At 43.7% G+C, this 144,179-nt stretch overlaps 1 protein-coding gene across 4 annotated transcripts; it reads left to right on the top strand.

The window, feature by feature from the left end:
* The first annotated feature begins 41,259 nt into the window (after positions 1-41,259).
* On the top strand, positions 41,260-143,672 carry casr (calcium-sensing receptor). Of its 4 annotated transcripts, XR_015758852.1 has the most exons (8): positions 67,612-67,838; positions 100,001-100,444; positions 111,660-111,966; positions 115,024-115,920; positions 129,693-129,923; positions 132,693-132,816; positions 135,538-141,189; positions 143,491-143,672. XR_015758852.1 is itself a non-coding variant. In XM_043700978.2 (7 exons), the coding sequence occupies exons 2-7, from the start codon at positions 100,248-100,250 to the stop codon at positions 136,947-136,949; spliced, it is 3,168 nt and encodes a 1,055-aa protein (XP_043556913.2). In that variant the 5' UTR covers positions 41,260-41,348; positions 100,001-100,247; the 3' UTR covers positions 136,950-141,508. The 4 variants fall into 4 exon arrangements, 3 of the variants coding, with proteins under 3 accessions (XP_043556913.2, XP_043556911.2, XP_087848887.1); XM_043700978.2 differs by lacking the exons at positions 67,612-67,838; positions 143,491-143,672 and adding an exon at positions 41,260-41,348 and having other exon boundaries at positions 135,538-141,508; XM_043700976.2 differs by lacking the exon at positions 143,491-143,672 and having other exon boundaries at positions 135,538-141,508.
* Positions 143,673-144,179: the final 507 nt, after the last annotated feature.

Raw genomic sequence — 144,179 nt, 5'->3', positions numbered from 1 at the left:
CTAGGTCCTGATGAGAGAGACCTGGAGAACTGTAAACAATTTTGGTTCCCTTATTTCAGGGAGGCAATTGGAGGCAATTCAGAGAACATTCTCTAGGATGATGGCTGGTATGGAGGAATTGTCATATGAGCAGAAAATAAATAGGTCGGGCCTCATTGGAATTCAGGAAAATTAGATGTGATCTCATTGAAACATCTAGGATTCCTACAGGGCTTGGCAGCATAAATGCTGAAAAGATGTTTCCCTCATAGGAGAGTCCATCACCAGAGAGAATAGTCTCAGCATAAAGGGGCACCAATTTAATTTTGAGATGAGAAGGCATTTTTTTACCTTACAGCGTTGCGTATCTTTGGAAGTCTTTGCTACAGCCAACTGTGTATTTAATGCTAAGATAGATGGATTCTTGGTCATTAGCAGAATCAAGGGTTATGGGGAGAGGGCAGGAAACGGATATGAGGAAATATGGGATCAGCCATATGAATGTCGAAGCAAGCTGAAGGGGCTGAATAGTCTATTCCTGTTCCAATTCCAATCCCTTATGGTCTCTTTGCTTTAGATGTGCTGAACATTTTGCTGCAGCCAGCGAAGCAGACCAACCAAACAAAATCTGAAACCGATGACCAGTTTTTCTTGAAAACTTCAAAGCATCTAGCATGAAGGAACACTGGTTTGATTTGATTTGATTTGATTTGATCTATGATTGTCACATGTACCTAAGTACAGTAAAAAGTTTTGTTTTGAATGCAGTACATGCAGATCATACTGTACGAATTGCTTTGAGCAAAGAATACAATGCTACAGCTACAGCTGCAGACAAGGTGCACAAAGGTCGAAATCAATGTTAAATTTAAAAATTTGAGAGGTCCATTCAGAAGTCTAATGACAGAGGGTAAGAAGCTGTTCTTGAATCTATTTGTACATCTGTACTTATACATATGTACATATATCTTCTGCCTGATGGAAGAGAGTGCATTTGGGGTGGGAGGGGTCTCTGATTATGTTGGTTGCTTTCCCGAGACAGTGAGAAGTATAGATGGAGTCAATGGATGGGAGGCTGGTTTGCACGACAGACCGGACTATGCTCACGGCTCTCTAGTTCCTCGTGGACTTGGAAAGAGCAGTTGCCATACTGCACTGTGATGCATCAAATAGGATGTTTATACTCATAAAAATTGGTAAAAGTCTTTCTGGATATGCCGAATTTCCTTAGCTTCCTGAGGAAGTAGAGACGGTATTGTGCTTTCTTGACCATTACGTCGATATAAGTGGACCGCAACAGATTGTTGGTGATCATCACTCCCAGGAATCTGATGCTCTCGACCATCTCCACCTCAGCATCATTGATGCAGACAGGGCCATGCCTTCCACTCGACTCCCTGAAGTCAATGACCAGCTCCTTCATTTTGCTGAATTTGATGGAGAGTTTGCTGTCTTTATACAATGCCACTAAGCACTTAATCTCTTTCCTTATTCTGTCTCATTGTTGTTTGAGATCCACCCTACATCAGTGTGGTGTCATCAGTGAATTTGTAATTGATGTTTGGGTGGAATTTGATCACACAATCGTGAGTATATAAGGAATATAGGAGTGGGCTGAGTTCGAAGGCTTGTAGGGCACCAGTGTTGAGGAGTATGGTAGAGGAGGTGCTCATAGAACCCCTACAAAGTCGAAACAGGCCATTTGGCCCAACAGGTTCACACTGACCCTCCAAAGAGTATCCCATCCAGACCCATTCCTCTACCATATTATTTACATTTCCTTTGACTAATGCACCTAACCCACACATCCCTGAACACCAGGGGCAATTTAGCACAGCCAATGCACATCTTTGGACTGCAAGAGGAACTCTGAGCACCCAGAGGAATCCCACACAGACACTGGGAGAACATGCAAACTCCACATAGACAGTCGCCCAAGGCTGGAATCGAACCCGGGTCCCTGGCGCTGTGAGGCAGCAGTGCTAATTGCTGAGCCACTGTGCTGCCCCGTATTGTCACCTATTCTTACTGATTGTGGCCTTTGGGTCAAGAAGTTGAGGATCCAATTACAAGATGGGCAGCTGAGACCCAGGTCTTGGAGTTTAGAGCTGAGTTTGTTTGGAATCATGGTATTGAAGGCAGAGCTGCAGTCAATGAGTAGGTATCCTGGACTAGCAAATGCAGGAATCTCGTCCCAATGGCAAATTAGACCCTATACCAAATGACCACGAAGATGGAATAAGACACAACATTGGCAGCAAGGCAATGTTAAGAAGGTGCATAAAGGCAAATACATTCATGAGGTTCTGTGTCAACACTTCAGACAACAACCAAGCTTTCCATAATGTTAATCTCACACTCTATGTTGATGCTATAAGGTGATCAGAAAATTTTACAACCATTAATATAAATCTTGGAAAGCCAGGATGAAACATACTAAAAGCTAAAGTTGACAGGCGCTAGATCCAATATATTACCACTATGCATCTGAGAGACATGTATCTCAGCAATTGGTGATCCATGGTACAGCCTATCAGATGCCACCTCAGATACAGTGGCAGGACTATCAGTATATACAGAGCTCAATGTAATCACAATTCATTAGATTTAAACTGTGCACTATGTGGTGGATCAGATCATGTGTATGCAATGGAATCAGTCATCAATTTCTAAAGAAATGACTTTGAAGTGAAATACAAGCCAGGTATCAGGATGCTAACAGCTGACATACTGCATGGATTAGCTAAATTATTTGAAGACTGAGACATCCCTCTTGATCTACATTCATTCTCTTGACTATGAAATTGAAGACATTTTCAGGTAGTTCTGGTATACTTTGACAAGGGCCAGTATCTGCAGTACATACACTTGCCGAAGATGAATAACTGAATAATAAGAGCTGCAAAGGTTCACTATTAAAGAATGGTCTGATAGTATTAAAGAAGTGCCTGAGAAGAATTGTTCATTTTAGCAATTCAGGGATAAATTTGATATATCACCACAAATCATTTTCAGCGCAAACAAATCCTAATATGAATATTATGCCAAGGTATCATGTCTATGTCCATGTTCCACCAGGGACATGTAAATATTGATGCACTGGTGATCTGGCAAATGTACCAATCCCAGCAGTGGAGGAAGCTTCTATATCTACATTTACCTAATCCTGGAACAAAAGTAACAACAGACTTATGCACAGTGCATGGGAGGATTATATTCCTGTGACTCCTTTAAATTTTCAATTATTAGATGGAAAGTGCATGACCATTGCTAACAAAATAAGCATCAGTTTCCATGTATTCAGTATTCCGGATCCAGTAGTGTTTGACAATGGACTGGAGTACACTGTTTTAAGACAAGTGCTAAATGGGGAGATCACATCAAGGCAAAAGTGAGTACTGTAGATGCTGGAAATTAGAGTCGAGAGTGTGGTGCTGGAAAAGCACAACAGGATTCCTGATGAAGGGCTTTTGCCCAAAACGTTGATTTTCCTGCTCCTTGGATGCTGCCTGACCTTCTGTGTTTTTCCAGCAACACACTCTCAACCTCGATCACATCAATACCACACTATCCATGCTCAAACAGTCTCCCAGATGGTACAGTGCATTCTACAAAGCAAAGATCACTACTTGCCGAACAAGATTTTCACATTGTGTTTTCATGTAACACCAATGGAGAAGGGGTTACCCAGCAGAATATATGCTCTGAAGGAGTGATTTTGCTCAGCAACCAATTGTCTAACCATTCTGAGAAACTGGGTATTCTACTTGAAAGACACAAAAAAAAAATGAACTGTGTATATCGATAGAAAGTGCACTGGGCATTGAGTGGGAGTCAAGAATACAAATACAACTACTTGGATGGTAGCAAAGGTTTCTAGGAAATGCAACCTGTCCAGATCAAATGAAATCATTACTGATCACGGTGCTACATTGCAAGGAAGAGAAGCCAGCTCAGACCAACGTAAAGCACAGCATCCAAACACAAAGAAAGTGAGGAAGTACAGTCTAATGAGCAGTGATCTTGGGTAACAGCAAACAACAGCAAGACAAACAAATTGCCAAACAAGTGCAATAAAGAACAAAACCTGCCTCTCTCGACGGACATATGATCAGCAGGTCAGGACGTGTTGTCAAATCTCTCAAATGTAACATTGAAATTTGAAATTGTAGTCTTGTCAATCTTGTTATACCCTGCCCTGTGTGTATAATTATCAAATTGCCAACATTGGCACCATGGAGATCTGTTTGAGATAAGTTTTTTTTAGTCTTTTGAAAGATGGAAAGCTGTATCTGTCATTTAGTTGACATGCCTTTAAGAGATATGCTCATGATATTGTCACTGCAACATAGCATGTGGCCTGAGGGTATAAAGATCTCATACCCCATATAACCCTGAAATCACCTGAAGCATGAGAAGCTATTGGAAGATGCTGCTCAGTCATAGTTTAATGTTTGTGCATAATGATTAGTTAAAATAGCAATTGCTGATTCCTCAATACCACAATATTCATATCCTGTTTCTTAGGTAATGAGGGACTATGTAAGCATTGATGCATCAGATAAAACACCCTGCTCAAGGTAAACCCGTATTAGGTGTTACTATGACCCCAGGTTGGAATACCTCAAAATGATGGCACTGTTTATTGGCAGAAATCAAAAGTTGAAAATGGCTGAGGGCAATGGGTGCCATCAGACAGAGAGGAAACATGTCAGGGGTATTGGTGGAGTTACCATGAGTACCCATGATCTCCTCTGGGGGTCATGGGGCCACTACCTCTAAGGCCTTCCAGGGTTACTGCAGGGAATCAATTTCCATGAAGCTGACAGCAGTTAGGTGTAGCTGGAGACTGTGCTGCAGTTGATCAAATGTTGTGAAAATGGGTCTTTAATCCTCAAAATTAACTGTCTACCTCTATAGAATGGACAGTGATAAGTCTGCCATTGGGAAACTCTCCCAGGCAGGGACAATGAAAATGAACCATCCTCATTATCTTATCTGATCCGCCACTATCTGACCAACTGGGACCTGCTGCCAGTAAACTTAGCCCCAAGTATTTGCTCCATTGAGATTTTCTTTAAGTTAACACAGCTACCGATGAGGGAAAAAGTGAGGACTGCAGATGCTGGAGATCAGAGCTGAAAATGTGTTGCTGGAAAACACATTCCTGAAGAAGGGCTCATGCCCAAAACGTCAATTCTCCTGCTCCTTGGATGCTGCCTGACCTGCTGATGAGGGAAGTCAACTATTCTAAGGGCTGGCAGTGGAAACTGAATGCTTAGACTGACAGCCCCATGTTCTATAATAAACCAGGGAGCCCAGGCACCACAATGAGATTGGCTATGAGCTCGTCCGTGAGGTCATTGCTCCAAACGTATGTCTTCAAGATTTTGCAAACTGATGCTTCTCCAATCAGAGGCCACTTCACAACAGTGACTGCTGACAGGCTCAGCAGGGAAAGATTCAGCATCAAACATAAGAAAGAAAAAGCCTTTCACTGGAAGAGCAATGTAAAACTCAACAAGATTGGTATTCCTGATGAAGGGCTTTTGCCCAAAATGCCGATTTTCCTGCTCCTCAGATGTTGCCTGACCTGATGTGCTTGTCCAGCACCACTCTAATCAAGACTCTGATTTCCAGCATCTGCAGTCCTCAGGTTTGCCTTAGCTCAGCCTGAACTTGAGTTCACAATGCAAGTCAGGGCTGGGTGCTGAAAATGAGAGTCAGTGCTGGGCAGTGAGGGTCAGTGCTGTGCGGTGTGTGTCAGTGCTGTGCGTTGTGGGTCGGTGCAGTGCGGTGAGGGTCAGTGCAGTACGGTGTGGGTCAGTGCTGTGCTGTGTGGGTCATTATTAGGTGGTGTGGGTCAGTGTTAGGTGGTGTGGGTCAGTGCTGTGCGGTGTGGGTCAGTGTTGGGTGGTGAGGGACAGTGCCGGGCGGTGCAGGTCAGTGTCGGGTGGTGCAGGTCAGTGCCAGACGGTGAGGAACAGTGCCGGGCAGTGAGGGTCAGTGCTGGAAGGTGAGGGTCACTGCTGGATGGTGAGAGACAGTGCTGAGCAGTGAGGGACAATGCTGAGCGGTGTTGGTTAGTGTTAGGTGATGTGGGTCAGTGCCAGGCAGTGTGGGTCAGTGCTGTGTGGTGCGGGTCAGTGTTAGGTGGAGCGGGTCAGTGCTGTGCTGTGTGGCTCAGTGCTGTGCAGTGTGGGTCAGTGCCAGGCGGTGAGGATCAGTGCTGGGCAGTGTGGGTCAGTGCTGTGCGGTGAGGGTCAGTGCTGGGCAGTGTGGGGCAGTGCTGTGCGGTGAGGGTCAGTGCTGGATGGTGAGGGACTGTGCTTGACAGTGAGGGTCAGTGCTGGACGGTGAGGGTCAGTGCCCGGTGGTGAAGGTCGGTGCTGGGCGGTGTGTGTCAGTGCCGGACGGTGTGGGTCAGTGCCGGGCGGTGTGGGTCAGTGTTAGATGGTGTGGGTCAGTGTTAGGTGGTGTGGGTCAGTGTGGTGTGATGTGGGTCAGTGCGGTGCGGTGTGCATCAGTGCTGGATGATGAGGGACAGTGCTGGGTGGTGTGGGTCAGTGCTGGGCAGTGTGGGTCAGTGCTGGATGGTGTGGGTCAGTGCCAGGTAGTGAGGGTCAGTGTTAGGTGGTGTGGGTCAGTGTTAGGTGGTGTGGGTTAGTGTTGTGCGAAGTGGGTCAGTGCTGTGCTGTGTGGGACAGTGCTGTGTGTTGAGGGTCAGTACCAGGTGGTGTGGGTCAGTGCCGGGCGGTGTGGGTCAGTGCCAGGCGGTGAGGAACAGTGCTGGACGGTGAGAGACAGTGCTGGACGGTGTGGCTCAGTGCGGTGCGGTGAGGGATAGTGCTGGGCGATGAGGGTCAGTGCTGGGCGGTGAGGGGCAGTGCTGAGCGGTGTGGGTCAGTGTTAGGTGGTGTGGGTCAGTGCTGGGCGGTGAGGGTCAGTGCTGGGCGGTGAGGGTCAGTGTTAGGTGGTGTGGGTCAGTGCTGTGCTGTGTGGGACAGTGCCGGGCGGTGAGGGACAGTGCTGGGCGATGTGGTCAGTGCAAGGTGGTGAGCGTCAGTGCTGGGCGGTGTGGGTCAGTGTTAGGTGGTGTGGGTCAGTGTTAGGTGGTGTGGGTCAGTGATATGTAGTGTTTGGTCAGTGCTGTGCTGTGTGGGACAATGCTGGGCAGTGTGGGTCAGTGTTAGGTGCTGTGGGTCGGTGCTGTGCGGTGTAGGTCAGTGCTATGTGGTGTGGGTCAGTGCTGTGTGGTGTGGGTCAGTGCTGGGTGATGAGGGTCAGTAGTGGGTTGTGTGGGTCAGTGCCGGGTGGTGTGGGTCAGTGCTGTGCGGTGTGGGTCAGTGCTGGGCAGTGAGGGTCAGTGCTAGGCCGTGAGGGTCAGTGCTGGGCGGTGAGGGTCAGTGCTGGACGGGCAGGGTCAGTGCCGGGCGGTGTGGGTCAGCATTAGGTGGTGTGGGTCAGTGCTGGACGGTGTGGGTCAGTGCTGTGCGGTGTGGGTCAGTGCTGGGCAATGAGGGATAGTGCTGGGCGGTGTGGGTCAGTGTTAGGTGGTGTGGGTCAGTGTTATATGGTGTGGGTCAGTGCTGTGCGGTGAGGGTCAGTGCTGGGCAGTGAGGGTCAGTGCTGGGTGGTGTGGATCAGTGTTAGGTGGTGTGGGTCAGTGCTGTGCGGTGTGGGTCAGTGCTGGATGGTGAGGGTCAGTGCTGTGCGGTCAGGGTCAGTGCCGGGCAGTGAGGGTCAGTGCTGGATGGTGAGGGACAGTGCCGGGCGCTGTTGGTCAGTGTTAGGCGGTGTGGGTCAGTGCTGGGCAGTGTGGGCCAGTGCTGTGCGGTGCAGTTCAGTGTTAGGTGGTGAGGGTCAGTGCTGTGTGTGTGGGTCAGTGCTGGACAGTGAGGGTCAGTGCTGGGCGGTGAGGGTCAGTGCTGGACGGTGAGGGTCAGTGCTGGACAGTGAGGGTCAGTTCCGGGAGGGGAGGGTCAGTGCCGGGCGGTGTGGGTCAGTGCCGGGCGGTGTGTGTCAGTGCCGGGTGCTGTGGTCAGTGCTGTGCGGTCAGGTTCATTGCCGGGCAGTGTGGGTCAGTGCTGGATGGTGAGGGACAGTGCTGAGCGGGTGGGTCAATGCTGTGCGGTGCGGGTCAGTGTTAGGTGGTGTGGGTCAGTGCTGGGCAGTGTGGGTCAGTGCTGGATAGTGAGGGTCAGTGCCGGGTGGGGAGGATCAGTGCCGGGCGGTGTGGGTCTGTGCCGGGGCGGTGTGGGTCTGTGCCGGGGCGGTGTGGGTCAATGCTGTGCGGTGTGGGTCTGTGCTGGGGGGTGTGGGTCAGTGCTGGACTGTGTGGGTCGGTGCCGGGCGGTGTGGGTCAGTGCTGTGCTCTGTGGTTCAGTGCGGTGCGGTGTGGGTCAGTGATGGATGGTGAGGGACAGTGCTGGGCAATGTGGGTTAGTGCTGGGCAGTGTGGGTCATTGCTGGGCAGTGTGGGTCAGTGCCGGGTGGTGAGGGTCAGTGTTAGATGGTGTGGGTCAGTGTTAGGTGGTGTGGGTCAGTGCGGTGCGATGTGGGTCAGTGCTGTGCTGTGTGAGACAGTGCCGGGCGGTGTGGGTCAGTGCCGGGCGGTGTGGGTCAGTGTTAGGTAGTGTGGGTCAGTGTGGTGCGGTGAGGTACAGTGCTGGGCTGTTAGGGTCAGTGCTGGGCGGTGTGGGTCAGTGCTGGACTGTGTGGGACAGTGCCAGGCGGTGAGGGACAGTGCCGGGCGATGAAGGACATTGCCGGGCGGTGTGGGTCAGTGCTGTGTGTGTGGGTCAGTGCTGGGTGGTGTGGGTCAGTGCTGTGTGTGTGGGTCAGTGCTGGACAGTGTGGGTCAGTGCCAGGCGGTGTAGGTCAGTGCTGGGCAGTGTGGTTCAGAGCTGTGCGGTGACGGTCAGTGCTGGATAGTGAGGGTCAGTGCTGGGCAGTGAGGGTCAGTGCTGGACGATGAGGGTCAGTGCTGGACAGTGAGAGTCTGTGCCGGGTGGGGAGGATCAGTGCCGGGCGGTGTGGGTCTGTGCCGGGGCGGTGTGGGTCAGTGCTGTGCGGTGTGGGTCTGTGCTGGGCGGTGTGGGTCAGTGCTGGACTGTGTGGGTCTGTGCCGGGGCGGTGTGGGTCAGTGCTGGACTGTGTGGGTCTGTGCTGGGGGGTGTGGGTCAGTGCGGTGCAATGTGGGTCAGTGCTGTGCTCTGTGGTTCAGTGCGGTGCGGTGTGGGTCAGTGCTGGGGGGTGTGGGTCAGTGCTGGGGGGTGTGGGTCAGTGCCGGGCGGTGTGGGTCAGTGCGGTGCAATGTGGGTCAGTGCTGTGCTCTGTGGTTCAGTGCGGTGCGGTGTGGGTCAGTGATGGATGGTGAGGGACAGTGCTGGGCAGTGTGGGTTAGTGCTGGGCAGTGTGGGTCATTGCTGGGCAGTGTGGGTCAGTGCTGGATGGTGTGGGTCAGTGTTAGATGGTGTGGGTCAGTGTTAGGTGGTGTGGGTCAGTGCGGTGCGATGTGGGTCAGTGCTGTGCTGTGTGAGACAGTGCCGGGTGGTGTGGGTCAGTGCCGGGTGGTGTGGGTCAGTGTTAGGTAGTGTGGGTCAGTGTGGTGCGGTGAGGTACAGTGCTGGGCTGTTAGGGTCAGTGCTGGGCGGTGTGGGTCAGTGCTGGACTGTGTGGGACAGTGCCAGGCGGTGAGGGACAGTGCCGGGCGATGAAGGACAGTGCCGGGCGGTGTGGGTCAGTGCTGTGTGTGTGGGTCAGTGCTGGGTGGTGTGGGTCAGTGCTGGGTGGTGAGGGTTAGTGGTGGGTGGTGAGGGTCAGTGCTGTGTGGTGTGGGTCAGTGCTGGAAAGTGTGGGTCAGTGCTGTGCGGTGTTGGTCAGTGCTGGGCGGTGAGGGTCAGTGCTGGGCGGTGAGGGTCAGTGCTGGGCAGTGAGGGACAGTGCCGGGCGGTGAGGGTCAGTGTTAGGTGGTGTTGGTCAGTGCTGTGTGGTGTGGGTCAGTGCTGGATGGTGAGGGACAGTGCTGGGCAGTGAGGGTCGTTGCCAGGCGGTGTGGGTCAGTGCCAGGCAGTGTGGGTCAGTGTTTGGCGGTGTGGGTCAGTGTTAGGTGGTGTGGGTCAGTGCGGTGCAGTGTGGGTCAGTGCCGGGCGGTGTGGGTCAGTGCTGTGTGGTGTGGGTCAGTGCTGTGTGGTGTGGGTCAGTGCTGTGTGATGTGGGTCAGTGGTGGGTGGTGAGGGTCAGTGGTGGGTTGTGTGGGTCAGTGCCGAGTTGTGTGGGTCAGTGCCGGGTTGTGTGGGTCAGTGCCGGGCAGTGTGAGTCAGTGCTGTGCGGTGAAAGTCAGTGCTGGTCAGTGAGGGACAGTGCAGTGCTGTGAGAGTCCGTGTTGGGCAGTGTGGGTCAGTGCTGGTCGGTGAGGGTCTGTGCTGGACGGTGTGGGTCATTGCCGGTTGTGAGGGACTGTGCCGAGCGGTGTGGGTCAGTGCCGGGTAGTGAGGGTCAGTGTTAGGTGGTGTGGGTCACTATTAGGTGGTGTGGGTTAGTGCGGTGCGATGTGTGTCAGTGCTGTGCTGTGTGGGACAGTGCTGTTTGTTGAGGGTCAGTACCAGGTGGTGTGGGTCAGTGCCGGGCGGTGTGGGTCAGTGCCAGGCGGTGTGGGTCAGTGCCAGGCGGTGTGGGTCAGTGCCGGGTGGTGTGGGTCAGTACCAGATGGTGTGGGTCAGTGCCGGGCGGTGTGGGTCAGTGCCAGGCGGTGAGGAACAGTGCTGGACGGTGTGGATCAGTGCGGTGCGGTGAGGGACAGTGCCGGGCGGTATAGGTCAGTGCTGTGCGGTGAGGGTCAGTGCTAGGTGGTGTGGGTCAGTGCTGTGTGATGTGGGTCAGTGCCGGGTTGTGTGGGTCAGTGCCGGGTTGTGTGGGTCAGTGCCGGGCAGTGTGAGTCAGTGCTGTGCGGTGAAAGTCAGTGCTGGGCAGTGAGGGTCAGTGCAGTGCTGTGAGAGTCCGTGTTGGGCAGTGAGGTACAGTGCCGGGCGGTGTGGGTCAGTTCCGCGTGGTGTGGGACAGTGCTGTGCAATGTGGATCAGGGCTGGGAGATGTTGGACGGTGAGGGTCAGAGCTGGGCGGTGTGCGTCAATGCTGGATGGTGAGGGTCAGAGCTGGGCGGTGTGGGTCAGAGCTGGGCGGTGTGGGTCAGTGCTGGGCGGTGTGGGTCAGTGCTGGGCAGTGAGGGTCAGTGCTGGGTGGTGAGGGTCAGTGCTGGGTGGCGTGGGTCAGTGGTGGGATGTGTGGGTCAGTGGTGGGCTGTGTGGGTCAGTGCTGGACAGTGTTGGGTCAGTGCTGGGTGATGTGGGTCAGTGCTGGGTGGTGAGGGTCAGTGCTGGGTGATGACGGTCAGTGCTGGGCAGTGTGGGACAGTGCTTGGTGGTGAGGGTCAGTGCTGGGTGGTGTGGGTCAGTGGTGGGCTGCGTTGGTCAGTGCTGGACGGTGTGGGTCAGTGCTGTGCGGTGTGGGTCAGTGCCGGGCAGTGTGCATCAGTGCTGGATGGTGAGGGTCAGTGCTGGGCGGTGTGGGTCAGTGCTGGGTGGTGAGGGTCAGTGCTGGGTGGTGAGGGTCAGTGCTGGGTGGTGTGGGTCAGTGGTGGACTGTGTGGGTCAGTGGTGGGCTGTGTGGGTCAGTGCTGGGTGGTGAGGGTCAGTGCTGGGTGGTGTGGGTCAGTGGTGGGCTGTGTGGGTCAGTGCTGGACGGTGTTGGGTCAGTGCTGGGTGATGTGGGTCAGTGCTGGGTGGTGAGGGTCAGTGCTGGGTGGTGGGCTGTGTGGGTCAGTGCTGGGCAGTGAGGGTCAGTGCTGGACAGTGTTGGGTCAGTGCTGGGTGGTGAGGGTCAGTGCTGGAGCTCTCTCTCTCTCTCTTTGTCCATCTCTCTCTCTGTGTCCCTCTCTGTCTCTGTCCCTCTCTCTCTGTCACTTTCTCTCTCCCTGTCTCTCTGTTGGGTCAGTGCTGGGCGGTGAGGGTCAGTGCTGGACAGTGTTTGGTCAGTGCTGGGTGGTGAGATTCAGTGCTGGACAGTGTTGGGTTAGTGCTGGACGGTGTTGGGTCAGTGCTAGACAGTGTTGGGTCAGTGCTGGGTGGTGAGGGTCAGTGCTGGGTGGAGGGCTGTGAGGGTCAGTGCTGGGCTGTGTGGGTCAGTGCTGGACAGTGTTGGGTCAGTGCTGGGCGGTGAGGATCAGTGCTGGTCAGTGTTGGTCAGTCCTGGACAGTGTTGTGTCAGTGATGTGTGGTGAGGGTCAGTGCTGGGTTGTGTGGGTCAGTGCTGTGCGGTGTGGGTCAGTGCTGGGCGTTGAGGGTCTGTGCTGGGCAGTGAGGGACAGTGCCGGGCAGTGAGGGTCAGTGCTGGATAGTATTGGGTAAGTCGATTCTCCTGTTCCTTTGATGCTGCCTGACTTGCTGCGCTTTTCCAGCAACACATTTTTAAGCTCTGATCTCCAGCATCTGCAGTCCTCACTTTCTACCAGTGTTGGGTCAGTGCTGGACAGTGTTTGGTCAGTGCTGGCTTGTGTGGGTCAGTGCTGGGCGGTGAGGGTCAGTGCTGTGTTGTGTGGGTCAGTGCAGGACAGTGTTGGATCAGTGCTGGGTGGTGAGGGTCAGTGCTGGGCAGTGTGGATCAGTGCTGGACAGTGTTTGGTCAGTGCTGACTTGTGTGGGTCAGTGCTGGGCGGTGAGGGTCAGTGCTGGGTGGTGTGGGTCAGTGCAGGAGTGTTGGATCAGTGCTGGGCGGTGAGGGTCAGTGCTGGGCAGTGTGGATCAGTGCTGGGCGGTGAGGGTCAGTGCTGGGTGGTGAGGGTCAGTGCTGGGTGGTATGGGTCAGTGCTGGACAGTGTTGGGTCAGTTAAGGGCAGTAAGGGTCAGTGCTGGGCAGTGTTGAGTCAGTGCTGGATGGTGAGGGTCAGTGCTGTGTGGTGAGGGTCAGTGCTGGGCAGTGAGGGTCAGTGCTGTGCGGTATGGTTCAATGCCGGGCAGTGAGGATCAGTGCGGGGCAGTGAGGTACAGTGCCGGGTGGTGTGTTTCAGTTCCGCGTGGTGTGGGACAGTGCTGCGCAATGTGGATCAGGGCTGGGAGGTGTTGGACGGTGAGGGTCAGTGCTGGACGGTGAGGGTCAGAGCTGGGCGGTGTGGGTCAATGCCGGGCGGTGTGCGTCAGTGCTGGATGGTGAGGGTCAGTGCTGGGCGGTGTGGGTCAGTGCTGGGTGGTGAGGGTCAGTGCTGGGTGGCGTGGGTCAGTGGTGGGATGTGTGGGTCAGTGGTGGGCTGTGTGGGTCAGTGCTGGACGGTGTTGGGTCAGTGCTGGGTGATGTGGGTCAGTGCTGGGTAGTGAGGGTCAGTGCTGGGTGGTGACGGTCAGTGCTGGGCAGTGTGGGACAGTGCTGGACGGTGTGGGTCAGTGCTGTGCGGTGTGGGTCAGTGCCAGGCAGTATGCATCAGTGCTGGATGGTGAGGGTCAGTGCTGGGCGGTGTGGGTCAGTGCTGGGTGGTGAGGGTCAGTGCTGGGTGGTGAGGGTCAATGCTGGGTGGTGTGGTTCAGTGGTGGGCTGTGTGGGTCAGTGGTGGGCTGTGTGGGTCAGTGCTGGACGGTGTTGGGTCAGTGCTGGGTGATGTGGGTCAGTGCTGGTGGTGAGGGTCAGTGCTGGGTGGTGGGCTGTGTGGGTCAGTGCTGGGTTGTGTGGGTCAGTGCTGGACAGTGTTGGGTCAGTGCTGGTCAGTGCTGGGCAGTGAGGGTCAGTGCTGGACAGTGTTGGGTCAGTGCTGGGTGGTGAGGGTCAGTGCTGGACAGTGTTTGGTTAGTGCCGGTCAGTGCTGGGCGGTGAGGGTGAGTGCTGGACAGTGTTGGGTCAGTACTGGGTGGTGAGGGTCAGTGCTGGACCTCTCTCTCTCTCTTTGTCCATCTCTCTCTCTGTGTCCCTCTTTGTCTCTGTCCCTCTCTCTGTGTCCCTTTCTCTCCCCCTGTCTCTCTGTTGGGTCAGTGCTGGGCGGTGAGGGTCAGTGCTGGACAGTGTTTGGTCAGTGCCGGTCAGTGCTGGGTGGTGAGATTCAGTGCTGGACGGTATTGGGTTAGTGCTGGACAGTGTTGGGTCAGTGCTAGACAGTGTTGGGTCAGTGCTAGACAGTGTTGGGTCAGTGCTGGGTGGTGAGGGTCAGTGCTGGGTGGAGGGCTGTGAGGGTCAGTGCTGGCTGTGTGGGTCAGTGCTGGACAGTGTTGGGTCAGTGCTGGGCGGTGAGGGTCAGTGCTGGTCAGTGTTGGTCAGTCCTGGACAGTGTTATGTCAGTGTTGTGTGGTGAGGGTCAGTGCTGGGTTGTGTGGGTCAGTGCTGGACAGTATTGGGTCAGTTGATTCTCCTGTTCCTTTGATGCTGCCTGACCTGCTGTGCTTTTCCAGCAACACATTTTTAAGCTCTGATCTCCAGCATCTGCAGTCCTCACTTTCTCCCAGTGTTGGGTCAGTGCTGGACAGTGTTTGGTCAGTGCTGGCTTGTGTGGGTCAGTGCTGGGCAGTGTGGTTCAGTGCTGGGTGGTGAGAGTCAGTGCTGGGTGGTGAGGGTCAGTGCTGGCCGGTGAGGGTCAGTGATGGGTAGTGAGGGTCAGTGCTGGACAGTGTTGGGTCACTGCTGGGCGGTGAGGGTCAGTGCTGGGCGGGGAGTGTTAGTGCTGGGCAGTGTAGGGTCAGTGCTGGGCGGTGAGGGTCAGTGCTGGAGAGTAAGGGTCAGTGCTGGACAGTAAGGGTCAGTGCTGGGAGGTGAGGATCAGTGCTGGGCGGTGAAGGTCAGTGCTGGACCGTGTTGGGTCAGTGCTGGGTGGTGAGGGTCAGTGCCGGGCGGTGAGGATCAGTGGTGGGTTGTGTGGGTCACTGCCGAGTTGTGTGGGTCAGTGCCGGGTTGTGTGGGTCAGTGCCAGGCAGTGTGAGTCAGTGCTTTGTGGTGAAAGTCAGTGCTGTGCGTGAGGGTCAGTGCTGGGCAGTGTGGATCAGTGCTAGTCGGTGAGGGACGGTGCTGGTCGGTGAGGGTCTGTGCTGTATGGTGTGGGTCATTGCCAGTTGTGAGGGACTGTGCCGGACAGTGTGGGTCAGTGGTGGGCTGTGTGGGTCAGTGCTGGACAGTGTTGTGTCAGTGCTGTGTGGTGAGGGTCAGTGCTGGGTTGTGTGGGTCAGTGCTGGACAGTATTGGGTCAGTTGATTCTCCTGTTCCTTTGATGCTGCCTGACCTGCTGCGCTTTTCCAGCAACACATTTTTAAGCTCTGATCTCCAGCATCTGCAGTCCTCACTTTCTCCCAGTGTTGGGTCAGTGCTGGACAGTGTTTGGTCAGTGCTGGCTTGTGTGGGTCAGTGCTGGGCGGTGAGGGTCAGTGCTGTGTTGTGTGGGTCAGTGCAGGACAGTGTTGGATCAGTGCTGGGCGGTGAGGGACAGTGCTGGGCAGTGTGGATCAGTGCTGGGCGGTGAGGGTCAGTGCTGGGTGGTGAGGGTCAGTGCTGGGTGGTATGGGTCAGTGCTGGACAATGTTGGGTCAGTGCTGGACGGTGAGGGTCAGTCCTGGAAGGTGAGGGTCAGAGCTGGGCAGTGAGGTACAGTGCTGTGCATTGTGGGTCAGTTCCATGTGGTGTGGGTCAGTGCTGGGCAATGTGGATCAGGGCTGGGAGGTGTTGGACGGTGAGGGTCAGAGCTGGGCGGTGTGGGTCAGTGCCGGGCGGTGTGCGTCAGTGCTGGATGGTGAGGGTCAGTGCTGGGTGGCGTGGGTCAGTGCTGGATGGTGAGGGTCAGTGCTGGGTGGCGTGGGTCAGTGCTGGATGGTGAGGGTCAGTGCTGGGTTGTGTGGGTCAGTGCTGAACAGTATTGGGTCATTTGATTCTCCTGTTCGTTTGATGCTGCCTGACCTGCTGCGCTTTTCCAGCAACACATTTTTAAGCTCTGATCTCCAGCATCTGCAGTCCTCACTTTCTCCCAGTGTTTGGGTCAGTGCTGGACAGTATTTGGTCAGTGCTGGCTTGTGTGGGTCAGTGCTGGGTGGTGAGGGTCAGTGCTGGGCGGTGTGGGTCAGTGCTGGGTGGTGAGGGTCAGTGCTGGCTGGTGATGGTCAGTGCTGGGTGGTGTGGGTCAGTGGTGGGATGTGTGGGTCAGTGCTGGACGGTGTTGTGTCAGTGCTGTGGTGAGGGTCAGTGCTGGGTTGTGTGGGTCAGTGCTGGGTGATGTGGGTCAGTACTGGGTGGTGAGGGACAGTGTGGGCGGTGAGGGTCAGTGATGTGCGGTGTGGGTCAGTGCCGGGCGGTGTGCATCAGTGCTGGATGGTGTGGGTCAGTGCTGGGCGGTGTGGGTCAGTGCTGGGCGGTAAGGGTCAGTGCTGGGTGGTGAGGGTCAGTGCTGGGTGGTGTGGGTCAGTGGTGGGATGTGTGGGTCAGTAGTGGGTTGTGTGGGTCAGTGCTGGACGGTGTTGTGTCAGTACTGTGTGGTGATGGTCAGTGCTGGGTTGTGTGGGTCAGTGCTGAACAGTATTGGGTTAGTCGATTCTCCTTCTCCTTTGATGCTGCCTGACTTGCTGCGCTTTTCCAGCAACACATTTTTAAGCTCTGATCTCCAGCATCTGCAGTCCTCACTTTCTCTCAGTGTTGGGTCAGTGCTGAACAGTGTTTGGTCAGTGCTGGCTTGTGTGGGTCAGTGCTGGGCGGTGAGGGTCAATGCTGGGCGGTGTGGGTCAGTGCTGGGTGGTGAGGGTCAGTGCTGGGTGGTGTGGGTCAGTGCTGGGTGGTGTTGGGTCAGTGCTGTATGGTGAGGGTCAGTGCTGGGCGGTGTGGGTCAGTGCTGGTTGGTGAGGGTCAGTGCTGGGTGGTGAGGGTCAGTGCTGGGTGGTGTGGGTCAGTGGTGGGATGTGTGGGTCAGTGCTGGACGGTGTTGTGTCAGTGCTGTGTGGTGAGGGTCAGTGCTGGGTTGTGTGGGTGAGTGCTGAACAGTATTGGGTCAGTTGATTCTCCTGTTCCTTTGATGCTGCCTGACCTGCTGCGCTTTTCCAGCAACACATTTTTAAGCTCTGATCTCCAGCATCTGCAGTCCTCACTTTCTACCAGTGTTGGGTCAGTGCTGGACAGTGTTTGGTCAGTGCTGGCTTGTGTGGGTCAGTGCTGGGCAGTGAGGGTCAGTGCTGGACGGTGAGGGTCAGTGCTGGGCAGTGAGGGTCAGTGCTGGACCGTGTTGGGTCAGTGCTGGGTGATGAGGGTCAGTGCTGGGCAGTGTTGGGTCAATGCTGTGTGGTGAGGGTCAGTGCTGGGTGGTGAGGGTCAGTGCTGGGCATTGTTGGGTCAGTGCTGGGCGGTGAGGGTCAGTGCTGGACAGTGTTGGGTCAGTGCTGGGTGGTGAGTGTCAGTGCTGGGCAGTGTTGGGTCTGTGCTGGACGGTGAGGGTCATTGCTGAGAGGTGAGGGTCAGTGCTGGGCGGTGAGGGTCACTGCTGGACAGTGTTGGGTGAGTGCTGGGTGGTGAGGGTGAGTGCTGGGCAGTGTTGGGTCAGTGCTGGGCGGTGAGGGTCAGTGCTGGACAGTGTTGGGTCAGTGCTGGGTGGTGAGGGTCAGTGCTGGGCAGTGTTGTGTGAGTGCTGCGTGGTGAGGATCAATGCTGGGCAGTGTTGGGTCAGTGCTGGGTGGTGAGGGTCAGTGCTCGGTGGTGAGGGTCAGTGCTGGGCAGTGTTGGGTCAGTGGTGGGTGGTGAGGATCAGTGCTGGACAGTGTTGGGTCAGTGCTGGGCAGTGAGGGTCAGTGCTGGGCAGTGTCGGTGCCAGGCGGTTTGGGTCAGTGCCAGACTGTGTGGGTCAGTGTTAGACGGTGTGGGTCAGTGTTAGATGGTGTGTGTCAGTGCGGTGCGGTGTGGGTCTGTACTGGGCGGTTTGGGTCAGTGCTGGACAGTGAGGGTCAGTGCTGGGTGGTGTGGGTCAGTGCTAGGTGGTGTGGGTCAGTGCTGGGTGGTCTGGGTCAGTGCCAGGCGGTTTGGGTCAGTGCTGTGTGGTGTGGGTCAGTGCTGGGTGGTGTGGGTCAGTGCTGGGTGGTCTGGGTCAGTGCCAGGCGGTTTGGGTCAGTGCTGTGTGGTGTGGGTCAGTGCTGTGTGATGTGGGTTAGTGGTAGGTGGTGAGGGTCAGTGGTGGGTTGTGTGGGTCAGTGTCGAGTTGTGTAGGTCAGTGCCGGGTTGTGTGGGTCAGTGCCGGACAGTGTGAGTCAGTGCTGTGGTGAAAGTCAGTGTTGGGCGGTGAGGGTCAGTGCAGTGCTGTGAGAGTCTGTGTTGGGCAGTGTGGGTCAGTGCTGGTCGGTGAGGGACAGTGCTGGTCGGTGAGGGACAGTGCTGGTCGGTGAGGGTCTGTGCTGGACGGTGTGGATCATTGCCGGTTGTGAGGGACTGTGCCGGGCGGTGTCGGTCAGTGCTGGGTTGTGTGGGTCAGTGCTAGACAGTGTTTGGTCAGTGCTGTGTGGTGAGGGTCAGTGCTGGGTTGTGTGGGTCAGTGCAGGACAGTGTTGGATCAGTGCTGGGCGGTGAGGGTCAGTGCTGGACAGTGTGGATCAGTGCTGGGCGGTAAGGGTCAGTGCTGTGTGGTGAGGGTCAGTGCTGGACAGTGTTGGGTCAGTGCTGGGTGGTGAGGGTCAGTGCTGGGCAGTGTTGGGTCAGTGCTGGACGGTGAGGGTCAGTGCTGTGCGGTGAGGGTCAGTGCTGGGCAGAGAGGGTCAGTGCTGTGCGGTGTGGGTCAATGCCGGGCAGTGAGGATCAGTGCAGGCCAGTGAGGTACAGTGCCGGGCGGTGTGGGTCAGTTCCGCGCGGTGTGGGTCAGTGCTGGGCAATGTGGATCAGGGCTGGGAGGTGTTGGACGGTGAGGGTCAGTGCTGGATGGTGAGGGTCAGAGCTGGGCGGTGTGGGTCAGTGCTGGGCGGTGTGGATCAGTGCTGGGCAGTAAGGGTCAGTGCTGTGTGGTGAGGGTCAGTGCTGGGTGGTATGGGTCAGTGCTGGACAGTGTTGGGTCAGTGCTGGGTGGTGAGGGTCAGTGCTGGGTGGTGAGGGTCAGTGCTGGGTGGTGTGGGTCAGTGCCGGGTGGGTGCACCAGTGCTGGATGGTGTGGGTCAGTGCTGGGTGGTGAGGGTCAGTGCTGGGTGGTGAGGGTCAGTGGTGGGATGTGTGGGTCAGTGGTGGGCTGTTTGGGTCAGTGCTGGGCGGTAAGGGTCAGTGCTGTGTGGTGAGGGTCAGTGCTGGGTGCTGAGGGTCAGTGCTGGACAGTGTTGGGTCAGTGCTGGGCGGTGAGGGTCAGTGCTGGACAGTGTTGTGTCAGTGCTGTGTGGTGAGGGTCAGTGCTGGGTTGTGTGGGTCAGTGCTGAACAGTATTGGGTCAGTTGATTCTCCTGTTCCTTTGATGCTGCCTGACCTGCTGCGCTTTTCCAGCAACATATTTTTAAGCTCTGATCTCCAGCATCTGCAGTCCTCACTTTCTCCCAGTGTTGGGTCAGTGCTGGACAGTGTTTGGTCAGTGCTGTGTGGTGAGGGTCAGTGCTGGGTGGTGAGGGTCAGTGCTGGGCAGTGTTGGGTCTGTGCTGGACGGTGAGGGTCAGTGCTGGGAGGTGAGGGTCAGTGCTGTGCGGTGAGGGTCAGTGCTGGGCGGTGAGGGTCAGTGCTGGACAGTGTTGGGTGTGTGCTGGGAGGTGAGGGTCAGTGCTGGGCAGTGTTGGGTCAGTGCTGGGCGGTGAGGGTCAGTGCTGGACAGTGATGGGTCAGTGCTGGGTGGTGAGGGTCAGTGCTGGGCAGTGTTCGGTCAGTGCTGGGTGGTGAGGGTCAGTGCTCAGTGGTGAGGGTCAGTGCTGGGCAGTGTTGGGTCAGTGGTGGGCTGTGATGGACAGTGCCAGGCAGTGTGGGTCAGTGTTAGGTGGTGTGGGTCAGTGCAGTGCGGTGTGAGTCAGTGCTAGGCGGTGTGGTTCAGTGCTGGGCAGTGTGGGTCAGTGCTGGGCGGTGAGGGTCAGTGCTGGGTGGGGAGTGTCAGTGCTGGGCAGTGTTGGGTCTGTGCTGGACGGTGAGGGTCAGTGCTGGGAGGTGAGCATCAGTGCTGGGTGATGAGGGTCAGTGCTGGGCAGTGTTGGGTGAGTGTTGGGTGATGAGGGTCAGTGCTGCACAGTGTTGGGTCAGTGCTGGGTGGTGAGGGTCAGTGCTGGGTGGTGAGGGTCAGTGCTGTGCGTTGTGGGTTCAATGCCAGGCAGTGAGGATCAGTGCCGGGCCGTGAGGTACAGTGCCGGGCGGTGTGGGTCAGTGCTGGGTGATGAGGGTCAGTGCTGGACAGTGTTGGGTGAGTGTTAGGTGGTGTGGGTCAGTGCAGTGCGGTGTGTGTCAGTGCTGGGTGGTGAGGGACAGTGCTGGGCGGTGAGGGTGAGTGCTGGGCATTGTTGGGTCACTGCTGGGCGGTGAGGGTCAGTGCTGGACAGTGTTGGGTCAGTTTTGGGTGGTGAGAGTCAGTGCTAGCCAGTGTTGGGTCAGTGCTGTATGGTGAGGCTCAGTGCTGGGAGGTGAAGGTCAGTGCTGGGCGGTGAGGGTCAGTGCTGGGTGGTGAGGGTCAGTGCTGGGCGGTGAGGGTCAGTGCTGGACAGTGTTGGGTGTGTGCTGGGTGGTGAGGGTCAGTGCTGGGTTGTGTGGGTCAGTGCTGAACAGTATTGGGTCAGTTGATTCTCCTGTTCTTTTGATGCTGCCTGACTTGCTGCGCTTTTCCAGCAACAAATTTTTAAGCTCTGATCTCCAGCATCTGCAGTCCTCACTTTCTCCCAGTGTTGGGTCAGTGCTGGACAGTGTTTGGTCAGTGCTGTGTGGTGAGGGTCAGTGCTGGGTGGTGAGGGTCAGTGCTGTGTGGTGAGGGTCAGTGCTGGGTGGTGAGGGTCAGTGCTGGGCAGTGTTGGGTCAGTGCTGGGCGGTGAGGGTCAGTGCTGGACAGTGTTGGGTCAGTGCTGGGTGGTGAGTGTCAGTGCTGGGCAGTGTTGGGTCTGTGCTGGACGGTGAGGGTCAGTGCTGGGAGGTGAGGGTCAGTGCTTGGCGGTGAGGGTCAGTGCTGGGCGGTGAGGGTCAGTGCTGGACAGTGTTGGGTGTGTGCTGGGTGGTGAGGGTCAGTGCTGGGCAGTGTTGGGTGTGTGCTGGGTGGTGAGGGTCAGTGCTGGGCAGTGTTCAGTCAGTGCTGGGTGGTGAGGGTCAGTGCTCGGTGGTGAGGGTCAGTGCTGGGCAGTGTTGGGTCAGTGGTGGGCTGTGAGGGACAGTGCCAGGCAGTGTGGGTCAGTGTTAGGTGGTGTGGGTCAGTGCAGTGCGGTGTGAGTCAGTGCTAGGTGGTGAGGGACAGTGCTGGGCAGTGAGGGACAGTGCTGGGTGGTGAGGGTCAGTACTGTGCGTTGTGGTTCAATGCCGGGCAGTGAGGATCAGTGCCGGGCAGTGAAGATCAGTTTCAGGCGGTGTGGGTCAGTTCCCGGCGGTGTGGTTCAGTGCTGGGCAGTGTGGGTCAGTGCTGGGCGGTGTGGCTCAGTGTTGGGTGGGGAGTGTCAGTGCTGGGCAGTGTTGGGTCTGTGCTGGGCGGTGAGGGTCAGTGCTGGGAGGTGAGCATCAGTGCTGGGTGGTGAGGGTCAGTGCTCGGTGGTGAGGGTCAGTGATGGGCAGTGTTGGGACAGTGCTGGGTGCTGAGGGTCAGTGCTCGGTGGTGAGGGTCAGTGATGGGCAGTGTTGAGTCAGTGGTGGTTGGTGAGGGTCATTGCTGGACAGTGTTGGGTCAGTGCTGCGCGGTGAGGGTCAGTGCTGGGCAATGAGAGACAGTGCCAGGTGGTGTGGGTCAGTGTTAGGTGGTGTGGGTCAGTGCAGTGTGGTGTGAGTAAGTGCTGGGCGGTAAGGGACAGTGCTGGGCAATGTTGGGTCAGTGGTGGGCGGTGAGGGACAGTGCCAGGCAGTGTGGGTCAGTGTTAGGTTGTGTGGGTCAGTGCAGTGCGGTGTGAGTCAGTGCTGGGTGGTGAGGGTCAGTACTGTGCGTTGTGGGTCAATGCCGGGCAGTGAGGATCAGTGCCGGGCAGTGAGGATCAGTTTCGGGCGGTGTGGGTCAGTTCCCGGTGGTGTGGTTCAGTGCTGGGCAGTGTGGGTCAGTGTTAGGTTGTGTGGGTCAGTGCAGTGCGGTGTGAGTCAGTGCTGGGTGGTGAGGGTCAGTACTGTGCGTTGTGGGTCAATGCCGGGCAGTGAGGATCAGTGCCGGGCAGTGAGGATCAGTTTCGGGCGGTGTGGGTCAGTTCCCGGTGGTGTGGTTCAGTGCTGGGCAGTGTGGGTCAGTGCTGGGCGGTGAGGCTCAGTGCTGGGTGGGGAGTGTCAGTGCTGGGCAGTGTTGGGTCTGTGCTGGACGGTGAGGGTCAGTGCTGGGAGGTGAGCATCAGTGCTGGGCGGTGAGGGTCAGTGCTGGACAGTGTTGGGTGAGTGTTGGGTGGTGAGGGTCAGTGCTGGGCAGTGTTGGGACAGTGCTGGGTGCTGAGGGTCAGTGCTCGGTGGCGAGGGTCAGTGATGGGCAGTGTTGAGTCAGTGGTGGATGGTGAGGGTCATTGCTGGGCAATGAGAGACAGTGCCAGGCGGTGTGGGTCAGTGTTAGGTGGTGTGGGTCAGTGCAGTGTGGTGTGAGTAAGTGCTGGGCGGTAAGGGACAGTGCTGGGCAGTGAGGGACAGTGCTGGGTGGTGAGGGTCAGTGCTGTGCGTTGTGGGTCAATGCCAGGCAGTGAGGATCAGTGCCGGGCCGTGAGGTACAGTGCCGGGCAGTGTGGGTCAGTGCTGGGCGGTGAGGGTCAGTGCTGCACAGTGTTGGGTCAGTTCCGGGCGGTGTGGGTCAGTTCCGGGCAGTGAGGATCAGTGCTGGGCAGTGTGGGTCAGTGCTGGGCGGTGAGGGTCAGTGCTGCACAGTGTTGGGTCAGTTTTGGGTGGTGAGGGTGAGTGCTAGGCATTGTTGGGTCAGAGCTGCGCGGTGAGGGTCAGTGCTGGTCCGTGTTGGGTCAGTGCTGGGTGTTGAGGGTCAGTGCTGGGTGGTGAAGGTCAGTGCTTGGCAGTGTTGGGTCAGTGCTGGGTGGTGAGGGTCAGTGGTCGGTGGTGAGGGTCAGTGCTGGGCAGTGTTGGGTCAGTGGTGGGTGGTGAGGGTCAGTGCTGGACAGTGTTGGGTCAGCGCTGGGCGGTGCGGGTCAGTGCTGGGCAATGAGGGACAATGCCAGGCGGTGTGGGTCAGTGTTAGGTGGTGTGGGTCAGTGCTGTGCGGTGTGGGTCAATGCCGGGCAGTGAGGATCAGTGCCGGGCAGTGAGGTTCAGTGCCGGGCAGTGTGGTTCAGTGCCGTGCGGTGTGGGTCAGTTCGGGGCGGTGAGGTTCAGTGCTGGGCGGTGAGGGTCAGTGTTGGGTGGTGAGGGTCAGTGCTGGACTGTATTGGGTCAGTGCTGGGTGATGAGGGTCAGTGCAGGACAGTGTTGGGTCAGTGCTGGATGGTGAGGGTCAGTGCTGGACGGTAAGGGTCAGTGCTGGACAGTGTTGGGTCAGTTTTGGGTGGTGAGGGTCAGTGCTGGGCGGTGAGGGTTACTCCTGGGCAGTGTTGGGTCAGTGCTGGACGGTGAGGGTCAGTGCTGGGAGGTGAAGGTCAGTTCTGGGCGGTGAGGGTCAGTGCTGGACTGTGTTGGGTCAGTGCTGGGTAATGAGGGTCAGTGCTGGGCTGTGTTGGTTCAGTGCTGGGTGGTGAGGGTCAGTGCTGTGTGCTGAGGGTCAGTGCTGGGCAGTGTTGGGTCAGTGCTGGGCGGTGAGGGTCAGTGCTGGACAGTGTTGGGTCAGTGCTGGGTGGTGAGTGTCAGTGCTGGGCATGTTGGGTCTGTGCTGGACGGTGAGGGTCAGTGCTGGGTGGTGAGGGTCAGTGCTGGACAGTGTTGGGTGAGTGCTGGGTGGTGAGGGTCAGTGCTGGGCAGTGTTGGGTCAGTGCTAGGTGGTGAGGGTCAGTGCTCGGTGGTGAGGGTCAGTGCTGGGCGGTGAGGGTCAGTGCTGGGCAATGAGGGACAGTGCCAGGCAGTGTGGGTCAGTGTTAGGTGGTGTGGGTCAGTGCAGTGCGGTGTGAGTCAGTGCTGGGTGGTGAGGGACAGTGTTGGGTAGTGAGGGTCAGTGCCGGGCAGTGAGGTACAGTGCCGGGGGGTGTGGGTCACTTCCGGGCCATGAGGTTCAGTGCTGGGCAGTGTGGGTCAGTGCTGGCCGGTGAGGGTCAGTGCTGGACCGTGTTGTGTCAGTGCTGGGTTGTGAGGTTCAGTGTTGGGCGGTGAGGGTGAGTGCTGGGCATTGTTGGGTCACTGCTGGGCGGTGAGGGTCAGTCTGGACAGTGTTGGGTCAGTTTTGGATGGTGAGGGTCAGTGCTGGGCAGTGTTGGGTCAGTGCTGGGCGGTGAGGGTCAGTGTTGGGTCAGTTTTGGGTGGTGAGAGTCAGTGCTGGCCAGTGTTGGGTCAGTGCTGTATGGCGAGGCTCAGTGCTGGGAGGTGAAGGTCAGTGCTGGACAGTGTTGGGTCAGTGCTGGGTGGTGAGGGTCAGTGCTGGACAGTGTTGGGTCAGTGCTGGGTGATGACAGTCAATGCTCGGTTGTGTGGGTCAGTGCTGGGCGGTGAGGGTCACTGCTGGGCAGTGTTGGGTCAGTGCTGGACGGTGTTGGGTCAGTGCTGGGCGGTGAGGGTCAGTTCTGGGCGGTGCGGGTCAGTGCTGGACCGTGTTGGGTCAGTGCTGGGTGATGAGGGTCAGTGCTGGGCTGTGTTGGTTCAGTGCTGGGTGGTGAGGGTCAGTGCTGGGCGGTGAGGGTCAGTGCTGGACAGTGTTGGGTCAGTGCTGGGTGGTGAGGGTTACTCCTAGGCAGTGTTGGGTCAGTGCTGGACGGTGAGGGTCAGTGCTGGGAGGTGAAGGTCAGTTCTGGGCGGTGAGGGTCAGTGCTGGACCGTGTTGGGTCAGTGCTGGGTGATGAGGGTCAGTGCTGGGCTGTGTTGGTTCAGTGCTGGGTGGTGAGGGTCAGTGCTGTGTGCTGAGGGTCACTGCTGGGCAGTGTTGGGTCAGTGCTGGGCGTTGAGGGTCAGTGCTGGACAGTGTTGGGTCAGTGCTGGGTGGTGAGTGTCAGTGCTGGGCATGTTGGGTCTGTGCTGGACGGTGAGGGTCAGTGCTGGGTGATGAGGGTCAGTGCTGGACAGTGTTGGGTGGGTGCTGGGTGATGAGGGTCAGTGCTTGGCAGTGTTGGGTCAGTGTTAGGTGGTGAGGATCAGTGCTCGGTGGTGAGGGTCAGTGCTGGGCAGTGTTGGGTCAGTGCTGGGCGGTGAGGGTCAGTGCTGGGCAATGAGGGACAGTGCCAGGCAGTGTGGGTCAGTGTTAGGTGGTGTGGGTCAGTGCAGTGCGGTGTGAGTCAGTGCTAGGTGGTGAGGGACAGTGCTGGGCAGTGAGGGACAGTGCAGGGTGGTGAGGGTTAGTGCTGTACTTTGTGGGTCAATGCCGGGCAGTGAGGATCAGTGCCGGGCAGTGAGGGTCAGTGCCGGGCAGTGAGGTACAGTGCCGGGGGGTGTGGGTCAGTTCCGGGCGGTGAGGTTCAGTGCTGGGCAGTGTGGGTCAGTGCTGGCTGGTGAGGGTCAGTGCTGGACCGTGTTGTGTCAGTGCTGGGTGATGAGGGTCAGTGCTGGGCAGTGTTGGGTCAGTGCTGGGTGGTGAGGGTCAGTGTTGGGCGGTGAGGGTGAGTGCTGGGCATTGTTGGGTCAGTGCTGGGCGGTGAGGGTCAGTGCTGGACAGTGTTGGGTCAGTTTTGGGCGGTGAGGGTCAGTGCTGGGCAGTGTTGGGTCAGTGCTGGGCGGTGAGGGTCAGTGTTGGGTCAGTTTTGGGTGGTGAGAGTCAGTGCTGGCCAGTGTTGGGTCAGTGCTGTACGGTGAGGATCAGTGCCGGGCAGTGAGGGTCAGTGCCGGGCAGTGAGGTACAGTGCCGGGGGGTGTGGGTCAGTGCTGGACAGTGTTGGGTCAGTGCTGGGCGGTGAGGGTCAGTGCTGGACAGTGTTGGGTCAGTGCTGGATGGTGAGTGTCAGTGCTGGGTGGTGAGGGTCAGTGCTGGACAGTGTTGGGTCAGTGCTGGGTGATGACAGTCAATGCACGGTTGTGTGGGTCAGTGCTGGGCGGTGAGGGTCACTGCTGGGCAGTGTTGGGTCAGTGTTGGACGGTGTTGGGTCAGTACTGGATAGTGTTGGGTCAGTGCTGGGCGGTGAGGGTCAGTGCTGGGCTGTGTGGGTCAGTGCTGGACAGTGTTGGGTCAGTGCTGGGTGGTGACGGTCAGTGCTGGACAGTTTTGGGTCAGTGCTGGACAGTGTGGGTCAGTGCTGGACAGTGAGGGTCAGTGCTGGACAGTGTTGGACAGTGTTGGGTCAGTGCTGAGTGGTGAGGGTCAGTGCTGGACAGTGTTTGGTCAGTGCTGGACGGTGAGGGTCAGTGCTGGGCAGTAAGGGTCAGTGCTGGACAGTGTTGGGTCAGTGCTGGGTGGTGAGGATCAGTGCTGGATAGTGTTGGGTCAGTGCTGGGTGATGAGGGTCAGTGCTGGGCAGTGTTGGGTCAGTGCTGGGCTGTGAGGGTCAGTGCTGGACAGTGTTGGGTCATTGCTGGGTGGTGAGGTCATTGCTGGGCAGTGTTGGGTCAGTGCTGGGCGGGGAGGGTTAGTGCTGGACAGTGTTGGGTCAGTGTTAGGTGGTGAGGGTCAGTGCTGGGTAGTGTTGGGTCAGTGCTGGGTTGTGTGGGTCAGTGCTCGGTTCTGTGGGTCAGTGCTGGACAGTGTTGGGTCAGTGCTGGGTGGTGAGGGTCAGTGCTGGGCGGTGATGGTCAGTGCTGGACAATGTTGGGTCAGTGCGGGTCAGTGTTGGGCAGTGTAGGTCAGTGCTGCACAGTGAGGGTCAGTGCTGGACAGTGTTGGGTCAGTGCTGGACAGTGTTGTGTCAGTGCTGTGCGGTGAGGGTCAGTGCTGGACAGTATTGGGTCAGTTGATTCTCCTGTTCCTTTGATGCTGCCTGACCAGCTGCGCTTTTCCAGCAACACATTTTTAAGCTCTGATCTCCAGCATCTGTAGTCCTTACGTTTTCCCAGTGTTGGGTCAGTGCTGGACAGTGTTTGGTCAGTGCTGGCTTTTGTGGGTCAGTGCTGGGTGGTGAGGGCCAGTGCTGGACAGTGTTGGGTCAGTGTTGGGCGGTGAAGGTCAGTGCTGGGTGGTGAGGGTCAGTGCTGGGTGGTGAGGGTCAGTGTTGGACAGTGTTGGGTCAGTGCTGGGTCGCGAGGGTCAGTGCTGGCTTGTGTGGGTCAGTGCAGGGCGGTGAGGGTCAGTGTTGGGTGGTGAGGCTCAGTGCTGGGTGCTGAGGGTCAGTGCTGGACAGTGTTGGGTCAGTGCTAGGCGGTGAGGGTCAGTGCTGGACAGTGTTGGGTCAGTGCTGGATGGTGAGTGTCAGTGCTGGGTGGTGAGGGTCAGTGCTGGACAGTGTTGGGTCAGTGCTGGTGATGACAGTCAATGCTCGGTTGTGTGGGTCAGTGCTGGGCGGTGAGGGTCACTGCTAGGCAGTGTTGGGTCAGTGCTGGACGGTGTTGGGTCAGTGCTGGACAGTGTTGGGTCAGTGCTGGATGGTGAGGGTCAGTGCTGGGCGGTGAGGGTCAGTGCTGGGTGGTGAGGGTCAGTGCTGGATAGTGTTGGGTCAGTGCTGGGTGGTGAGGGTCAGTGCTGGGCGGTGAGGGTCAGTGCTGGACAGTTTTGGGTCAGTGCTGGACAGTGTGGGTCAGTGCTGGGCGGGGAGGGTCAGTGCTGGACAGTGTTGGGTCAGTGCTGAGTGGTGAGGGTCAGTGCTGGGCAGTGTTGGGTCAGTGCTGGGTGGTGAGGGTCAGTGCTGGGCAGTGTTGGGTCAGTGCTGGGTGGTGAGGGTCAGTGCTGGGCAGTGTTGGGTCAGTGCTGGGCGGTGAGGGTGAGTGCCGGGCAGCGTTGGGTCAGTGCTGGGTGGTGAGGGTCAGTGCTCGGTTGTGTGGGTCAGTGCTGGGCAGTGTGGGTCAGTGTTGGGTCAGTGCTGGGTTGTGTGGCTCAGTGCTGGACAGTGTTGGGTCAGTGCTGGGCAGTGTTTGGTCAGTGCTGGGCAGTGAGGGTGAGTGCTGGGTAGTGTTTGGTCAGTGCCGGTCAGTGCTGGGCGGTGTAGGTCAGTGCTGGACGGTCCACATTCCTGATCAAGAGCTCATGCTCGAAACATTGACTCTCCTGCTCCTTGGCTGTGCTTTTTCAGCATCACACTGTTTGAGCACAACTGATTTGGAGATGCCGGTGTTGGACTGGGGTTTACAAAGTTAAAAATCACACAACACTAGGCTATAGTCCAACAGGTTTAATTGGAAGCACTAGCTTTTGGAACGCGCTGATGAAGGAGCAGTGTTTCGAGAACTAGTGCTTCCAATGAAACCTGTTGGACTATAACCTGGGTTGTGTGATTTTTACCTTTATGCACAAATGATTAGCCAATCAATCAGAATGCTCCAATTGGCTAACCTGTGCTTCCAAGTACACGCTCCCTTCATAACTGTAGTTACTGTTTCTCACCAACATTAACCAGCAAATATTCCAGGGCTTGGACAGTGACTGGAGTGAAGGCTGGGTGCATGGCTGAGTGTAGTGACTGTACAGGTGGGTAGGTGAGTGAGTGAGTGACAACAGGATGGATGGCTGGATGGATGAGTGCGTGTAGAGACTGTAGGGAATATTTCATATGTTTTGTGAATGGAGAGATAAGCAGATATATGGAACTGGAAGGAGAGGGGGTTGACACATCTACCCTTCCAGTTCACCTCCAGTATTCCCAGCCCTCCAGCTATGAGGTTATGCCCTGTGAGATATGAGCAAATCAAAGCAGGTAAAAGCTAACTCCATAGTTCAGCCCTAGTCTCCACTCAGTTTCTTGGTGATCAGGACTTTGAAACATGATCATTTTTTCTCTCTCTCTCCCTCTCTCTCCCTAGCTCTGCTTCTTAACCATAAAAGGAGAGGTTTTATTATTTAAGCCATGGTAATTTTGAATGGTCAATTGTTTACTCGTTTAAGTGATCAATTAATTACTTATTATTTTTATTATCTGCAAGTTACTATTTTGGATTGTTGCTGCCACTCTAAGTTACTGGGAAACCTTATATTTCTGATATTGTTTCCACTGATGCCCAGAATAAGAGAAATTGAAAAGTGCCTCCAATGCAAAATGGCTGGAAAAACCTGTTTGACAACTAAGAGACAAATAAAGTTGTTTACTCGAGTGAGCTTTAAATCCTTTACAATGCCTTTCTGTTATTATGCTTGGTAAATGAAGTTTTGACTTTTGTGCTGATGAAAGGAAAATATCGGTTTATTTGCCTTGCTCTTAGAAATTTCAATGAATAATCTACTAAATTTTTAATCATACACTCCCAGAGCATCAGTGTTCTGCACACATATTGCCAGACACAGCTGTCACCTCGCATTTTAATCATCAACACGTTTATTTTTACTTTAGTTTTGTGAATAACAGCTGGGATACCATTATTATTATGCAGTATTCTGGGGCACATTTTTATTTTCTAGATTTATACAGAAAGGTGAATTATAAAGTCTGAATTATAATGATTCTTCACAAGAAAGAATGAAATATGGAAAACCTGGGAGGCCATTTTGTAAAACCACAGGATGAGGATGAATTATACAGAAACAGTTCCCCTTGGGACAAATGTAATGTGCTGTGTATGTGTTAATGTTAGTACTTGGGAATAATGACTCAAACCAGTTATGTGCTGTTTGTGCTGCTTTCTTTTTGTTAACAGCGTGTCAAAGGTTTACCAGAGCCCTGAGGCCACTAATTGGCAAAAGACGACTTAAAGCAATAATACACAAGTGAATGCAGAAGAAAAGCAACAGATTGAACTCTGTTGGGTGATTAAAATAGTGTTAGCGATAATAAAACAATGTTGAAATCAGCTTTTTAAAGGACTCGCAGATTCTGTGATCCAGTTTGTAAATGGCAGAACTATTTCTCCACTCCAAGTTCTTCATCTCTGGTTTATGGCACAGTTCTGTCCCACCAGAAACCGCTGAGTAAATGCATTCAACTTAAAGCACAAAGTTAAAAAATAGCGCAACTATACGAGAAAAACATGGAATGCTTTTAATGCTGGAATTCTGAAATAAAAGTCTGAAATAATGCAGATCTTCCAGAATGTGAAAAAGCATTTCCAAGAGGATTTTCAGCAGAACTACCACAGTCAGTCCTTCTATCAGTGAGACATGATGTGAAAGCAACCTCAGAACCTTGGTGAGGTCAGGTGAGTTTATTTGCAGCACTCCTTTTATTCTGGAAAGACAAGTCTCCATTAGTGCCGCACCTGAATTTGTCCATCACCCTCAGTAAAGGGTGATCTTTACTGATGCATTGTCTGCAGGGCTGGTGTCTGTTTTGGAGCTTCAGAAACCACATGTTGCAGCGGTTTGCCATTCACATCTATTGCCATAATGTCTGCAGCTAGAGACTCTCATCTGTCTTGAGTTAAAGTTTTGGGAGCTTCGGTGGTCTCTTGTTATGAGTTACTTCCCTGTTAAGCACATCCTTGGGGATGAGGCCATCTTCCATGCTGCACCATGCCAGAAAAGTCTTCTTCCTTTAGATGGACCACACCAAGTTTTATAAATGAATAAAGGAAGAGTTGAGGGAAAAACGCTGAAATATGCAAACTGCCTCTTAACTGCCATTTTGTGTCTGTCGTTAGCATATTTGACCTATGGGTCTTTAGACCTGTTCTCCTTCTCAGTTTAAGTCATCTCATTAAAAATGACAGCCTGATCATTGTCAGTTTAACTAAAGTATTAATATATTTTTCTTTCAGATTCTGACTGACCCAAAAATTCTCAGTGTTTATTGCATGATTTTCAAGTTTTGGTCTTAAATAGGAATGTTATAAATATGGATGAAAGTACAGAAAGAGTAAAAAAAAAGTTCAGTGAAATAAAACAAAGAACTACAGACGCTGGAGATCTGAAACAAACAAAAACTGAAATTGCTGGAGCAACTTAGTAGGTCTGGCAGCCCATCTGTGAAGAGAAAATAGTTAATGTTTTGAGTGAAGAGTCACTGGACTCAATGTTAACTCTGTTTCTCTCTCCATAGTTGCTGTGAGACTTACTGAGTTTCTCCAGCAATTTCTATTTTCGTTTGTTAAAAAACTTCAGCGCTGAAGCAAAAGCAGCATAAATCTTTTCCAAAGTATATTTCTGTCCAGTAACACACTACCCTTTCATAAGTTAGAGTCATAGTTTTACTGAACAAAATTAGACAATTTCACCCATAAAATTCATGCTAATATTATTCATCATATGCAAAACACTGTAATCCCACTCTCCTGCTCATTCTCATGACATTTAATACCCTCATAGGAGAAAGTGAGGCTGGAGATCAGAGTCGAGAATGTGGTGCTGGAAAAGCACAGGAGGTCAGGCAGCATCCAAGGAGCAGGAGAATTAGTGTTTTGGGCATAAGCTCTTCATCAGGAATGAGACTTGTGGGCCGGGAGGCTGAGAGATAAATGGGAGGGGGGTGGGGTGGGGTTGGGGGGGAAGGTAACTGAGAAAGTGATAGGTAGATGAAGGTGAGGGAGAAGGTGATAGGTTGGAAGGAGTGGTGGAGCAGATAGAGGGGAAAGGTGATGGACAGGTCAGAAGGGCATTGCTGAGTTGGAGGCTTGGGACTGGGATAATGTGGAGGGATTCTGGATTAGAGTGGTGCTGGAAAAGCACAGCAGTTCAGGCAGCATCCGAGGAGCAGGAAAAACGACATTTCGGGCAAAAGCTCCTGATGAAGGGCTTTTGCCTGAAACGTCGATTTTCCTGCTCCTCGGATGTTGCCTGAACTGCTGTGCTTTTCCAGCACCACTCTAATCCAGAATCTGGTTTCCAGCATCTGCAGTCATTGTTTTTACCATAATGTGGGGAGAGGAGAGATGAGGAAACTGTTGAAATCCGCATTTATCCCGTGTAGTTGCAGGGTCCCAAGGCAAATATGACATGTTCTTCCTCCATGCGTTGGGTGGTGAGGCTTTGGCGCTGGAGGAGGCCCAGGACCTCCATGTCCTTGACGAAGTGGGAGGGAGAGTTAATGTGTTCAGCCACGGGACGGTGGCATTGGTGAGTGCGGGTGTCCCAGAGATATTCTCTGAAACGATCCACAAGATGGCGACCTGTCTCCCTGATGTAGAGGAGACCACACCGGGTGCAACGCATGCAGTAGATGACATTGATAGAGGTACAGGTAAATTTCTGTCGAATGTCGAAGGATCCTTTGGAGCCTTGGACAGAGGTGAAGGAAGTGGTGTGGGCGCAGGTTTTGCATTTCTTGCAGTGGCAGAGAAAGATGCCAGGAGTGGGTGTGGGCTGGTGGGGGTGCGTGGACCTAACGAGGGTGTCGCGGAGGGAATGGTCTTTTCAGAATACTGATGGGGTGGGGAGGGAAATATATCTCTGGTCGTGGGGTCTGTTCGGAGGGGCGGAGGATGATGCGAGGTTGGTGGGGTGGAAGGTGAGGACCAGGGGGGTTCTATCCTTGTTGCGTTTGGTGAGGTGGTTTTCAAGGATGGTGGTGAGGGAAGTGGAGGAGATGAGCTGGAGGGCATTGTCAACCACATGGGAAGGGAAATTGCGATCGAGGAAGAAAAAGGCCATCTGGGATTTTCCAAGGTGGAATTGGTCATTTTGGGAACAGGTGCGGCGGAGGCAGAGGAATTGGGAATAAGGGATGACGTTTTTGCAGGAGGTAGGATGGGGGGGAGGCGTAGTCTTGATAGCCGTGGGAGTCGGTGGGTTTGCAGTATATGTCTGTGGTTAGTCAATCGCCAGAGACGGTGATGGAGAGGTCCAGGAAGGGGTGTGAGGTGTCAAAGATGGTCCAGGTAAATTAGAGGTCGGGTTGGAAGGTGTTGGTAAAGTTGATGAACTGTTCAATCTCCTCATGGGAGCAGGAGGTAGTGCCAATACAGTCATCGATGTAGCAGAGGAAGAGGTGGGGGGTGATGCCGGTGTAACTGTGGAAGATGGCTGGACCTCTCCATCACCGTCTCTGGTGACTGACTAACCACAGACATATACTACAAGCCCACCAACTCCCACAGCTACCTAGACTACACCTTCTCCCACCCTACCTCCTGTAAAAACACCATCCCTTATTTCCAATTCCTCCGCCTCCGCCACATTTGTTCCCAGTTGACCGATTTCACCTCAGAAAATCCCAGATGGCCTCCTTCTTCCAAGATCACAATTTCTCTTCCCACGTGGTTGACGATGCCCTCCAGTGCATCTCCTCCACTTCCCATACCACCGTCCTTTAACCCCACCCCTCTTAACGCAACAAGGACAGCAACCCCCCCCCCCAGTCCTCACCTTCCATCCCACCAACCTCTGCATATTGCATCATTCTCTGCCACTTCCACCGCCTCCAAAAGGACCCCACCACCAGAAAGATATTTCCCTCCCCACCCCTATCAGCATTCCGGATAGACCATTCCTCCACGACTCCCTCATCGGGTCTATGCCCCCCCACTCCACTCCACTCCTGGCACCTGTCCTTGCCACCACAAGAAGTGCAAAATGTGTGCCCACACCACTCCCTCACCTCCATCCAAGGATCCTTCCACATCCGACAGAAATTTACCTGTACCTCTACCAATGTTAACTACTGTATCCATTGCACCCGATGTGGTCTCCTCTACATCAGGGAGCCAGGTCGCCGCCTTGCAGATCATTTCAGAGAACATCTCTGGGACACCCACATCCACCAACGCCATCGCCCTGTGGCTGAACACTTCAGCTTCCCCTCCCACTCCATCAAGGATATGGAGGTTCTGGGCCTCCTCCACTGCCAAACCCGCACCACCCGACGCCTGGAGAAAGAAAGCCTTTTATTCTGCCTTGGGGTCCTGCAACCACATGGGATAATTATGGATGTCAACAGATTCCTCAATTCCCTTCCCATTTATCCCAGTCCCAAGCCTCCAACTTAGCACCGCCTTCCTGACCTGTCCATCACCTTTCCCATCTATCCGCTCCAACCACCCCCAACTTATCACCTTCTCCCTCACCCTCATCTACTTATCACTTTCTCAACTACACTCCACCCAACCTCACCCCACTCCCATTTATCTCTCAGCCTTCCAGCCCACAAGCCTCATTCCTGATGAAGGGCTTATGCCCAAAACATCGATTTTCCTGCTTCTTGGATGCTGCCTGACCAGCTATGCTTTTCCAGCACCACACTCTCGACTGTAATACCCTAGTGGCAAAGAACAACGCAAGTGTCATCTAACAATCCTCAAAATACATAGCTTAATTTATACCATACTTCCCAAGATTACAGCTCGACAAATTATAGTATTTGACCTTCAACATTAAAGGCAAGGAATGAGATTGTAATTCCCTTTATTCCAAATCTTAGTAAGGTCTACAGGCCTGGTCAAAGTGCTGCTGTAGGCTCCCATTCTCAGATCAAGGCAATTATTTTAAAATCTGGGTCATTTTTCTTAATTTACCTTTAGCAAGGCTCTTACTAACTACCCATCTCATATGTAGGTAGATTTGCTGGCTCTGAATTTGCTTGGTCCAACATGGTGACTTGGGAAACAGGGTCAGGGGACTGGTACTCCTTCCAGTTTGATTATATTCGGTCTCATCCACATTCCGTTAATGAGGCCCAAAAGTCTTACCCCACTCCCTATTGCCCAAGAGTCCTTCACGCCTTCCCTCTCATTGACATGGACTTCCATCTGTTTCTGATGGTCACATAATTTTTTTTCTGACAATGCAAATGGAAGAACTTTCACAAAAGATTGCACATTCCAATCTAAATTTATGAATTCATTCATGCATAAGATACAATGAATCAAATTATCTTTGATACATCCCCTGTGTGTGTCAATGTCCCTCCTCATGCTCCAACAAGGTCATTTCCCAGTGTTTGCAGCACAGGTGCTGATCAAGGAGACTGTAGCTGGCCTCGGAGGGTAATCTCAATCTGCCCTGAGCCTTTGTCCTTCATCATCCTGGCCTGGATAACTGGCTAGATGCATACAACAGTAATGTGTCACAGAAATAATTGATTTATTCCTTTTCCTATCAATGATCAGTTTATTTATGTTTTTCTCGTACCCTCAGAGTGAGTACCCCAATTTAAAAATTCCAGCAGCAAACCTTTGAGAGCTTAAACATGAAGGCTATTTATCACACACTTTTTCCGAATTTAATACAGTATTTCTCTCACATATGTACTCTCACACATAGAGATTAGATGTGTATGAAGACAATTGGAAGGGACTGTAGGCCTGCCCAGGATACTGTTGCAGACCTCCCAACCTCAATTCCAAGCAATTGACCTAAAATTCCTAGTCAATTTCCTTCATCATTGTTTATTTCAGCATTGCCAGTTACCATGACTTCATTGATAACTAGTGCAGTCTTATTCATTGGAAATAAGACATCTGGGCATGATTGTCCTCCTTCAGCTCATTGCTGCCTCCTCCTATTGGTGTTATTTTCCCCTTTAAGAACAAGCAACGCATGTCAGTGAACATCTGTAATAAGTTTCCTGATGTTAAGTTTATGAAGGTGAAGTAAAGAACATGAATTTTAGGGTTGAAGTATTAATTAATAGAAATTGTTGATAAGAGGGTAATGGGGATGTAGTGCATTGAGCACTGAATAATCAAGCGCAAATTGGTAAGTTTTCTTGTGAATGTATCTATTATGTACAATTCATACCAAAGCATTGGATTTAACATTTAGGAAGGCAATAGCCAAGTGGTATTATTGCCAGACTATTAATTCGGAAACTAAGTTAATGTTCTGAGATCCTGGGTTCAAACCCCACCATGGGAGATGATGGAATTTGAATTCAATAAAAAAAATATGGAATTAGGAATCTACCAATGACCATGAAATCATTGATTGTCAGAACCTATCTGGCTCACAGATTCTCTTCAGGGAAGGTAATCTGCCATCTTCACTTGGTCTGGCCTAGAGTAACAGCAATGTGGTTGACTCTCAATTGCCCTCTGAAATGGCCTAGCAAGCCACTCAGTTGTATCAATTGTGACAAATTCTCAACAAAGAAATGAAACTGGATGGACCACCTGATATTGACCTACGCACCAGAAAAAAACAACAGCAGAAACAAACCCGTCAACCCTGCAATCTTCCTTACTAATATCTGAGGCTAGTACCAAATTGGGACAGCTGTCTCACAGACTAGTTAAGCATTAGCATGACATAGTCATACTCGTGAGTCCCAGACACCACTATCACAATCCCTGGCTATGTACTGGACAGATGCAGCGGAGGTGACAACACAGTGTTATACAGTCGAGAGTTCTCAACATTGACTGTGATTTCCCTGAAGTCTCGTGCCTTCAGGTTAAACATTAACAAGGAAACCTTCTGCTGGTTACAATGTACTGTCCTTACTTTGTTGATGAATTAGTACTCCTCCATGTTGAACAACACTTAGAGGAAGCACTGAGGATGGTAAGGGTGCAAAATGTGAGGTGGTGCACTTTGGGAAGAAAAACAGGAAGGCAGAGTACTGGGTCAATGGAAAGATTCTTGGTAGTGTGGATGTGCAGAGTGATCTTGGAGTCCATGTGCATAGATCCCTGAAAGTTGCCACCCAGGTGGATAGTGTTGTTAAGAAGGCATACGGTGTGTTAGGTTTCATTCGTAGAGGGATTGAATTCCGGAACCGCAATATCACGCTGCAACTATACAAAACACTAGTGCGGCCCACTTGGAATATTGTGTACAGTTCTGGTCGCCATATTTCAGGAAGGATGTGGCAGCATTGGAAAAGGTGCAGAGGAGATTTACCAGGATGTTGCCTGGTCTGGAGGGAGTGTCTAATGAGGAAAGGCTGAGTGACTTGGGTTTGTTCTCATTGGGAAGATGAAGGCTAAGAGGGGATTTTATAGAGACATACAAGATGATCAGAGGACTAGATAGGGTAGACAGTGAAAGTCTTTTTCCGAGGATGATGACGTCAGCTTGTACAAGGGGGCATAACTACAAATTGAGGGGTGATAGATTTAAGACAGATGTCAGAGGCTTGTTCTTTACATAGAGAGTGGTAAGGGTGTGGAATGCCCTACCTGCTAATATAGTCAACTCAGCCACATTAGGGAGATTTAAACAATCCTTGGATAAGCACATGGATGATGATGGGATATTGTAGGGTTGAGCTGAGAATAGTTCACAGGTCGGCACAACATCAAGGACCGAAGGGCCTGTTCTGCGCTGTATTGTTCCATGTTCTATGTAATAAATATACTCTAGATGAGGGATTTCAATGTCCAGCACCAAGAGTAACTGGGCAGCAGCAGTACTATTGATCGAGTTGGTTTGGGTCCTAAAAGACATAGCTGTTGACTGGATCTGTGGCAGTTGGTAAGAGAACCAACAAGAGGGAAAATCAAACCTGACCTCATCCTTACCAACCTGCCAGCTGCAGTTGCATCTGTCCATGACAGAATCGGTAAGCGTGACCACTGCACAGTCGTTGAGGAGACTATGTCCTACCTCCACATTGAGTATATCCTCCATTGTGTTGTATGGCACTATCGCTGGGCTAACTAGGGCAGACTTAGAACAAGATCTAGCAAATCAAGACATTCAACACCCATGAGGTGCTGTGGGCCATCAACTGCAGCAGAATTATACTCCAGCACAATTTGCAATTTCATGGCCCAGCATATCCCCCACTCAACCATTACCATCATGTGGAGGGATCAATCCTAATTCAATGGACAGTGCAAGAGGGTGAGCCAGGAGAAGGTTCAGGCATACCTAAAAATGAGGTGTCATCCTGGTGAAGCTACCAAACAGGACTACTTGCATGCCAAACAACAAAAGCAGCAGTGTTAGAGCTAAGTGATCCCACAACTGCATGGAGAGGACAGTGACCTGAGTTCATCTCAGGGATGGTAAAGAGCTCCACAGTTGAACAGGGAAAGACTAAAGGATGATGTCAAATGGGGCCTAAAGGGATCCAAAGTCAAGGCTGTAGTTCACCAAAAATGAAACAAATTCACTAAATGGTTAAAGCTAATTATAAAGAAGGTGATTTAAAAAAAAGAGAAACAAAGAAGACAAGGTCTTAACTTTGAACTCATATAGAATTATTAAAATGCCTGAATCATTTGAGAGAGCAAAAAAAATGTCCAAAGTAATGTCACCTGGGCCAGCCTTTTTGTGTTATAGCCCCTGAACTGAATGTCAACACTTTGTGGTCTGGTTCACATCCATTTTCACTGTTGGAATATTGTGTGCAATTCTGGTCTCCTTCCTGTCAGAAGGATGTTGTGAAACTTGAACAGGTTCAGAAAAGATTTACAAGGATGTTGCCAGAGTTGGAGGATTTGAACTATAGGGAGAGGTTGAATAGGTTGGGGCTATTTTCCCTGGAGCATCGGAGGCTGAGGGGTGATGTTATAGAGGTTTATAAAATAATGAGGGCCGTGGATAGGGTAAATAGACAAAGTCTTTTCCATGGGGTGGGGAGTCTAGAACTAGAGAGCATAGGTTTAGGGTGAGAGGGAAAAGACATAAAAGAGAACCTAAGGGGCAACTTTTTCATGCAGAAGGTGGTATGAGTATGGAATGAGCTGCCAGAGGAAGTGGTGGAGGCTGGTACAGTTGCAACATTTAAGAGGCATTTGGAAGGGTATATGAATAGGAAGGGTTTGGAGGGATATGGGCCAGGTGCTGGCAGGTGGGATTAGTTTGGGTAGGGAGACCTGGTCGACATGGATGGGTTGGACCGAAGGGTCTATTTCCATGCTGTACATTTCTCTGACTCTATGACTTGTTAAATGTTGTCTTGTGTAATTTATGTGCTTTCATTCCCTGGACCTCAAGATCTGGGGATACTTTGGGTTCAGTTTATGTTTTGGGATTGTATGATGATGTGAAAATGTGGTGTGTGTGGTTTTATCAGTTTGAAACATGTATGGTTATGACGAGGACCCCTTAAAGAGCTATCAGTGGTCATGTAAAAGAAAGACCTGCTATGGAATGTTGATTTAGAATTTCTTAAAAGCCTGGTTTTAAAAAAAGCCTTTTTGAAATCATTTGAATAAAGCCAATTGAAGAAGGAAATTCAAGTCAAATGGCATACCTTATTTCCTCTTTCCTTAAAATACTGTACAAACTGTGTTTTCTATAGCTTGCAGAAAGAGTCCTGGGTAAAAGTTTCATTTCAAAATCTTTATGATTGAATAATCATGTTTGGAATTTCATTTTCTGGCCAATGAATCTTTAATTTTAAATAGTGTTCTAGGCCCTACAAGCGTTCAGCTGATTCATCAATGACCTTCCCTCCATCATAAGGTTAGAAGTGGGTATGTTCACTAATGGTTGCACAATGTTCAACACCTTTCACAGCACCTCAGATACAGAAGCAGGCCATGTTCAAATGCAACAAGATCTGGACAATATCCAGTCTTGGGCTGACAAGTGGCTAATAACATTCATGCCACACTATGCCATGTTATGACCATCACCAATAAGAGAAAATCCAACCACCACTCCTTGAAAAACAACAGTGTTGCCATCACTATCACCATCCTGGGGCTTACCATTGATTAGAAACTCAACTGGACTCACCACATAAACACAGTGGCTGTAAGAGCAGGTAAGAGATTAGGAATACTGCGGTGAATTACTCACTTGCTGACTCTCCAACGTCTGTCCACCATCTAAAAGGCACAAGTTAGGAGTGTAATGGAATTCTCCCCACTTGCCTGGATGAGTACAACTCCAAGAACACTCAAGAAACTTGACACCATCCAGGTCAAAGCAATCTGCTTGATTGGTTCCACATTCACAAGTATCCACTCCCTCCACCACCAGTGCTTTTGCAGCAATGTGTACCATCTCCAAGATGCATTGCAGAAATTCCTCAGACAGCATCTTCCAACCTCATGACTCCTACCTTCTGGAAGGACTAAGGCAATAGATATATAGGGACACCACCCCTGCAAGCTCCCTTCCAATTTAGAAATATATCACCGTTCCTTCACTGTTGTGGTGTCAAAATCCTGGAATTCCTTCCTTGAAGACGTTGTGGGTCAACCCACATCAAATGGACTGTAGTGGTTGAAAAAGACAGCTCACCATCGCCTTCTCAAGGGCAACCAGGGATGGGCAATAAATGGTGACTAGCCAGTGATGCTCACATCCCAGAAATGAGTAAAAGAAAATACTAAATTCATTTTATTGCCTTGTGAAGCTGTACTAATGAAGCAAAAAAAAAAATGATAACCTGAGGAGAAATCGTCCTCAAGTAGGAGAGTTGACAACAATGAGACATATTTATCTGAAGCCTGGTTTAAAAAAACTTTCTATTGTAATATATTAATTCTAATTCCATAAATGTTATTATTACAGAACTTTCTTTTAAAATCTGGAAACAACAATAATGGTTTGAAATTTCTGTGTATTATTTTACATTTTGGCCAGTTCAATATTAACTGAAACAACCATACAAAACAGAAGCTCTGAAGGAACGTTAATCTACTATTGATATAGTTATGATTTCCTAGAAGTCTACGGGAGGTTTACATTCACAATCACTAGCAAAATAAGTGAGGGAGCTCTTTTTTTCGATTGGGCTTGGCATAGGAGATATAAATATCATTGGTCCAAGGAGGCTTGACTACCAGACGCAGGGTTGGGCTTTGATTTTGTGTTAGTCAGATTTAGAATTCTTGTATATAAATAGATGCCTTACTAATTGGTGTTTAATGGTAATGAAGAGATGCATGCTATCTTGAGATTCTTTTGTTTTGAAAAAGATGCCAAAACATTTCTTTCAACTTGAGATGATTGAACTGCAGCAGACCTGCAATTCTCAAATGCAATGTGCTTTTGAACAATGTCAGAGCTTTCCTCACTCCTTTGAAACACAAGATTCAACAACTTCACTAACAGGACGATCAAGATCAATCATTAACCAAGATTATATCGTTTTGACCTTTCTTAGAGCTTGGCGTGCATTGCATTAATGTGCAAAAGACTAAATTACATTGAATTAACCCCAAGGAAAATATTGTTAGCTGAACTTCCCCGAAATGCAAAACGATACTGCTGGTCACCATTACAGGAACATACATCTGTGTTAATGAAATATTTCCAGCTATTAGAAGGTTATTAAAATATTTCAGTAAGAATGTCCTCAGCTGAGGAAACTTTCCTGCAAGTCTCCCATTGTCAATTGCATGAATAGCTGACCAGGGTACCAAAGGTAAGAATTTGTTCGATCCCATTGCAGATCAGATGCTTATTTATAGTCTTTTTGGTAGAATTTGTAATTGCACTAATAGCCAACTGTCATTCTCTGTGGGTTTAAAATGAGATGAGATGAACAATAAACAGACTGCAGCTATAATAAATCGCTTTCAAGAGTGAAAGCGCACAGAATAAGTAATGACAGAGCTTAGAATATGAGAAGAATGCCTACCTATCAAAATCATTGTTACTTCAGTTAAAGCCAAAAATTACCAGAAAGTAACTGCATGTCCTCTTGAGAGCTCTTACATGAAGCACTGACCATCACTTCAAATTATTAATTGAACCCCAGATATTGAACAAATATAATCATAATGATATTTATGGAGATAGGGTTTAAAGGGGACTGAATAGAAACTTAAAATGATAGAATCTTGCTGGAAAAATTATGACTTTTATTTTGAAACTCAACTTGCAACAGGTATATTCATCTGATAATTTCAGTAGCTATGTGTGTTTGATGCGGTCTAAAGTTAAAAAGTTGAGATCTCAGTATAAGCATTTCTGGAATTTTCAACTGTCTGCCCAGGTGGGAAATAACCATCACGGAGCAATTGCTTAATTTTCACTTTCTTTTGTTTTGATGGAAAGGGATATTCAGCAGTTTCTCGAACAGATGGTCAATTCTAAATGTTGGTAAATATTTAATCAGCAACATTCTACTTCTATGCGTCAGTATAAATACTTAATTGAGCCAATGACTATTTCAGAAGCAGCTAAGGTGCTTTCTTTCTGGTTAGATACATTGAAGGGGAACGTTTTGAAGGTATTATAGGAACATAATGTAAGATTTTCAAATAGAGAAATATAACTTTATTCTGATGACTTTCTGCTGGAAATTATATGCAGAAGAGTTATACCATGCAGTGAGCAAAGGTCAGCTGCTTTCTACTTCTCTCCTACCCTGAGGTTGATTATCCAATTAGATCAACTACATAAATGTAACCTTTCTTCATCGTTTTCAACACTGTGAAAGCATTTTGATTAAGAATTTTCGTTATCACAAATACTCATTAAATTGAATTTAAAAGGAATTTTCACTTACACTATGAAGTAACATCATTTTGACTGTCATGAAATGCAAATAATTTCAGAACATTATTGCAATTCTGCAGTCCAGACTGTGAATTTACCTCTGTTATATAGGTCAAGAATATTAAAAACATTAAAATGGCCATAGGCTAAAATAATTACAACAATTTCAGATATTTAATATAGTGATGTGTTTCATTTAGTTACAACTCGCATTTATATGGATCGATAAGATCATAAAAATCCTGCATTGCTTCACAGCAGCATAACCAGACAAAAATTGGAGCTAAGGCTAAAAAATAAATTTTGGAGGGGTGGGGGGAGGGGGATGACTAAAAGCTTAATCAAAGAAAAAGAAGGGACTTACAAAAAGAGGAGGAGCTAGAAAAGTAGTAAGGGTTGGGAAGAGAATTCCAAAGGTCAAAGCCCAGATGGTTAATGCTGTTGCCATGAATGGTGGAGTCAAGAAAGTAGGGTTGGCATAACAGGCCACAGTCAATGCAGATGAATCATGTGGACCATAGCAAAACTCAATCATTGCTATTGAGTTTTTGCCTAATGGGCAATGTTTAAATCAACACTTGAATTTTTTTCTAAAAGGATCTGTGGTGACATAAGTTGCTTGCAAAGCTCTCCCCCAATCATAATTTCCTGTTAGCAAAACTCAGATATCACAATGGTCTTATGCAATGGGAAACGATGTACAATATGTTGGCATACATTTATCACCAATATCTTTAAATTTAAACTAACAAATAAAGTGCTTTGAAGAAATAGATGCATATGGTTGGCTTGTTTGACTGAGCAGTTATTACAATTTGGATTCTTCACCTGTTAATTGAAGAGCTACTTGTCTGCATACAGCTATACACTGTAAACTTTAATCTTAAAATGTAACTATAAATCAACCAACTTAGATAAGGGTCAACATTTCAAAAATAAAAAGTTAAATAGCTCAAATGTTTAAAGAGTGAGTTATAAATAGTTAACTCATTGACTCTTGAAAAAAAATCCCTTATTCAAGTGAGTTCATGATCGGTGATATTTTTTGGATGTGATGTGGGTATACTTCTTCGTTCCAAATTGAAAGAACAAAGAACAATACAGCACAGGAACAGGCCCTTCGGCCCTCCAAGCTGGGCTGACCCATCATTGAAGGCCCAACATTCTTCCTATGCACTATAAAAGCACCTATTAATTCAGAATTTAACAGGGTAGAGCTAAACCCAACACTATCCTGATTGAGAAAATGTATTTTTCTACTATAGTGATGAGGAAAAAGAATACATAATAAATGATTAAAGGCAAAATACTGTGGATGCTGGAAATCTGAAACAAATGTAGAGAATGCTGGAGAAACTCAGCAGATCTGGAACTATCTGTGGAGAGAGAAACAAAGTTAATGTTTCGAGTCTGATATGATTCTGAAGAAATCAGACACAAAATGCTAACTCTGTTTTTCTCTCTCCTGATGTTGCCAAACTTGCTACGTTTCTCCAGCATTCTGTGTTTGTTACATTAAAAAAACTATTATCGTTTATTTTAAAGAACAAGAAATGCAGCATTTTCCTATAATTTCTTTACTTCTGTACATATCCAACTTCTCTCAATTTTGTAGTTTTTGCTGTTTGACATCTTTTATTAATTTGTTTTCGAGCTTGTTTGTAGCCACTAAGATTGCCTGATCACATGAGTAATCCTGGTTCATACTATAATTCTTGTCCTTGTTAAACTACAACCTGTAGTTTGCCTTCTATCTCTGTCTGTACAGCTACCATTTGACATCCACCTCCTATTAATAAGATTCCTCTCAAGGTGTTTGTGATCTCTTTCTAGGGGCATGTTCACTCTTAGACTACATCTAGCCGAAGAAAATGATTGACTTTGCTATTTCACAAGGAATGACCACTCTTTTCAAAGGTTTTAACGTGCTGTCATCTCCAAATCTGAAACTGGTGAAGTCTCAAATTCCTTAACTTTGTCCCACTCATTATTACTCAGAGAGTCTAGGCAGCCCTTCAGCCAGTCTAGTCCACAGGTTGTAGATGTGCATTCACTGTCCAATGCAGCTCAATTGAAAGACTGCCACCAACACATTTGTTGACGGTTGAAACTTCTTATGGCATATACCATGTTACTCCTTGATCCATATAGATTCATAGAGTCATAGAGATGTACAGCATGGAAACAGATCCTTCAGTCCAACCTATCCATGCTGACCAGATATCCCAACGCAGTCTAGTCCCACCTGTCAGCACCTGGCCCTTATCCCTCCAAACCCTTCCTACTCACATACCTATCCAAATGCCTTTTACATGTTGCAATTGTACCAGCCTCTACTACTTCCTCTAGCAGCGCACTCCATACACGTACCACCCTCTGTGTGAAAAGGTTGCCCCTTAGGTCTCTTTTATATCTTTCCCCTCTCACTTTAAACCTATGCCCTCTAGTTCTGGACTCCCTGACCCCAGGGAAAAGACTTTGCCTATTTATCCTATCCATGCCTCTCATAATTTTGTAAATCTCTAAAAGGTCACCCCTCAGCCTCCGATGCTCCAGGGAAAACAGCCCCAGCTTGTTCAGCCTCTCCCTGTAGCTCAGATCCTCCAACCCTGGCAACATCCTTGTAAATCTTTTCTGAACCCTTTCAAGTTCCACAACATCGTTCCGATAGGAAGGAGACCAGAATTGCATGCAATATTCCAACAGTGGCCTAACCAATGTCCTGTACAACCGCAACATGACCTCCCAACTCCTGTACTCAATACTCTGACCAATAAAGGAAAGCATATCAAATGCCTTCTTCACTATCCTATCTACCTGTGACTCCACTTTCAAGGAGCTATGGACCTGCACTCCAAGGTCTCTTTGTTCAGCAACACTCCCTAGGACTTTACCATTAAGTGTATAAATCCTGCAAAGATTTGCTTTCCCAAAATGCAGCAGGTCACATTTATCTGGATTAAACTCCATCTGCCACTTCTCAGCCCTTTGGCCCATCTGGTCAAGATCCTGTTGTAATCTGAGGTAACCCTCTTCGCTGTCCACTACACCTCCAATTTTGGTGTCATCTGCAAACTTACTGACTGTACCTCTTATGTTTGCATCCAAATCATTTATATAAATGACAAAAAGTAGTGGACCCAGCACCAATCCTTGTGGCACTCCACTGGTCACAGGCCTCCAGTCTGAAAAACAACCCTTCACCACCACCCTCTATCTTCTACCTTGATCTGTATCCAAATGGCTAGTTCTCCCTGTATTCTGTGAGATTTAACCTTGCTAACCAGTCTCCCATGGGGAACCTTGTCAAACGCCTCACTGAAGTCCATATAGATCACATCTACTGCTTTGCCCTCACCAATCCTCTTTGTTACTTCCTCAAAAAACTCAGTCAAGTTTGTGGACATGATTTCCCACACACAAAGCCATGCTGACTATCCCTGATCAATCCTTGCCTTTCCAAATACATGTACATTCTGTCCCTCAGGATTCCCTCCAACAATTTGCCCACCACCGAGGTCAGGCTCACCGGTCTATAGTTCCCTGGCTTGTCCTTACCACCCTTCGTAAACAGTGGCACCACGTTAGCCAACCTCCAGTCTTCTGGCACCTCACCTGTGACTATCGATGATACAAATATCTCAGCAAGAGGTCCAGCAATCACTTCTCTAGCTTCCCACAGAGTTCTCGGGTACACCTGATCAGGTCCTGGGGATTTATCCATCTTTATGTGTTTCAAGACATCCAGCACATCCTCCTCTGTAATATGAATATTTTGCAAGGTGTCACCATCTATTTCCCTACCTTCTATATCTTCCATATCCTTTTTCACAGTACATACTGATGCAAAATACTTGTTTAGTATCTCCCTCATTTTCTGCGACTCCACACAAAGGCCACCTTGTTAATCTTTAAAGGGCCCTATTCTCTCCCTAGTTATCCTTTTATCCTTAATGTATTTGTAAAACCCTTTAGATTATCCTTAATTCTATTTGCCAATGCTATCTCATGTCCCCTTTTTGCCCTCATGATTTCCCTCCTAATTATACTCCTACTGCTTTTATACTCTTCTAAGATTCACTCGATCTATCCTGTCTATACCTTACATATCTCCATCTTTTCCTTCCAAATCTTCTGTTTGGTTTGGAATACTTTATTATAACATTTGGGTCAGTTCACAGTTCATGGTACAAAGGTACTTGGATTTGGAATTGAAACATTGACTGACTACACCTTGGGCATTTCTGTGGTTCATTCTTTTATTGTAAATCCAAATTTTGTTTGCTTCTCAAAATTATCAACAGTATTTCTCTACTCATTTCTCTGGGTTACAGTTCTTCTTCCATACTATTGCTTCTGAACTGTATTTAGATGATCATGCAAATTTTTCAACATTATATCCTCCATTTTCTGTCATACTTTCAATTGTTCCCTTTTGTTGCTGGAAAGGGATGCTTTCCTGGGGAATTGTTTTTAGGGCTTCCAACACTTTTTTCTAACAGTGTATGTTTTTCCACAAATTTATCTCCCATCAAAACCAGAAGTCTATCTACACATGATACATTGGCATAGTCCAATAACTTAAACACTGATTTGACAGTTTCCAAATGAAATTTCTGCAAACAACCGATTCAATTCCATCATGACATTTCCATGGCACTAATCTTAGTCTTTCTAACTTTCTATCTCCTTGAAAGTGGCCACACAAGTAGAAAGGGAGGTACAGAAGACGTATGGTGTACTTGCCTTTATTGGTTGGAGAATGGAGTACAAGAATCAGGATATCATGTTGCAGCTTGAAAAGACTTTAATTCGGCCACATTTGGAGTATTGCATTCAATTCTGGTCACCACATTACAGGAAGGATGTGGAGTCTTTGGAGAGGCTACAGAAGGGGTTTACCAGGATACTGCCTGGATTAGAGGGTATGAGCCACAAGGAGAGGCTAGAAAAACTCAGGTTGTTTTCTCTGGAGCAGCAGCGGTTAAGAGGAGACGTGACAGAAGTCTATAAAATTTTGAGATGCATAGACAGGTTTGATGATCAGAATCTGTCTCCCAGAGTTGAAATGTCTACTAATAGGGGACGTGTGCATTTAAGGTGAGAGAGGGAAAGTTTAAAGGAGATGTGAGGGGCAAGCTTTTTACGCAGAGAGTGGCAGGAGTCTGGAATGCGCTGCTAGGGATGGTGGTTGAGGCAGATACAATAGGAGCATTTAAGGGACTTTTAGATAAGCACACAAATTTGCAAGGAATGGAGGGATATGGACCAAAGGCAGGCAGAAGGGATTAGTTTAATTTGGCATCATGTTCAGCACAACATTGTGGGCTAAAGGGCCCATTCCTGTGCTGTACTGTACTGTTCTATGTTCGATGTTGTGACCATACCTCAGTCAATAATTGAATGTTTTGCGAAATTTCATTGATGAAAGTTTTCAAACAGTCCAAATATTCACCTATGTTTACATCATCAGGCTTCAATTCCAAAAGAATCTTTTCTTCTTATTCAGCTTCTGTATAGTAACAAAAAATGCCAAGGCTGTACCTTGTTTCCTGTTTGGTAAAGAGGTAATCCAGATCCACATTGTAACTTCATTCTTTCACGGTCTTGTATTATGGACTAGGCCAGACCATTCAAAACATTCTTAAGCAGGCAGACCATAACTTTGCAATTTGTTTTGGTAAGTGTACAGTGAAAATTACCCGCATTAAGATAGCTAGATTGACCACTAGATTTTAAAACAGACAAAAAATGTATTCACAAAATTACAGTATGGAACACAAAGAACAGAATCAAGAACCCCTGTAGAACTCAAACTATCCAACTGGACTTAATTATGCTGTTCCGAATATACACAACAGTCCCAATAAGCAAACTCCCTTTAAAAAACAGTGTGAATGGATCACATACTTACAGGTTAAGGTTGAAGGGCAGAAAAGAGAGAGAATTTCCATACAGCTTCCTGTTGAACTCCTCAACCAGTTCAAGTCTGAACTGAAACTGTTCAGCCCACTCCCCTTTCATTATACAGGTCAATGTCATTCTAAAGCATGACCACTTTGGCCAGAAGTCCCATCTATTTACATATAAACAAAAGGCCTCTCAAAATCCTTTTAATTTCTGTACCAAACCAGACTGATTGGAGCCCAGCCTGGTTTGTTGCCTCTCTGAAAAAAATATCAAGGACAGAGTCTCCTTGAGCCAAGGAACAGCTTTTAGAAAAAAAGGGACTAGCTTTGTGACACTTGAAGCTCATTTTCAGAATACAGATCATCATACTCCAAAAACTTACATTTTGGCTCACCCATCCTTTGCCACCAATATTCTACATTTGGAGATAACTGTTTTTAAACAGAGTCCATGTTCACACTTTGAGTGAGAGCTGTATTTTAGTTAACCACAATCCATGAAACTCACACTCCACTGACTACTAGCTCTCCATATTTATACAACTATTTAACCCCTAATTAGTAGATACACAACTGTTCCCTCATTCCATTGAATATTAGACATTTCTTCAGACCATGTTAGATGATAACAACCTCCAAAGAACTCTAATGCTCAAACTCAGCCTGGTAAAGACAAAAATGTTCAGTCCCACTAGCAAATGCCAGTAGTATTGAAACAGACATTTTAACTCCTTGTCTTGTGTTTTCTTCAAAGTGAAAAACACAAAATCTGTCTTAGTTTGGGACATACTCCACAGGCTTGTTGTTGAGCAGTGGTCATCAGTCCCTTGGTACCTTCATAGTCACAAGAGATCTCAGTCTCATACATTCCAACATTCCTCTTACCCACTTTGAAGGCTGTTGTTGGAAGTTCCCTTTGCATCAATAGGTGTAACATTCCATTCTGTCCATTCAGATGACCATTTAATTTATATCTGCACCCACTTTTGGTTGTATTAGTGCTCCTTTAGAAGATACTTTTGGAATTAGAAGTTAAAAATGTTCACTGTGCTTCTCATTTCTGTCCTGTAGTGAAGACAGGAGTGACACCTGAAACAAAAATTCAGTGTTAGCACTGAGGTGCAAGGAACCCTTGTGGGATGAAGCTGTGCCCAACTATTATACAAAAGAGTTTGCTATCCGTAAGGCAATAGGTAACTTTCAGAAAATGTGCTGATGTAGGGGACAGTTATAGAGCAGCAAGACAAGTAACTACTTTCACAAAGCAGTTAATGAGAATAACAGCCTACAATAGAACAAAAGCCCAAGGTATCCCAAGGGGAAATGGTGATCCAGACTTGACCTCTTCATAGAAAGATATATATGCTAATGAATACCTCACTAATTTTAAGCTTAATACAGGAGTGAGTTCATTATATCATCAATGTATCACAGTTGGAGAAACATTGTTTACAGTCTATACCATGCAAATACATGGACTAGATATCACACTTAATGATAAAAGATATGTTATAAGTAACTCTGCAATGTATGGTTTGTCAGACATATTATGCATATTTCTCAATCACAAATTCTTAGATTTGAGGATAAATGTATATTTAGATCTGAAACTTCTTCAAGTGGCCAAAGGAGCCAAATTAATGCAAGTCAAGAAAATGCTATTCAAGAAACAGTCAGTTATGGAACAACTGCTCAAAGAAGAAAAGATCAAAGAAATTTCAGTTACTAAACCAACAGTCAAGGGACAGCCATAGGATTTCATAAGATTTCCTGAGAAACCCAAAGTCAGAATCCACTGAAATTATGATGTAACAAATTTGCATTAAACTGTTAGCAAGCCAGAAAACTGTGCCTATAAGGGGTTGGCAGAAATGTTTTCTACCCCTGTCAACATTGTTCAACAGTGTCCACTCCTATCGACAGTGAGTTCAGACTGCATAAATCAACAACATTTGAGGAAACACCAATGATGAGGTATCAAATGAGCTACACTTATGATTTGGAGATGCCGGTGTTGGACTGGGGTGTACAAAGTTACAAATCACACTACACCAGGTTATAGTTCAACAGGTTTAATTGGAAGCACTAACTTTTGGAGCGACGCTCCTTCATCAGGTGGTTGTCCTGATGACCACCTGATGAAGGAGCGGCACTCTGAAAGCTAATCCTTCCATTTAAACCTGTTGGACTATAACCTGATGTCGTGTGATTTATAACTTTGAGCTATCACTTGATCTCATTTTTGAATCCTCATCTATTGCAAGTCAGACTGCAATCCAACTTTATAAACTGACAGTGATCAATGAGGTTGAAAAGACACAAATTCAATCAGAACATTTTATTCCTGTATCTTCTCAGGAAGAATCGTCAGTATCAGTGACAGAGATTATGTCAAATAAGAAGCAGTCCTCAAGCAGTATGGAGTGAACTTATTGTTTTCCTCAGAATGCCATCACTGAGAGTGAATGAAAGCAGCCATCCTAAATAACAATTAGAATTTAAAATTCTATATACTTCAACATAGATTTGCTGGAAAATTGAGAATAAAGTTCTGCTGACTCAGTTTGAGGATGTGATGCATGCAATTCTATGGAAAGCACCACTGCAATGGGATGACTCAGTGTCTACAGACTCAGGACATGGTCAAGAAGAAGTTGCCTGGCACAGGAATGCAAAATGTTGTCAAGCCAAAGCTGCCAGATTCATAGATCCATATGAATAGCAAAAAACACTTTTCCAGAAATCCAAGATACAGCAAAAAGTAAAGTATGTGTTTCAACTCTGTAAAGGTAATAACAGTATATTTCTGCAGGAATGATATTCCCAGCAAAGAGTATGGTCCTAAAGGAAGAATGCTAAATTGGGGGAATGCCGACTATACCAAAATTCGGCAGGAGCTGGGGAATATAATTTGGGAGCATCTATTTGAAGGGAAATCCATATTCGATATGTGGGAGGCTTTTAAAGAGAGGTTGATGAGAGTGCAGGATAGGTATGTTCCTGTGAAAATGAGGGATAGAAATAGAAATTAGGGAATCATGGATGACAGGTGAAATTGTGAGACTAGCTCAGAGGAAAAAGGAAGCATACATAAAGGTCTAGGTGACTGAAGACAGACAAAGATTTGGAAGAATATCAGAAATGTATGACCAATCTGAATTGAGGAATTAAGAGCACTAAAAGGGGTCATGAGATATCCTGAGCAAGCAGGGTTAAGGAAAATCCCAAAGCCTTCTATTCATATATAAGGAGCAAGAGGGTAACTAGAGAAATGGTTGGGCCACTCAAGGACAAAGGAGGAAAGATATGCATGGAGTCAGAGAAAATGGGTGAAATTCTTAATGAGTACACTGTTGTTTGTGATATACATAAATGATTGTACATCATTTGATTTGGAGGAAGGTGTAAGTTGTCCCATTAACAAGTTTGCAGGTGACACTAAAATTGGTGGAGTAGCAGATAGTGAAGGGGACTGTCAGAGAATACAGCAGAGTATAGCTAGATTGGAAAGTTGGGCACAGAAATGGCAGATGGGGATTCAATCTAATCAAATGCGAGGTGATGCTTTTTGGAAAATCCAATTCAAGAGTGAACTATACAGTAAATGGAAAAGTCCTGGGGAAAATTGATGTACAGAGAGATCTGGGTGTTCAGGTCCATTGTTCCCTGAAGGTGGCAACGCAAGTTGATAGAGTGGTCAAGGAGGCATACAGCATGCTTTCCTTCATCGAACGGGGTATTGAGTAGAAGAGTTGGCAGGTTATGTTACAGTTGTATAAGACTTTGGTTCAGCCACATTTGGAATACTGCGTACAGTTCTGGTCACCACATTACCAAAAGGATGTGGATGCTTTGGAGAGGATGCAGAGGAGGTTCACCAGGATGTTGCCTGGTATGGAGGGTGTAAGCTATGAGGAGAGGTTAAATAGATTAGGATTATTTTCATTGGAAAGAAGGAGGTTGAAGGGGGACCTGATTAAGGCCTACAAAATCATGACAGGTGTAGACAGGATGGATAGCAAGAAGCTTTTTCCCAGATTGGAGGACTCAATCACTGGGGGTCACTAGTTCATAGATGGTGGTGGGTGCTGGGAATGTGTTGCCAGCAGAGGTGGTAGGGGTGGGAATGATAGCACCATTTAAGATGTATCTAGACAGATACATGAATGTGCAGGGAGCAAAGGGATACAGATCCTTAGAAAATAGACAGCATGTTTAGATAGAGGATTGGGATTGGAGCAGGCTTGGAGGGCCGAAGGGCCTGTTCCTGTGCTGTAATGCTCTTTGTTCTTTGTTCTTTAAATAAGAGGTCCCCAAGCTTAAAGGGATTTATAGACCCCATATTGTCACGAACAGAATCAATGTCAACAGTCTTCAACCCAGTGATTTATCAATCACCCAGATCTAAAAATAATTCTCTCTAGGAGAACAGAAAAACTTACAATGTGCGAAATTAGTGCCTTGAGGGGAAATGAGTTAGTGGGAAATGTAATTCACATAAATGTATAGAATAGGGAAGAAAGGTCGTGGAGAGATGTTAAAATAGGGTGTACAGATCTGAAAGGGTTAATGCTGAGGAATGCATTAAACATTTCCCAATCTGATGCTGTCATATGTACCTGGGCTAAGAGAAGAGCTCTGTATCACAAGAGAGTGAAACCTAAGGGCAGCACGGTGGCTCAGTGGTTACCACTGCTGCCTCACAGCACCAGGGACCTGGGTTTGATTGCAACCTTGGGCGACTGTCTGTGTGGAGTTTACACATTCTCCCCGTGTCTGTGTGGGTTTCCTCTGGGTGCTCTGGTTTCCTCCCACAATCCAAAGATCTGCAGGTTTGGTGAATTGGCCATGTTAAATTGCCCATAGTGGGGTTAAGTGCTTAAATCAAATGTACAGTGATAGGCTAGGGGAATGGGTCTGGGTGGGTTACTATGTGTGGAGTTGTTGGGCCAACTGGCCTGTTTCCAAACTGTAGGGCTTTTATTCTATTCCAATATTGAGGCCTCCCTCACTGTTAAAGTATCAATCTAACTTCTACCCTAGCTGCTATAATGCAATAAACTATATTTGTTTCACACTGGAGCCTCTTCTCATCAGACAATTAGGTGTCTTTTCTCACTAGACCAAGCAGGCTCTGTCGATCCTATCTGGAAAGAGAATGGTGGCAGTAAATCTACCAGATGGATCCTACAGCACGATAAACTGCGATAAGAATTCATCACCTGACATGACCCACTTGGGAAAGTGCACAAAACTTGAGCAAAACTACTTCAGAATCATAATAAAAGTTGAAAATTTATCAAGTTTCTCTAAGTTCACCATTTTAACTGTCTGATAGATTCGGGTTAACAACAAAATACTGACTAGGTTTCTGTAGTTAACATGAAGTACTTTTTATTATAAGTAAATTAATTCTAACTACAGACAAACAGAAGTATGGATTATCATCATATAACTTTACTAACTGAAAATCTAACCTTGCATACATATGCAGAAAGACCCAGAAAAATAAATAAACCAGGGATGTTTTGGGTGGAGGAAAAACTATTGGGAAAACACAATTCAGGGAGCAGTCTTTTAACAATTAACAGTAAGATGTATCTCATTATGTATCAGCATGATGCACCTCAGATTGCCATGGAAATAGTGTTTGGTATTAATAAGCTTTCTAAAGAGGTCTACACTTCAAGACAATTCTTCACCTTGCTTTGATCCTCAACCAGTTTGTCTAAAATCACACTCCAAAAGATGGTGGCAGCCATGGGATCGACTACTTGGAAGATTACGGAAGCAGTAAAGCTCAAAAAGCAGACCTGAAAATGTCCAAGAGACAATTTTAAAAATTCACTCTTCCAAAGCATCATGAGTACAGCTTTAAGACCGGCTAGCAGCCAAAAGAGCCACAGAGCTGAAAAGCTGCAGGGAAGGAAAGAACAGAAAACTTCTGCAGTGAAACTACTGAAGTCATTTTCAGTACAGTCAATCCCTGGGTTGTGAACATGTTTTATTCTGGAGTCCATTCGCAAGTCAATTTGTATGTAAGTCAGAACACAATGCAGCCATTCAGTAGGCACAGGGAATGTTTGTATATCAGGTCTTTAAAATTACACCCCTGTATGGCTCAAATTCATAAGTATGAACATTTGTAATTTGGACGTTCATAAATTGGGAACCCTGTAATAAGGAAACAAACCTGTAAGGGGAAAGAAAAAACCTGACAACAATAAACGACCAATAGCAGCCAAGGAGATAAATGTAGATCAAACACTTGTGAAAAGAGGTGGATCAGCGCAGATTGGATCCCTTAGAGAAACATTCCAAAAGCCTAAGGTGGAAAGCAGAGTTAATATTTTGGGCAGTGATTTAGCAGTTTTCGACTATTTACTTGATGGCAAATTTATCAACAATTTAAGAAAGAGTTAAGAAATTTATTCAGAAAAAGGCTTCAGGTAATCAATCGAAAAGATCAGAAATAAAGACCATTCCCTGGAATTGGAATTTTAAGGTACTGGGGAAACTGAAAGGTCTGAAGTTGGAGAAATCACTTGTCCAGAATTGACTACACCAAACAGTTCTGAAGGAGATAGCTGAGGAAACTGTGGTAGCATTGGTGATAATCTTTCAGGAATCACTGGAGTCACAAAAGTCCCAGAGGACTAGAAAATGGTTAATATAACACGCCTGTTTGAAAAAGGAGGGAGGCAGAGGACAGGAAACTACAGGCTACAAGTTAGCCTAACATTGGTTGTTGGTAAGATTTTAGAATCCGTTAGTAAGGATGAGATTGCAGAATATTTGGAAGTACATGGTCAGCACGGCTTTGTCAAGAGGAGTTCATGTCTGACAAACCTGTTAGAATTCTTTGAGAAGGTAATGAGTAAATTAAACAAAGGAAAACCAGTGGTCATGATGTATTTGAATTTCCAGAAGGCCTTAGACAAGGTGCCGCATAGGATGCTACTAAATAAAATAAGAGCTTATGGTGTTATGGGCAAGGTACTGGCATGGATAGAGGATTGGCTAACATGCAGAAGGTAGAGTGTGGGGGTTAAAGGGCTCTTTTTCAGGATGGCAGCTGGTGTCTAGTGGTGTTCCGCAGGGATCTGCGTTGGAACCACAACTGTTAACGTTATATGTTAATGATCTGGTTAGAAATCACATAATACCAGGTTATAGTCCAACAGGTTTATTGGAAATCAAGCTTTTTGAGCACTTTATCAGGTGTAATAATTTCTGACCTTGTCCACCCCAGTCCAACACCTGCACCTCCACATCATCGTTAATGATCTGAATGAAGGAACTGAGGGCACTCCTGCTAAGCTTTCAGATGACACAAAAATTGGTGGAAGGACAGGTGGCATTAAGGATGCAAGGAGGCAGCAGAGGGACTTGGACAGGCTAGGAAAGAAGTGGCAGAGAAGTGGCATTTGGAATGCATTGCGGGGAAGTGTGAGGTTATGCAATTTGGTAGGAAAAATACAGGTATAGACTAAATGGGGAAAGGCTTTGGAAATCTGAAGCACAAGGGACTTAGGAATCCTAGATCAGGATTCTCTTAACATTAACATACAGGTTCAGTTGGCAGTAAGGAAGGCAAATGCAATGTTTGCATTCATTTTGAGAGGGCTAGAATATAAGAGCAGGGATGGAATTCTCCCCACTTGCCTGGATGGGTGCAGCTCCAACAGCACTGAAAAGCCTTGACACCATCCAGGACAAAGTAGCATGCTTGACTGGCACCACATCTTCAAGCATCCAGTGCCTCAGCCATTGATGATCAGCAGCAACACTGCGTACGATTGACAAGATGCACTGCAGAAACTCACCAAAGATGGTTAGATAGCAACTTCAAATCCATGACCACTGCCATTTAGAGGACACCTGGGAACACCACCACCTGCAAGTTCCCCTCCAAATCACTCAGCCAGTCTGGCTTGGAAATACATTACAGCTCTTTCACTATCCTGGGATTCTCTCCCTAAGGGCATTGTGGGTCAACCTGCAATACATGGACTGCAGCAGTTCAAGAAGGCAGCTCACCACTACCTTCTCAAGGGTAACTGCAAACAGGCTATAAATGCTGGCTGGCCAGCAATTCCCATGACCTGTGAGTGAATATACAAAATATCTACTACTGAGGCTCTGACCAGACTACATTTGGCACATTGTGAGCAGTTTTGGGCCCAGTATCTAAGGAAAGATGTGCTGGCATTGGACGTGTTTACAAGAATGATTCCGGGGATGAAGAGGTAATCATATAAGGAGCAATTGAGGACTCTGCATCTGTACTCAATGAAATTTACAAGGATGAGGGGGATCTCATTGAAACTTACAGAATATTGAGAGCCCTAAATACAGTGAATATAGAAAAGATGTTTCCACTAGTAGGAGAGACCAAGACAGAGCCTCAGAGTGAAGGGATGACCCTTTAAAATTGAGATGAGGAGGAATTTTGTCAGCCAGAAGGTGGTGAGTTCCACAATGAGTTCCACACAGTCATTAGCTTCTGGCTGAAGAAATTCCTCCTCATCTCAGTTCTAATGTTTTGAATGCATTGCAGGGCTGTGGAGGCTAAGTCAATGAGTTTATTTAAGATAGAGATAGAGAAGTTCTTGATTAGGAAAGAAATCAAGGGCTACAAGGAGAGGATAGCAGAATGGGGTTGAGAAACATATAAGCTATGATCAAATAGCCCAGCAGATTCAATGGTCTGGGCTGAATGGTCTAATTCCATACATGTATCTTACAGTTTAATGGTCACAGCAGCCATCTTTGATTCAGAATTACAACAATGTTTCAAACAGCAAAGACTTAACAATAATTTTAATCAATAAAGATACAAGGCAACAAAGTGAGTATTATAAAAGGAGATCAAATCCTAATTATCATTATTCAAATCAGGAAAATAACCAACACCTTCAGTCAGCTAATGCAACAATACTAATCAGTACTGATCTTTTCCCCAGAGAAATGGTGAAAGGTTATCAGATCCATTTTTACAAATGTGGCAAGTACAATTCCTAAGGTTTTGAGCTACTTCAGCAATGTACTGCAAATCGAATTCATACTTGTCTACTAAATGGGAAGAACATCAAATCATGTGTTACATAGCCAGCAGATCATTGAGAAACAAATTACTAACAGTCCTGGTATTCCATTTGGAGTCCTTTTGCAAGTCAAATTGCATGCAATTAGAACACAATACAGGACAATAGAAAGCTTGTTGTTCGTAACTACAGGAAATTTTTGTGTGTCAAAGTCTTTAAAATTACAACCATGTGCGGGATTGCATTCATAAGTACGAACATTTCTAAACTAGACATTCACAAATCAGGGAATTCTGTATATCTGACAGCCTCATAACAGGTTTTGATCAATATTTCACTTCAAGGACAAATAAAAAATGAGATAAGGTGAGTCCAGAGACTGTATGTTCCTGTTAGGGTGAAGGGCAAGGCAGGTAGGTATAGGGAAGGACTAAAGAAATTGAGGTCTTGGTCAAGAGAAAGAAGGAAACATGTGTCAGGTATAAGCAGCAGGGATCGAATGAATCCCTCAAAGAGTATAAAAGAAGTAGACATATGCTTAAGAGGGAAAACTGGACTGCAGAAAGGGGGCATGAGATAACTTTAGCAAACAGTGTTAAGGAGAATCCAAAGGTATTCTACAAATGTATTAAGGATAGAAGAGTAACTAGGTAGAAAATAGGGTCCCTTAAAGATCACCAAGGCTGCCTATGTGTGGAACCGCAGGAGATGGGGAAAATACCAAACAAGTATTTTACATTGGTGTTTACTCTGGTGAAGGGTATGGAAGCTGGAGAACTTGGGGAAATAAATAACAAAATCTTGAAACATGTCATATTCCAGAGGAGGAGGTGCTGGCTGGCTTAAAATGCATAAGGTGGATAAATCCCTGTCACTGATCAGGTTACCATAGAACTTTGTGGGAAGCAAGGGAAGTGATTGCTAGGTCCTAGATATTTGTATCATTGATAGCCACAGGTGAGGTGCCAGAAGACTAGAGGTTGGCTAACGTGGTGTCACTGTTCAAGAAAGGTGGTAAGGACAAGACAGGGAACTGTAGATCAGTGAGCCTGACCTCGGTAATGGGCAAGATGTTGGATTTACCTGTATTTGGAAAGACAAGAACTGATTAGAAATAGTTAACATGGTTTGTGCATAAGAAATCATGTCTCACTAAATTAATTGAGTTTTTTGAAGAAGTAATGAAGAGAATTAATGAGGGCAGAGTGGTGGAAGTAATCTAAATGGACTTCAATAAGGTGATCATCAGGTTCCCCATGGCAGACTAGTTAGCTAGGTTAGATCATATGGAATATAGGAGTTACTAGCCATTTGGATAAAGAACTGGCTCAGAGGTAGAAGACAAAGAGTGGTGGTGGAAGGTTGCTTTTCAGACTGGAGGCCTGTGACCAGCAGTGTACAATAAGGATTGGTCTGAGTCCACTGCATTTCGTTATTTATATAAATAGTTAACATGGTTTGTGCATAAGAAATCATGTCTCACTAAATTAATTGAGTTTTTTGAAGAAGTAATGAAGAGAATTAATGAGGGCAGTTTGGTGGAAGTAATCTAAATGGACTTCAATAAGGTGATCATCAGGTTCCCCATGGTAGACTAGTGGATGTGAACATAGGAGGCATGGCGAGTAAGTATGCTGATGACATCAAAATTGGAGATATAGTGGACAGTGAAGAAGGTCACCTCAGAGTACAAAGAGATTTGATCAGATGGGTCAATGGGCCAAGGAGAGGTAGATGGAGTTTAATTTAGATAAAGGCAAGGTGCTGTATGTTGAAAAGGCAAATCAGGGCAGGACTTATACACTTAATGGTAAGGTCCTGGGGAGTGTTGCTGAACAAAGAGACCTTGGAGTGCAGATTCATAGCTCCTTGTAAGTAGTCACAGGCAGATAGGATAGTGAAGAAGGCATTTGGTATGTTTACCTTTCTTGATCAGTGTATTGAGTATAGGATTTGGGAGGTTATGTTGCAGCTCTGTAGGATACTGGTTAGGTCACTTTTGGAATACTGCGTGCAATTCTGGTCTTCCTGCTATAGGAAGGATGTTGTGAAACTTGAAAGGGTTCAGAAAAGACTTACAAGGATGTTGCCAGGGCTGGAAGGTTTGAGTTATGGTGAGAGGCTAAATAGGCTGGGGCTACTTTCCTTGGAACATCAGAGGCTGTGGCATGACCTTATAAGGGTTTATAAAATCATGAGGGGAACAGATAGGTTGAAGAGCTAAAGTCTTTTCCCTGTGGTGGGGGAGACTAAAACTAGAGGGCATAGGTTTGAGGTGAGAGGGGAAAGATTTAAAAGGGACCTAAGGGACAACATTTTCATGCAGGGGGTGGTGCACATATGGAATGAGTTGTCAAAGGATGTATTGGTGGCTGGTGCAATTACAACATTTAAAATACATCTAAATGAGTATGTGAATAGGAAAGGTTTAGAGGGATATGGACTAAATGCTGGCAAATGGGACTAGAACAATTCAGGATGTCTGGTTGGCACGGACAAGTTGGACCAAAGGGTCTGTTTCCATGCTGTACATCTCTATGACTGTAAGACACTGGCAAGATCATGCTTCACCAGCAGATATCAACTTTCATCGGAGGTTTTTCACTGTTTGCTGAGGTGGTCCTTTTTGCTTGTAAGGACTTGCTGTTCCTTGATTTCCTTCCCCAAACACTTTCACTTGTTTGGAGAAGGTACAGTGAGATTGGCTGACTTTTATAAAGTCTCTTGCTTATAGATTAAGAGCCATAGTTTACAGCAACTGCTGCAGCAAAGTAAACTGCAGGATTAGGTTCTTTTAAACACTGCAGATGAATGAAACAGAATTTGCTATGCAAAGATCTGAAACAAAATCAGAAATTGCTGGAGAAAACTCAACAGGTGTGGTAACATGCATGGAAAGAAAGCAGAACTAAAGTTTGGTGACTCTTTGTCAGTCACGAGACTCAAAACACCAACACTGCTTACTTCCCACAGACCTTCATTAATTCACAAGACAGTGTTAATTTTGTTTCTGAAAGCTTTCCCATCATGAGGAAATCTCATTACCCTTAGTTGCTGGGTCTGTTATCAAAACCTTTGTCTTAAAAAAAACATAATGTTTGTAATTCTCCAGTTCTTTAATACCACCCTTATATCTGAGAACAATTGGCAGATTACAGCCAGACTATACTATTTCCAAACTTACTTCCTTCAGTATCTTTGGATGCAGTAGATCAGATCCTGTTGGCTGATTATAGTTAAATATACAGCCTTCCTAACCTCATTATCAATTGTTAACTCATCCAGCATCGTAACTATCACTTCTTCCACTCATACTTTAGCAAAATGACTCACTTAGCACCTCAGCCATGTACCTAGCTATATTTTTAAAACTCCTTTTTCATCCCTTATCTATCATACACTTTTACTATACTCATTTAAAGCTCTTTCATGTTATCTGCAGTTACTTTTCACTATTTATTTGCTTCTCTTATTTCCTTTTCACTTCCACTTTGAATTTTTAAAATTCAGCCTGGTTCTCACTTGTATTATCAATTAAACGTCTAGTATACATAACCTTTCACTGCTTCATCTTTACACTGTCTTTCCATCATTGAAGGAGGTCCAAGTATGTTTGCTGCACCTTTTCACCTTGTGGCAATATACTTCAATTGTACACAAAATATTTCCTTTCTAATGGCAGCTCATTGTTCTGTTAACCTTTGTCTGACCATCTTTGATTTTGATTTATCTGAATCAGGTCTGTTCTCATCCCACTGAAATTTGAAATTAAGCATGCTTTACTTTAGATTTTTCTTGTCATTTTCCATAGCTTACCCAAATATTGTTAGACAATGATGTCTGATTCTTAGTTGTGTTGACGTAACAAGTAATTAAGCAGATGATTGAAGCTAAGTGATACACTATTTGACTAGGTCAAAATAAAGAGTTAATAGCACTTAATAGCCTTTGCATGTAAATTAATCAATTAGAAAACATGGATGATTTATTGGTGGTGGTTAATTGATTAAAAAGAACCATGGGTGATTTGGTAACGAGAAAAAAGTTCAGTTGTGTATCAGAGCAGTTCTGGATATAAAAAAATGAAGGGGTAGGAAGTGGGGTTGGAGTGTGGAAGGAGTGGTAAGACTGAGTAGTCAATAAACTTGATCCATGTGTCTTGATTTCTTGCTTACTGATTGGCTTGGATATTAATTGACATTGATAGCACAGGATGGTTGCCTAGAGGTAAAATTTGGTAGCTAAGAGTTCTTTCTCAAACAGAGAATTGTAATTTGAGTTATGTTGGAGAAACCAAGTGTAGTGTCTGGCTATGACTTCCCATAGATAAATTGTGAGGCTGAACCTTATGATCAATGGGAAAATAAAGTGATATGTGAGCATGGGTTATGTCTTCACCAAGGGGAAAAAAAAACAAGGTATGTCACTTCTTAGTAGAAGCAAAATTAGATATAAAATATTCAGAGTTAGAGGCTGAACAATTTTAATATTGAGGAAAGTTTGGAAACTCTATGATAAATTATGGAAAAATACATAAGGAAGTTGTATGTTTAAATGTGTGAGACATGTTCAGAAATAGATAGATAAGATAGATATCCAAAGAAGTACCTATATATTGTAATTCAAATGAATTCAGTGCTTAGCTTTAAATTGGACTGTGGATAGACTCCAGTCAAATCTTCAGAACAAAACACTTTTTTAGAAAAATCCTGGGTAGACATTCATTCCTAACAGACTCAAATAAGATATTAGCACTAGCATTAATAATGGAAGTTTCCATGGTAATGTGGCACAATGCTCAGCTATAGGGTAAAAACATCAATGCAAAAGGAAAATTATATCTCCTATTCTCACTCCTCTTACATATCTGGCAATTATAACATATAACAACAGGTAATAGAATATAGTCAACAACTGTTTTAGATGCAATTTGAAATGCCACTATGCAATGAATTGGCCTGTATGGAATATCAAAATTAAGCATGACAGCAGTTTTGGAAGGATAAAATTGTGATAATGATCAGGGCAAAGGGAATTGTGCAAAGTTACCAGAAACTTCAGCTCAGTAGTGGATCTTTTAGTTGCCAACTCAGTCAATTGTGATGTTTGGACAGTGGACATATGTCTATAGTGTGTAATGTGGATTTAAGATGTTACCTAGATTCTTTAAGCAGTAAGAACCAAATTAAGGCTATGAATTTGAGAGTCCTACCTGCTTTAGGTTTAGGGATGCCAATGTGTTGAAAGTACTAATAAGAGTAGTGATTTTCCCATAACATAGCAGGGGTAAACCCCTACATCAGCATAGATGCAGTGTCAAGGGAAATACCCTTACTGCTGAGCAGGCCACCTATGTAAGAGACTCAAAATAAATTGGACAGTCCATATCAATTGGTTTTTGGAAGGAATCCAAAAATTCCTTTGGTAATGTGTGGTCATTGCCTGGCTTGGGGATGGTCTAAAGGTACTTTCATTTTTTCTGAGTACTTGAATAGGTTTACCTGATTTTACTACCAAAGTGGATAACCTCACAAATAATCATCTGCCATGCATTTTCCAAATTTGTTGCACTGAAGCATCTCTGCATCCCCCTTATAGTTCTGCATCCCCCTTACAGTTCATTATCCCTCCCAACTTTGTGTTGCCTGCAATTTTGGAGACATTACATTTAGTTCTCTCACTGAAAACTTTTAAAAACCATGAAAAGCTGGAGCCCAAACACTGATCCCTGTGGTGAAGGTGAAGTTGTCAGTCTTGTTGGATTATAGGCCTGCTCTCTCATCAGAGAGAGAAAGAGCAAGACGACTGGTAGTGGTTTAACCTGACGGTCATCATGCCTCAGGTGAAGGGAGAAGTTGATAAACAAAGTACTTCATCATAACCTCAATCGATAAGGGTATTGAACCTTACTCATATATCCTCAAAATGTCGATTCTCCTGCTGCTTGGATGCTGCCTGACCTGTGCTTTTCCAGCACCACACTCTCGACTCAAAAGATTCCAGTAGATTTGTCAAGCACCGCTTCCTTTTTGTAAATCCATGCTGACTCTGTCTGATCTTGTCACTGTTTAAGCACTCTGCTGTTAAACTTTCTATGATGGACTCTAGCACTTTCCCTACTTTTCCAGACCCAGTGATCTGTAATTCGCTGTTTTCGCTCTAGCTCCTTTTTTAAGTAGTGGGTTATGTTAGTTACTCTCTAATCCATAGGAACTCTAATCCATAGTCTATTAAATCTTGAATGATCACCACTAATTTCTCCACTATTTTCTTAAACGCTCTAAGATGTAAATTATCAAGCAGTAGGGATTTATCAGCCTTTAATCCCAACAAATTCCCCAAAATCATTTCTATACTAATACTGATTTTCTCAGTTCATCCCTCAACGTGAGGCACTGTTCCAGAACATCAAATGTAATTCTTCTTTATGAAGACAAATTCAGAACATGTATTCACTGTAATTGGTCTGACATCTCTCTGCTTTCTGTTATAACTTCCCCTGTTTCTGAAAAGGACAATCCCTTTGTTCTCCTTTGCTGAAGTATAAAGTACACCCAATTCTCAAGACTGTTGATTTTTGGGTCAATTTGGATGCCCTTGGATCTAATAGTATCCCTAAGTTCCCTTGTTAACCATTGTCGAGCCACCTTTCTAGTTTTAATTTTTGTACCAGACAGAAATGAACAATTGTTGCAATTCATCCTTGTGTTCCTTAGAGGATTAGTAATGCAATCATTTATCAACTCTTTAAATCATGTTTCCCATTTATCATAGCCAGCTCACACCTCACAGCATTGTAGTTTCCCTTATTTAAATTCAGGATGCTAGTCTCAGAGTCACTATCATCACTCTACATCTTAATGAAAATAATCTATCATATTATGTCACTCTTCCCAAGATACCTTGTGCAGCTAGATTGCGAATTATTCCTTTCTCATTAAACAATATCCAATGTAGAATGTCCTGTTTTCTAGTTGGGTCCTCAATGTATTATTCCAGAGAACCATCTTGTACATATTCCAGAACTCCCACTATTCATTGCTGCCAATTGATTTGCCCAATCTATTTGGGGATTAAAGTAACCCATAATTATAGCTTTACCTATATTGCTTGCAATTAGAGAAGCTGTCCCTTAACTTCAGGCTGTTCATCTGGAAGAAATGATCTCACCAATTGCAAAGAGTACAGAATGACTATCAGCCCCAGAGGTCTCCCATTCCCCAGAATCTGAAATAGATAAGTAATAACAGTTACGATGGTAACAACACTTATCATGGGAACAACACTTCTTGGAGAGGGAACATAACCTAGGAACAGATTCTAGAGGAACCGGCAAAGAAAATACATACAGATACCATTAAGAGGCATATGTTGTTTAAAACTTATATACCATTGCATCTGCAGAGACTAACGAAAATGGAACTGACTCGGGGTGGCAAGGTGGTTCAGTGGTTAGCACTGCTGCCTCACAGCACCAGTGACCCAGGTTCAATTCCAACCTCAGGCAACTGTCTGTGTGGAGTTTGTACGTTCTCCCCTGTTTGTGTGGGTTTCCTCCAGGTGCTCCGGTTTCTTCCGACAATCCAAAAATGTGCATGTTAGGTGAATTGGCCATGTTAAATTGCCCATAGTGTTCAGGGATGTGTACGTTAGATGCATTAGTCAGGGGTAAATATAGGTTAATAGGGTAGGGGAATGGGTCTGGGTGGGTTACTCTTCAGAGGGTAGGTGTAGACTTGTTGGGCCGAAGGGCCTGTTTCTACACTGTAGGGAATCTATGATTCAAGACAACAGTTTTGACTCAGGAATGATTATTTTCTTTGTGGGCGGGGTGGAGGAGAAGCAGGCCGGAGTGGGGGGGGGGCCGGGGGGGTGCCAGGGGATGGGGGGGTGAGCGGGGAGTGAGCCTAGTAGAGGGGAGGAGAGTGAACCTGGCACAGAGGGGAGAGCGAGCTTGGCGGGAAGGGGTTATTGGGAGCCCAGTGTGGGGGGGGGAGCTAACCCAACCGAGGGGGCATCTAGTCCAGTGGGTGGGGGGTTGAGCTTAGCAAGGGGAGTAGCCAGCCCAGTGGTGAGGGAGTGAGCCCAGCTCTGGGGGTGGGGGTGGGGGGGTCAGGGGAGTGACCCCAGCAGGGGTATGAGGAAACCAAAGTGAGCCAGTGGGCTATTGGGGTAGGGAATGGTAAGAACCAGCCTAGTTGTTGGGAGGGAGGGTGTGGGGGAAGAGCTGGCCCAGCTGAGAGGAGGGTTAGCCAAGCAAGGGTGGGGGGAGAGCTAGCTCAATGTAGGGAGAGTGAGCCCAGCTTAGGGTGGGGGGGGGGGGGGGTGCTTATGTTAGCGAGCCCAGCTGGGGGGCATTTGTGAGCCTAGCAGAGTTTGGCGGGGTGGGGGGGGTGTTTAGTGACAGGTGGAGCAAGCCTAGTGGGGAGGAGCATGAGCCCTGAAGTGGTGTCAGCAAGGTAGGCCTCGTGGCAAAATCTGGCAACTGAGGTTTGGCAACTGCATGGTTGACTTGGGTCCGATGCTGGCTGCAAAGAATCGGTGGCAACATTGACTGCAGCGATAGTCTCTGATGCTGGTGTGCCCAGCGTGGATGGTGAAGATGAATGGGCCCAAAGGCAAAAGATGCCACCTGAGGTTTGGCAACTTCAGTGTTAGTTGGGTCTGGCAAGGCAGTGGTGGTTCTGAACTGGCTCAGAACTCATACATAGATGGACTTCTTTTTAAACTTTATCTTTTCATTCTCTCTTATTCTTAAACTATAAAAATGGTGCTGGATTATGGTGAAAAATGACAGCTTTTCACTGTATTTTATTGTATTTCAGTATAAAATACATGTATCAATAAATCATTCATTCATTCATTCATTTGAAAGCGGGATTTTTAGAGAAATTCAATAATTAGTGTTCTGGCTGACTTGCCATGCTCCTCCATGCTGGGGTCACTCTCTCCTCTGTGCTGGGCTGAGGAGATTGTTACAGATTTGTCATGATCAGTTTATATATTTTCAGTATCACCAACAAAGTTTGCATTATCAGGAACTGTATCTTTGTATTTTAAACAGCTTCTATCTGCTTGGCAAATTTTAACAGGGGAAAATGTCCCAAGGCTCTCGGAATCATATGATCAGACACTTAAGGGCTAAAAACAGCAAATCAAGTTTACTGAGAAGTCAAATTTAAACAGACCTAAATAATGAGCAGTTCATAGTCAGGTGACAACACATCATGTAATTCACATTCCAGAAGAATAAAAGTCAACTTTAACAATGTTCTCTAAACATATTTTAGGAATTTTAATGCAAAACATTTTGGTGATGAATGAACTCCGTGGATTTCTTTGTTGCTCTGATATTAGTTCAGCAAGGGGTGAACCAAGTTAAGTGCTAATCTGGATTATATAATTCTGTTTCACTCAGGAGGGTGTCTTTCACAGTGAATCAGATCCTTCTTAAAGGTTTCAAAGATGCAAGTGCTGTCTGAAAGAATTCATGTTTGAAGTACAGTAGGATATGGGCTTCTCCTTGTTGAAATGGTCAATGCTGAAAATGACCTCTGTCTTGTGTCAGCTAAGCAACTTACATAATAAGAGGTCAACATCTACATCTTAAGTAAGAATGTAGATTTGCTCAAATCCTCCTTTGCATTTTTCTTGCCATGCTGTTGAGAAAATTTGAAGATTGCTCGGAATTCAATTAAAAATTGCTAGACTAGTTAAAAACATATTCAGAATATAACACTAACATTTAATGACTTCAAATGAATAGTGCATTCAAGATTTGTTCGTGGTTGGTAATGGTGGTACTTGTTACTTTAAGTATTGAAGTAAGTGATTTTATGTAATGCCTCAATGAAGGAAACACGTCTGTTAGTAATTAACCAAAACGTTTTGCAGTCCTCAAAAACAGGGAAATACAGTTCTATAAAAATACATTTCAAGTCTTACTTGATGTGGGTCAATGTGTTCCTTGTCATAGTGTCTAGAGGCAGATGAACCACTTTTGACTATTAAAGTACAAAAAAGAGCCACACATTCCAGTTTGTTGAGTTGCTTCATAATTTATCTGGCAGCAGAAGGAAATACAATGCAATGTGGAAATATTTGACGTAGATTACTCCCTGCCTCTTTCAGAAAAATTGAAATACAGTGTGGCAATTTTCCACACTGACTCATAGTCTGGCTTAGTGCATGAAAGACATTTGTTTGAAATCATAGCTAAACTGTATGTTTAGCGTTACTTTTACAACTTGTAGTTTATGTGGTGCTCCTTGAATGTTGAATTCTTCATTCTAACCAATCCATCTGCTCAACATCACACTGATTTCTTGACCCATATATTTTCGGAAACAAAGGTAGAAGCGCAAAGTGGATCAGCTACCCAGGACTTTAAACCAGTGGTCTGTGTGCCTTTATTTATCATTGAGGTGAAGCTTTTTTGGAATTAGTGTGAATAAGGTAAGTTATGTTATCCACCTTTTATTGTCTATAACCGAAAGAGATCTTTGTGCTTAAGATTGTCTCAACTAGTTCTATTCTTCTGATTCTATTTAATTCAACTTTACTTTTCAATGTTTCAGACATTTTTGTGCTTGAGAATCCTTTACTCTTCATCCACCAATTGTTTTAAGATCCCATGCAAAATCAGCTTTAATCATTTTCCCTTTTTATCTAACATGCACAGTATTTTAATTGGATATACATTCATATTTTTACCTTCTGAAGACTAAACAATATATACTCACGTACAGAATAATCACACAGATGGGAAAAGTGTAACAAATATAAAGTGAAAATGTCTGGAATTAACAACTAAGGCATAGATGCAAACAAAATAAATCTGAATATTCTTGGCTGGACTGTATATTGTAGAGTTTTGTGAATAGTAGAACTGTCCGGAGTGACTTTTACTGCAGTGAATACACTCAGTCATAAATCGGTTCAGAATGATCGAGTCAGAGGGCCAGCTGAAGGCTCTCCAACACATAATGGAGGATGAAGCAACATCTGAACCGATCACTCTAAACTTTGGTCACAACTTAGTTCAGAATTCTTTTAGGGTTAACACACAGATTCATTTAGCAGTTAGGAGGCCAATAGAATATTGACACTCATTTCAAGAGGGCAAGAATGCAAGAGCAGAAATGTACTACTGAGCTGTATAAGGCTCTGGTCACACCGCAATTAGAATATTCAGGGCAGTTTTGAGCTCTGTATCCAAGGAAAGATATTGGAGGGGTTCAGAGGAGATTTGCAAGAATGATCCCAGGGATCGCATGAGGAGCAGTTGACAACTCCGGGTCTTTACTCAATGCAGTGTAGAAGGATGAGGGGAAAGGGGGGTGATTTGATCGAAACTTACAGAACACTGAGAGGCTTGGACAGAGTGGATGTGAAGAAGATGTTTCCGCCAGTAGGAGAAACTAGGACCATGAGGCACAGACTCAGAGTGAAGGGACAAACCTTTAAAACTGAGATGATGAGGTATTTCGCCAGTTAGATGGTGGCTGATCTGTGGAACTCATTACTGCAGAAGACCCTGTGGGCCAAGTCAGTGAGTATATTTAAAACAGAGATAAATAGGTTCTTGATTGGCTAGGGGATCCAGGATTATGGAGAGAAGGCAGGAGAATAAGGTTGAAAAACATATCAGCCATGATCAGATACCACAGCAGACTCGATGGGTTGAATGGCCTAATTCTGCTTCTATATCTTAGTCTTATGGCCAAAGAGTGGGGAAATAGCCGGCGTGTTGTGACAGTATTTACAGTAGAGGAAGAGGTCAGCAAGCCTGACATCCTAAGGAAACTAATATTTCTTCAGGGTCAATGAGTCATCAAACAAAATAAAAATGCAGGACAAATTGCCATCACTAGATGCTTTGTATCCAAGGGATGTAAAGGGGATGAGCAAGAATATTGCAAATGTCCCAATTGTATTGTCCTAAAGTTCTCTCAGTTCAAGATCTGTTGTTTTAGATTGGAAATTGTGTATGTCGTTCTGCTACTTAAGGAAGATAAGAAGGGAAAATCTGTCTATAGCTATGGATTTGATGAGTGGGGAACTTGAAAACTTTCAGCTGTTTAGAGAGTGGGAGCAATATAGTTCTGTAAAGGCTACATTTTGTCTAACAAATACAACTGAATGTTTTGAAGAGGTGGATAAGATAATGGAAAGGGCAGTATCTGGGGATATTATTAATCTGGATTTTATAAAATTGCTCATAACAGACTCCCAGCTAATATTCTAGCTCTTAGAATTGGAGGCCGAATTTTAACCTGGTTAGAAAATTAGCCAAGCAATAAGGAACAGAGAGTAGTGATAATGGACATTATCCTAATTAGACAGAATATGATACATAAAGCTTATGTTTTATGCCCCATCAGATCAGGAATGAAAATGAGTGGGCGCAAAACAGCACTCCTGACCTCCAACCCTCCCCATGCCAGACGAGAAATAATGGCAGAGGGGTGATAAAAATCCATCTTTTGGGTGGCAATTAAACCAGCTAATAGTCTTTTTATCATGTGGCTGACTGAAGTTTTCCACTTAACTGCTCGGAACCCACAAGTCAGTTTAATTTGCCAACTAGCCATTAGTTGTTTGTGCGATGAAGGTTCATAATATATTGACGTTATATTTGGAACTTATGTACTAAGGTGAAGGGAAAATGGAATTTCGTTTTCAGTCCTCCAAAGATCTGATTTGTTTTGTTTTGGAAACAGCTGCAAATCATTTTAAATGATGAGCTTAAAATGGCATTTGCAAAGTTGTTAAAAGTTCTAAAAGTTGTTATTTTGACCAAATGACCAGCTAACTACCTAGGAGATACTGTACTTGATAAGGCTTTTGCAGACTTGAATTTTACAATTCAAAAAAAGAGCATAAGCCAGAAGTAAGTTCACACAGAGGTAAAAGTTCATACAAGTGCTCTTAGTAACAGCCTCAAAGCAGTCATTGCTGAGAAAGGTCCTGAGGAAATAGGAGTCTCGGTGGTGCAATCAGTTAGTGCAGTCGGCTGTTAACCAGAATGTTACAATCTGAGACTGGTACAGTTGAGAACAGAAGCGAGTCAAACAGTCAAGGCAGGCAGGGACAAAGTAGGACTAATAAATTAAACTGCATTTATTTCAATGCAAGGGGCCAAACAGGGAAGGCAGGTGAACTCGGGGCATGGTTAGGAATATGGGACTGGAATATCAGAGCAATTACAGAAACATGGCTCAGGGATGGACAGGACTGGCAGCTTAATGTTCCAGGATACAAATGCTACAGAAAGGATAGAACGTGAGGCAAGAGAGGAGGGGGAGTGGCATTTTTGATACGGGATAGCATTACAGCTGTACTGAGGGAGGATATTCCCAGAAATACATCCAGGGAAGTTATTCGGGTTGAAGTGAGAAATAAGAAAGGGATGATAACTTTATTGGGATTGTTTTCTAGACCCCCTAATAGTCAGAGGGAAATTGAGAAACAAACTTGTAAGAAGATCTCAGCTATCTGGAAGAAAAATAGGCTGGTTATGGTGGGGGATTTTAACTTTCCAAACATAGACTGGGACTGCCATAGTGTTAAGGGTTTATGTGGAGAGGAATTCCTTAAGTGTGTACAAGACAATTTTCTGATTCAGTATGTGGGTGTACCTACTAGAGAAGGTGCAAAACTTGACCTACTCTTGAGAAATAAGGCAGGGCAGGTGACTGAGGTGTCAGTGGGGGAGCACTTTTGGAGCCAGCGACCATAATTATATTTGATTTAAAATAATGATGGAAAAGGACAGATCAGATCTAAAAGTTGAAGTTCTAAATTGGAGAAGGGCCAATTTTGACGGTATTAGGCAAGAAGTTTCAAAAGCTGATTGGGGCAGTTGTTCACAGGTAAAGGGACGGCTGGAAAATGGGAAGCCTCAGAAATAAGCTAACGAGAATCCAGATAAATTATATTCTTGTTAGAGTGAAAGGAAAGCCTGGTAGGTATAGGGAATTCTGGATGACTAAAGAAATTGAGGGTTTGGGTAAGAAAAAGAAGGTATAAACAGGATAGATCAAGTGAAACCTTAGAAGAGTACAAAGGAAGTAGGAATATACTTAAGAGGGAAGTCAGGAGGGCAAAAAGGGGACATGAGATAGCTTTGGCAAATAGAATTAAGGAGAATCCAAAGAGTTTTTACAAATACATTAAGGACAAAAAGGCAACTAGGGAGAGAATACGGCCCCTCAAAGATCAGCAAGGCGACCTTTGTGTGGAGCCGCGGAAAATGGGGGAGATACTAAATGAGTATTTTGCATCAGTATTTACTGTGGAAAAGGATATGGAAGATATAGACTGTAGGGAAATAGGTGGTGACATCTTACAAAATGTCCAAATTACAGAGGAGGAAGTGCTGGATGTCTTGAAATGCATAAAACTGGATAAATCCCCAGGACCAGATCAGGTGAACCCTAGAACTCTGTGGGAAACTAGGGAAGTGATTGCTGGGCCTCTTGCTGAGATATTTGTATCATCGATAGTCACAGGTGAGGTGCCGGAAGACTGAACGTTGGCTAACGTGGCGCCACTGTTTAAGAAGGGTGGTAAGGACAAGCCAGGGAACTATAGACCTGTGAGCCTGACATCGATGGTGGGCAAGTTGTTGGAGGGAATCCTGAGGGACAGGATGTACATTTATTTGGAAAGGCAAGGACTGATTAAGGATAGTCGACATGGTTTTATGCATGGGAAATCATGTCCCACAAACTTGATTGAGATTTTTGAGGGAGTAACAAAGAGGATTGATGAGGGCAGAATGGTAGATATGATCTATATGGACTTCAGTAAGGCGTTCAACAAGGTTCCCCATGGGAGACTGATTAGCAAGGTTAGATCTCATGGAATACAGGGAGAACTAGCCATTTGGATACAGAACTGGCTCAAAGGTAGAAGACAGAGGGGGGTGGTGGATGGTTGTTTTTCAGACTGGAGGCCTGTGACCAGTGGAGTGCCACAAGGATCGGTGCTGGGCCCTCTACGTTTTGTCATTTACATAAATGATTTGGATGCGAGCATACGAGGTACAGTTAGTAAGTTTGCAGATGACACCAAAATTGGAGGTGTCGTGGACAGCGAAGAGGGTTACCTCAGATTACAACAGGATCTTGACCAGATGGACCAATTGGCTGAGAAGTGGCAGATGGAGTTTAATTCAGATAGATGCAAGGTGCGGCATTTTGGGAAAGCAAATCTTAGCAGGACTTGTACACTTAATGGTAAGGTCCTTGGGAGTGTTGCTGAACAAAGAGACCTTGGAGTGCAGGTTCATAGCTCCTTGAAAATGGAGTCACAGGTAGATAGGATAGTGAAGAAGGTGTTTGGTCTGCTTTCCTTTATCGGTCAGAGTATTGAGTACAGGAGTTGGGAGGTCATGTTGCGGCTGTACAGGACATTAGTTAGCCCACTGTTGGAATCTTACATGCAATTCTGATCTCCTTCCTATCGGAAAGATGTTGTGAAACTTTAAAGGGTTCAGAAAAGATTTACAAGGATGTTGCCAGGGTTGGAGGTTTTGAGCTATAGGGCAATGCTGAACAGGCTGGGGCTGTTTTCCCTGGAGCGTCAGAGGCTGAGCGGTGACCTTATAGAGGTTTACAGAATTATGAGAGGCATGGATAGGGTAAATAGGCAAAGTCTTTTCCCTGGAGTAGGAGAGAAGGGCTTATGCCCGAAACATCGATTCTCCTGTTCCTTGGATGCTGCCTGACCTGCTGCGCTTTTCCAGCAACACATTTTCAGCCCTGGAATAGGTGAGTCCAGAACTAGAGGGCATAAGTTTAGGGTGAGAGGGGAAAGATATAAAAGAGACCTACGGGGCAACTTTTTCACGCAGAGGGTGGGTACATGTATGGAATGAGCTGCCAGAGGAAGTGGTGGAGTCTGGTACAATTGCAACATTTAAGAGGCATTTGGATGGGTATATGAATAGGAAGGGTTTGGAGGGATATGGGCTGGTTGCTAGCAGGTGGGACTAGATTGGGTTGGGATATCTGGTCAGCATGGACGGGTTAGACCAAAGGGTCGGTTTCCATGCTGTACATTCTATGACTCTATGATTCTAATATCCAAGGAAATGCAATCAGATCAAGATTCAAATTTCATGTCACAAATATTAAAATAAATAAAAAATGTTAGGGAACAAAACAATGTACCTCACCATCATATCATTGGTAATGCATGCGTGCCCTCATGATTGAGGTAATGGAATTTAATTGTTACTGGTGCCATCAGGGATGTCTTTCATGGGTTGATTGGATTCAGTCCTTTTGAAAGGATACTCAAGTGTGAGGTGAGCATTTCCCTTAAATTAATCAAAGAAAAGTTTAGTATTCAATGCTCAGAGGTGACATTTCTGATGAATGTGTCAAGTTTCCAAGAAATATTGACAGAAGTGCGTGAGATGTCCATTAAGCATTTCAAGATTGCTCAATAAGCAATTAAAACCAAAGCAGGCAAAATCCCTAAGCTTGGAATTTTGTTACTGGAGACTAAATGGTAATATTGATTTGCATTTCTGGGGAACCATTAAAAGCACAGATCTTCTGTACCTTATCAAATCGAAAGGTAATCTCAGCTGATTTGGGAATTGAACCGGTGCTGTTTGTATCACTAACCAGCTATCCAGCTGATCCCTGAATGTAAATATATTGCTGTTGTCAAAATGAAGTCTGTACAACTAAAATAGAAAAAGCAATAAGAGAAAAAGAAACTGAAATATCTCTTAAAGATACATTTTCATTTATTTTTCTGCATGGAGGCTGTGATGAGTGTCCATAGCATATTATGACCATTTGGAAACCTGGGTTTTGAAATGGAGGAGAAATGGATTTTAGTTTTTAGTCCAGTGAAGTTCACTTTTTTTATTGAAAGATCAGAATGTAATTTTGAACAGTGAATTTGAAACAGCATTCATAAAATGGCTTATATTTTTACATAAATGGCCAGTAAGTAACCTGGAGAGGAAATTGCTAAGGTAATCACCTTAGTTTTATAACTCTCAGCAAGAGAGCAAAACAGATGCACATAGAAGCAGCCCACACAGCAGAGATGCAGTTAAAAGCAGTCTCCAAGCAGTTAGGGCTTGGGACAGGTCCTGAGAAGCTTAGGTATTGGTATAAAAAGTTCCAAAAGCAAAAAGCTATGGAAGTATTAGAGAATAAAATATCCTACAAGTTTGGTAAAGACCCAAGTTTTGGGAAATTCTTGTTGCATGAAAAGTAAGCTGAGTTAGCTGCTTGTTTTAAGGGCCTCCAAGAGTAACAAAAGAAAATGACATTGAATGAATGCTTAGAAATTTGCTGAAAGAAATTATTTACAGCTGTATCAAATGAGCAAGAAGCTTTATCGTAGAGAAAAGGGTGACATTACATTGAGGCCTGTGTAAGGATATTTCTGTGATGAAAAGGATTGTTTCCAATGTTTATATTGAATTATTCCAATAGTTACGTCTTTTAACATAGTTCATGCATTTTTTTCTTGTGTAGTTAACTTATATGTTCTCTTCTTGAAAGTACAGTGGTAGCATCATGTGAATATGTCCAGTGACCAACCTCTAAGGTAAACAAAATGAAAACTAAACCTTATGGTCTACCAAACTAGATTTAACTCTGGGATCTGGCTTGTCCAGGATTACTATTAACTAGGGTTACAAGAGCTGCTTCTGGAAATATCACATTGAATGACCATGTCCCAAATAGCTCTTGCTTCTGACCTCAATTTGCGTCTCATAGTAGAGTTCAGAAGCCCATGGGCAAAATTCTGCTCTTATTGTCCTGCAAAGAATTATATTGAAGCTTTAATATTCACTCTATTTTTGGCTACTTAATTAGATATAAAATGTGTATCCAAAATTGCCAATGATATATAGAGATATTGACAGCACTGTAGGGAAATATAGGGAAAAATATAGATACATGATTTCAACAATTTTGGATCTAAAACGGATGGAACAGATACTTTATTACGAATGTTGAAAAGCTAGAAATAATGGAGACCCAATAGGTTTGGGGTCCAGGTGTAAAGTATGTTAAAATAACATCAAATATTCAAAAAAGCTCATTGAATCTTGGCTTTTACACAGAGCAGACTAGAAAGCAAGGAGGTAGAAGGCATGCACTGGCTTTGCAAAGCCCTTGTTAGATATGTCCTGATGTACTGTGAGCAGATCTGGATCTCACTTTAAAAGAGACATATTTGTCTTGGAGGAAATGCAGCATAATTTTACCAGAATGTTACTTCTATGCCAAGAATTAAATCGCAAGGTGATTTTACTCAAATTCCCATTGTTTTCACCAGAATTCAAAGGTTAAGGGATCAACCCTTTCAAGATATAAAGGGAATCTGGTAGAGTAGTTGGAGAGTAACATCTTCTGCTGCTTGATGATTTCGGAATCTAAAAATTAGAGTCAAACTGAGGAATGAAATTAGCAAACAGTTCCAACTTCAAAGGGTGAAAGAAGTGTGGAATTCTCTTCTGCATGTGGCAATTGATGCTAGGTCAATTATTGATTTTATATCTGAGATTGATAGGTGTTAGTTACTCCAAGATATTTTGGCATATCGGAAAAAGGCAAATATTTTGCTGATCAACCATGACCTTACTGAATGCTGAATAGGTTCAAAGGATTAAATGGTCTACTCTTGTTTCAATGTTCCTAAAAGTATGGGCAAATCTCTTAAAGTGCTTTTGCATCTCAGGGGTGAAACAGAAAACAAATTTAACGTTCCAGACCTTTAAATTTGACTACAATATTACCCATTATATTTCAGTTCGGCAGTCTATATTTAGTGTACCCTTCTCCTTTTAATATACTAAAAGTAAGTTCCTTTTCTCGCAACATTGAACAATAGTACTCCAGATATCTAGCTGACTAGCACCATTCTCTAACTACTTACTTGTGATTTATTATTTGAGTATGCTAATTGGAAATAAATAATATATGCTGAATAACTATTTATATCTTGTCTCTTCTGTGCTATTGACACTGAATTGTCAAATTGCAGTTAGGCTTTCCAATCTTCAATAAGGATAAAAGAAAATGACTGATTTTCCTGAAGGTTAACTGAGAAACAACATTATAGAGCCATTCAATAGCTAAAAGAGCTAGATTGATGAGAATCTTTAAAGGTTATTTTTTGGAAATTTGAAAAAAACAATAATTTTTTTATTGCATGCTATTTTAGTATCAAATTAAAATGGGAGAAAACGGGCAGACTGAAAGTATGGATAAATACAGGGAAAATTATTGAACCAGACATTGCAGTGGTCAGCTGGAGCAGTGTTGCCTGAAGCTTCGCATCAAGGTCATGAGGAATTGCCAGTGCAGCTGACTCCAAGGGATGGACCCAGGACACTTCCATAGGCAATTCCCCTGCATATGGAGACTAGTGGAAAGCTCCTTAAAGCTGATGACTTTAAAAGGTTCCTAATCACATAAGCTTCATACTTACCCTGGAGAGGATTAAAACCCTACTCTGACCCCTAAGCAATTATTAAACGGGATCTCTGACTCATCACTGAATCCACACATGACCCTGAACTACACCCCACACAACCAGTGTGACAGCCCATCCACCCAACACAACACCCCAACTCATTAGCAAGTGGTCTCTGATTGGGAAAGATATTACCGGAGAGAGTGCACTATTAATAATGATTGGTGGCTATCAGCTAGGTTTTGCTTAACTTTGAAACCAGGCAGATTGACTTTGATTGATTAGGACATTACCCTGAGAAATGGCTCTCATCTATTTTGAGTTGAAATAGGTGCAATACTTATCATGTTCTTTCTGTCTGCAAAGATCCTACATATTAATATATGGAGCTTCCAGTCTATACAAGTGCATCACACTGTGAACCTGATTGAAAATCCAGTGTAATTCTTCACACACTTGGGATCATCCAGCAAAGTCTAATTATATAATCACATCTAACCTTGGATACTGTGGATGTAGGTTTGCTCGCTGAGCTGGATGGTTCATTTTCAGACATTTCATCACCATACTAGGTAACATCTTCATTGAGCCTCCGGACAAAGCACTGCTGGTGTTTTCTGCTTTCTATTTATATGTTTGGGTTGATGATGCCCAAGGTGGTGACATCATTTCCTGTGGGGATGTCGTTGCCTGTTCTTTTTCTCAGGGGGTGGTAAATGGAATCCAAGTCAATATGTTTGTTGACAGAGTTCTGGTTGGAATGCCATGCTTCTAGAAATTCCTGTGCATGTCTCTGTTTGGCTTATCCTAGGATGGATGTGTTGTCCCAGTCGAAGTGGTGTCCTTCCTTATCTGTATGTAAGGATACTAGTGAGAGAGGGTCATGTCGTATTGTGGCTAGTTGACGGTCATGTATCCTGGTGGTTAGTTTTCTGCTTGTTTGTCCAGTGTAGTGTTTGTTACAGTTCTTGCACGGTATTTTGCAAATGACATTAGTTTTGTTTATTGTCTGTGTGGGGTCTTTCAAGTTCATTAGCTGCTGTTTTAGTGTGTTGGTAGGTTTGTGGACTACCATGATGCCAAGGGGTCTGAATTGTCTGGCAGTCATTTCTGAGATGGTTTTGATGTAGGGGAGAGTGGCTAGGGTTTCTGCAAGTGTTTTGTCTGCTTGTTTGGGTTTGTTGCTGAGAAATCGGTGGACCGTGTCCATTCTTTTTGAATACATGGTATAGGTGATTTTCCTCTGCTCTGCACAGTTCCTCTGTGCTGCAGTGTGTGGTAGCTCATTGAAATAATGTTCTGATGCAGCTTCATTTGTGGGTGTTGGGATGATTGCTTCTGTAGTTCAATATTTAGACCGTACGTGTTGTTTTTCTCTAGACGCTGGTTTGAAGTTCCCTATTGGCTGTTTGCTGTACTGTGACATCTAGGAATGGCAGTTTGTTGTTGGTTTCCTCCTCTTTAGTGAATTTTATGCCATTAAGGGTATTATTTATCGTCTTGAAGGTTTCCTCTAATTTGTTTCGTTTAGTGATGACAAAGGTGACATCCAGAACCTCAACCTGAGCCAAAAATCTGCTCAAAAATTGGATACTGTGTTGTGAGTTTTGCAAGTGTGGACTGGTAGGGTTCAGACAGTGTCTTGTTTATTGTGAACAGTTGAATAAGTATGATCTGCCAGTCTTTGACATGTACAGCCTACATACCTGTTATCATACTAGCAGGGAAATTCATATACCACATTAATCGCTTATATGATAAGCAGTACATTTTTTGGCTTGAAAATAACACCTGATAGTAACAATCATCACTCATTTTGCAATTGCAAGGTAGCAGCATGAATCAGCTAACCACCTGTTGTTCAACTTTACTCTTGCACAGTTTTAAAGTCTTTCATGAGTCAAATACAGGGAGAAATTATTTGATCAGGATAGCCTCATAAAAAGGGCCCAATCTACTTGTTCACAAAAAACAAGTGGTCTATTTCGCAGGGCAATGCCCTGATCTATGAAAGCTCACCTGCCTTGTTTCAAATGTAAACAAAACCCAGCAGTTAATTATCAACATTAATAAATCCATTTTCTATGGCAACTGTTCAACCAATCAGTGCTCTCCTATCATACAATTTAAATAATGGTTTTCCCTATGAATTGATATTCTTTAGAATTGTTCTGATAGAGTCATAGTCATAGAATGAACAGCATGAAAACAGACCCTTCGGTCCAACTCATACATGCCGACCAGATATGAAAAATGTGTTGCTGGAAAAGCGCAGCAGGTCAGGCAGCATCAAAGGAGCAGGAGAATCGACGTTTTGGGCATAAGCCCTTCTTCAGAAACCATAAGCCCATTCAGATGAATGAGTAAATCCACTAAATTTTGGTTGATCATGGAGTGAGAAGGGCAAATATGAAAATGTTCAAAGGCCACAGTACCTTTAGAAGATGATGAGAAATTAGAAATTGAAGATCTAAACAGGGAAAACCATAAGAAAGAGAGGTAGCTATATTTTTAAATTTTGTTTTCATATATCATTTCTGCCCCACTATAGGTTTTGTGCAGTTCTGATGCAACTTGTTCACACGGCATGGTGATCCACATTGACTTTAGTAAAGCTTTTATTAAGGTCCCTCATGACAGACTAGTCAAGAAAGTAAGAGTCCGTGGGATCCAAGGCAAAGTGGTCCTAGATCCAAAACTGGCTGAGAGGTAGGAAGCAGAGAGTGATGGTCGAGGGTTTCTCTGACTGAAAATCTGTTCCTAGTGATGTTCCACAGGGATAGGTGTTGGGGCCCTTGCTAGTTGTGATGTGCAACAATGATTTGAACTTAAACGTAGAGGGTAGGATCAAGCAGTTTGAGCTTGACACACAAATTGTTGCAGCGGTAAATAGTAAAAATAGCGACAATCTGCAGAAGGTAATTCACTTGTTCATAAAGGTGACCTAATAAAAGTGTTTCATATTATCAGAGGCACAGTTGAGATAAATATGAAGGTAAGAGGTAGAAACCTAAGAGGAGTGAATTTTTCTCACCCAGAGGATGGTGGGAATTTGGAATTAATGCCTGAAAGGGTGGTTGAGTCAGAAATTCTAGTGACATTTAAACAGTATTTAGATATTTGTTAGCGTTGCCATAGCCTTCAACTTGATAAATTAAAGCAATAGTTGTGTAATAAATTAAACATTGTGTTTAAGACTGGAAAATGGAAATGGAATTCATGCAGTCAAACCTTTGGACTGGCGTACACATGATGGGCCAAATGGCCTCCTTCCATGCTGTAAGCTTTGTGTCTATAAATCTGTGATACATGTGTAGGAGGGTAAGTTTATATTTTGGCATGTTGGCAGGGCTGTACTTACAGTAACTAGAAACTACAGAATCAAGATAGTTCTTAATTCCTCACGGGAACAGCAAAGGCAGGTAAGAAAGATTGATCAGCTATGATCATGGACCAAGCTTGAAGACCAAGCATTCTCCTGCTTGTGGGGTCCAGTGTTCCTATGAATGCAGCAGTTAGAACAGTGCAATAGTTTTGTAACTCTGTAAGTTGATTAGTTATTTCTAGTATGGGGCTGAGCACCCCCATCTTCCAACTGCTGATATACCTTTACAAGAGACATTCAAAGAAATGAAACTCAAAAGGTCTCCATGATGACCATTGCAGCATACAAGACCAGCTTTACACCTGAGCAGCAAATTGAATACGTATTTTCAAAACCGCAATTGGCAATTCTGCAAAGTGATCTGTGAGCTATGAATTCATAAAGCTGTTTCAAAGTCTCCTTTTAATTTTTCAAGCATTGCAGTTTAAAAATAACCAACAAAGCTTTAGTCTTAAACACAATGTTTAATTTATTACGCAACTATTGCTTTAATTTGTCAAGTTGAAAAAACCAATACAAAGATTAAAAGTAGATATGAGCAAAAGGTAATTTTAAAGATGAAATTAAGTTCAATCCGTTATCATTGCAGGCCTATTCTTTGTCTGAAGAATTCTCTTTCCAAGGTGAGGGGTGGAAAGTTTGAAGTTAAAATTCAGAAGCTACAATGTCTTCTCCCACAGATTGGGAGGGGTGAAAACGCCTTCATTTTGCTTTTGCAACACAGAAAGACACTCTGGTTTTGTTCAGCAGTTCTTGAATTGCCTTTCTTTTGTATCCCCATTGAGAATCCTTCTCCTGCTGATGGTATCTCTTGTCTTAAGAGTTCTGCCTAATATGATGTCTCTTCATTTTGATCTGTATGAGGCACGCTAACTGCTTTGTGAAACAATGATTCATTCAGATGTTACGTCAATTATGTTGGAATACATTTCTGCATTTTCACAGAAACTTTGAATTCTCACATCTTGAGAAGGGCCATTTGTGTTGTCCAAGGGTTAATCAATTTTTTAGAAGTCTCTCTATGTGATTAAAACTGAGATAACATTTCACTCAGTTCGCTTTTCCTGGCTTTAAAAAATCAATGAATAGAGGCAAGAGACTTCTAGCAGCTAGTGTTTTAGATTCCCTCCTGATAATTCAAAGAAAAGTTCTTTTTAAACAAAATATACATTATTACAATTACACAGTCATGACAGTCTCTCAAAGTACCACAGATTTAATATGGTGTCTCTTCATTTTGATCTGTATGAGGCAAGCTAACTGCTTTGTAAGGGTACTGTTGAACAAATTTCACCATTTGTGGCATCTTTCAATGAAAGACTTTTTAAAAATGTAATGATGCCCTGTAAATTATCAAAGAAGTGAATCCCATATAATTGTGATAATAAAAATAGGAAGTAACTAGAGGCAAGATGTGTGCAGAGTCCTTCAGATCAATAATGATTAATAATTGACTTGAAATGTAAATTCTGTTCCTCTTCACAAATGCTGTCTAAATTTCTGAGGACTTTCTGCATTTTCTGCTTTTATTTCAGATTTATAATATCTGCAGTGTTTTTCTTTAATCCCATATAACTGTGATTCCTCAACTCCAAAGGTGACTTTCTAATGAGAGACATCAACAAATGTAATATTCCTGAGATATGAAAGTCCATCAACGCTAGTTTTTGTGGCTCAAGTCAATAGATATGAAAAGGAGATGCATGTACTATCAAAATATTAGCCACTCTGTGACAAACGTTATCACTGCATAATAATGAATTTGTCTTACAAAACTTTAACAATTCATTTGACTTTGTGGGTCATGGGAGCACTTTCAGTATAAATGTAGGAATTCTTGAAAGGAAAGAAAAAAGTATCTCCCTCACTCATGCTTCAATATTAATCCTGGGTTTTCCAACAATCAGAAGCCGCCTCCTAATCATTTGGTGCAATATAACACACTTGACATAGAACAAAGAACATTACAGCGTAGTACAAGCCCTTCAGCCCTCGATGTTGTGCCAACCTGTGGAACCAATCTGAAGCCCATCAACCTACATTATTCCATTCTCGTCCATATGCCTGTCCAATGACTATTTGAATGCCTTTAAAGTTGGTGAGTCTACTACTATTGCAGGTAGTGTTCCACACCCCTATTACTCTGGGTAAATAAACTACCTCTGATATCTGTCCTATATCTATCACCCCTTAATTTAAAGCTATGTCCCCTTGTGCTAGCCATCGCTATCCGAGGCAAAAGGCTCTCACTGTCCAACCTATCTAACCCTCTGATTATCTTATATGAATCAAACCCGGGTCCATGGCACTGTGAGGCAGCAGCACTAACCACTGAGCCGCTGTGCAACCCCTAAAATAGCCTGAAGTATTAATTGGTTGGGTCACCATAGTTTTACCAGACCATTGGGGCTGTTCTCTCATTAGACAGAGAGAGAAGTGACTGGTGGTGATTTAACTTGAGGGCCACCAGACCTCAGGCTAGGGAAGAGTTTGAGAAGGTGAGTCCTTCATGGTAACCTCAAACTCATGTTGGGAATTGAGCCCACACTGTTGGCATCACACTGCTTAGTAAATCAATGATCCAGCCAACTGAGCTAAACTGAACCTGGTGAATGAAATCACTGCAAGGCAAGTAGAGCTGTCTCTGCACACTAACAGCAAACAGAGATTCAAGTGTCAGGAAAGCTGAGTAATATCCTGTGCTATGACTGATCCCTGGGTGAGGGTTTGCAATTTGCTACAGTTCTGTGTGGAATGCCCCCAAATCTTTTGCTTTTGGCTGAGGAGGAATAAATTATCTCCACTTTTTAATTCAATCCCTGTCTTGGTTGACCCCAACAAGACTAATTTACAAAGATTCTCTTCCATCCTGAAAACATTTTCCCCAATCCAAATATATTAATATTTTAACAGGAGCCAAATTAACCAAGTATGCTTGAGTTAAAGAAAAGTTGAGTTTATTAGGTACTAAATATGAGAAATATAATAAAATGTGGCATGCATACTGACAAATTATAAATGGGAATTGTGTAAAAGATATCAGTTAAAAATATAAACAGATCAGTGTCTTGGTTCAGTGAAGAATAGATGGTGGGATGTTCTGGCTGTTAAGTTGGAAGATAACAGAATTACTTACAGTAGTAGCGAAGCTGTTGATTTCAAGATTCTAGACTTTGCAAGCTATTTGACAGGTTTTTGTCCTTTTTCCCTTTTGATGGTGACTTCACTGGATTACCTGGTTTCCACTATTCAGAGAGAAAAAGAGAGTCTTTCTTTATCTGCAACACAGGAGTGCCTAATGGCAGTCCTTAAGCAGTGACTTACACAGCACACTAGTCTGCACCAAAACATCAGCCCACTAACACACACACAGGTGAGGAGCTGTATCATGAAACCTTAACTATATTCCTCAGCATTAATAGCTCTTGTGAAAGTTTTCCCTAATCCCGCGTTGAAGAACTTTGGCGCAAACAATTGTTGCCCAACATATCTTGTTGTTAGGGCATGGTGGGGGGCGGACAAATTTCCCCTCAGTGAGGGGGGACAAATTTCCAGCTGAGACCTCCATTTGGATGCACTTTATAGATGCATTGTTGATTGCATGCCATTTCTCAAGATTGATTAAATATATCCAACATTGAAAACGTGAGCCAACTTCTAAATCAATTGCATGATTACAATGAAAGCTCAGAAATATTCACATAACAGCCCAACAAAGATAACCCAGTGATGATTGTAATTCTAAGCACTGTTGGTTCAGGGTCAAAATTCTGGAGCTCCCTTTCTAACAGCACTGTGGGTTGTGCCTCTATCAGTTAGATTGCAGTAGTTCAAGAACACAGTACAGCACCACCCTCTGGAGGGTAATTGGAGATAGACAATAAATGCCAAGCAAATAAAAACTAATTCTGTTTCATTAATTCCTTATGCAATCATCACTCCACCGCACCTATTTGACAGGAAGAATTCCTAATACTGCTCTTACAAGATTCTGCTGGAATGGACTCGATAGGTTAGGGGAAGGCTGCTGTTGGTCATGTTGAGACCTTAAAGATGCTGTAAGGATCTGGTTTTATACAGATGCACCTCAGTAGGGGAGATCTGGCCTAATTGGTTTCCCTTTACAATGGCAGATTTTGCTTGAAGAGGTAATAGAGGAGCTGTCAACCTGGCAAAGAATCTTGTTCAATTTCCATAGCTCTACATACAACATAGAACATTACAGCGCAGTACAGGTCCTTCGGCCCTCGCTGTTGCGCCGACCTGTCGTACCAATCTGAAGCCCATCTAACCTACTCTATTCCATGTATGTCCATATGCTTGTCCAATGACGACTTAAATGTACTTAAAGTTGGTGAATCTACTAACATTACAGTCAAAGTATTCCATACCCTTACTACTCTCTGAGTAAAGAATCTACCTCTGACATCTATCCTATATCTATCACCCCTCAATTTAAAGTTATGCCCCCCTTGTGCTCGCCGTCACCATTCTTGGAAAAAGGCTCTCCCTGTCCACCCTATCTAACTCTCTGATTATCTTATATGTCTCTATTAAGTCACCTCTCAACCTTCTTCTCTCTAACAAAAACAACCTCAAGTCCCTCAGCCCTTCCTCGTAAGACCTTCCCTCCATACCAGGCAACACCTTAGTAAATCTCCTCTGCACTCTTTTGAAAGCTTCCACATCCTCCTTATAATGCGGTGACCAGAACTGTACACAATACTCCAAGTGTGGTCGCACTAGAGTTTTGTACAGCTGTAGTATAACCTCATGGTTCTGGAACTCGATCCCTCTGTTAATAAAAGCTAAAACACTGTATGCCTTCTTAACAACCCTGAAATGTGTTGCTGGAACAGCGCAGCAGGTCAGGCAGCATCCAGGGAACAGGAGAATCGACGTTTCGGGCATAAGCCCTTCTTCCAGCATCACATTTCAGCTCTGATCTCCAGCATCTGCAGACCTCACTTTCTCCTCCTTCTTAACAACCCTATCAACCTGGGTGGCAACTTTCAACGATCTGTGTACCTGGACAATGAGATCTCTCTGCTCATCTACACTACCAAGAATCTTACCATTAGCCCAGTACTTTGCATTCTGGTTACTCTGACCAAAGTGAATCACCTCACACTTGTCCGCATTCAACTCCATTTGCCACCTCTCAGCCCAGCTCTGCAGATTATCTATGTCTCTCTGTAACCTACTACATCCTTCGTCACTGTCCACAACTGTACCGACCTTAGTGTCATCTGCAAATTTACTAACCCACCTTTCTACGTCCTCATCCAGGTCGTTTATAAAAATGACGAACAGCAGTGGACCCAATACCGACCCTTACGGTACACCACTGGTAACTGGACTCCAGGATGAACATTTCCCATCAACCACCATCCTCTGTCTTCTTTCAGCAAGCCAATTACTGATCCAAACTGCTATATCTCCCACAATCCCATTCCTCCGCATTTTGTACAATAGCCTACTGTGGGGAACCTTATCGAACACCTTGCTGAAATCCATGTACACCACCACAACCGGTTTACTCTCATCTACCTGTTTGGTCACCTTCTCAAAGAACTCAATAAGGTTTGTGAGGCACGACCTACCCTTCACAAAACCGTGCTGACTATCCCTAATAAAATTATTATTTTCTAGATGATTATAAATCCTATCTCTTATAACCTTTTCCAACACTTTACCAACAACTGAAGTAAGGCTCACTGGTCTATAATTACTAGGATTGTCTCTACTCCCCTTCTTGAACAGAGGAACCACATTTGCTATCCTCCAGTCTTCTGGCACTATTCCTGTAGACAATGACGATTTAAAGATCAATGCCAAAGGCTCAACAATCTCCTCCCTGGTTTCCCAGAGGATCCTAGGATAAATCCCATCCGGCTCAGGGGACTTATATATTTTCACATTGCAGGATTTCTAATACCTCCTCCTTGTGAACCTGTCACACCTAGTCTAGTCGCCTGTATCTCAGTAATCTCCTCGACAACATTGTCGTTTTCTAGAGTGAATACTGTTGAGAAATATTCATTTATTGCTTCCCCTATCTCCTCTGACTCCACACACAACGTCCCACTACTCTCCTTGATTGGCCCTAATCTTACTCTCGTCATTCTTTTATTCCTTAAATACCTATAGAAAGCCTTAGGGGTTAACTTGATCCTATCCACCAACAACTCCTCCTGGCTCTTCTGAGCTCTCTCTTTAGGTCTTTCCTGGCTACCTTGTAACCCTCAAGCACCCTAACTGAGCCTTCACATCTCATCCTAACATAAGCCTGCTTCTTCCTCTTGACCAGAGATTCCACTTCCTTCATAAACCACGGCTCCCGCGCTGTACAGCTTCCTCCCTGCCTGACAGGTACATACATATCTAGGACACACAGTAGTTTTTCCTTGAATAAGCTCCACATTTCTAATGTGCCTATCCCCTGCAGTTTCCTTCTCCATCCTATGCTTCCTAAATCTTGCCTAATTGCATCATAATTGCCTTTCCCCCAGCTGTAACTCTTGCCCAGTGGTACACACCTATCCCTTTCTATCACTAAAATAGATATAACAGAATTGTGATCGCTATCACCAAAATGCTCACCTACTTCCAAGTCTAACACCTGGCCGGGCTCATTACCCAGCACAAAATCTAATGTGGCCTCGCCCCTTGTTGGCCTGTCTACATACTGTGTCAGGAAGCCCTCCTGCACACACTGGACAAAAACTGACCCATCTATAGTACTCGTACTATAGCGTTCCCAGTCAATATTTGGAAAGTTGAAGTCCCCCATGACAACTACCCTGTCTCTCTCACTCCTATCGAGAATCATCTTTGCTATCCTTTCCTCTACATCTCTGGAACTATTCGGAGACCTATAGAAAACTCCCAGCAGGGTGACCTCTCCTTTCCTGTTTCTAACCACAGCCCATACGACCTCAGTTGACGAGTCCCCAAACATCCTTTCTGCAACTGTAATACTGTCCTTGACCAACAATGCCACACCTCCCCCTCTTTTACCATCTTCTCTGTTCTTACTGAAACACCTAAATCCTGAAACCTGCAACAACCATTCCTGTCCCTGCTCTAACCATGTCTCTGAAATGGCCACAACATTGAAGTCCCAGGTACCAACCCATGCTGCAAGTTCATCCACCTTATTCCGGATGCTCCTCGCGTTGAAGTAGACACACTTCAAACCAACTTCTTGCTTGCCACTGCCATCTTGTGTCCCTGAAACTTGATTTCAGACCTCCCTACTCTCAACCTTTTCTATACTCGAACAACAATTTTGGTTCCCATCCCCCTGTTGGATTAGTTTAAACCCACCCCAATAGCCTTAGCAAATTTCCCCCCCAGGATATTGGTACCCCTCTGGTTCAGGTGAAGACCATCCTGCTTGTAGAAGTCCCACCTACCCCAGAAAGAGCCCCAATTATCCACGAGTCCAAATCCTTCCCTCCTGCACCATCCCTGTAGCCATGTGTTCAACTCCGCTCTCTCCCTATTCCTTGCCTCACTAGCACGTGGCACGGGCAACAAACCAGAGACAACAACTCTGTTCGTCCTAGCTCTAATCTTCCATCCTAGCTCCCTAAATTTCTGTCTTAAATCCCCAACTCTCTTCCTACTTAGGTCATTGGTGCCTATGTGGACCACGACTTGGGGCTGCTCCCCCTTCCACTTAAGGATCCCAAAAACACGATCAGAGACATCACGAACCCTGGCACCTGGGAGGCAACACACCAACCGTGAGTCTCTCTCATCCCCACAGAACCTCCTATCGGTCCCCCTAACTATGGAGTCCCCAATGATTACTGCTCTGCTCCTCTTCCCCTTTCCCTTCTGAGCAGCAGGGACAGACTCTGTGCCAGAGCCCTGTGCCCCACTGCTTTCCCCTGGTAAGTCGTTCCCCCCCCCCCCCCAACAGTATCCAAAACGGTATACTTACTGTTGAGGGGAATGGCCACAGGGGATCCCTGCACTGCCAGCCGGTTCACTTTCTGTCCCCTGACTGTAACCCATTTGCCTTTTTCTTGTCCCTGAGGAGTGACTACTTCCCTGTAACTCCTCTCAATAACCCCCTCTGCCTCCCGAATGATCCGAAGTCATCCAGCTCCAGCTCCAGTTGCCTAATGCGGTTTTCAAGGACCTGGAGTTGGGTGCACTTCCTGCAGATGTAATCAGCAGGGACACTAGTGGTGACCCTTATCTCCCACATTCTGCAGGAACATTCAACTGCCCTAACCTCCATTCCCACTATTCTAAATTCCCAAAGAGACTGATGAAAAAATAAGGAATAAAAAAAAATTCGTTACCTTACCAATCTGGTGCACAGGTCCTTTTTTATTGGTTTGAGGAGGAGGATGGGTGGGAGACACGACCCGAGTAGTGTTTCGGGTAACGCAACCACACAAATATATGTCTTCCCAGAAGTTCTTCGCTCCTCCCTCGCCGCTCTGGCAAAATGGAGGCCCGACTCCCGAGGTAAGTCCCTTTTAATGTGGGAAAATTCACCCTTCCGGCAGTCCTCGCTTCACCACTCCTTCTCTCCTCGCTGCTCTGGTAAAATGTAAGTCCCTTTTAATGTGGGAAAACTCATCTCTACTATCCCATTGCAGAGGTCCATTATTTCCACCAATCTGACGGACAGCAGAATGTGGTAGAATAGTATTCTTTGGCAGCCCTTATCTGTCCACTAACCTATCCAAGGTGGTTTCCTGTTTCGCCTCGGTAGAGTCCAAACCTCAAGCATCTGCATGACAGTCATTTGAGCATCCTATAATCCTGCTAAGGCTGGCAACTTTGATTCCTTTTGTGAGGAGTCGGCTGGTATCTCTGATGGTTTCCATATTCTCCAAGAGTGGTTGCAGAGTGCAGTGACTGCTGAGTGCTGACACCAGGCAAACCAACAATGCGCAGACTGAAAGAGGACTCCTTCATAGTCACATTCATTGAGCTTCAGTCAGGAATGGAATATTTGGTTGTCTTACTATTAGTCATATATTTATAATCATATACAATCACAAGCATCCACTCCCTTCAACACTGACATTCGGTAGCAGCAGTGCGTATCATCTAAAAGATGCACTGCAGAAATTCTCCACTTAGGCAGCTCCTTCCAAACCCACAGCCACTTCTATCCTGAAGGACATGGGTAGTAGATACATGGGAACACACCACCTACAAGTTCCCCTCCGAGCTACTCATCATCCTAATTTGGAAAAATATTGCTGTTCCTTCAGTATCACTGGAATAAAATCCTGGAATTCTCCACTCAGCAGCATTATGGGTCTACCTAGAGCACACGGATTGCTGTGGTTCAAAGTGGCAGCTCCATCTTCTCGAGGCCAATTAGAGATGGGCAATATAATAATGCCCAACCAGCAATGCCACAACCAAAATATGAGAAAAGAAATTGCTTACACAGATCAGCACATCCTTTCACAGTTGAATCATGGATTTTATATTAATTCTTAAATAAAACACATTTCCCCTCAAGATAATTAAATTCTCGTTGTTATTTTTCAAAAGTACAGCTAGTAAGTCTTAGATTACAGGAGGGTATAGGTGGGCTGTTCAGTGACAAGTGGAATTTAATCCAGATAAATATGAATGATGCAACTGGACAGGACAAACACGGCAAGAGAATACACAATGGTGGTAGGATCCTGGGAAGCACTGAAGATAAGAGGGACTTTGGTGTGCATGTCCATCAATCCCTTAAGGTAACAAGAACAGGTAGGTAAGATGGTTAAGAAGGTTAACAGGGAGTTTATGCTGGAACTGTATAAAATGTTGGTCAGGCTACAGCTAGAGTATGATGTGCAGTTCCAGAGTCCATATTATAGGAGCGATATGATAGCACTGGACAGGGTACAGAGGAGATTTACCAGGTTCCAGGATTTACCAAGTTTCAGTTATGAAGAGAGATTGGACAGTCTGGACAGTTTTTCCTGGAAAAGACTGAAGGGGGATGTATAAAATTATGAGGAGCATAGACAGGATATACAGGAAGGAACCTTTCCCCTTGGTGAAGGCATTAATGACCAGGGGACATACATTTTAAGATAAGGGATAGGAAGTTTAGAGGGGATGTGAATGAAAATGTTCTCACACAGAGGATGGTGGAAACCTTAAACTCACTGCTTGTATGACAGTAGAGGCAGAAACCCTCATAATATGTAGTTAAAAATCACACAACACCAGGTTATAGTCCAACAGGTTTAATTGGAATCACACCAGCTTTCGGAGCGACGCTCCTTCATCAGATGATTGTGGAGGGCTCGATCGTAACACAGAATTTATAGCAAAAATTTGCAGTGTGATGTAACTGAAATTACACATTGAAGAATTGATTGTCTGTTAAGCCTTTCATCTGTTAGAATACAGTGATAGTTTCACTTCTTTCATGTGTAAATCACAAAACCCTTTTTTTTAAAGTTGCATTCTCGGGTTAGCTGTTAACAATGGTGATAGCTAGACAATATGTTGAAGGTGTTAGCCCCCTGTGTTCTCTGTCTATGACCTGTTGTTTAGATTGATTCTAATCTAAAAAGTGAGATAACAGAGTTTTACATAAATTCATGCAGTTTTTGAGCTCAGAGTTCTACATGAATGTATGTGGTTTTTGAGCAAAGTGCAATGTAACTCTGAAAGTACCAAACAAATTCACCACACAAAATATATGTGTGCATGTGGGTCTTTGTCTGTGTGTGTGTGTGTGTCTGTCTGTCTGGGGTGGGGTTTGTGAGTGTGAGAAAGTGTGTGTGTGTGTGTAGTGAGTGCAGAGTGTCTTAAGTCTGTGAGGGGGTGCATGTGTGGGAGTCTGTGTGTCTATAAGGGTGTGTGTGGGTGTATGTGTGCGCGTCTGTGTGTATCTGTGTCCGTGTGTATGTGAGAGTGTGTGTGTGTAGGAATATCTGTGTGTGTGTGTAGTGCAATGGTGATCACCTGTCATGTGACATGAACCCAAGGTCCCGGTTGAGGCCCTCCCTATGGGTACCGAACTTAGCTATCAGCCTCTGCTCGACCACTTTCCTCTGCTGCCTGTCCCGAAGTCCACCTTGGAGGATGGTCACCGGAAGGTCCGAGGCTGAATGTCCTGGACCACTGAAGTGTTCCCCAACTGGGAGGGAACCCTCCTGTCTGTTGATTGTTGTACAGTGCCCATTCGTCCGTTGTCGTAGCCTTTGCTCGGTTTCCCCAATATACCATGCCTCCGGGCATCCCTGCCTGCAACGTATAAGATAGACAATGTTGGCTGAGTCACATGAGTACCTGACATGTACACGGTGGGAGGTGTTCCCACGCGTAATAGTGGTATCTATGTCCACAATCTGACACGTTTTGCAGCGTCCACCGTGACAGGGTTGTATGGAGTTGTCCTGAGAGCCGGGCAGTTTGCTACGAACAATGATCTGTTTGAGGTTTGGCGGTTGTTTAAAGGCAAGTAGTGGAGGTGTGGAGAAGGTCTTGGTGAGGTGCTCATCTCATTGATAATGTGTTGCAGGTCACGAAGAACATGGCGTAATTTTTCAGCCCCTGGGAAGTACTGGACAACGAAGGGTACCATGTCAGTTGCAGCACGTGTCTGTCTCCTGAGGAGGTCATTATGGTTCCTTGCTGTGGCACGTCGGAACTGGCGGTCGATGAGTTGAACATCGTACCCCGTTCTTGTGAGGGCATCCTTGAGTACTTCCAGGTGTCCGTCACATTCCTCCTCATCTGAGCAGATCCGGTGTATGCGTAGGGCCTGTCCATAGGGAATGGCTGTTTTAATATGTTTTGGGTGGAAGCTGGAGAAGTGTAGCATTGTGAGGTTGTCTGTGGGTTTGCGGTAGAGTGTGGTGCTGAGGTGTCCGTCCTTGATGGAGACGCACGTGTCCAAGAATTAGACAGACAGTCGAGGGTAGTCCATGGTGAGTTTGATGGTGGGATGAAACTTGTTGATGTCACCGTGTAGTTTTATCAGTGACTCCTCGCCATGGGTCCAGAGGAAGAACATGTCATCAATGTACCTGGTGTACAATGTCGGTTGGAGATCCTGCATAGAGAAGAAATCTTGTTCGAACCTGTGCATAAAAATGTTGGCATATTGGGGTGCAAATTTGGTCCCCATGGCTGTTCCGTGTGTCTGGATGAAGAATTGATTGTCAAAGGTGAAGACGTTATGATCAAGGATAAAGCGGATGAGTTGTAGGATGGTGTTTGGAGACTGGCAGTTGTTGGTGTTGAGTACTGAGTCTGTTGCTACGATGCTATCCTTGTGGGGGATGCTGGTGTAGAGTGCTGAAACGTCCATTGTGACGAGGAATGTTCCCGGTTCGACTGGTCCATGGGTGCTGAGTTTCTGTAAGAAATCCGTAGTGTCGCGACAGAAGCTGGGGATCCCCTGTACAATAGGTTTCAAGATGACTTCCACATAGCCAGAGAGATTCTCACATAGGTCCCATTTCCCGACACGATGGGACGTCCCGGTGTGTTGGCTTTGTGTACCTTTGGAAGGCAGTAGAAGTCGCCTACACGAGAAGTACGTGGGATGAGGGCGCGTAGGGAGCTCTGAAGGACTGGATCCAAAGTTCTGATCAGTGTGTTTAATTCACGGGTGTGTTCTTTGGTTGGATCAACTGGTAGTTGCCTGTAGTGTTCCTGGTTGTTCAGTTGTCGGTACACTTCCTTGCAGTAATCTGTTCTATTCTGAATGACAACAGCTCCTCCTTTATCTGCTGGTTTGATGACAATGTTGTGATTGGTTTTGAGAGCCTGGATGAATCATAAGATGTAAGTAGTATGTAAATGTGCTATTGCAATGCAAGGCATACAAGACTATGGCCCAACTGCTAGAAAATCGAATTAGAAAAGTTAGGTGGTGGTTTTTGACTGGTACAGACTTGATGGGCCAAAGGGCGTTTTTCTGTGCTATGTCTCTGTCACTCTAATTTCAACATATTCACCGCCACAGGGAGTTTTTACTGGGGGAGCAAATGTGCAATTGCAAATAAACCCTATATTCTAATGTGTATATTGCAGAACTCATACCGTAACCTTACACAGAAAGATGAAGTGATTCAGATTGAAGTGGCAATGGAAACTGGATTGTGCCTCCAGCCTGCCTTTCTTGCTTAGTGTCGTTCACAATATTTGTGTTTGATGATGCAGTTGTCTACCTCTGTTCTAGCCGGCTGCACTGTTGTATTAAGTTTGATAAAAGTATTTAGAAACTGTTGTACCTACCGTAGTTGCTGCTACTATGGTTACCTTTTTTGTTACTGAGGTTGCCACAGTCTGTTGCATCCAATATAACTTCTTGGAACTGTTCTAGCTTTGAGAAATGGTCATGCTTCTGTTACAAGATGCCAACATTTTCAAGACCTCAGGTGACAGTATTTTCCATAGATAGTAACTTCAAGCAATGTTTGAACACTAATTTTATTTCTGGTTGGAGTTTTCTTTAACTTATACTGTTTCATGGAAATGTTTAGTTCATTAGAAGCGACTCTGTAACGACAGTCACAAAGTAGTTTTATTTGGTGTCATTTTTCTCTTGTATAAAACGCAAGAACTGTGTTCCTTTCTCCATGTGACCTTTATGTGTGTGATCATATTCTGGTTATTTTGTTTTGTACATTTACCAGCCATGTGCTTTTTGGTTAACTGATTGGCTATAATACTAGTGGAAAACAAACAACCCGAGTGATACATTGGCTTATTTGGTGCAATATTGGATTGGGCTAGTTAGCTCAGATGGTTAGAGTATGGTGTTCATAAAGCCAAGGTTATGGGTTCAGTCTTCACACTGGCGACTGTCGCTGGCTTCCCCAACAGACCTTAATTCTGGAGGGGTTATTTAGCTCCGTTGGCTTGACAGCTGGTTGTGATACAGAGTGATGCCAACAGTGTGGGCTCATTTCCCATACTGGGGTCGAGAGTGTGTTGCTGGAAAATCAATGTTCCGGGTGGGAGCCCTTCATCAGGAAGCATCATCTCCTGCTCCTCAGATGCTGCCTGATGCTGTGCTTTTCCAGCAACACACACTCGCCTCTGATCTCCAGCATCTGGAGACCTTACTTTATCCTCATTTCCCATACTGGCTGATGTTACCATGAAGGATGATCCTTGTTAACCTCTTTCCCTGCCTGAAGTGTGGTGGCCCTTAGGTTAAACTACCACCAGTTGTCTCTCTAATGAGAGAGTAGCTCTATGATCTGGTAAGACTTTATCTTTATCAATCAGTTATAGAGACCACGATAACGTCAGGTACTGAATTGGAGTGTGTCTTGGTAACGGAGAATTAATTGTGGCAGAAAAAGCAAGTTGTAATTGGGATGCACAGGTAAGGCAGTGGGAAGATGTGGTGAGGGACAAGGAGGACTAAACAGTCAGATATAGTGAGGGACTAGGTGTGTTGGAGGGAGAGATATGGTTAGGGACCAGTTGTACTGGAGGGTGAGATACGGTGAGGGGCCTGTTGTACTGGAGGGTGAGATATGGTGAGGGACCAGGTGTGTTGGACGGTGAGATATGGTGAGGGGCCAGGCAAGTTGGAGGGTGAGATAGGGTTAGGGACCAGTTGTACTGGAGGGTAAGATATGGTGAGAGACTAGGTATGTTGGAGGGGGAGATATGGTGAGTGACCATCACTGCCCCGTGGCTTCCCCACCCCACCCAAAACACTCCTGGGAAACAAAGGTAAACAAGTATTTGTCTCAGGTTCCTCTCTTGCTGAACTGCCAGACTTCACGGCATGTCCAGGATGCGGAGTTGGAGCAGGGGTAGACCTTTTGGTCATCTGCACTTGCCAAGTACAAAGGGGTTTGTGTCATTTCCATACCAGAGCTTCATTTAAAAAGAACCCACTCCAATGTAAATCTCAGTGCTGTCTGCCAGATTCAATATTGTGTAGCCAGGAAAGTCCTAGGGGAATGTTTGCAATCACATGAGATAAGTAAATGAAAGAAATTGGAAAAGCAGCTTAAAGATAATTTAACACCACATGTTTTTGTGGTTCTCTTTCAATACTGTCAATAAAGTGGCCAATTAATCCAGCACCATTGATTCCGCAGGAATAATGTTGACATTCACCATTTGAGAGTGAGCTGGAGGTTCAGGTTATGTGTCCATTGTAGAAAACACTTGATTAGATGGTTCTATAAAAGGCAGATAATCTACTTGGCCTGTTAACTTGGCTAAGTGTTGAATGTAACAATTTTCTTATCACATTGTTTCTAGACAGTCAGAGCAATCGACTTTTTCACCAATAGTTCCTTTGGTCTATATGATGACAGAAAGGGAGTACAAAATAAATGACAACTATCTATATAAAGTGTCACTTACAAGAGTTTAAAAATTTTAGAAGTAACCATCATTAAAACTGCAAAGAAATGTGTAATGCAAGTGAAAAAATAAGGCTGGGTTTTAAGATCTATAATTTCAGAGATTGAGCACAGATTTCCAGAAAGTCATCCTTAGCTTCTATGAAGCCTGGGCCTGAGGGATGGAAGGAGAAAGTGAGGTCTGCAGATGCTGGAGATCAAAGTTGAAACTTTATTGCTGGAACAGCACAGCAGGTCAGGCAGCATCCAGGGAACAGGAGATTCGACGTTTCGGGCACAGGCCCTTCTTCAGGAATGAGCAGAGAGTGTTCAGCAGGAGGAGATAAAAGGTAGGGAGGAGGGACTTGGAGGAGGGGCGTTGGAAATGTGATAGGTGGAAAGAGGTCAAGGTGAGGGTGATAGGTCGGAGTAGGATGGAGGCGGAGAGGTCAAGAAGAAGACTGCAGGTCAGGAAGGCGGTGCCGGGCTGGAGGGATTCGGCTGAGACAAGGTGGGGGGAGGGGGGATGAAGAAACTGGTGAAGTCCAAGTTCATCCCCTGTGGTTGGAGGGTTCCCAGTCGGAAGATAAGACGCTCCTCCTCTGACCGTCGCGTTGTTGTGGTTTGGCGGTGGATGAGTCCAATGACCTGCATATCCTCGGTGGAGTGGGAGGGGGAGTTGAAATGCTGTGCTACAGGGTGGTTGGGTTGGTTTGTCCGGGTGGCCCAGAGGTGCTCTCTGAATCGCTCCGCAAGTAGGCGGCCTGTCTCCCCAATATAGAGGAGGCCACACCGGCTGCAGCGGATGCAGTAGATGATGTGGGTGGAGGTGCAGGTGAATCTGTGGCGGATATGGAAGTTTCCTTTGGGGCCTTGGAGAGAAGTGAGGGGGGAGGTGTGGGCGCAAGTGTTGCACCTCCTGCGGTTGCAAGGGAAGGTGCCGGGAGTGGAGGTTGGGTCGGTGGGGGGTGTGGATCTGACAAGGGAGTCGCGGAGGGAGTGGTCTCTACGGAAAGCTGATAGGGGAGGGGAGGGAAATATATCCTTGGTGCTGGGGTCTGTTTGGAGGTGGCGGAAGTGACGGCGGATGATGCGCTGTACATGGAGATTGGTGGGGTGGTAGGTGAGGACCAGTGGGGTTCTGTCCTGGTGGCGGTTGGAGGGGCGGGGCTCAAGGGCGGAGGAGCGGGAAGTGGAGGAGATGCGGTGGAGGGCACCGTCGACCACGTCGGGGAGGAAATTGCGGTCCTTGAAGAAGGAGGCCATCTGTGTTGTACGTATTTTGAACTGGTCCTCCTGGGAGCAGATGCGGCGGAGACGAAGGAATTTGGGAGAATGGGATGGCGTTTTTACAGGGGGCAGGATGGGAGGAGGTGTAGTCCAGGTAGCTGTGGGAGTCGGTTGGTTTGTAGTAGATGTCCGTGTTGATTCGGTCGCCTGAGATAGAAACAGAAAGGTCTAGGAAGGGGAGGGAGGAGTCCGAGACTGTCCAGGTGAATTTGAGGTCGGGGTGGAAGGTGTTAGTGTAGTGGATGAACTGTTCAACCTCCTCGTGGGAGCACGAGGTAGCGCCGATACAGTCATCAATGTAGCGAAGGAAAAGATGGGGGGTGGGGCCAGTGTAGTTGCGGAAGATGGATTGTTCTTCGAGGAGAAAGTGAGGTCTGCAGATGCTGGAGATCAAAGTTGAAACTTTATTGCTGGAACAGCACAGCAGGTCAGGCAGCATCCAGGCAGCATCCATGAGGGATGGAAGATTAGCAGTGGAAGATATCCTCCATTTTTTGAGATTGTTGGAAAAAGTTATGAGGACCTCTATTCATGCAAGGTTTGTGAAGGTTAGTAGCTCAGGTTGAGGTTTAGGGTGTAGGTTTGCTCGCTGAGCTGTAGATTTGATATCCAGACATTTCATTACCTGGTTAGGTAACATCATCAGCGGCGACCTCCAAGTGAAGCAAAGCTGTTGTCTCCTGCTTTCTATTTATATCTTTCTCCTGGATGGAGTTCCTAGGGTTTGTGGTGATGTCATTTCCTGTTCGTTTTATGAGGGGTTGATAGATGGCATCTAGATCTATGTGTTTGTTTATGGCATTGTGGTTGGAGTGCCAGGCCTCTCGGAATTCTCTGGCATGTCTTTGCTTAGCCTGTCCCAGGATAGATGTGTTGTCCCACTCGAAATGGTGGGTTTTTTTCATCTGTGTGTAGGGCTACGAGGGAGAGAGGGTCGTGCCTTTTTGTGGCTAGCTGGTGTTCGTGTATCCTGGTGGCTAACTTTCTTCCTGTTTGTCCTACGTAGTGTTTGTGGCAGTCCTTACATGGAATTTTGTAGATGACGTTGCTTTTGTCCATGTGTTGTACTGGGTCTTTTAAGTTTGTTAGTTTTTGTTTCATTCATGAAGAACGGATACTCAAAAAATACAGTGCGCAGATTCCTCAAGAACAAACCACGACAAGCAGACCAAACACAGCCAGAAACCCTAACCACCTTACCATACATCAAAGAAGTTTCAGAAATGACAACCAGACTACTAAGACCCCTAGGAATCCTAGTAGTGACACAAACCCACCAACACTCTGCAAACAAAAACTAACAAACTTAAAAGACCCAGTACAACCCATGGACAAAACCAACGTCATCTACAAAGTTCCATGCAAGGACTCCCACAAACACTACGTAGGGCAAACAGGAAGAAAGTTGGCCACCAGGATACACGAACACCAGCTAGCCACAAAAATACACGACCCTCTCTCCCTCGTAGCCCTACACACAGATGAAAAAAAACCACCATTTCGACTGGGACAACACATCTATCCTGGGACAGGCTAAGCAAAGACATGCCAGAGAATTCCTAGAGGCCTGGCACTCCAACCACAACGCCATAAACAAACACATAGATCTAGATGCCATCTATCAACCCCTCAGAAAACGAACAGGAAATGACATCACCACAAACCCTAGGAACCCCATCCAGGAGAAAAATATAAGTAGAAAGCAGGACACAACAGCTTCGCTTCACTTGGAGATCGCTACTGATGATGTTACCTAGCCAGGTAATGAAACGTCTGGATATCAAACCTACAGCTCAGCAAGCAAACCTACACCCTAAGCCTCTATTCATAATTGGCACAATAGTCAAAAATAACCTTCTAGATCAAGCATACTCCTATATTTCTAGGGACATTGGGAGATATGGGAAGAAGAAGTTAATCAAATATGGTTTGTGATGATCATGGATAGCTAAGATGTTTTGGAACTTGATGCATTTCTTTTAGGGGTTTACATATGAACTATAAATAGTCTTTCCTTAAACTAAGCATAATTTATTTTTGTCTTCTAAACAGTGGTCAATTATACTAGAAATATTGCACAATCTTGTAGGTAGGATTGTGTATTTTTGATCACTGTTCCACAGTGTGATCTCATCATGAGGTCTCTACTAAAGCAAAATCTCTTGAAAGAAAATAAATTATATAAATAGAAACACATTTCCATCTTTCTGGCATCTCAGCAGCACTCTATGCTAATTAGGCAATCCGCTGTCTCATTCTGTCACACATTTGCTTTTGCATTTTCCAAAGCAAATACCGATACCATGGGTTAATAAACCATGGATTCCTCAAGTCACATATTCTCTCAGGCATCTTGAGGTGTTTCCTCATAAATCAATGTGGAGTGTTTTATTGTTTTTATGTATCATGCTAGCATTGGAAAGATCACCTTCATATTTGATGGGAATATCATGTTACTAATTTCGTACAAGAGTCAACAACGTATTAGGAGGTAGTAAGTACTATAGCACTGAATATAAAGTAGTTGTTCCACAACATAAACAATTAAACAGATCTCATGGCAGGTTTGTCATGTCATTCTATCTTTGGAATCAATGAAACCTTCCAAAAGTCCGGGTTCCTAATTTCCTTGGTGTTCCAAACTAACTCAGAATCCAGTAGCGCTCAGCGTGAACCGTACTGATATGAATCCTGGGCTTCACCCTCAGAATTTAGGCTAGCTGAGAGTACAGATCTGGAGACTCAAAATAGGTGGTTTTCAAACCTTTACAAATTTCAGGCTGAGGTTGTTAAAAATGGAAGTATACTTTAAAAAGATAGGCAAGTAAAATTTTCAGATTATAACAAGAAAACTCAGAAGATAGCACTGAAGTTTTCAAAATGTTTTGTTATGAGGGTTTCCTTGACAATTGTGGTAAAGTATGTGTACATACATTGTAGCCATGTTTTTCTGCCAGTTGCCTCCTTTGCAACCAAGTTTTGTGTGATATTATCAGAAATCATAGAAAAACTCAGTCTTCTCCACCATACTTCACAAGGCCAAGACAAAGTGAATGGGTTTCATAGGTTAAAATGAGAAAGGGTTGAAAGCAAGAAAAAAAGCTTATGTTTTGCAATTCCAAAGGCAAGCTTACAGTTACTCAACTTCTGTACTTTCTTTCCCCAAGGAATCTTTGAAAATGGAACAAAGCTGAATTGTTTGTTCATCAGCTGTAAGACTGTGTGATAACCTTTTTTACAAGATGGAAGACTTCAAGAAGGCAGCAGTTTTCATCTTTCAAAAATTCTACAGTCGTGTCATCCCTCACCATTACAAAGATAAGCAAAAAGCCTCAACGATTTTTCTCTAAGTGATTTTTTTTTGGAGTGCAACCTTTTGACTTGGTAAAGAAATCGGCAAGAGTGGATTATACAATGGGGCACTATTATTACCATCTCTTGTTCCTAGGATTCACTCTTCTACAATCTTACAGTGTCTCGGGATATGGGCCAAATCAAAGAGCACAAAAGAAGGGAGACATTATACTCGGAGGTCTTTTCCCAATACACTTTGGAGTAGCTGTAAAGGATCAAGACTTAAAATCTAGACCAGAGGCAACTAAATGTATTAGGTAGGACCTTAAGTACAACAAACTTTTCAAATGCATTTACTTAAAACATATGTTTACATTCATACTTTCATTCATACTGGAGTATTTGGAAATATAAAAGTAGACTTTCTTAAAACAATCATCAACAGTATTCCTTTCATTTGACATAGGGGAAAATATAAAAATATCATACCTTCTTCCTGTGAGATTGGCCATTCAACTACTTTAACTCCAATTCTGAAACAACCTTTTATTAGCTTTTCATTGATGAATGACAATGAAAATCTGAATTGCATTATTGTGTTAGACTACAATTTTTTGAGATACTTTTGCAAACGAATTTTCACCGAATATACACCATTTTGATCTCCCTGTAGTTACGAATATGTAACATTTATTTTAATTTTAATGAGTCATATTAGTTGAGTGAAACATAATTATGATTGTACATTGGTTCAATTGTATACATTGATTTTTACTGAAGTTTACTATCAATTTGACTGTGATATTGCTCTCTCTCTATATATGATATATATAAAATGTCTTACATTATGACTCATTCTGAAACTGTAATTGATGTGGAACTGCAATCTAATTCGGTTATATAGTGATTTAAATGTGAGCCTTAACTGAGATCCTACTTAGGCCTATTGTGATTTTAGAGGAGAAAGTGAGGACTGCAGATGCTGGAGATAAGAGCTGAAAAGGTGTTGCTGGAAAAGTGCAGCAGGTCAGGCAGCATCCAAGGAACAGGAGAATCGACGTTTCGGGCATAAGCCCTTCTTCAGGAATCATGATTCCTGAAGAAGGGCTTATGCCCGAAACGTCGATTCTCCTGTTCCTTGAATGCTGCCTGACCTGCTGCGCTTTTCCAGCAACACATTTTCAGCTCTATCGTGATTTTATACAGTCAGTGTTTGAATCTCACTTAATCGTACAGTGATTTACTAAGATTAATCTGAAATATGATACTCACTGGAAGGTGCTCAGCTATCATATATATATCACTGTTATATAATTACATTTTACTGAAATCTCACTGGATCCCCGCAGTAATTTCTGAGATTGAACACAGACCTCACAGAAGAGTATAATTGTGAACTAAAGCCTCATCTGCATCTTAGTTAATTACTGCAAGACTCAGTGAGATGTAAGTGACATTTCTCATTTATGTTGGGATTTCCTGAGATGTAGCTATGTTTTTCTCTTCTGTCCAAAAATGTATCTTTCTCCCTGTTTACTAATGTGCTTTGGTTATATCTCATTTAAGAAATCATATCATACTCAAAATTTTGTTAATCAAGTATTAAAAGCCCAACATATTTCTGGGATAAAATTCATATTTCACAACTCTTTCTGAGACACTTAATACAAATTTTAACTGATTTATGGTGTTTTACATAGATTATATTGTGTTACGGAATATTTCATTGTGATACATGAAAGGGTATGGAGTTTTTGTTACACAAATATTAAGCTACATTTAGATATACTAAGCGATATAATTTGTAAAGTTCACATTGGACTGCATTGTGCTTTATTAAGATTAAAGAAAGAACATTACATAAAAGTGCCTTTCATACTCTCAGGGTGTTCAAAAGTGCTTCACCACCAATAAACTATTTGAAATATAATTTTATTTGTAACTTGGCTAAAAGTGGTTGTAGGTTTTCATATGTCATTGTCCATTAAAGAGCAGAGATGGATGGCCCAATAATAATATTTTGTTCAACAAAACATTTGCGCTAATTATAAAATAATGCTTTAGTATAGTTGCACTATGAGGCATCTTGTTGAACAATGTTAAGGTTAATTAGGATGTAATGATTATGTGATAGCACATAATCATTACATTTTAGTAAGAAAATTAAAATAGTCTTTTGTAATATATCACAATGTAACAAGAATGGGAGGTGTGTGTATGGAATGAGCTGCCAGAGGAAGTGGTGGAGGCTGGTACAATTGCAACATTTAAAAGACATTTGGATGGGTACATGAATAGGAGGGGTTTGGAAGGATATGGAGTGGGTGCTGGCAAGTGGGACTAGATTAGGTTCGGACATCTGGTCGGCATGGACGAGTTGGACCAAATGGTCTGTTTCCATGCTGTACATCTCCGTGACTCTAAGAATAATAAAAAGCACTTGAGATCTTACTGAGTATTAGTGTAAGCTGGTAATATTATCATTCCCAGCTCCCTGATGAACTTGGTTCATTGAGATGTTGCTGAGTTTTTCTGTTCTTAGCTAAGCTAGAATTAAGAGAAAGTAAGGACTTCAAACGCTGGAGATCAGTCAAGAAGCATGATGCTGGAAAAGCACAGCCGGTCAGGCAGCATCTGAGGAGCAAGAGAGTCGAAGTTTTGAGTGTGAGCTCTTCATCAGGAATTCCTTGGATGCGGTCTCACCGGCTGTGCTTTTCCAGCACTTAAGCTAGAACTGAAGTCTGATAGAGCATCACAATTTCTAAGATCTAATTGCTGTTTACAGAAATGTGGACTAAGGTCTCATTAGCTACCCAACAATAACAGCTTGTATTCATACAGCACCTTTGACAAAAGTAAAATATCTGAATGTGCTTCTCAGGAGCATTATGAAACAAAATTTGGGAACAGGTCATTTCAAGCTTGGTTAGAGAAGTTTTAGGAAGCATCTTAAAGGAAGAGAGATAGATAGAGAAATGAACAGATTTATAAAGGAGATTCCAGAATTTATGGCCTACACAGCTGAAAGTATAGCCACCAATGGTAGAGTAATGACAAATAGAGGTGAAAAAGAGGTCAGTATTAGAGGGGTGTTGGGAGACTGAAGGAAATTAAAGAAATAGGGAGGGAATGAGGCTATGGAGGATGTTAGAAAACAGATATTTTTAAAACATGGGGAAGCCAATGTAGGTCAATAAACATGGGATGCTGGGTGAAATGAACCTCATGTAAGCTATTGTAAGAGCAACAGAGACACTGTAAATTAATAATATTTGCTATTTGTGCATTATCAGTATCACAGGCAGATATCAGAATCACACCCCACAGCCTGGACTACATGATTGACTTATATTGTGATTGATTTAATTTGCATTCAGTTATGCAGTAAGTTACTGAATTGTCATTGATCCTCACTGTGTATTTTGGAGTACTTACTGAGATGCAATAATATATTAGCTTCTGATTGAGTTACATTGGGATCTATGAAATTCTCATTTTCTAACAATGTGAGTGATTGAAATCTCATTGATGCCACAAGTACTGTTATCGCATTACAGAAAACTGTGAAATATTGAATCTCATTGTTTTATGCTGACATTTTATTAGATTACAGTAATATTGGGAATATCCTTGGGAATTCTCTGACTCTGCCACTGGAACTTTGCTAATTTTAGAGACATAAGTCCTGGAAAATTGCCAGCATATGTTACTGAAGGTGCACTATAAAGTAATGATTTGAAGATGCCGGTGTTGGACTGAGGTGTACAAAGTTAAAAATCACACAACACCAGGTTATAGTCCAACAGGTTTAATTGGAAGCACACTAGCTTTCGGAGTGACACTCCTTCATCAGGTGATAGTCCTATCACCTGATGAAGGAGCGTCGCTCCGAAAGCTAATGTGCTTCCAATTAAACCTGTTGGACTATAACCTGGTGTTGTGTGATTTTTAACTTTATAAAGTAATGAGTTGCATGATTAGTTTGTATCAAATTACAATATAAGTTATTGAATTACACTCTCTTTAACTGAATGCTGATTCAGATCACTAAAAATAATTGATTTCTCAATAATTTAGTTTATGAGCATTGAATCCTTACTGAGCTCTCCTTCAGTTGCAGATTGAATTCTTACTGAGTTGGAATATGAATTAATATAATTTCAAAGAGTTTTAGTATGAGTTGTTGAGTTCTCAAGTGGATTACACTTTATTTAATCCTCAATTGGTTATGCTGTATATTGATGATCTAACATTGCACTATATTGAATTATTTTGAGTTTGGAGTGAGCTGTATATACGTTACTAAGTGTTCATTCAGGTATATTGTACTCTAGTGAAATTTTATTACAATATACTGTGATTTACTATAAAATAGCAATGTTGCATTGTAATACTGTGAATTCAATGATTTTCTTATGATTAATGAAGATTTCGATCATTGTCAGAAAGAGCAGATTCTGATTGATGAGCTAGTTGATCTTTTTTGAGAGAAGTGGATTTTGTATAATCTGGTGGAAGTATATTGAGATTTCTCAAAAGCTTTTGATAATTTTCCACATAAAAGTTACCACATTTGGGACAGCACGGTAGCTCAGTGGTTAGCACTGCTGCCTCACAGCGCCAGGGACCCAGATTCGATTCCAACCTCGGGTGACTGTGTGGAGTTTGCACATTCTCCCCGTGTCTGCATGGGTTTCCTCCCACAGTCCAAAGATTGTCCATAGTGTTAGGTGCATTATTCAGGAGTAAGTGTAAAGAAATGGGTCTGGGTGGGGTACTCTTCAGAGGATCAGGGTGGACTTGTTGGGCCGAAGGGCCTTTTTCCACACTGTAGGTAATCTAATGAAAGGCTATTACACAGCTTATTGCAATTGATATTTTTTGTAAAACCTCAAGATGGATAATGACCCATCTGAAAGAGAGAAAAACAGAGGATATTAGTTAGGGGAGTGATGTTGAACTAGGAAAATGAACAGTGAACAGAGTATCCCAAGCATCTGTGATTTCCCATTTACTGTTTCTGATCTAAATACATTTTCTGGATTTACAAAATTATTGAATGACTTAATTCCTAAGTGAGTTACAAACATAAAGAAGCTCATTGCTAATGTCAACTCACAGGATGGGACATCCAACCACTTGTTTGGTTTTGCTATAGCTTTGTTTGGATTCCAAGGGTTTCACCAGTCCATTAAAACAGCAACACTTGCTCTGGCTAAGGATGATATAGGATTCAAGTATCTTTACTATTATTCATTTTCTTGTAAATAGCACCACTCACATATGAAACTTGAAGTGAACATGTTGATGATACTGCCCACCAGCAAGACAACATTGGAGACAAAAAAACTGCATATGCTAGAATCCAAAGTAGACAGGCAGAAAGCTGGAAGAACACAGCAAGCTAGGCAGCATCAGAAGGTAGAGAATTCAATGTTTCGGGTGTAACTATTCTTCAGGACTAGGGGTGGGTGTAAAAGGAGCTACAGATAAAGGGGGTGGTGGAGTGGGGATAGGTGAAGATTAGCAGAGGGTTGGTCAATGGGAGGAAGGAATCTGGTTGGTGGCAGGGAGGAGTGAAGGGTGGGGGAGGGGCTGGGAAGGGAGGTTATTTGAAATTGGAGAACTCAGTGTTGAGTTCTCCAGGCTGTAAGCTGCCCAGGCTGAATTTGAGGTGTTGCTTGAATTCCCCTTCCCACTCCCTTTCCGACATGATCATCCTTGGCTGCCTCCTTTGCCATAACAAACCAAACTGCAAATTGGAGGAACAACACCAACTGGATTCATTCCTCTCATTGACCAACCAGGTCATATCCTCTACCCCTTCAACTAACCCCACTCCACCACACCACCTCTGCTATCCCTTTTATCTGCAGCTCTCTCTACACCCAGCCCCAGTCCTGAAGAAGACTTACACCTGAAATGTCAACTTCTCTATCTCCTGATGCTGCCTAGCTTGCTGTGTTCTTTCAGCTTCCTGCCTGTCTACGTCAACAAGACAACAGCACTAAGAAACTTGAAGCCTGTATGAACTTCAGCCAAACTAAACTTTGCTTTCATAATGGAATGGTAAGGCCAGTGGAATTGGCATAAGATGCAATGTTGTCTGTGGTCAAATGTTCTGTGTTAAATTATGTGAGTCTGTGTACTACTGATGCTCGTTGTGCTTAACTAGTTATACCTGAGTGCACTCAAAGAAAAGTCAATACATTGTAGAAGTTACTTGGAGTTACAACTGTAGGCATGGAGCATCCATTAAAGAAAAAAACCTTTGTAAGTAAAATACCTGCACACATAGCAACTGATGTTTCATCTCAGCATAGATCTGAGTTATCAAATCTACAAAGGTTACTGCAAAACCAAACGACTGAATGGAAATCCCATCATGTTAGTTCATTGAGTCTCATTTCCACTGAAATCTTTTACCTTTGTAATTCTCAGTTAAATTATATCACAATAAAGTAATTGATCATTTTCTCAGTCCAAGCATTTATTTAAATCAGAAACAGTAAGTGCCATGTGTAATTTATTTAATGCACTGGGTTTCTTTCATTGCCTTTTTTTGTTTAATCCCATCAGGAAATTTCACTATGTTGAGTTTCTGAATCATGGTCAAATGTGTCAATTAGAGGCTCTTCTTCTTTCTTCTTAGGCAGCCCTTTGGGAATGGGGATGACATTCTTCCACTGTGGGTCCTGACCTCAATAGTGGATCCACACAGCCTGTTGTCATGGGGCAGATCGTATGAGCTGGGAGGGTGGGACGTTGAGAATGTTTAAAACTCTTTAGCCCATTTTCACTTAGATTGCGTATGAGACTGTTAGGGGCAATCAAAATTCTCTGCACCTTTGCAGGTGTTTCTTCTACAGTTTCGATGGTATTGGGGAAAAGATTTCCATGAGCTCGTGGGGATGTTGCAACTTTACGGTAATTTTGAGAACATTCTGTCTGAGTAGAGGGTTGTGTTTGGGATAATGTGGCTTACCCGATTGGCCATAACCAGTGCCTCCATGTTGGCCTGAGAGAAGATATTTATATGGAGCACCTATCCTGCTCTTGAATTTGCAGGATTTTGCAGAGACATCTCTGATGTTATTTCTCCAATGGCTTGAGGTATCTGCTGAACAATGTCCATTGCACCAATGCATACAAGAGGACACGACAGCCCTGTAGAACATATGCTTAATGCCATGTTTGAGGTCTTGGTTAACAAATACTGGTCCTCAGATGGCCAAAGACTGTGTTAGGAGAAGGTGAGAACTGCAGATGCTGGAGTACCAGAGTTGAAGAATGTCGTGCTGGAAAAACACAGCAGGCCAGGCAGCATTTGAGGAGCAGGAGAATCGACGTTTTGGGCATAAGCCCTTCTTCCTGAGTAGGTTGATAGAGGACCTTTGTCTTCTAGATATTTAACCTGAGGCCCATTCTTCCTAAACACTTCCAAGAGTTTATTGATGCTGAATGGGAGTTCAGCCTTTGCATGTGTCATCTACTTACTACGTCTCAATGATGGAAGTTGGGTGATCTTGGTTCTAGATTTAAGTTTCCCATAATTCTTTAGCTTAGCTCCATTTTGTGGATGTGAGGAAGATAGAAAGGAACATTGGTACAATGATGCAGCCATGCTTGAACCCAACTTGCACACTTATTGGATCTGTGATGGATTTGTTTCATGTTTTCATGGAACAAGCGGAGAATGGTGACAAATTTCTGCAAACAGACAAATTTCTCCCACATAACAGCATGGGAGATCTTTGTGAGATCAAAGAGTCCATGTATAAATATTGCTGCTGCTCTCTGCATTTTACCCATCTTGCTGTGAAGATCATGGCTCCTGTGCCTCTTGATGGTCAGAGTCTGCATTGTGACTCTGGTAAGAGCTCTTCAGCCATGGTGGGGAAGATGCAATTGAAGAAGATTCATGCCATTAATTTCATTGTGGCAGACAGCCCTCTGTAGTTATCACAATCAATCAATTCCTTTCTTGAAGCTACTCACAATTACTGCCACTCTGAGGTCTGCTGGTGTGCTCTCCTCCTTCCAGATGAGGGGAATAATTCACATTGTCATGCAGAGGATCTTCTCCACTGATCGGCTGCACTGGTGGCTTCATTGGTTCTTAACTGTTCGATGGCCTTTCCAACTTCATGTCAAATAATTGTTCTGCTGAAACACTGGGTAGTTAGAAGCGGTGGGATGTGGTTGAAGACACTCATATTGAGGACTGAATCCTGGTTGAGGAGATCCTCGAAGCACTACTTCCAATGAGTGCTTCCTGCCTATCTGTCCTTTGTAAAAGTTATTCCATTCTTAGCTCTCAGAACAGAGTGTGATGTGAGTTTGTGTCTTGATTGCGCTGATGAATACATACATGTCACGGTTGTCCGTGAATTACTGTATGTCCTGCTCTATTTCCACCCATCATTTATACTTTAGGTCAGAGGTTTACGTTGGACCTTAGCCTTCATTTGTCTGTAGACCTGATTTCTTACCCTTGAATTTTGATGGTGCTTCTAGTTCAGGAAAACCTTGTACTTGGAGTTTTTTGTAGCTCTTGGATTTCCTGATCATTCTCATCAAACCAATTTCCTGGTGAGGAAATCAAAGGCATCTGTGCCAGTGCTGCTTGTAATGTATTTAAGGACAAGCCAAGTGTTGGGAACATTCTATGGTTCTGTTCATTGAGTGACATCAGGTTGTCAGTGAGACATTAACTGAATAGGTCTTCCTTTGCAAAGACCTTGAGTCCATCATCACAGAATGTCCTGAGGTAGTGTTCTGTGTTTTTTGGGCCAATCTATTGTAGATTGTAGTCATGTTTAGGTATTGGATGGTCCAAAAGTCTTCAACTTATATCCAGGTGATGTGAACATCCTTTTGATCCCTCATTTGGAAGATGATGTAAAGAGTGTGGTGCTGGAAAAGCACAGCAGGTGAAGCAGCATCCAAGGAGCAGGAAAATCAATGTTTCGGGCAAAAGCCCTTCGCCTGCTGTGCTTTTCCAGCACCACACTCTCGACTCTAATCTCCAGCATCTGCAGTCCTCACTTTCACCTGGAAGATGATGTAGTCAAGGAGGTGCTAATGACTGGAGCAAATGTTGCCACAACATTTTTTATTTGTTTCTATGACTGTAGTTGTCAAAACAATGACTTCTGAAGAATCTGAATTCATAGTTCTCCCCATAAATCATCTAATGAATTGAATACTAACCTTCAGTCATATTCTTTTCCATTCCCAGTTTTTCCTCTGACTCCCACAACTTTGAATTTCACTAATGTTTTTTTCTGTGGGACTTTGTGGAATGTCTTTGTGGAGTTGTAGAGCCTTCCCCTGGGAAGGCCATTTCCTCAAAAAGGCTGGTCAGGCTGGACAGGCAAGATTCTCCCCACTAAATCCATATTAATTATTGCTTACTATCTTATTACTGTATACTCCTAATGGCTTATTCCCAGTAATTGAATCCATCTCTTCAACTTTAGAAATTAGACTCCTGGGTTCATAATTTTATTTTTTTCTAGGTATAACCCTGCTGGCCAAGTCATCTTTGCTGCCACCTGGTGAAGTCGCACGCACAATGCTATTAGGGAGGGAGTTCTTGGATTTGACTCAGTGATGGTGAAGAAACAAAAATAAGAGTCCAAGTCAGCAGAGTGTGTGGCTAAATGGGGATATGAAGTAGTGGTTCCCATGTATATGGTATTTGTGTCCTTCTCAATGGCAGAAGTTGTGGGTTTGGAAGGTGCTGTTGAAATAGTTGTCCGTGCCTGTTTTTCTTCCATTTTGGGAAACGCATTAATTTCGAATCTACTGGTACTTTCTTAGATTCAAATGACACTCCCATCATGATTGGTATTGTTTCAATAATACCTATAGAATTTTTCATCATGCAGGAATAAGTCTCCATGGATTAGTATTTTGAAATCCCTTTCAGCCTGTCCAGGGTTTTTATCTCATTTATATTGAAATATTTGAAACCTAGCCATGAGTTATTCATGTGGAAATGTCTTTTTGTGCAAGTGATACTTGAGAGAATAAAATGAGAAGTGGCATGTGGTAACAGTTAACTCCTTAGGGTGGAGATGGAGCTCCCTCGCGAAAACTGTAGTTATTTGCTGAAGACATTAGGTATGGAGTGAACAGAAAAAAGAGACTATTATTGTTAATGGTTGCAATGTAAAAGTTTCCAGTCACAATCAAAGCAATTTAATTCGCAACATTTTTTCATTTTAAATTTTCCCATCCTTGAATCATTACTCGAAGGGAGATTAGTATTCTAAATGTTAACTTATTGCAAAATCAGTCTTAACCATAATTAGTCAGACCCATTTCACAATGAGTAAATAAAAGTAATTTGTATTAACTACAATTAATTAATTAATAAATAATGAGGAAGGGGAGGATGTTGTGAAACTTGAAAGCATTCAGAAAAGATTTACAAGGATGCTGTCAGGGTTGGAGGACTTGAGCTAAAGAGGGAGGTTAAATAAGCTGGGGCTGTTTTCCCTGGAGCATCGGAGGCTGAGGGGTGACCTTATAGAGGTTGATAAAATCATGAGGGGCATGGATAGGATAAATAGACAAGGTCTTTTCTCTAGGGTGGGGAGACCATAACTTGAGGGCATAGGTTTAGGATGAGAGGGGAAAGATATGAAAGGGACCTAAGGGGCAAAGTTTTCACACAGACGGCGGTGTGTGTATGGAATGTGCTGCCAGAGGAAATGGTGGAGGCTGGTACAATTACAGCATTTAAAAGGCATTTGGACAGCTATATGAATAGAAATGGTTTAGAGAGATATGGGCCCAAGTGCTGGCAAATGGGACTAGATTAGGTTAGGATGTCTGATCGGCATAGACGGGTTGGACCAATGGGTCTGTTTCCGTGCTGTACATTTCTATGATTCTATGAAAGTTGCATCTGAAAACTGTCTGTTGTGGTTTAGTGGTGCATCAGAGGTAGGAGCACATGGATTCAAGTTCCACCTCAAAATGCTGTGCAAACAATATGTTCAGTGCATTCCTAAGTACGGGGGCGGCAATGTCAGAAGTACCATCGTTTGGATCAGGGTTTAAACTAAGGCCATAACTGCTTTCTCACATGGACTTAAACGATTGCATGACACTACTCTGGAGAAGAACAGGAGAATGTTACTAAAAATGATGGATTATCTAGATTTTATTATATTGCTGTTTGTAGGACCTTACAATATACAAATTGGCAACTGTGTTTCCTACGTTATAACAGCAAATGCACCTTATTGGTAGTAAAGCACTTCGGGAAGTCTTCAGGATGTGAAAAACATATAAAAAAGCAACCTTTCCTTTTTCTTTTCTGATAAAAAATGTTAGTCATTAAGCTGTAAACAATTCCATTAAGAAAACTGTTTTTGCAATGGGTTTGTATTGTGGCTGAGGCATCTCTCCTTGTGTCCATTTTGATTACAGACTGATCAATGGAAAGGCCACAGTTAGACTGATTGGTTGAAAAGGTGAATAAGAATATCATAACTACGTCTCAATTATCATTGACAGGTACAACTTCAGAGGATTCCGGTGGTTGCAGGCAATGATATTTGCAATTGAGGAAATCAACAATAGTATGAAATTTCTACCAAATATCACTCTCGGATACAGGATATTTGATACGTGCAACACTGTGTCCAAAGGCCTGGAAGCAACTCTAAGTTTTGTAGCCCAGAATAAAATCGACTCACTGAACTTGGATGAGTTTTGTAACTGCTCTGATCACATCCCATCGACAATAGCAGTTGTGGGGGCAACGGGATCTGGAATTTCGACTGCAGTCGCCAATCTGCTGGGGTTGTTTCACATTCCACAGGTCAGTGCACTTAGTGACAATGAACAAGATTGTGAGTGTGTGTACATTGTGGAGAACAAGTGTTTCTGTAACCAGTATATGTATGTGTGTTTGTGAAGGAGACCACATGTAGCTGTAGACAAACAGCCAGCTCTTTGTGAATACCACATTTTAACAACTGTCTAGTCAAATTTAAATTGTCTTACATGTAAAAACATAACAGATTAGAAGACATTTTGCATTAATATCAACAACCTTTCATTAGTGATTAATAGTGACATTGATTTTTAAACTTTAAGCTCATATTCTTTTTATGAAAATAGATACTGGACTTCATTTTGCAGCAGGGTTTTGAAATAAATAATCAGTAAAAGCCATTGAAGTAAATATAGAATTGGATTTGCTGGGTTGAATGGTCTCATTTCTTGGCCAATTTGTTAGACAATTCATTGGTCTGACGGAATAGCTAGATGTAATTGTTCAGTGAATTCCTTTAACAAGAAATATAGTTCTGCTATCTGCATAATCTAAAATGAAATGGAACTGATGATGTTGTTTAAATGCTTCCCTCCTTAGCTAGAGGCCCTAATATTCCCTCTGAGCTGTTTTCACTAACAGGAAAAGCCAGTATAGTCCAGTATGAAACCAGTACAAAACTGGATTAGGATGTACTGGGGTTCAGTAGTTTTGATCTGGTTGGATCTGGATTTGTACTGGAGGCAACCACAATTGTGGTCCTTCTATTGGTCAGAAATCAGACACCTCTAGTTTTCATGACTTTTCAGCACAGACTCAGATTACTCTCCACAAAACCCCATACTGTCTCTTTTTATCATTATGCACACTCTTATATAAAATTCATTTAAGCATTATCTTCATCATTTTATTTATCTTTTCACTTATTTTTAGACAGCTCATGCTCCACTCTCACAGACCCCACCCTTCCATTCCTTACCCTCACACCTCCTGCTACCCCCCAGCACCTACCCTCAAAGTCTCTGTCTTCACCACTCCTCACCCTCACAGTTCTTGCATCCTTTGACTCTCCACAATCCTCACCTGCCCCACACCTCCCTATCATCCTCACAGTCCCTGCACCCCTCATACAGACCCTCAGAGCACCCACCCTTTTCCCCACCAACACAGCTCCTGCACTCCTCAATTCTTCACCTTGACATGTACTGCTCCTGATTTCCCATGCTCAGAGATCCTGCCCTTCACTCCCTGCAAGAGAGCATAAATTACAAGGAGTTGTTTTAACTATGGATCAAGCATGGTAGATAATGGGTGATTAATTCACTATAATTTGCTTTATACTATTGTGCAAAATTAAAATCACCCTCCGTGATCCCAGAATTCTGTATAGTTTAAAATTCAAGTGCCCATCCTTCTAACATGTGGGATGAATAGTAATAAAACTTTCAGGTCATTTATGATGTCTTCTTGATCATAATTAACAAATCTTAATATCTAGTAGTATTACTAAAATTGATGATTTAGTAACATTCAGATTCCTACACAATTGTTGAAATTCAATAGCACTAATAGCACACTAGCTGTAACTTTTACAAAAGGTAGCAACACTGAATCTTATACATATTGATCTATAGGATAAGATCCTACATTCAGTTTCTTGAAAGTGCACTGAATAATTTGAAGCTATTTAAGAGACAAATGAGAACAGGCTTAGCAGTGGCATTTATAAGTAAGATTTCACACTTTTTGGTATGTAGGTTTTCCTGAATTTCTTCATTGTAACTCCATCTGAGATATCTATTCTCAATATAGTGCACTAGTGAAGTATGATGCAAGTATAAGGTTTTAGCAGTATACATTTTTCTAGTCCATTGAAAGTGTAGCTAATCAAACTGCAGTGATCACCTAAAGTAAGCAGGCCCATTTCACAAAAACAGGCCCTTTTCACAAAGACAGGCTAGAAACAACTAACTACCAAAGAGAACCAAAGACATTTGAACATTTGAAATAAAAAGGGAAAATGCTGAAAGTACTCTGCAGCTCTAGCAGCATCAATGGAATGAGAAAACTGGGAGATATGATTCAGGCTGATAACCTTTGATCAGAACATAAAAACGGTTTTTTGTAAGATATGAAATTGTAAGATCTAAAACTGGCCAGAATTTGACTGTTAGTGTACAGCAACCCCATGTCAAGAGAAAACTCACATCACCAGCATTAATGAATGGACTTTGGGACTAAGTAATCGTGTAGCCTTAGATGTGACACATTTGCTACAGGATGTGGGAAAGTGTTTGTTCAGAAGAATTGGGGACATCTGTTCTTAGTGTCAATGGATCAGTGTAAATAAGGTGATAATATTTCTTCACTTGTGGAATGCGTGGTAGTTCTTCCTTCTCATGCTGGAGGCTAGAAGTGTGCATTTTTCACAGTAGGGTTTTGGATAATTACACTTCTGTTTATATCAGAGACTCTTAAAATTCATACTCAATAGGAAAAGTACTTGTGATTTAATAAGTTTAATAGAATATGCACATAATAGAACAATCCTGATACATTTTCACGATAACCACACTGAGCAGATTTGAAGTTACTGAAGGGTAACCAGCAGGAAACTTGCCACCAGAATACATGAACACCAGTTGGCCACCAAAAGACATGACCTACTATCACTAGTTTCTGTATATACAGACAAAGAAGGACATCACTTTGACTGGGACAACACACACATCCTAGGTCAGGTGAAACAAAGACACGCACGAGAATTCTTAGAAGCCTAGCATTCTAACCAGAACTCCCTCAATAAACACATCGACTGAGATCCTATCTATCTTCCCTTAAAAAAAAGAACCGAAATGATATCGCCAAGACCTATAAATAGAGAGGCAGGACATACCACCAGTGTTTCACCAGAGACTCTCACTGATGATGTTACCTAGTCACGGTGACGAAATGTCTGAAAACAAACCTCCAAACTCAGTGAGCAAACTCACAGACTTAAGAACTCAAATGTTTGCTGCACAAAGAGTTGAGAATTTTGATTTATGACTATTTAGCTTTTGCACAGATGACCCTTGCTAACACTTGTTGTTTCTATTGAAGGTCAGTTATGCCTCCTCAAGCAGGCTCTTAAGCAACAAGAATGAATACAAGGCTTTCCTTCGCACAATCCCAAATGATGGGCAACAGGCTACTGCCATGGCTGAGATTATCGAGCATTTTCAGTGGAATTGGGTGGGCACTTTAGCCGCTGATGACGACTATGGGCGTCCAGGGATAGATACATTTCGGGAAGAAGCTGAAGAACGGGATATCTGCATAGATTTCAGTGAGATGATTTCTCAGTACTATACCCAGAAACAGGTGGAACAGCTTGCAGATATCATTCAGAATTCCTCAGCCAGAGTGATTGTTGTCTTCTCAAATGGCCCTGACTTGGAACCACTGATACAAGAGATAGTTCGACGAAACATCACTGGTAGAATTTGGCTGGCAAGTGAAGCATGGGCGAGTTCCTCATTGATAGCCAAACCGGAGTATTTCCATGTTGTTGGTGGAACCATTGGAATTGCACTCCGAGCAGGCCGCATCCCAGGATTCAATGAGTTTTTAAAAAGAGTCCATCCCAGCAGATCCTCTGACAATGGATTTGTCAAGGAATTTTGGGAAGAAACATTTAACTGTTATTTCACTGATGAATCCCTAACACAGCTAAAAAATTCAAAAGCACCAACCCATGGATTAGCAACACAGGATGGAAATGCTAAAGTGCAGCATTCCACAAGGACAAGATCAAGACCTCCATGCACTGGAGAAGAGAATATCACGAGTGTGGAAACTCCTTATCTGGATTATACTCACCTACGTATTTCATACAATGTATATGTAGCAGTATATTCAATTGCTCACGCTCTGCAGGACATCTATGACTGCAAACCAGGCAAGGGTATATTTGCAAATGGATCATGTCCCGATATAAAGAAAGTTGAAGCATGGCAGGTAAAGGAGATGAATTATTGCAAGTATAATCTTAATTGAAACTCTATTCAAAAGCTGAGAGTGTGGTGCTGCAAAAGCACAGCAGGTCAGGCAGCATCCAAGGAGCAGGAGAATTGACATTTCAGGCTAAAGCCCATTCCTGATGAAAGGCTTTTGCCTGAAACATTGATTCTCCTGCTTCTCGGATGCTGCCTGAACTGCTCTGCTTTTCCAGCACCACACTCTTGACTCTGATCTCCAGCATCTGCAGTCCTCACTTTTTCTATTCAAAAGCTGCCCAGTGTAAGAATAGTTTGGATATTACAGTTATGAATAATTCTAAACTGCTCATTAGCAGTAGCACCTTAGATAATGAGGAATGGAATGGAAAATGTTTGATCAAACCAGTAAATTTTGTTCTTCCTCACTTCCCATATTTTAATGTGCTGTGGGTTCCCTGTCAAAACTCCATATCATCCATTATTTAATTCTGATCTGTGTGATCCACAGGCAACAGTGCTCCACCATGTTTCTGGAATATGGAAATTTTCGTGCCTGATTATCTCATATAAATGTAGTTTATATCATCATGTCCTTTTTCTTGGATATCACCAAATGCTTCAACAGCTGTTTGACTCCCTGTAGTCAATTTCAAACATCCAGTATACTATGGAAGGTGGAAAGGCTGCATGCAATTTTTCTGAATATTCTCAGTCACCTGAGGAACAATGGAGGAGGATTTGATTGGCTTGATATCCATGCATGGAGATCCAAATGTCTGGATGATACAAAGCTATGTGGGAATGTATGTTATCAGAAAGATGCAAAATGGCTTCAGGACGATTTGGACAGGGTTAGTGAATGGGCAAGAACATGGCAGATGTAATATAATGTGAAAAAAATGTGAAGTTATTCCTTTAGTGGGTTGTGCAGAGTCTTTCTGAAATGGTGAAAGGTTGGAAAGTGTCGATGTACTAGGTATCCTTGTTGATAAGTCACTGAAGGATAACATGCAAGTGCAGCAAGCTATTAGGAAGGCTAGTGGAATGCTTGCCTTTCTTACAAGAGGATTCAAGTCAGTAGTGAAGTTTTCTTCAATTAAGTAGAAGCTTGTTTAGACCACAATTGAGTCCTGTATGCAGCTTTAGTCTTCTTATCTCAGGAAATACATTGCCACTGTCTGGAAAATTTGCCCCAATCTCACGCAGCTACTTTGACAGCTGCTGTTGAAAAGCAAGCAAATAAGGTAAGTCTAAGGTCTCTTATAGCAGAGTGGCAGTGTCCCTGTCTCTGGGCCACAAGATCCAGGTTCAAGTTCCACCTGTACCAGAAATGTGTCATAACATGCCTGAATGGCTTGATTAAAAATAACTATATGGTAAATGTGACGGTAGGGAGCAGGATGGTTTGGGAGATTCGGTGCTGGTTAGGAGTAGGTTACCAGTTGCAGAGGATAGTAGGCAGGTATGGGCAGGTTGCCCTTTGGATGATGACTAGGAAGCCAGGTAAATGTGCAGTGTTTAGGGCAGGCTGAGGTAAGCAAGAGGCATCGGGTCTGAGGGGTTTTAGGTCCAGCAATGGGGGCTGTTGGATCAGGTCCAGCATGGGAACGGGAGAGTTGGGTTGGGTCCGGTGGGTTGCAGGGTTAGATCTGGGCCTCGGGTCCCTGGGTAGTGTTTGAGTGACAAGCCCCCTGCGAGTGTTGGGGTCTGGGGAACTAGCTGGGCGCTGATGTTCGTCTGGCACCATAGTCACTCAGGAATTAGACTATATATTCAGTATGAAGTCTCCAGTAGGGGAAATGCCCAGAGGAAAATTAAGTTTCCCAAGCAATTCCTTCCAATTCTGCTACCTTGGAGATTCTGCAGGGCCCCCGTTTGCCCTTTCCCATTTACACCAGAATAACAACTGTCAGCCAGCGGAATATCGAGGCTATTATTGTAGAGAGGGAGTGCAATGTAGGTTCACCAGATCTGGTCCCAGGATGCAGGACTGTCCTATGAAGAGAAAGTGAGGATTGCAGATGCTGGAGATCAGAGTCATGAGTGTGGTGTTGGAAAAGCACAGCAGGTCAGGCAGCATCCAAGGAGCAGGAGAATTGACGTTTTGGGCCAGAGCCCTTCGTCAGGGCTTATTAATGAGAACTCATTCCTGATGAAGGGTTTATGCCCGAAACATCGATTCTCCTGCTCCTCGGGTGCTGCCTTACCTGCTGTGCTTTTCTAGTACCACACTCTGTCCTATGAAGAGAGATTGGGTAAACTTTGAAGAATGAGAAATGATCGCATTGAAACTTATGAAATATTTAAATGGATAGACAGGATATATGCAGGTAAGATGTTTCCCCTGATTGTTAAGTCTAGAACCAGGGGGCACATTTTAAAAATAAGGGGGAATACCACTTAGGTCTGGGATGAGGAGAAACATTTTTACTCAATGAGTTGTGAACATTTGGAATTCTCTTTCACAGAGGGCTATGGAAGCTCAGTCTTTTTAAGTATACATAATGTAGACATTGATAAATTTCTCATTACCAATGGGGATGGGTTAGATAAAAGGGATGGAATGGCTAGACAATCTTGATGAGCTGAATGGCCAAATGCTAATTCTATGTTTCTATGACACAGATAGAATCCTACAAATCCACAACGACCCCCCGAAGTGTAACCTACCCAGACCCATTCGCCTCCTACTCTACATTTACCCCTAACTAATGCTCCTAACCTACACATTACAGAACTCTATGGGCAATTTTAGCGTGGCTAATTCATCTAACCTGCATGTTTTTGCACAGCTTATTATATTCCCCTATGTTTTTTCACATGTCTGTCAAGGTTTACAGTCATTTCCAAACTTTAAGGAGATTTATTTTTCCCTTTTGGAGATCAGATAGCAAATTAATTTTGATCAGAAAATCACTGACAACAGAAATCCGTCAATCTGTCAGGAGATCGTCACATGAACACAGTGATAACAGCAAAATCTCAGTAAAATCACATATTTCTTCACTCAGAGTAACCTATGCTGTGATTATATGGGCAGCGCCACCTTTGTTTCAGGCAATTGGTGTTCTTCTGCCAAGCTATGTTTGTTCATATGTGCTACCTCATGGTGATGCCCTTAACTTAACAGAAAGGTGTTTTGGAAAACTTGCATGATGATGGCTTAATTCAGGGTAATTGTGTCAGTTGTATATTATACAAACATGGTGATGTAGTTTTGCTTTGGAAAGTTCTGAATCAATACGGATTTTGTTCTTTAGCTCATGAACACATCTGTCACATCCCAATTGAGCTCAAGGAAAGCACAGACTAGGGATCAATTCTTTGCTTTTCCGGATCTGTATGTCTCATTTCCTCATTAAGTAATAAATTCACCGACAGAAGTACATGAGCTGCTGCTATTGTATTTTAAAAAAAAAACCTCAGTTTTACTAATGGTGTCATTATTGGAATGATTAACAAAGTTTACTTAAAATTATTCATTTTGGGATTTTGTTTGCATCAATCCTGTTGTTGCAACATTCAATTGGATTTCTGATGCATTCACAAGAAAATGTTTTTTCTGTGAAATAGGAACTCTACAACTACTTGCTTACGCTTTACTCCTTGTCCATATCTTTTCCTGTACAGCAGACCCCTGATTTGCAAATGTCCAACTTCCAAATACTCATACTTACAAATATGATTTCCTGCAGGGGTGTGATTTTAAAGATGACATATAAAGATACGAATGAATATTTTATATTGTCCTGCATTGTGTTCTGATTTACATACAAATCGACTTGTGAGCAAACTCCAGAACTGAACTTGTTCACAACCCAGGGTTTGCCTGTACCATAAGTTATTAGCAGAATAGCCTCTGGTCGGTGCTGTCTTTTGTGTGGTTTGATGCTAGTTTATGTGTTTGGGTTTGTTGAAGAGAAGGCAAGGTCAAGAACTGTCTGCAGGCTTGCATTTCAAATTAATACTCTTTATTATACATGAATACTGTATACCAGTGTACATGATAACCACAGACATACTAGGCTCTGACTTATAAGTACATTAGATAAAGATAATCTATCTTCTTTCTGTGCACATAGAGTCATAGAGATGAACAGCACAGAAACAGACCCTTCAGTGCAACTTATCCACGCCGACCAGATATCCCAACCTAATCTTGTCCCACCTGCTAGCATCTGGTCCATATCCATCCAAACCCTTCCTATTCATATACCCATCCAGATGCCTGCCTCTTAAATGTTGCAATTGTACCAGCCTCCACCACTTCCTCTGGCAGCTCATTCCATACACATACCACCCTCTGTGTGAAAAAGTTACCCCTTAGGTCTCTTTTATATCTTTCCTCTCTCACCCTAAACCCATACCCTCTAGTTCTGGACTCCCCCACCCCAGGGAAAAAGTTTTGTCTATTTATCCCATCCATGCCCCTCATGATTTTACAAACCTTTATGAGGTCACCCCTCAGCCTCTGACGCTCCAGGGAAAAAAGCCCCAGCTTGTTCAACCTCTCCCTATAGCTCAAATCCTCCAACTCTGGCAACATCCTTGTAAATCTTTTCTGAACCCTTTCAAGTTTCACAACATCCTTCTGACAGGAAGGAGACCAGAACTGCACACAATATTCTAGTCTTTCAGTCTAGATTGTTGCACTGGTGTTCTTACGGTGAATGCAAAGTTTTCTAATTCTGACCACACTATGGCATTTATACCATCATGACAACTGGTAAGAGTGGACGTGTCCACTTGCTTTGAATGGGCAATGTCCAGTTTCCCTTCAGCACTTCATTTGTTGGCTATTTCCTCAAATGACATAAAGAATGCCTTCATAACTTTTAGCTCAAATCCAGTGGGGCTTATACAAATTATATATTTCTCTTTAGATTATAGCTAGAACTCTTCTCCTCAGAACCTTCTTTTGCATCTGAAGTTTCCTTCTGAAACTGTATAATTTTAAGACAGTACTTCTACCTCTTTCCACTTTTTGTTTTTCCTTCTCTTTTTTTTGTCTCCTAAATCATTCGTTTCAGCCTCTTAAATTCTGAACCTTTGGGCCTTTTCCTTCTCTGAATTACTTTTTTTTTCCCTTTCTCCTCCCTCAGATGTTCAAGATTTTCATCACTATCTTGTTTTTTAAATTCTTTTTCTATCTCAAGTTGCTTCAACTATGTTCCACATTCAGAACTTCTTGAATTGGAATTGGATCTTTACTAACTCAGGTGATTCACCACTTGGTGTGTCTAGTACTCTTTGCATTTCCATCAGTCCCAAAATTGCTTTGCCAATATTTCAATTACTTCCCTCTTCTTGGCATTGGCAAGTAATTCCATTGCTAATTTGTTTTCCAGTTTTATTAGTTTAGCTTTTATAACTTCTGAACCTGAAGCACTGTCTTAATTTACTGTGGCTAACTTTATCATCAGGTAAGTAGTTCTGAAATTTGTGAGCTGAGAAATCTTAACCATGCTCATCAGCCGAATCTTTCAGGAGGAAACAATCCTTTTTTGTTCTTTCCCTTAAGGTTTCAAATCTGCTGAGGGTATCTGGTAATTGGCCTCTTTTTCAGGAACTCAATTGGGATTTCTCTCTTTAAGACCATAAGGCTATAAGATGTTGGAGCAAAAATAGGCCGTTCAGCCCATCATGTCTGCTCCACAATTCAGTGAGATCATTTCTGATCTGCTCATCCCCAACTCTACTTTCCTGCCTTTTCCACATAACCTTTGATTCCCCTTACTGATTGAAGATCTATCTCAGCCTTGAATATGCTTAATGACCCAGTCTCAACAGCCCTCTGTGGTAATGAATTGCATAGATTCACAAACCACTGAGAGAAGAAGTTCCTCCTCTTTTCTGTCTTAAATGTGCAACTTCTTATGTTGATGCCCTCTACACTCTCCCACAAGGCTAAACAACATTTCTGCATCTACCCTGTCAAGTCCCCTAAAAACCTTGTATGTTTCAATAAGGTCACTTTTCATTATTCTATATTCCAAGGCGCATAGCTGCAATCTACTCAACCTTTCCTCTTAAGACAGTCCTTCTATACCCTGGATCAATCTAGTGAACCTTCTCTGATCTCCTCCAGTGCCAGCACAAACAGTCCCCAGGTTATGAACAGGTTCCATGCTTGAATCCGTTCCCAAGTTGATTTGTACGCCATTCGGAACTCAATGCAGGACCATATTAAAGTAGTCATTCATGAGTACAAAGAAACATTCACATGTCAGATACTTAAATTAAAATTAATACATTCCTGTTATTGCTGCTCCAACATCTTCCCTGTTCGGCTTGCTTCCAATTAACTCTGGCCAGGTCTTCCCTTGTGTCTTTATAGTTACCTTTACTCAATTATAATACAGTTACTTCTGATTCTAGTTCTTTCTCTCAAACTGTAGTGTGAATTGTATTGCATTATGGTGACTGCTCCCTAGGAGTTATTTCATCTTAAGCTCTCTAATCAAGTCTGCCTCATTACACATCACCAAATTCAGAAAGAGTTGTTCCCGAGTGGGCTCTAACACAAGCCCCTCCCAAAAAAACTACCTTGTACACATTCTGTGATTTTGTCAGTTTACCTGCATATCGAAGTCCCCCATGATCATTGTAATAGTGCCTTTTCTTATATGCCTTTTCTATTTCCTGTTTTATTTTCTTTCCCTAATCCTGACTACAGATAGGAGGCTTGTACATGACACCCATCAGAGAGATTTTTCCTTTGCTGTTCCTTAACTCTACAGACAGATTCTATACTTTCTGACTCTATATAACTTCTTGCTTTCAATTTCATTTCATTTCGTACTAACAAGGCAACCCCGCTCCCTGCCCATTTGCCTGTCCTTTCGTTATTCTTGGATATTTACTTCCCAGCTCTAAGCCCCCTGCAGCCACTTGTGATTCCCACAAGATCATACCCGCCAATTTCGATCTGTTACAATTTCATTTATCTTGTTTTCATGTACTGCAGCAATTAAGTACAACACCCTCAGTCCTGCATTGTCTGCCCCCTTCTTATATGCTTTGCCTGAAATTAAATTTGAGCTCTTCATGCTCTCTTGTTCTGAAAACTTTAATAGCCTTCCCCTTTTTAACTTTTCCCACTATTTTCCATGCAATTGAACCCAATGTTTAGTTTAATGGCATATCACTAGTTACAGGTTGCCATCCTGGAAATGCTCTCCTCATCCCAACTCTCAGTCTTCTACTTGATTGCCAATCCTCTATCCATGTTAATAAATGACTATGGCTCTATACTACCTCCAACACCATGGGCTCTTATCTTAATAAGGACCCTAATGTGTGGTACCTCATCCAACAGCTCCAGAAAATCATAAATATATTACACCCACTGCATCCTTTTTATCTATCCTGCTTGTTACCTCCTCAAAGAATTCTAGTAAATTTGTCAGGCATGATTTCGCCTTCATGAATCCATGCTAACTATACTTGATCATATTATGCATTTCAAAATGCTTTGCTATTACATTTTTTATAATAGACCCTTTTTTTCCCCCAATAACAGATATGAAGCTAACTGACCTGTTTTGTTTTCTGTCCCCTTCCCTTTTTAAATAAAAAAGTTACATTTGGCAGTTCTTCAATTATCTGGGACTTTTCCAGTATCTCAGAATTCCTGGAGGAATATTACCACTGCTACCATTAGCTCTGCAGCCATTTCATTTAATATCTTAGGACACTTCCCAGGGGAGTTATCGGTCTTTAGCCCCATGAGTTTCCCTAACATGTTTTCTCTAATGATAGTTATTGTATTTATTTTCTCTCCTCCTTTTGCCCTTGAATATTTAGCAATTTTAGGATGCTAATAGTGTCTCATAGTGAAAACTGATGCAAAACATTTATTCAGCTCCTCTGTCATTTCCTGGTTCTCCATTATTATTTGGGCAGCCTCATTCTCTAAGATGCTTTGTTCACTTTGGTCTCTCTTATCCCTTTAAGAAGATATTGCTGAATATTATTAGGAGGTGGAGAAGTTGACATTCCAGGTGTAACCCTTCTTCAGGACATTGTCACCTTTCCAACAGATCATCCAAAGTAGCATCTATGGATACTGCTTTCCAATACCCCAGTTCTTCCATCTCCGTTGCATCTGTTCTGAAGATGCCAAACTTTGATAAGGAAGCCTCTGAAATGGCCAGCTTCTTCCTCAACTGAGGATTGTCCAGCATCATGGTTGACAGCGCTCTAGCCAAGACTGACCAACCCCCACACTTCAGCCTTCTTTTCGCTCATAATAATAATAGGGTCCCCCTGGTCATCACCTACCATTCCACCAGTATCCACATCCAGAGGGTCATTAGCCTCCATATCTGCCACCTCCAGCAGGATACCATCACCTGACACATATTCCCCTCCCCTCCCCTCCCTTGTCAGCCTTCTGCAAGGGCCATTCCTCCTGGACACCCTGGTCCATTCATACTTCATTCCCAATCGCGCCACTGCCACTCCCCCCCCCCCCCCCCCACCTCCAAAATGCCTCAGGCATCATCCATTGCAATCTCAGAAAGTATAACATCTGCCCATTTACATCCACCCTCCTACTATCCATGGTCCCAAATATATTTTCCAGGTGAAGCAGCGCTTTACCTGTATTCACTGCTCACAATGTGATTTCCTCTACATTGAGGAAACAAAGCATAGACTGGATGACCACTTCACAGAATGCCTACGTTCTGTCCCAAAAAAAGACCCTGAGCTTCCAGTTGCCAACCACCTCAACATATCACCATGTGGCTGGCCAACACCTCTGTCTCAGGCTTGCTCCAGCAGAGCTCAGCATAATCTAGAAGAACAGCATCTCATTTTCCACTTGGGAACCCTAAAGCCTCCTGGACTTAATATTGAGTTCAACAATTTTAGTTCACCTTTCCCCCAGCCCCCTTGTCATCACTTGGGCTGCTACCACACACTACTTGTTGTCAGCCACTAATAGCCCCTATTAGCAGCTATTTATTCCCCCAGACTGACATTTAACCACCCTGTTTTCTGTCCAATTATTTTTGTCTCTCTCTGGGCTCTACCTCCAACTATCGTTTACTGCTCCCCACCTTATCTTCTGTATAAAAACCATCCTTTTCCTAGCTACCATCAGTTCTAAAGAAGGGTCACTGGACCTGAAATGTTAACTTTGATTTTCGCAGTTCTTTTGTGTATGGATAATGTGCTTCACTGAATGTTGACAGCATTTCTATTTTGTTTTGTATTTACATCATTGGCGATATTTTACTATTTGTTAATTTAACACACATTAATAGCCGGGGGGAAAAATGCTATCAAATTGAGGGTGAGGCTGATGGTGCATTCTGAATGTGGATAGTTGTGATAATCTTAGAGGACTGTTCTCTCATTATGGAGAGATAACCAGAAGTGAGTTTAACCTGAGGGACAACTTGCCTCAGGTGTGGGGGGAAGGTTTAGAAGGTGGGATCTGGACAATGACTCCAGCTGGTGGGAGAATTAAAACTGGACTGTTGGGTTTGCACTGCATTGTGAACCAGCCATGCAGCCAACTGAGTTAATTGTTATAAATATAAATGAGTCAAAAAGTGTGGTGCTGGAAAAGCGCAGCTGGTCAGGTAGCATCCGAGGAGCAGGGGAGTCTGCGCTTTTCCAGCACCACACGTTTTGACTCACTTTCCCCTATAAATATAAATGAGCTCAGCAGAGCTCAACATTTTCTTCCCATTTATTATTTTAGAAAATTATTAGCTGTGTATCACAGCCGAGCAGAAAAATATATGATACATAATGTTAATATACGGTCTTGTGGACTAGTGTGTCTCAAACCTTAAATGTGTTTGACATCTCAAATCAGGATGTCACATTTAATGTCTAATGTTGACATGTTAACGCTGTATATTGCTCTGATCAGGCTGCACCCCAAATCTGCATTCACTTTGAGTCTGACAGGCTTGAGGAAGCATTTATGCTCAAAAGGCAGGAAAAAGACCACGTGGTTTAATCAGATGACTGAGTTATTAGAAAAGAAAGGCAGAATCACCCAGAGTTTAAAATTACAAAGGACAATCAGTTTATAATTAAAAGGGGCAGTCAGTAATTAGACTACATTCAAACTAACCTGGCATTGTGCCAGTAAGTATTCACCTGCCTCCTCAGTTTATTGCAACAAGGCTAACACAATGTCTTTTCTTATGGATACATCTCTCTCAGGCCCACACTAACTTAAGTTTTAAAAGGACACAATTTAACCAGGTTTTCCTGAGTTGGTAAAAATAGTGAGTTTATTCATTACTAAATGCAAAAAGAAATAAGAACACAACACATACACAGATTAGAAATTATAAATGAATTTTTATATTAAAAATGATGCAACGCAGAAACGTTTAAGTTTTCTGTGAAGAGTGGGTAGTCGAATATTGTGGCCATTACAGTGGATGTTACTGGTAGCATTTCTGTTTTATCATGTTTTTTCATGGAAGAAACAGTGTGGAAGAAGGCCATTCAGCCCTTAAGTCCACTCCAAGCCTCTGAAGACAATCCCATCCATCCCATCCCCTTTACCCTTGCATTTCCCATGATTAATTTACCTAAACAGCATTTTTGTGGGAAACCAGAGCACCTGGAGGAAACCCACGCAGACACAGGGAGAATGTGCAAACTCCAAGGATATAATTGCCCAAAGGTGGAATCAAACCCAGGTCCCTGGTGCAGTAAGGCAAGCAGTGCTAACCAATAAGCCACCATGCCACCCTTGGTTGGGAGCTGAACAGTCAATTTCAAGATTCTTAGTTTTGTAGATCAATTGAAATGTTTTTGTTCTGTTTACTTTCAGTAGTAGCTGACTGGTAGCATTCAGAGTGTGAAAGATTCTTTTCCCTATGCATTTCTTGTAGTGCTGGGGTATTTAAATGGCTGTTCTCAGAGCTATGATCTTCACAGTATACTAGTCTACACATTAGGTATTGAGCCGCTAACATATTCAAAGGGTTTAAACTCTTTTAACCTCTGCCTTGTGATTCTTGAAAGGGAGGAAATGCAAATTTATCTCCAGGAGGATACAAGTTCCATATTTTTTAGATTAGATTCCCTACAGGTGGAAACAGGCCCTTCGGCCCAACCAGTCCACACCGACCTTCCGAAGAGTAACCCACCCAGACCCATTTCCCTCTGACTAATTGACCTAACACTATGGGACAATTAGCATGACCAATTCACCTGACCTCCACATTTTTGGACTGTGGGAGGAAACCGGAGCACCCGGAGGAAACCCACGCAGGCGCAGGGAGAATGTGCAAACTCAACACAGACAGTCACCCAAGGCTGGAATCGAACCTGGGACCCTGGTGCTGTGAGGCAGTAGTGCTAACCACGGAGCCACTGTGCCATCCTTTATAGTGAATTTTCTCCTTTTGAAGCTTCTTTGACACTTGCCAGTTATGACAATTTATACAATCCACTGGGATAATGCATTGTAAATAGAGCCTGACTTTACCCAAGTCATACCAAATGTATGCATTGTATACCAATTTACATGATTTTTGGACAAAGATTGATATTAGCTATAGATCAAGTCTCTGTGCTAAATAAGAATTATTATTTACTATAAGTAGTTATACTGTAGCTACAAGAAACTAGATATAAACTATTAGCATGTAATATTATTAACTAAAATTAATTCCCTTATAAATCCCTCCTTTACACATGCTCAGATAAACAAATATGAAAAATAGATTATTAGTGGAGATAAAAAATGGAAGTCAGTTTCTTTGTCAGTCAGATTCTTTGTTCTGACTTTGAGGTGATCCTACTTCAGCTGGCCAGGTACTTGCTATTTTCAGTTGTCTTTCTTTTTCTCTGGAACTGATTGTGAGAAGTACATAATGACTGATTCACTTGGATAATGTCTTGGATTTATCAATTCAAAACTCACAGCTTACAACAACTACCTCAGAAAAGCTAACTAGTTTTCATCAAGTTAAAACTGAGTTTTTTTATAGCAACTAACAGGCAGCTTCAGTTGGGGAGAACAACGGTCCTTCTCTCTCCGTATGTCTATATTTCTAAACTTGTTTCCAGTTCCTATCTGCTTAGCCAGCTGAGAATCAATCACCTTCACTAATAAACAACTCCTTGGCTTCTGATCATCTGTCCATTACAGGAACCTAAAGACGCAGAAACAGAGTTCACAATAGGAATCGAATTCCTTGCTGTGAAATTGTGCAGCCGTTCTGTTAAATCCCTGTTTTAACAACAATTCTTTCTCCTTGCAGACCAGTCTTTAAAGACACAAAAATAAGAGACGCAGTTCAGATTCATTCTCTCAAGGCAGCCACTGAATTTACAATTGCTGTCAATTTTTGGCTGTATGTAGCTGTTTAAAGAATTACACATACACTTTAATTAAAACGTTTGGTATCTCCATGGTTATGATGCTATAGAATGTTCTCTAGATAACAACTTAGAGTTAAATGGGTATTATTTAAGAAGTGATTAATGGTAAGATGAATAACCATCAGTTTCCAGGAAAGAAAGATGTAATGAATTAAGTCCCACAACTTATTACGAAATCTGTGAATCACACCTTAAATGTAATCTAAAGATGGTCACCAAAAATCCAACAGCAAATTCTGAAGAAACCTCTTTATCTAGAGAGTGTTGGAAATATGAAATTTGCTATCACAAGGAGTGGTTGAAGTGAATAATAAAGATGCACTTAAGAGAAAGCTAGACAATCATTTGAAAAGAATGGAGGTTAAGGTGTCAGATCTAGAAGATCAAAGTTGGAAGGATGCAGAAGTGGAACGTAAATACTAGTATTGACTGGGTGGAACAAATGGCCTGTTCTGTGCTTTCTATCCTGTAGAATCCTACGTAAATAGAAATACAATTTCCAAGGAGCCAGATCTCTAGCACTTTTACAATTGGTTCAAATAATCACTATCTGTTTGGGTAACCATTCTAAATTATCAAATATCTGGAGTCCCTTTTCAGCAGCTGGACAAATAGCTATCATTTACTTACAGAGAAAAAAAATTCAAAGGAGTGAGAAAGTGATCCATGCTCCACCACTCACTGTCACCAATCGGGATCAACCACAAAACAGTGAAATTTAATAATTCATAACTTTTACAAATTACATATATTCATTATGTGATTGTTTTTCCTATGTTTTTACCCTTTTTTTACTTTGATCCCTGGTTTGATTTAGAAAGTTTGTTATGCACAATATTCACTGAGACCAGGCTGTGACAGAATCTGCTATTTTTACTTCTTGCTTGAATTAGGAAATGTAGTTTTGCTGCATTTCTTCTAGAGTCTGTTTTTTATTCTTCACAATTAGCCATCAGAGTTTCTACATTTTCTATTTAAGCATTGTGTTTTTTTAATGAAACATAGATTCCAATTGTGCAATTACTTTCTTTATACATTTTAGTTTATTTATCAAATAAAATCTGAACTTTAAGTTAGCCTGACAGGAGTCTACTCAAATTGATTGAAGTCACTGTTTTTAGCATCTCAGATCCTCTAAGGGAGAGAGAGAAATAACAAAGTCAAAATAAAAACAAATATAAAATCGGAATCAGAGGGATATAAAAAATTTGAGAGGGCATCAGTGAAGACAGTAGCAAAGGAGAGAGGCAAATGATAGTTATTACTATTCATTTGTTTTGTCTTTGTTTCCTTCTCAACATTGTCATGATAACATAATAAACAAACTTTAAGAAAGAGTACATGGAGCCACACTACAGACCGGTGTGCTTGAATGAATTACATGTGCAAGGTTTGTTACAAAGTCTTTTAATTATCTACTAGGTTCTCAACCATCTGCTGCATTTGAAGTTTACAAACAGCATGGGCGAGCAGGTTGATTTTGATGATCAAGGTGACCTTAAAGGAAATTATACCATTATCAATTGGCAGTTGTCCCCTGAGGATGAATCTGTAGTGTTTCAAGAAGTTGGCAACTACAATGCAGATGCTAAACCAAGTGATAGACTCAACATAAATGAGAAGAAAATCTTGTGGAGTGGTTTCTCAAAAGTGGTACGTGATCAATTTTTAATTGTCTGTTTTATTTTTGTTCAATACACAATTTGTTCAATACACAATTTGATTTTCATTGATTGTTGCAATATATCTCCTCAGCTGCCACTTTAAAGAAAAATACTTTAACTAAACCATTAGTGGTCTATAGTTGACTAGTAAATAGCTATCCTTTTAACACTATACAAAGGAAAATATATCTGAATACATTTTAGTTAATAGATTAATATGTAATAGCTATTTTGCTGAAATAAATGTACATTTTGTCAAAGCTTTTCATCTGGCACTCATCAGGACAATTTGCAAGAATACCAATACGGGAAAAACCAACATTTATACAGAATGAGAGGAGAGTGCTGTCTGATTAGTGAGTGAACTTTGATAGTAGAAACATTCTTGTGGAGAATGAACCAAAGCATTAAACCAGCTAACTATCAGCCTTTATTTAGGTTTTAAACAAATTAGGTCCGGTTTCAAATTTAAATAAAGTCTGGCAGTCACTGTCAATAATCATTGGTGCATACTCCATCACAATGTCTCTACGAATTAGAACCAATGTCTCAACCAATCAGCACTCCCCTGTTGTGTAGTACAGATGTTGATTTACCTGTTGGAGTAGGCATTCTTGCAAACTGTCCTGATGAATGCAAGATGAAAAGCTTCAACAAAATGTGCCTTTTTTAAAACAATGCACAAGTTTTGGTCTACTATTCAGCTATTTGTATAATAGCTATATTTATCACTACCTCTCAAATATAATTAGCTGTTTTGCTACTACTAATAAAATTACTAATTTACTATTCTTATGTTTCCAAACAATGTTGAAATTTAATTTCAAACCACATCAGTATTTAATAATACAGACTGGGACAATACTCAGACACAATTTATAATATATTGTTTGTACTGATTTGTATTTTGTCTCTCACAAATCACTTACAACACCAGACTCAAAATCTCAAATATTTAGCCTTTGGTTCTCCATTCAACACAATATTTCTACAGTTCATTTGACATTTGAAATCCTCTTAACCATGAAAACTATTATCACCTTTTACCCTGGTTGTTCTCCCTTGGTTTAGCCATTCACTTTCAGTACTGGCTAGATGACATGAAGCATCTTTAAGTTCTGCTCTCATCTCCTAATACTCTTCATTATTTTAGAATCAACCTGGAATCCAAAAGTAATCCCAACTTATTTTCCCCACTGCAATTTTTTCAAATTTTGTTTCCTGTCACCTCTACCCGAACCTTCGACAAATGAGAGCTCACAAACTTCTTGATTACCAAATCTGAGAAACCATCAAATCAGCTGCCACAGCCACTTCCCTCCCTTACTTGAGTCCAAAAGGCCAAATTTCCTTTAACACTCTTCCATGCTCCAGCCCTGATCTCACATTTTCCTCTTCTTTCTTTCCTGTCTCCAATCATGTCCTCTCTGAGCTTATGTTATCCACAAGATCCACCTACTTCTGTCTGGTCCTTTTTCTCAATAAACCTCTGAGTGCCCAAGTTTCCTGCTCATCTCCATGTTAACTCACATGGTGAATATTTCTCAATCTTCAGATACTTAAATATTCCTTCTTCACTTCTCTTAAAAATCAACCTTTGATCCTTCTATCCTTGCAACTTAACATCCCACCTCCAACATTTCTCTCCTTCCAAAAGACCTAGAACATGTTGTTACCTCCTCAATCAATTTCTGAGGACTACATATTTGAATCCCTCTAAACAAGTTTATGTCCTATCACCAGATCAAAGTGACAAATGTCATTATATGTAACTGCAACAAAGGTGAACAGACTCTCTACCTCCTTCTCGATCTATCTGTTGCTTTTAGCACAGTTGGTCACATCATCTTCCTCTGAAGCCTCTCCACTGTCATCCAGCTGGGTGAGCTGTTCTCATCTAGTTGCATTTTATTGATCTAATATTTGCCAGATCACATACAATGGATTCTTCTCCACCTCCTGTAAGGGTATGACTACTGTCCCCCAAGAAACTATCATTGACTGCATCCTATTTCTTATCTACGCAGTACCCTTCTGTAGCATCATCTAAAAACACATCAGTTTTCCTCAATGCACTGATCACACCCAGATTGAACATACTTGATTTGGCCTCTCAATTGTAAGATGAAGTTGTGAACACCACATTTAATGTATAGAATTTTCTTCAATGGAACAAGTCCACGTGGAGATAATTTACCAAAATTAAGACAAGTATCTTTGACCAGTACTTTCAACCAAGAGTTCCATTGTTCACAGTTTTAACAAATAACCACATCCATAGCAACAGTTCAACTGACGTCTGTGTTTCCGATATTGGTTAGCAATGTAGTGACAGGCTGTGAAGACTTTTTGTAAAACAATAAGGAACATGCAGAATTGAATGGAACAATTCCAATTTCAACTTCGCCCAAATTGCATATACATAAAATGTACATGCAGGCAGTTGCTTTGAATTACAACTACAAAGGAATTGCACATAGACAAATGTCACATATGAATAGCAACCTAATCTACTTGCAGAATAAATAGAGCTAAAGCTGCTGCAAAGGAATAATGTTATATGTCAGAACTTATTTCAATGGAAAGAAATTTGACGGAAAAACTAAATATTGAGTGATGGATCCATAGAGGGAAAAAAGCCTGGCAGTGAATTTATATGGGGAAACTCCCACAATAATTATAAATTCGACCCAAAGAATTTTAATGAATCTGCTCAAAGTTTCAATATTTCTTCTTTTTTTTAAATTTACATTCCTAGGTGCCTTTTTCAAACTGCAGTCGTGATTGTGTGCCTGGCACCAGGAAGGGGATAATTGAAGGGGAGCCTACCTGCTGTTTTGAGTGTGTAGCATGTGCAGAAGGAGAGTTTAGTGATGAAAGTGGTAAGCAAAACTATTAGTTTTATTACTGTACATGTGCCTGTAACTGAAACTGCTGTCCTGCATATATGTTCAAATCTCAGAGAGTTCTGCCTTCAGAAACATGTAAACTGAAATGCAGATAGTATAACTGACATGCACTTACATCTCTGCAAGGATCAGCAAATATATTTACGAACATGGAAAACATATAAACAAGGAAAAGAGCGGGCCACTTGGCTCTTTGCGTCTGTTTTGCTGTTCAATAAGATCATGGCAGGTCTAATTTTAACCGATTTTACTGCTCCTCGGATGCTGCCTGAACTGCTGTGCTTTTCCAGCACCATTCTAATCTAGGGTCTAATTTTAGCCTCAACTCTATATTTCTGCAAGGCTCCAATAGTCTTTAACTCCTTGGTAGGGACTGAAGGAGACTGCTTTTGCAATGCTATTTATATTTATGACAGAACTACTAAAGTATATAGAGAAGAAATAAATCACAGCTGCACCTGAAAAACAGGCATTTACAAATGTGAAAGTGACCCCCATATTTTGTTGGTTTCTGCAGAATATAAATAAAGGCTTATAAATTTAACCTTACCTGACCTATTAATATCTATAGCCCATTTAATGTCATATTAATGCCGGGCTGTAGCTGGGCAAGCAATCTGCTCGCTTGAAATTTATGCTGGTTTGTTTAAGTATATAAATCTGTTCCAAACAAATTATTTAAAGGTGGGAAGAAATATAGTAAAATTAAAGAATTTATTTCAGAATACTCCACATTAACCAAAGATTCTACCATTGTTTTATCTCATCTTCCAAATTTATGTTACGAGCTGTCTGGAGACTAGTAACCTCTTTATTAAAGTGGATAAAAGCAGGGGTTCCAGGGGACTTACAAAGAGAATAAAGCCACAAGATTCCTTTGTTTTTAATAAATAACAATAAACATTTGAACAGTAATATAATCTGCAATGCATGTACAATTTATATTGCAAGGTTTGTGAAGGTTTGTAGCTCAGGTTGAGATTTAGGGTGTAGGTTTGCTCGCTGAGCTATAGGTTTGATATCCAGACGTTTCATTACCTGGCTAGGTAACATCATCAGTGGCGACCTCCAAGCGAAGCGAAGCTGTCGTCTCCTGCTTTCTATTTATATATTTCTCCTGGATGGGGTTCCTGGGGTTTGTGGTGATGTCATTTCCTGTTCATTTTCTGAGGGGTTGACAGATGGCATCTAAATCTATCAATTTATATTCTAAAACCCAGAATCAACAATTGGTAAAATATGAGTAATGGACTGCGATTAAGCACCCCACAGTGCACATAAAATAGCAAATGTAACCAATGCAGTATTGTTCTGCAATTACCCCCATAAATTAGTTATGACATGGTCGGTCATCAAATCTCATGAAACTTAACAAGGAATTCTTTACTTTTCATTTCTTCCTTTCTGCTAATCTGGCCCTGCAATTCCCTTCAGTTTCATTGTGGGCAGCCTCAATGAAAGCTCTGTTCTGGTCAATCACCCTCCCTTCCTGGATCGATACTTCCCTTGAATCCAGAAACTGCACTCCAATACTTCATCACAGGCTGTACTCCAGCTTTCAACAAAATCTAGCTTCACCTCTCAATTTTTTCCTCAGCTCTAATCTTGCTCAGTCACATCAAGCAAATACAATTTATGTATTTTACAACATCCAGTCTTAGCTGTAGTGAAGTGATAGTACTAGTGATACTTTGCTTCTTATTAAATGTCCATAATTCCTGGGATATTTCCAGAACCTTGACTTGACTTCTAGCTCCCTATTAACTCCTTGAACTTCTTCTTCAGATGTAACAACACTGAGACATTCAACTGTTGTGCACAGTCTTACTGAGGCCCCTACAAACAAAATCAATGTAATTCAGTTGTATTCCCAGTTGTGTAACAAGGATTCTATCTTTCTCTTCCTTTCTCTCACTCACAAACTCATTCACTTCCCCATTGCCTATAAGCTATGAGCTCTTCTTCAGTGGCCAGTGAACTATTCTAAGGGACCTATTGAAAACCTTGCAACTAGTACCATCTTTATTTCTATGAAGAATTACATGTAACTGATTTATTTTGGAACATCCAAATGCAACATCCCTTTGAAACTGAGTGTGCCTGAATGTTACTTCCTCATAGAATGCTGGCTTCTGCAGAATATTTAAAAAAGCTTATAAATACCAGGATTCATCACACTAACAACTTTGAAGAAAACAGATGTGAAATACACAGATAACGTAGAGTCAAAGGAGGAAAGAATACAAACTGAGACATAAAACAAGTGGAGATGAGAAAACACAAACAGAAGCCTTGCAAGGAATTGTAAATAAAGTTGTAAACAAAACTGACTCATTTGCAATAAATGCATTGGGATGCAGAACATTTGAAGATTTAGTGAGGACAGACCGGATAGCCAAGCAGAACTTATTATAGATTAAAATGTGAATAGCGAAGAGCAGGTGATTGATACTATTGTGATGCAAGTAGGTGGTCGGTGAACCAACTAAATCACATAAAAATATTAGTCAACCTTAAAACCCAGCTAAAAGATGAGGAAACGTAATCCTTACGCTAATGATTGGATAAGATAGCAAGGCAAACTGGACTGAATATACTCTTGCACTGAGTAAAGAGTTAATGCTTTGAAAGTTTAATTGTATCAAAGAAATAACTAACTATACTCAATGTTTGTCATCTCTTCTCTTCCTTTAGATGCAAGTGCATGTACAAAATGTCCCAATGATTTCTGGTCAAATGAGAACCATACGTCATGCATAGCCAAGGAGATTGAATACCTGTCATGGATTGAACCTTTTGGAATTGCCCTGACAATATTTGCCATTCTAGGAATACTGATGACTTCCTTTGTTTTAGGAGTATTCATTAAGTTCAGAAATACTCCTATTGTGAAAGCCACTAACAGAGAACTCTCCTATCTCCTCCTCTTTTCCTTAATCTGCTGTTTCTCCAGCTCATTGATCTTCATTGGAGAACCTAAGGATTGGACCTGTAGATTGCGTCAACCTGCTTTTGGAATCAGTTTCGTGCTGTGCATTTCTTGCATTCTGGTGAAAACAAATCGTGTATTATTAGTCTTTGAGGCCAAGATCCCAACCAGCCTCCATCGAAAGTGGGTGGGCCTCAATTTGCAATTCTTACTTGTTTTCCTCTGTATTCTAGTGCAAATAGTTACTTGTGTTATCTGGCTTTACACAGCACCCCCTTCAAGCTACAGAAACCATGAGCTAGAAGATGAAATCATTTTTATTACGTGTGATGAAGGTTCATTAATGGCACTTGGTTTCCTCATTGGTTACACATGCCTCCTTGCTGCCATTTGCTTCTTTTTTGCCTTTAAGTCTCGCAAGCTCCCAGAGAACTTCAATGAGGCCAAATTTATTACCTTCAGTATGCTCATATTTTTCATAGTCTGGATCTCATTTATTCCTGCTTATGTCAGCACTTACGGGAAATTTGTTTCAGCTGTAGAAGTTATTGCTATTCTTGCATCAAGTTTTGGGTTACTTGGATGCATTTATTTTAACAAATGCTATATAATTTTGTTTAAACCATCAAGAAATACAATTGAAGAAGTGAGATGCAGTACGGCTGCCCATGCTTTTAAAGTGGCAGCAAAGGCAACTTTGCGGCGTGGCACCTTGTCTCGCAAGAGGTCTAATAGTATTGGTGGTTCCACTGTCTCCTCTCCAACATCTTCAATCTGTAGCAGAAGTGCCCATGATGAGCAAATAACCATGGAAATGCAGAGATGCAGCAAGCAGAAGGTCAGTTTTGGAAGTGGAACTGTCACTTTATCCCTGAGCTTTGAGGAAACTGGAAGGTACGCAACTGTTAGCAGGAGCATGAGGAGGAGAAATTCAATGGAAGCCAAATACAGCGATGATTTTTTGATGAAGCATAATGTTTTGATCCCTCTTCAGAATTGTGATACAGGAAATGATACACGGTGCAAGACAATGGGAAACAATGGATCAGGAACGCTTGAGTCATTGGATGGTAGCAAAGAACATGCCAAAAATACAGAAGATATATCCTCCAACACTTCAATAAATTCAAGAAACCTTGTTGATGGCACCATTGTAGATAATGCTATAAATTCTTAACGATGTAGTAATTCAGATTGTTCCTGTGGTTTTGTGAATTATGGTGCAAAATGTAAATTTTGCATCAGAAATGAAAATTCAAAATTATACCTAGAAAACTACCCAATTCAGAACATTCAAATATTGTTGAAACTGAGAGGTACATTAGAAGAGCAGCTTTGTCCTGGCAGGAGAGTCCTGGATTTTCTATAAGAATGACATACACATTTTGAAGCTTGCATTTGGATTTTTTCAGTAATGCTTCAGAATATGTCACAAGGATAGAAACAGAAAGAAACAATCACATTAACCGGAATGGACTCTGGATCCACAATTTTAAATCTTTATTCTTTCAAAGCTTGCCATATGCCAGAGACTAAAAAGCCCTGTATACTTGAAAGATCATTAACGTTGTGATTGTGTAAATTTCTGTATATTTGCAAGATGATATATTGGGTCAATATATTTAAGGGAATCCACATAATTAAATAATGAGTGATGACCTGTCGAAAACACAGAGAATCTTTTGATATCCATCAAGGACGTTTATGCTGTTACAAAAATGAGTTGCACCCATGCTATAGAACTGCTGCAGTAACAAGTTGTTTATTTAGCATCATAATGACAGTTACACTACAGAAATGCAACAGCAGTGTTAAAGTTCATCTGAAGTGAAGTCCATTGTTTTAGTAGAAATATGGCTCTGGAAGCAAGACAATGTCATCAGTGATAATGGGTTATCATACTGTGTTTCCATGGTTATTGTTCTCATGTTACATTTATTAATTCAGTTGTAGTTTAGTGTTTCAACAATATCCATGCTGTAAGAGCAGGAAGGGACAAATTTGATTCCGGGTATTAGGAATTTGAGTGATGAAGAGAAGCTGCAGAGGTTGGGTTTGTTTTCTATGCAAAAAGGTGACTTTTATGAGATCATACTGAAGTCTTCAAAATTATGAAGAGAAATGCTGAACGGTTCTTTTATAAGATGGCACAGACAAAATAACTAAGAAGGTAGAATTGAGAAGAAACAACTTTTCCATTTTCAAGGTAATACCGTTGTGGATTAAGTTACCAAGGAAGGTCATTGAAGAGGAAACCAAAACTTGTTCAAGAGGCATAAAATACGTTTTCTGGAGAGAGAAAGGATTCATAGTTTGTGAAAAGATTTGTAGCTCGGGTGCTCGTTGCAGACGTTTCATCCCCTGTCGAGGTGACATCCTTAGTGCTTGGGAGCCTCCTGTGAAGCGCTTCTGTGATCTTTCCTCCAGCATTTGTAGTGGTTTGAATCTGCCTCTTCCAGTTGTCAGTTCCAGCTGTCCGTTGCAGTGGCCGGTATATTGGGTCCAGGTATAAAGGATTCATAAATGTGATTAAGTTTTTTTTAAACAAGTAACCAAAAAGATTGAGGGCAGAGCAGTAGATGTTGTTTACTTGGACTATAGTAAAGCCTTTGACAAGGTTATGCATGGTAGCCTAATTAGTAAAGTTAGATTACATGAAATTCAGGGTGAGCATGCCAATTGGATATAAAATTGGCTTTGTAGAAGGAGACAGAGGGAGGCCTGTAACCAGTGGTGTCCCCCAGGGATTAGTACTGGATCCATTTTTGTTTTTCATTTATCGAAATGGTTTGGTTGAGAAGTTAGGAGGTTAGTAAGTTTGCAGATGACATCAAAATTGGTGATATAATGGACAGGGAAGAAGGTTATCTAAGATTACAAAGAGATCTTGATCAATTGGGTCAATGGAATGGAATGGCAGATTAAGATTAATTTGGATAAATGTGTGGCATTAATAAGGACAGGAGTTATATAATTAGTGGTAGGACCATGGATAATGTAAAGAGACTTCGGGCTTGAGGTACCTAATTCTTTGAAATTTGCATCACAGTTAGACAGGGTGGTTAAAAGGTGTTTAGCGTGCTGGCCTTCATTGTTCAGACCTTTGAGTATAGAAGTCAAGATGTCATACTAAGGTTGTCCAGGACGTTGCTGAGGCCTCTTTTGGGGAACTGAGTGTGCTGTTCTGGTCATTATATGAAGGATATTATTAAATTGGAGAGGGTTCAAAAAAGATTTACCAATATGTTGCTGGGAATGAAAGGTTTGAGATACAAAAATAGGATGAAAGGCTGGAGACTTTTTTCACTGGAGCATAGGAGGTTGAGGGATGATCTTATAAAATCATGAGGGGCATAGATATGGTGAATAATAAGGGTCTTTTTGCTCGGTGGGGAACTTCAAAATAGAGGACATATTTCTAAGGTGAGAGGAGAAAAATTTTAAAAAGACATGAGGAGCATTTTCTTTACAGAGAGAATGAACTGCCGGAGAAAGTGGTGGACTTTCAATGTTTCAAAGACATTTGATAAGTTCATGAATAGGAAAGGTTTGGAGGGATATGGGCAGGTGAGACTAGTTTAGTTTGGGAACATGGTCAGCATGGACTGTTTGGACTGAAGGGTCTGTTCCCATGCTGTATGACTCTATGACTGCAATTCATACTGACAGATGACATTTGGTGTTTTCAAAAGAATTAGTGCTTTGGAAGTGATGGCCATTTTCAGTCTCTAAAAAATTGAAAGTCATCTATGTGGAGTGCAATATTACTTTAGTTTGCTACACCAGCACAGTCCTGCAACATGAATTAAATTATTTTTCAGTTCCAGTATGAAGGCCAATGCTGCTTTTGACTTATTGATGCTAAGACAGATTTGTGATCCTGTGATATTATAATACTGACAATAGAAAAATAAAACTCACTTTAAAAAGCTATAATCAGCAGCCGGTAACATCAAGAAAGGAAGAGAGAACATGAAAGAAGATCAAGATGTAAAGAAGCCCAGGAATGAAATCTCATGGCAAGATGCAATGTGAGCAGTAAAAATGTATGAACAATTTATTTTCTGTTCTATAGCTGATCTTAATGCATGTGGGTAATTTGCTGGAGGTGAGTTGTAATATTGCAGCAAAAAAAAGAGAAGTGACTCTGTACAATATCACAGCCTTGTTCAAACACAAGTGTCATCGAGATAGGATTGATGTGGTTCTATTGGTGAGGTGTATAGCTTGTGTACATCACAGACTAGACGGAAGATGAATGATGGCTGATTTTTGAGAGTAGTAAAGTCAGAGGAAGTGACTCCAAAAGTCTTCATACTTGACAGAATCAAGGGCTTGTGTGAGATCGGAAAAGGCCTTATTTATGGTTGGTTGGTCTAGAGACTAGGACTGCGTACTGCAGGCACTTCAAAACAGTTGGGAGATGCCATTATTTGTGCCTTTGCAAAATCTAATAGCAAGAAAAGTGATCTAGCAGCAAAGTCTTCTCCTGAGCCAACATGGACACATAGAGGCACTAAATACTTTGAATTAGCTGTGCTGGCAGGGACATATCATTTGAATGCTTGCCATCAGACTCCCAAAGCAACTGCACCACTTATAACTCGGCCATAGCAGTAAACCTCTAGGAGGACATCAGAAATGTTTTACGGTTTTTTTTTCAAAACATCACTGAAGGGGTTAAACATATCCACTGAGACACGTAACTGACCAAAATGGGTAAAGTTCATTCAGAAAGCACTGAATATGTCAAATAATGTCATTGAGAATGTGCTGTGGCAAAGTCGAGGCATCAAAGGGACCGTGCAAAACTCCAAACAAGCCATTTACTCACCCCTTCCAGTAGTATTTGCCCTTTCCTTGGCAGAGCCTGCGTTTCAGGTATTGGATTCATCAGCCATCCCAGCATCCTTCAAACGAGTGTGGGAGAAAGTCAGGACTCATGAGACTATAATAAGTTATTGGGGATTCAGTGAGATTGAAATAAAAGGTGAAACAGAATAGCAGCTAATGATAGTGGTGATCCACAGGCAGAATATTGCAATGGTAATTATGGTGTTCCATCAATGCAAGTCTGATACTGAAGTAATGTGACATTAGTGTGACAATAGTAATGGTAATGTGAGAATGATAAGACAGCAGAATGGAGCAGTTTAACATTAATGAAGCATTAGTAATGAAGGGGTATGACACCAATTAGGTAATGTTCATGGAACAGTTGGCAATTGTAAGATTGATGAGGCAACAGTGACAAATAGCATAAAATTGAAATTATCCTATCACTTTCACCTAGAGTTTATATGATGTGCAAAGTCTGTATTTTTTTTATGTTTCTGCAGATTGACAATTTCAGATCTGTAGGATGTGACAGAATGGATGCCACAATGAGACAAGCTGAGTTGGAAGATGAAACTGAAGTACATTTATTCTATACAATTGGATAATGCTTGTTTAAAATACATGATCAGATAGTGAAACTGGGTCTCTTCCATTATGAGGTTAGCCAGGGGAAAAGTAGAATTTGAGAATTTTGAGCCATGTGAAGCTATGACCAACATTGGCAGCTGAAATTATTTCCATGCATTTATATTTGAAACTTCAAGGAACTGTAACAAGAACACGTAATGACTTTGTAACAAAAAAAATTGTTAATATTACATAAATGCAAATTGTATTTTCAACATCAAATGTGTAAAATTGTTAATTAGATAACTATATATTAAATACAGATTTATTGACAAATAGTTTTTTATAAGAATCAAAACATTTTGGAGCACTTGAATTTTTTTCTACCACTGTTCACTTGTGTATTCTTTGATCAGCTTTCTTCTTTAGAATCAATGACACATGATATTCATTTAGGAATCTTGACTGAGGTTCATTTATCTGTTTGTGCCTAGATTACCCGGTTTATAATTTTTCCTTCTTTAAAAATGGCTTTTATAGATTCATAGAGATGTACAGCATGGAAACAGACCCTTCAGTCCAACCCGTCCATGCCGACCAGATATCCCAACCCAATCTAGTCCCACCTGCCAGCACCCGGCCCATATCCCTCCAAACCCTTCCTATTCATGTACCATTCCAACTGCCTCTTAAATGTTGCAATTATACCAGCCTCCACTACATCCTCTGGCAGCTCATTCCATACACATACCACCCTCTGCGTGAAAAAGTTGCCCCTTAGGTCTCTTTTATATCTTTCCCCTTTCACCCTAAATCTATGCCCTCTAGTTCTGGACTCTCTGACCCCAGGGAAAAGACTTTGTCTATTTATCCTATCCATGCCCCTCATAATTTTGTAAACCTCTATAAGGTCACCCCTCAGCCTCCAACGCTCCAGGGAAAACAGCCCCAGCCTGTTCAGCCTCTCATTGTAGCTCAAATCCTCCAACCTTCTGTGAAACCTTGTAGAAATTTGTAAAATCATGAGGTCATAGGCTTAATGGTAGATGTTTTTTCCCTACGATGGGGGATTTCAAGACTAGGGGCCACATTTTTAAGGTGAGAGGAGAGAGATCAAGAAAGATGTGAAGGGCAAATCTTTTGTACAGAGGGTGGTTCGCATATAGAATGAATTTCCTGAGGAAATGGTTGGTGTGGGCACAATTACAACATTTAAAAGACGTTTGGTTAAGTACATGAATATGAAAAGTTTGAAGGGATATTGGCCAGGAGCAGGCAGGTGGGACTAGTTTAGTTTGGGATTACATTCAGCATGGACTAGTTGGACCAAAGGGTCTGTTTCTGTGCTGTTTGACTCTATGACTCTAATGACCAGGGTTATATTTGTGAGTTCCCTTGTAGTTCCTTAAGATCAGACCTTGAACCTAAGCATGTACCATGTAAATCATTTCATTTTTAATTTCCAGAGGACCATAGCTATACCTATGTCAAGTTTCCAATGATAATGTGAGGTCTCAATTGTACTTACACCTCCTATGAATTATAACTTAGAAGCTTCATAACATTAATTCAAGGTTGACATGCATCATCCTTTCACCAGGCAGACCTCAGACAAGAAAACATTGAAGAGCATAAAAAAGGGCACTAGAATAGAGAAATTACTGATTGCTCTTTCTAAAACTATTGCTACAATTTCTGTCTTAGCAGGTCAATTTTTTTTACTTGCCCACCCCAAGAAACGGAACAACGTTTTTAAGCAACTTTTCTGCAATTCAAAAACAAAAACAGAAATTGCTGGAAAAGCTCAGCAGGTCTGGCTGCTTCTGTGTAGAGAAATCAGATTATTAGGGTCTCTAATTCAGCACCTTGAACTATAGCTACCTATAAATTGCATACATCTATGAGACTGAAACAACTTGTGCCAATTTAATAATCTTATATCCCCACATCTCTTATTCAGTACTCCTTTGTGAATTGTTACACACTCTCAATCTGTTATCTTTATGTTCATTTCCTCTATTTTCTTGCAGGGTAAATTTGCACAAAATGATTCTAATATGTTCAGTATCAGACAGTCCTTTTCCAACATTAAGTACGCTGCACTTCAGGGTAAAGGCCATCTGGTTTTTGGAAAGAAATGTAGCTTTTATCCTGGGAAGTGGGAGGTAATGATATCCTCCAGATACCGTTTATTGACTGAGCTTCTGCTGTTATCGCAGCATCACTGTGAAGCACTATACAGAGATAAACCTCTGCCCACTTCTGTCTTTATTTAATGCCAAGGGGTAATTTTCAGCCTTTCTGTCCGACAGATTCCCACAGCAAAGGATGGCTCAGGCAGAGGAAAATTATGATGAAGACCAAAAGACTTGCTGGTGATCGTGGCTACATTATACCGCTGTCTCTCATGACAGTAGCACAAATAAAGTACCGCCAAATTGCCTAAAGTGAAATGAAATGAGGGTCCATTCAGTGCCATGATGCCTCTGTACAATCACTTCTGTTGCTCCATGTCCTCAAGTAAACTTTAGAAGGTGTATAAGAAGTGCTGATGGCAAGGTATGTGTCAGCTCCCAGGTCATATACAATGTTAGAAAATAACAGACTGATTGTTTGAACTTTGTAAATATTGCATTCATATACACTGTGCAATAAAATGGCACATTGTTATTCATGAAGGTTAATCACACAGGATAGGGTGTGCTCATTAATGCTGATGTTTTCACTCAGATGATGAATATTAGCCTGAAGAAGTAGAAACAAAGGAAAGCTGATTAATTGACATATGCTGGGGACAGATACTTGTTCAAGAGAGTTAAAAATCACACAACACCAAGTTATAGTCCAACAGGTTGATTTGGAAGCACTAGCTTTTGATGTGTTGCTTCTTCCAGGAAGAACCATTTGAAGAAGAAGCAGCACTCTGAAAGTTAGTGCATTCAAAAAATCCTGGTGTTGTGTGATTCTTAACTTTGTCCACCCCAGTCCAACACCAGCTCCT

This window comes from Chiloscyllium plagiosum, unplaced genomic scaffold, assembly GCF_037043375.1.
Source record: "Chiloscyllium plagiosum isolate Xiang-an unplaced genomic scaffold, Cpla_swu_hap1 HiC_scaffold_12, whole genome shotgun sequence".
NCBI lineage: Eukaryota > Metazoa > Chordata > Chondrichthyes > Orectolobiformes > Hemiscylliidae > Chiloscyllium > Chiloscyllium plagiosum.
This window is presented reverse-complemented; position numbering and strand designations above follow the sequence as displayed.

Excerpts from the sequence above, each read along its gene's own strand:
- casr (XM_043700978.2), top strand. The coding sequence starts at position 100,248 with ATGGGGCACTATTATTACCATCTCTTGTTCCTAGGATTCACTCTTCTA. Across the intron at positions 115,921-129,692 it reads AGAAAGTTGAAGCATGGCAG|GTTCTCAACCATCTGCTGCA; the intron begins GTAAAGGAGATG and ends ATTATCTACTAG. Across the intron at positions 132,817-135,537 it reads AGAGTTTAGTGATGAAAGTG|ATGCAAGTGCATGTACAAAA; the intron begins GTAAGCAAAACT and ends CTCTTCCTTTAG.